This window comes from Melanostigma gelatinosum, assembly GCF_949748355.1.
Source record: "Melanostigma gelatinosum genome assembly, chromosome: 11".
NCBI classification, from domain to species: Eukaryota; Metazoa; Chordata; class Actinopteri; order Perciformes; family Zoarcidae; genus Melanostigma; species Melanostigma gelatinosum.
The window spans coordinates 16,771,578-16,915,756 of NC_136644.1; the positions used below are offsets into that span (position 1 = coordinate 16,771,578).

Genomic DNA, 144,179 nt, shown 5'->3' on the forward strand with positions numbered 1-144,179 from the left:
GGAAGCATTTTGAATTCAACACCATAGATATAAAGATTGTGGATGGAGGTGAGGCTTTTTGCTGACTTTGTAAAATGCTGCTGCATTACAGTGCCTTAGGTTGTCACTCAAGTGAGGCAGTGGAGGCACTGCAAATGAGCACAACCTTAATTCGACAGTGTATTTTAGGACAGGCTACGTGGGTTGACTTTGAATGAATTCAAACTAAAATCATGTTACTTTGGGAAAGTGTCTTGTGGTCTAACATGTCATTTGACCACATTGTGTGAAATCAAAAGTATTTTTTACCTTTTCCTCTGACCACACACACAAAAAAAAACAACCTCCCATCAAAGAGAGGAGTGATGAATCATGCAAAGGGAGACTTTGGGAAAGTCTCCCCTCAAAGGTGTTGCAATTGACTGCACACACGAAATAGATGGATGATTAAGGAAAGCGTGGACGGAGGCGGTGTCAGACTCCGTTAGAAAAGCAAGTTATTTGAAGCATACAGATTATTTAGTTGTGTTTATTGACATTGCATTGATTCAGCCCTTCAGCCTCTATTTTAAAGGCACGTATTCAGACAGACTGTTCTGCATGTTCAAACTGCAAAGGAATTACAAAGTTGTTTTTTCTTTTCTTTTTAGTAACACAGTCGGCCATTAGGGCTTTTTTGCCGTGAGCGAGCACAAATCCATATGCATGGTTGTTTGAACGGCACATATACACACATACACCATATGGCCACATACCGCGAACAGCAAAGTGGGCACTTAAGTTTGTCTCCTTACAACTCATTTTGATTTTGCTCAGGTTGTGAAATAGATGCTATATACACAGCAAGTAAAGTGAAGTGTAGGGTTCGCAGGGGAGCATCTAATTGAGATGTTTTCATTTGTATGTTATGATTCAAGAAAGACATTTAAAATGTTGTTGAATGACAAAGTAGCGGCTTTACAACAGATCATTTACTTTTGAGAAATGTTAATGCAGTTCAGCGATCAGAGGAAATGAACAAGCGTTCTGCTCTGTTTTACCTCTCTACTTAAACAGAGTAATTCCTTATTATTCATATTTTCAAGCTGATGTTGGAAAGCTGGCAGATCCTGATGATGGCAGGCTAAAGTGAAGAATTAATTATACTTTTTTTTCTGGGAAACATCTGCAGGATCATGATTGATAACCAGGTTCAGCATCACCATAATGAGATCCTTTCCATCTACCATCTGATTGATTCAAACAACACTGTCAAACCTTCTTTCCTGGCCAGTGCTAATTTAAAACAGATGGCATCACCCCGTTTTGGCAGGCACCTTGGAACAAGCTGAGCCATTACGAGCTATTAAGCAAGTGAAAATATGTATACATTATAATGGTCTGCTGGGGTTGTTTTTGTCCTCACAAGGACCTATTGATTACTTGTCAAATGACAGCAGAGGATATACAGTGGATGTCTCGAGGTCGTCTGATCTGACAGAGCTCGTCAGGTGAAGCAACGAGCTTTCCCGGAAATTTAAAGTACAGAATGATTACCATTATTTTCAAATGACATCAGACAAAACACTTGGTGATTACATCTTGTTCATATGTGGACTAATTGGCAACAAGAACCCCCATGTATGATTGTAAGACTACCGACTAATGACAGAGGGAAAAAACATGACAAAAGATTCAAATACTTAAATAAATAAAAATAGTGAAGTTTCCAGTCGCAGCAAACCTGAAAGAATGACTAAAGAGTCCGTATAAGTTTGAAAACATTCATTTCTGTGGTATAATTATCTCTAATTAAGTCATGAGGGAAAAATATCACTTTGAACATTATCTCTTTTTTAACATAAAAGTCTGTGCAAGCACTATGCCGTTAGGAAATGCACAGATAAAGGCTCTTGAGCAGTCAGCAACGCCTGACGGAGTCTGTGTCTCCCTCTGGGTGCGAGCTATCTTGCAGTGCTGCAGCCAAAGCAGAGCGATTGAGCATGGCAGCTCAGTGAATGCAGATATCTTTACTCAGCGTTGCTTTGGGAAACATCAATACCAATAGGAGTCATCTCTCCAAAGTTGAGGAATCGTTGATCCACAAAAACGTGCTAAATGATTTAAGAGTAAGTCTCCCGTAGCACTTATGTACCAGCTAAAGGACAAAGCTTGTAAAGGAGAAGAAACTAAGGATGTTTATTTGCAAAGAAGAAAGACGACACACTCTACCAGCTGCAAAACAGGAACAGAAAGAAAAATCATGATAGATCATCAGAGTCTTTAGAGCTTCATGGCAAACTTGCCCTTAAATAACCCTGCTGTAATCACGAATAATGTGCCAACATTATCTATTTTACATCATCTAGACAAAATGATGAGTATTAGCTCAATACGCACATTCCTATGAAAAGAGCTTCAGCTGAATGACGGAATCAAAAATAATGGCATCTGTGTTATATTCACAAGCAGGGGATGGAAAATCAATGTTGAAGGCACTTAAACTGATTACTTACGATATCAAAATGCCCTGTGACAGGACAGGTGGGCACAAAGACATCTCAGCGGCCGTCCTATGCGCGAGCTGCTGTCGTTGAAGCCTGCTGAATGTGTATCAGGGGTGTATTTTAGTGTCGGGCAGGTATCGCATGTCCAATTTATTCAAAACAGTGCAGCAAGAAATATTATACGCTTTCTGTGATGTCGAACATGGTGGAGCACTTGTTGTTGACCAGACATGTTGCGCTGCATGTTTTCATTCAAACAGTCATTATTCTGTAAAATGAAGGTATTCATAGTCTCAGTAAGGAGTGTTGTTGCCAATCATGTAATACAGCTCATATAATCTAGTTCATCCAGGGTTGTTGGGTTGCTTTACCAATACTAATACTACATTGATTGTTGATTACTTTCAAACCAAAACACGAACCACTCTGTTTTTGTTTTTTAAAATTGATTTATTAGTTGATCTTCTATTTGATTATATATCTTGATTAATTTCAAAATGAAACATTCGGCATGATCGTCTGGTCTTCTGCATGGTTCTGTAGTGTAACTGAAAGGCTGTGTTGCAGTGAGGAGTATTGCTGCCCCCCACAGTCAATACCTCACAGTTTATTTTCAATAAGAACTGGCATCAAAAAAAGACTTTTCAGTCACAACTGACAAGACTAAGGTGAAAATAACGGCGGCAATTACATGACAGTGAGGTATTTATAGATATGCAGGTCTACCTATTCACTTTGACTCTGACTTGACCCTTAACTAAACCTCGCCCCTTACTGCTACTCCGTTAAGCTGTCAGAGCTACCATGGAGCTCACACTGTCATTAACTGCTCTCCCAGCATAAATATAATCAAACTTTTGAAAAAAAAAAGGAATTTCAGAACAATACAGACAGATGTAAAACTGATTCAGAAGCGAACAAAGGTTAAAACTAGAAAGGTGCACTCAGTAGAGTGCAGATCTCCGCCAGCTGCATCTGCAACAACCACTGCTGTATTGTTCAATTGAATGAACACAACTGACTATTGGCTAACCTCCCGTCTAAACCGCAAGTGCATCTGCCATGTTTTTAACTCGCACGTCTCACACAACAGATGCACTCTCATTTTAATCCATGCAGATGTCTGCACTGGCGTGTGTCTCAGCTCTGTCTCAAGGGCGTAACTGCAACTTAAGGTGTTTATTTAGGCTTTAACTTAAGTGGCTGGGGTTCAGCAATGCACCCAGCTCGTGTTATCACTGGTGGCTCCTATCAGCTGGGTCCGGTTAAGAATTGTGAGTGATAAGTCAGCAGGTAGTCAATGGCAGGATCAAGCAGGCAATAAAAGGTGATTTAAGAAATGGTGACTCACCGCAACTCGTCCTTGAGCATGCAGCCATAAATGGGCAGCGACCCTGTACAGTGGGTTGCCTGTTCTGTGTCAGGAGCTAGTGATTGTGGGGTTAGACGGGAACCGGAAGGGGAGTTGTTGTTGTGTAAAACACACTGTAGTAGTCTGACGAATAATGTTCACTAGAGACTCGGAAATAAGAGGACGGTTGTGGTGAATAAACCTATTGAAAGGACCCTGTCTCCGACTCTGTAAGTGGAACATTACAATATGACAACATTACAATATGTAACATTACAATATTACAACATTACAATATGATGCAATTTGCTGCAGCAGAATGCAAGATTAGCCGTGGACAGACATAGATTCAATCATTGACGTAGGCACAAGAAGGAACGATCGCATAACTCTGAGATAGAAGCTTAAGCCTACAGATCACAATGTAAAATTGAACCACCACATCACCTGGCGAACGAGACAACGAAGTGAAGGAACATTGTTCCTGTAAGGCCAGGTATGTCTATTTTCACTGTAACAATCATTAAAAAGCAAAAGCAGCATGTGCATGCATTCAGCAGCTTGTTTAGCATACTTCTATAGAAGTGCTAACACTAGTTAATGATGTGATAAACATACCCTAACATAGAGTGACTAGCTCCAAATCCACAAAACCAGCATGATAATACAGAAAATCTGGAATGCTTGCACAAGAGTCTATAGGGCAGAGCTTGATAGTCGTCGAACCTGGCCGATGCTACGCTATGATTGGCCAACCTGTGTTTCAGGGGTGGGACTTAGCAAAGGATCAACTCATGGTTCACTCGACAGATTTTACACATGAGAATCAGTTCACTCTGACTTTAAAAAAGTACAATATATGTTTTTGCTCTGGGGAAGCTTTCTAAAGTCTGCTATATTTCAGGGTTGTCTTGGGCATGGAGAATACAAATTCATAACAGAAAGCTGTTGGAGACTTGAAAGATGTGGACATTTTTCCGGCAGGGAGGGTCAAGTTACTTTATGGGAAGTGTATGATTCAGCATTTTTTGGAGCTTTACCCATGAGACCAGAAGTTAGGATATCTCCATTCCTGCTGCTTTGATTTTGAGTAATCATTCATAAATATGTCTCCCATGAGTTGCCCAACTTTACTGAAGTGCATTAATAAATCACAAGTTGTTCATTAAAACAACTTCCGAAAATGTTTAACATTTCCTTCGAGCTCAAGGTACCATGAATCAAAATGAAGCACTAACTCTTTCCCATACTTGCCCCTAGAGCTAAAATGTTGTGGATGTCAGACCAGACAATATTAAAGGCACCACAGCATTTTGAGAACACTGGTTTGATTTATTAGCACTGGAAAAGCTCAAATGCGTTACTAATTTCATCCATGCAGTCAGAATCTCCTGATGTATTTCATCTTGTTTACCAAGCAACAAGAAGTCATCAGCTCCAGTTGTTTTTGAATATACACTGACAGCAGCTTGCAGAGACATACATGTACTGCTCTTCCGACTGGCCAATGTACGGTATTGTTAATTTTCCTAACATGACTTCATGATGCCACAATTACTGCAGTTGTAGTTTTATTGTATAGTTCCAGAATTGACAATCAAGAGTTTGTATTACATTTCTGTCTTCTACAGGTTTCTTTTACAAACAAAACATGACGGTGCACAGTAATGGAAACATCAACAATTGTTCCCTTTTAATGATTAATTAGCAGAATGATAAGGTGATAAGTTGTATGAAGTGACACTTCAGCACTCCACTCAGCAGGTTTCTTGCACCAGTTCTCATGTCCCCCAGGCTGCAGCTGAGAACAGGTAGTCCGCTAAATTAGTTCAGCTAATTAGCTTCATAAAGACCTGCAAACCTAAAAAAGAAAAGTACATCAGAGATTTCAAATGCTCCAGCATCTTTAGAGGATGTACTCATAACAACATTCAATAATTCATGATTGAATAGCCTTAATGTGCAAACTGTAATCATGCAGAGAAGTTTGCATCCTTTAATGTGAACAAGACGACACGATGTCTTCAAAAAACCAAAGTGCATCCTTTTCAGTTGCAGCGAGCCGGATTTCTCTCTTTAGCGCAGACATTTGCTCATTCACAATTCATGCTCATGCTCGTACACCCACACACAAAAATCTCCCCACTACCTCGCTGCTTTTGTCCCCTGCTCCCCCGAACTGAAATTTTGACTCCCACAACACAATATATGTCTTCATCATTCCATTTCACACTCAGCTAATGGTTTATGCCTCCTGGTCTGTGTGGAGCTGCATGTCACTTTCAGGGCAGGCTGTCATTTAGTAAGCCGAAAACAATTTGTGATCTTTGCAACATTCTTCTTCTTGTCTTGTTATCCTCTCCACTGTGAGACGAAGAACAAGCAAGCATGCTGCTAGCAGTTCCAATACATGTTATAGGAGGGTGCGTGGAACAAATGCTAGCAAACCCTAATAGTCCAGTGTTGCTCAGCCAATCTTGTATAATGGTCGTTATCTAATCAGAGTACTGCTCTCTAGTCACTTTCTGATTGCCTTCAAATTGCTTTAGTCTCCAGCTGAGTGTTGCGTAGAACACAGCATGTACAATTTGAATGCCGTTCTTTCAATGTGGGCGTCCAGGGCAGCAGAAGTGATATCCTGATTAATGTCCCTATCCGATGTCAGCAGTTTAGTCTGTTCCCACACATTGGCAGGCAACAAACTGTAAAGTGCAACAGAACCTCCACACTGTGAGAAGCAAATTAAAACGCAGTAGCCAGCCATCCTAATGAGCCCGTTTTTGTTAAACATTCATGGAAATTATGCTCTCATTTTCCCTTTGTGGTGCAAATGCAACATTTCAGGAAAGGGGGGGGTTGCAGAAAAACACGGGAGAGAAGTTTGTTGTCTCTCAGGAAACGATGTGAAAACACAGAAAAGAAGGCTCGGAGACCAAGAGATGTACCTCTGCGAATGGGAGCCGTCTTTTGATGTCAGTGTTAAAAGGTGCAGAGATAATAATCCTCTTTGGGACTTGGGAGCAGCTAAACATTTTTCTCATCATTATGATAGATGCCGGGTGATGGGCAGAGCAGAATCTGAAAAATAGGTTCCTGCTTTTGCAACAGTATATAGAAAAGACAATAATGATGTATTTCACAATGAATGCAAAATTACATGTATAGGAGCCCATTCCTGGCAAACTAAATCGTGAAAAGCACATATGCTGTTTCAACGCGTTCTCACTCCCAAGGCGTCAAGTAACCCAGCTCGGTCAGTCCTCCTCTGCGTCTGGCAAGGCACATTCAGCGTGTATGTCCATGCGACGCACCCACCTGCGGCATTTTGAGAAGAGTAGCTGACGTAGTTTAAACAGCGAAATAGTCCACAGAAGGTGGGTGGGAGGGGAAGCGGATGACTCAAACAAAACAGGACTTGCGTCCAGGAGACCGCCGTTCGTTTCCCTTGCAAGGCTAAAAGTAAACGTTGACATGTTGTCACGTGAGTCGTTTGTCCCGTGAGTCATAGTGTCGCAAGTCACTTCGCTCATGTGTGGCGTTAACATACGGAGTGAAGTTAGGTTTTCCTAACCCAACCTTTGTTGATTAAACCTAACTTCATGTGAGGACGGGAGACAAAGTTTGTTTTGAAAAGAAGCTATATTGTCACGCCTTCACTGAGACATGTAAGACTGACCCTAGAGGGCTACAAAGAGTGTCATAGTGTGAAGCTTAACGCGACTGACGTACTTCATCATTTGACGCTGTGGTATGAGAATGCGTTGATTCATTCATCATTTCTAGTTGGTCAGTTTTGCTAATTAACGTTTGACTGGCTAACCCTGTAAAATACTGATGCTGAAGCTGCATGCCCCAGGCAAAACATCAGACTCCTCACCAGGTGATGATCCATGTAAAAGATGAGAAAATAAAGTAGCCGCATTGTTCTTGTATAGAGTGGTCTCGTGTGACGTCACAGTTTAGCTGTCGGCCATGTTGGAGTACACACAAAGCCACTGGCATGCACGGCTGAGTCGCATAACCTATCGGTGGTGAACTTTTGTGCTGTCTTTGGTTGTGGCAGCAGAGCTGATAGAGACAAGAAATCATTCTTTCGTTTGCCAGCGGTCATTACACATCAAGGAAATGACACGAAGGAACTATCCAAGCGACGTCGCGAGAAATGGCTGTCACGCATCTCTCGAGATATAAAGGAATGGAATTTGGCGTACACTAGAGTATGTGCGGATCACTTTATAAGTGGTCAGTGATTTTATTTACAAATTCGTTTGTGAACAGTATTTAATAAAGGAAATATAAATTAAACTTGGACATGAGAAGGTTACCAAAGCTTCATCGGCCCGTGACAGCAGTCGGTGCCAGAGACGTGTCGAGCGTGTACAACAGGCGAAACACAGAGATGCAGCCTCAGCATTGCTTGATATGAGTTTAACGTCGGATCATGCATATGACAGCCCACCAGCAGCAGAGGATGAGGACGAGGATAAGAATAACCAAGCCAACCAGACAGACCTCGGTGGGGCCACGATTGCAGCAATGCAAGCTGAGATGCAGCACCTACTCTCAGAAAATCTGAATTTGAAAAAGGAGCTTTCCGATGAACGATCCATGTTTGATTCAGAATTTTTCGAAAATAATGATGAAAAAGTGAGATATTATACTGGACTGCCGGACTTCTCAACCCTGCAAATTCTATAGCATTTTATAGAACCACACATCCCATATTCTACTTGTGTAAGGACTGGGGGTGTTCACGAGATACGTGTAGATGTTGGCGTAGTTTACCGATGGAAGATAAGTAGGATCGGCACTGAAGCGATCTGCACTCATCATATAGGGATCCAAGTTACCAATAACCTTGAATTTGGCCAGGTAGCGAACCTTTGATGCACTATCCAGTGATTCAAAGTATGGTATTTTCGCCGCACTTCCTTGTTTACGCGCCGCCATGTAGGATCTGTATGTACTCCAACATGGCGGACAGACCTCGTAACTAAGGAGATCGTGACGTCGGTGAGACCACTCTATTGCAGGGTAGAGCTAGTCCTAGTATATTATAGTGTGATAAGGAAAAATCCCCGAATAATATACTATGTTAGCAAAGGATGCACCCTGAAACTCTGTTCTAATCAGGAACTGATTATACAGCAGTAAAAAACCGAGTATCGCTCAGGTCCGGAGTTGATTGTTGGTGACTATGCTGTAAAAGATGTCAGAAAACTATGCAGCAAGAACACCAAAATACTCTGCTTTCCGAAAGATATGGTCTCTGACATGAGAGACAAATTCCTGGACATCGTGGCTGACTATCCCACAGCGAAAAACATCATCGTGCATACAGGAAGCTGTGATATTGTGAAACAACAGTCTGAAGTTCTGAAGCGAGACTTTATTGATCTGTTAAACACAGTCAGCTCTGTCAAGGCTGAGGTGTTCATCAGTGGCCCTCTTCCACCAGTCAGAGGAGGAGATGAAGGATTCAGCAGACTGTTTGCACTGAACGAATGGCTGGCCAAGAACAAGACACAAGAGGAGTCTAAACAAGAGATAACCACACAGCATCGCCATGGAGACCTTACGGGAAGGATGCCCCCGCCTAACGACAGCCAAAAGGAGGAGTCTCCAACCTCATCATCAGGGACCGCCTCCGATCTCCCACTTTCCCCACCCTTCCTAGACGAGGAGTCTTTACCTCCCTCCCCAGCACCTACTTCCACCCCCAAAATTCCATCCAGGTCCCTTTCCTCTCTCACACTCTCCCCATCCTCCCCCCACCTGGAGTTCACTGACCACATGGAAAAGCTGGTCATTGCTGGGACCAAACACACTCCTCGCCACACTCCTCGACGGTTCCACAACCATCTTCTGTCTCCCCTACATGATAACGGAAATAATTGATATCTTCTGGGTCCAGGCTACAAGGCTAATGACACCAATGACTCTCTCCAGGAAACGTCGGGGCCCTGTATGCAGCTAGCCGTTTCAATTCCTGTCCTGCAAGTTTATAGAAAAGAAAGGTGAGGCTGTGAAGAAACAACAGTAAACATGCAAACTTATCAAACTTAGCATACATTCCTCGTCAGCCTGTCCAAATAAATTGGGCAAAGAAAGTTGTAACCACATTAAACTTAGCTTTATTAAATGTCAGGTCTCTGTCAGGAAAAACATTTTTAATCAATGATTTTATTGTTCGGCACAAACTGGACATTTTGTTTTTAACTGAAACTTTGTTAAATCAAGATAACAGTGCAGATGTTCTTATTGAATCAACACCTCACAACTTCAGTTTCATGAGTGAAACAAGAGCGCATAAGAAAGGAGGTGGAGTTGCTGTGTTATTTAATGATTCTCTTCAATGCAAGCAGATGTCCTTTGGTCATTTTAGTTCTTTTGAATATGTGGCTCTAAATTCCACTCAAGCTTTATTCCTAAACATTTACAGACCGCCTAAATACTGTGCAACCTTCTTTGATGAGTTTACTGAACTGCTGTCTGTAATCTGTATTGATTTTGACTGTGTTGTTATTGTTGGTGATGTTGGGCTCTGACCATGTGGCTTAAACATGTGCTGTGGACAAAGAAAATCAGGCCTTCACTTTGTCAAGCAAAGGTCTCATCCTGATTTGTAGTTTGAGGAGAGCAAAGGGATTTCACACTCAGGTGTGAATTCCCCCCCCCCCAAATAACCATGGTAACCGCGGCAATCTCATTGGCCGAGAGCCAAGAGACCCGAGGACCCCTGTGGTTCGGCCACTGTTCTATAAAACTCTCTGCTGCCCCCACCTCATAGCTTTTCCCCCTTCGACCTCGGTTGAGTTAGGAGGCACACAACCGCTCTCTTCGCCCGGACCCCCCCCCCCCGTCCAGGTCACAGAAGAACCAGCTTTTCCCCTTCGACCTCGGTTGAGTTAGGAGGCACACAACCGCTCTCTTCGCCCGGACCTTCGTCCTGGACGCATGAAGACACATCGGCCTCTCCTCCCCCCTCCAGCGCGCACGAGGCCACGAGGAAGCAACGGCCCTTCAACCCTACTCAAACCCTCACGAGCCATTTCGCTGGACGAAACAGCCCGCGAAACGAATCCGCATCAGCGATCAGTTCAGCGCTTTTTGTTTCTTTTTATTTTGTGCACAAACCGGCACAGAGGAGCCCGACGAAGCCTCGCTCCTCTCGTGACCGAGGATTCCCGGCAAGACGCGCAGACACGTCGTCTCATCCGAAGTTAACTGTTCTCCCTGCAGCGAGTACAGACCGGACCTGCGTTTGCTCCAGAGCCACGCTAACGGACCGAAGCCGCGCCAGCTCACCGCCGCGCGACACACAGCGCCCGCTGCAGAGCCGCGCCGACCCGCAAGCTCCCCCCTGTCCCCCTTCCCGACGAGGAAAACGGACAGCTTTGCCACAAACACTTCCACGTTGCAACGAAGCATCTACAAGTAAGGTTCTTGGCATTTGGGCATAGCTTAGCTTAAATTAACTTAAGTTTAATTCAGGCCATTCATTTATATGTTGATATTCCCGTGTTTTTGTGTGTTTAAGACTGTCGCGTGATATTGAAGTATTACGCAATCATTACGGCGCAGAGAAGCGCCGCTGTATTTGTGTATCAACTATGACTGTTTCTTTGGGATTAATTTCATTCATTGTCTTCCACTCCGTGTGGAAGTTCTCTTTTCATTAACTCGACTCGGTGAGTGAGCTGAGGTGCGTGGTTTATCACGGCATAAGTTACCGGCAGTTCTCAAGACGACAGCGGTATATTTATGCGTGATAGAGCCAGCCAACTCAGGCTCACTACAACGCGCACCGCGCGCAGAAGTCTGATTCATGAGCCCCCACCTTTTTTCTCTTTCCTCCTTTCACGAAACACACACACACACAGCTCCTAATTCTACCCCTGGGGAACCTCGTTCAAACGAGCGCCTCACATCACGTGCTGCCCAGGCAAACGTGAATTACGCACAGCAGCCCCATTCTGCCATTTTGTCCGGGTCCCTCGACTCCGCCATCTTTGTAGTTTCTAGCTGTAGTTCTTAAGGCCCCTCCCCTTTGGCCAGCGTCACTCGACGCCGCCATCTTTGTAGTCTTTAGCGTAGCTGTAAGACTCCTTCCTGTTCACCCACAGACCCACACACACACATACACATACACACACAGACATACACCCTCATCCATTTTATTCATTCTTTAGTTTAGGCATATAAAATTGTATGATAATGTTTGTTGGTTGCAATATTAATTGATTTGATCATTGATTATTTTGATTCAATAAACTCTGTTATACTTTCAGGAGCAGTCGTCTGTGATTACTTGTGCATATGTATTTGATAAGACTGTATGTAGTAGCCGGTGCTCGAACTTAAAAACCTTCACTGTCACTGAATGTATAGTCATACGCAGACTATTGACATTATGAGTGACTACTAATTATGAGACTTAGTTTTATCGTTTGGTTATTGGTCCCTGTTCGCAGGGTGGTGCCCCGTTTATATTAATAATCATTAATAATTGTTACATACATCAATAATTCTATTGATGTCAAGAATTCAGTTTCTTAAATGCTGATAACCCAAACACGCTCCTTTAGATCCCAACATAATGGTGCCCCGTGTGAGGGTACGTTATTCCAGTTTTGTTACAGTATATATGCACATTAATCCATAATTAATTTTGAATAATTAATTTTCCAAAAAATATTTTTTTTTTCGAAATTTTTTTTTTTTTTCTTCTTTTGAATGATCCAAATTCCTGAAACTTATTTCCCAAAATAGGTAGGCTTTGATCTTCAAAATCTTGTCTTATTGTAATTAAACTTTTGATTTTAAATCCAGATTTTTAATCTTAATCTTTAATTCCCTTCTCGAAATTTTATTTCGTTTCCAGGTTTAATTATTCGTTTCATTTCTTAAAACTAACAGCCAGCTGTGTAGTAGATTTGATCGTTATTTGTAATACCGTGCTTGTTTTCTTAAATCCCTCCAAAGAAGTTACACACACAGCTGTCACAGGCCCAAAGTGCTAAACCACATTAGCATTTTCGCACCTCTGGCTGCAAAGCAGTAGTGATACCTCAGAGCAGCAACAGTAGAAACGTAAGTCACAGAGCTAGACATTTCACTGTGCGCCTGCATGAACCGTAACACTAACAGTAATTAACACCTAACAGTAGAAATCCTAAGTTACAGAACTAGCCATTTCACTGAGAACCGTAAACACTAACAGTTTCCGTTCTAACACTAGGGAATTAACAACCACTGGGAGTCGTGCTCATTAGAGAGAATGAGCGACGAGAAATTCCCCATTCCTGGAGCTGTAGCTCCAGAAGACACCGCACTACGAGATGCGGTGGCTGATGTCCTCGGACTCACAGCAAAGGAAAGAGAGTACTTTGCAAAATACACTGCTGTCCTATGTGACGAGCAATTAGAGCAGCTGGTGGCTTATGTAAATAACCCAGCAGGTAACAGAGAGCGCCTGATTCAGAACGTAATCGGCGAAATACTGCTCATCTACCATCAGAAAATGCAGCTGCAAGCTGCCCGAACCCGGGCACAGAGCGACGAGCAGCAACGCGAGATCTGGACACTCCGAACAGAGGTTCAGGAGTTGTCACGTGACTGTAGAGCCCTACAGTCAGAAAATAGTAGCCTGCGCAGTGACCTCAGAGAGGTCAACCTAGAACTCTCTAAAGCATCAGAGAGTGATGACAAACCGAAAGCGCTTCAAGGTGTTCCAGCAACCCCGGTAGGTACTGCTACCCCCTATCGAGCCTTTCAGCCCAGTCATTTCTTGGTCTCGGCTCCCTCATTCCCCGAGACCCGAACCACCTTGCATTTCTTGAAGGCGACATCCCCAACCAGGAGGAGAGAGGACCAACACCAGGTCCTAGACAGCCCAGGTGGCTTCAAAACCACCTCAGGCGAACGCAATCCTCCACGCAGTTCACGCGCGCGACAAGAACTGACCCCATCCCCCTCAGGGAGGGAGGATGATAGTCGTTACCACCATCGCGAGTATGGAGACTCAGACGACTCGGACGGCCCAGGCCCCATCAACCTTGGAGGCCTGCGTACTCGGCAGATTGAGTCTCAGGTAAAAGACGTAGAGCGCTTTAACCCCGATAATCACGACTCGAGCATCGATGACTACCTAAGGGAGATCGATCGCTGCCTCCTTGACCTATCGCGCCCCTCATCGCGCGAAAAGCTAAAGCTAGTGTGGAAAACCACTGCGCGAAGCGTCCACGCTTTCATTAAAACGCTCCAGCCGAGCATCCGCGACTGCTATTCATCCCTTTGTCACGCCCTTAAGGAGGAGTACTCCCTGTACACCGACCCAGCTTCTGCCACCCTCGGCGCCTTTGCCATTCCCCCGGAAAGGCTAGAGTCTCCGAGAGACTACTTCAGCCGCTTGAGATCTGCGTACTTCCAAGGACGTAACGCCCCAGGTCTAGAAGACCATGCCTTCAAGTCGCTATTCCTGCACAATCTCCACGACAACGTGAGATACGATGTTACTATGCACTGCAGAACGAGTAACCTCACCATGCCAGAGATTAGGAAATATGCGCAACTTGCATGGAAGACACGCGGACGGCCGACAAATCGGTACGAAGACACCGCCATAGTCTTAGGCATCCAACAGTCGAGCGACTCCGACCTAGCGTCGGAAGACGACGAGAGGACTTGGCCTAGCGAGCCCTGGTCACCCCCGAGGAACAAACAACCCTGGCGGTCGAAAGACCAACAGAACCAGGGGGGTGAAAGACGCCCTCAAGGGCAACCCATCAGGTAACGCTGACTCGCAGCCCACCTGACTCAGCCAAGTGACCTTTCCCCCTGCTGCCAAGTCGACGTGGTAAGGGGGGGAAGATAACTCAGCACACTTCCGGAAACGACCACTCCCATTTCGCACCTCGTTCTTTAACCTTCTTGGGCGACCTTGCTCGCAAAGGCAATGCCCGGTATGTATAAATCTATACATATTTTTCAGTCTTACTGGGGGGTCATAACACTCTTGCTCTACCCGACTCCGGGTCAGAAACGAGCCTCATGTGTTCCCCCACCTTTTCGCATACACCTCTAGGGTGCCACAACCTTAGAGGCCCTTCGAGCACCCTAGCTCGTAAAATCTTACGTCAACTAAGCCTTGTTCTCCTGCTCTGTCAGCATGAGCCACCTCCCGCTTGTTCAACGAAGCCACCGCCTTCTTTCAGCCGAGTCATCGCCCGGGCCTGTCAAGTCGCCAGTGCCGTAGGTAACTGAACTTGACCTGTGCGCCGGACCTGTCTCCATCTCTAATTAGGAGGGTGGGGGGAGGGAGATATCACCAGCCCGCCATGACACACTCCAGAGTGAAACTGTTCGCGACGTTTCCCTGAGTGCTGGCGGTAACGTGGGATATCTGCCCTCGCCACTCAAACAGCGCGAGGGGGGTGGGCTCTCTGACAACAGAAACTTAGAGAGATGTACTTCACAGGAAGTACACTCTAATCTCGCCAGTGCCGAAACAAACCGGCAGAATGGCAGCTTACTATTGACTACTAACGTTTAACTGCATGCTCCAACTCACCCTGTAGACATGCACTAACCGCTAACACATCCCACTTGAACCAGAACAGTTGCATGACCTGAAAAACGTTCATTGCGACTGTAAACTGATGCTCCACTCTCATAGAGAACCCTTTGCATGCTTTATAGACTCTACCAGAAGTAACCAAAGAAGACATAACCTCTGCCGTAGCAGTCAGATTTAACCCAGGACCTCATCCGAGAAGGCTCAGCTGTCAACAGCTGGAGCAGCGAGAGACCAGCCTAGCTAGTCACACTAGCCGTGCTAAGAAATCTGTAAATCTGCTACCACTACTGTTATGCAACCCTCACAGGTACCTCTGGCCTATAGTCTTGGCAACGCAACTCCAATATCGATAGATTCTAAAACTTAGACACAGGACTCGCTCTAAATCTACCGATTAGAGAGAGGTAGACGCACATATCATGTACTAATAGATCCAGAAGCGACAGACTAACTGGATTCCCTCCTATTCGTAACACCACGTAGCCAGCCTACGACTGCTCCGCCGACGGACTCCAGTCCTGTCTAGGAGTTGAACCAGTAACCACTGTTTGCCCCTCACCTGCTTCTTGTCTTTCTATTCTTACCTTCTCTCTCTTTTGTGTTTTGTTTTTGTTTTATTTGGGTTGTTACTTTCTTTGACACTGTGCCGCAATGCTAGATTATCACAACATCATAATAGCGATTGAATTATTTGGGAATAATGTTTTGCTCACCTATGATTTGAATTGTGTATGATAGTAGATGTAGGTAGAAGTAGTTAAAGTCATCTGCCCAGATGCCACCTTAGTCATCTGCCCAGATGCCAATGAACTCTGAACAATGAACTCTGAACTTGAACACCATGAACTTGACCACTATGAACCTTGAACTCTATGAACAATGACCGCTGTCTGTTTTAACCACTGCTTTTGGTCTCAGGAACACTTGGACTGTCTCACCTCTTCAGGTTTCCCCACCACATGGATGCACATGCCAACCCTTGGTTTGCTCTAAAGACCGAAGCCAACATCTCGCTCTTCAGAACAAAGGGGGGATGTTGGGCTCTGACCATGTGGCTTAAACATGTGCTGTGGACAAAGAAAATCAGGCCTTCACTTTGTCAAGCAAAGGTCTCATCCTGATTTGTAGTTTGAGGAGAGCAAAGGGATTTCACACTCAGGTGTGAATTCCCCCCCCCCCAAATAACCATGGTAACCGCGGCAATCTCATTGGCCGAGAGCCAAGAGACCCGAGGACCCCTGTGGTTCGGCCACTGTTCTATAAAACTCTCTGCTGCCCCCACCTCATAGCTTTTCCCCCTTCGACCTCGGTTGAGTTAGGAGGCACACAACCGCTCTCTTCGCCCGGACCCCCCCCCCCGTCCAGGTCACAGAAGAACCAGCTTTTCCCCTTCGACCTCGGTTGAGTTAGGAGGCACACAACCGCTCTCTTCGCCCGGACCTTCGTCCTGGACGCATGAAGACACATCGGCCTCTCCTCCCCCCTCCAGCGCGCACGAGGCCACGAGGAAGCAACGGCCCTTCAACCCTACTCAAACCCTCACGAGCCATTTCGCTGGACGAAACAGCCCGCGAAACGAATCCGCATCAGCGATCAGTTCAGCGCTTTTTGTTTCTTTTTATTTTGTGCACAAACCGGCACAGAGGAGCCCGACGAAGCCTCGCTCCTCTCGTGACCGAGGATTCCCGGCAAGACGCGCAGACACGTCGTCTCATCCGAAGTTAACTGTTCTCCCTGCAGCGAGTACAGACCGGACCTGCGTTTGCTCCAGAGCCACGCTAACGGACCGAAGCCGCGCCAGCTCACCGCCGCGCGACACACAGCGCCCGCTGCAGAGCCGCGCCGACCCGCAAGCTCCCCCCTGTCCCCCTTCCCGACGAGGAAAACGGACAGCTTTGCCACAAACACTTCCACGTTGCAACGAAGCATCTACAAGTAAGGTTCTTGGCATTTGGGCATAGCTTAGCTTAAATTAACTTAAGTTTAATTCAGGCCATTCATTTATATGTTGATATTCCCGTGTTTTTGTGTGTTTAAGACTGTCGCGTGATATTGAAGTATTACGCAATCATTACGGCGCAGAGAAGCGCCGCTGTATTTGTGTATCAACTATGACTGTTTCTTTGGGATTAATTTCATTCATTGTCTTCCACTCCGTGTGGAAGTTCTCTTTTCATTAACTCGACTCGGTGAGTGAGCTGAGGTGCGTGGTTTATCACGGCATAAGTTACCGGCAGTTCTCAAGACGACAGCGGTATATTTATGCGTGATAGAGCCAGCCAACTCAGGCTCACTACAACGCGCACCGCGCGCAGAAGTCTGATTCATGAGCCCCCACCTTTTTTCTCTTTCCTCCTTTCACGAAACACACACACACACAGCTCCTAATTCTACCCCTGGGGAACCTCGTTCAAACGAGCGCCTCACATCACGTGCTGCCCAGGCAAACGTGAATTACGCACAGCAGCCCCATTCTGCCATTTTGTCCGGGTCCCTCGACTCCGCCATCTTTGTAGTTTCTAGCTGTAGTTCTTAAGGCCCCTCCCCTTTGGCCAGCGTCACTCGACGCCGCCATCTTTGTAGTCTTTAGCGTAGCTGTAAGACTCCTTCCTGTTCACCCACAGACCCACACACACACATACACATACACACACAGACATACACCCTCATCCATTTTATTCATTCTTTAGTTTAGGCATATAAAATTGTATGATAATGTTTGTTGGTTGCAATATTAATTGATTTGATCATTGATTATTTTGATTCAATAAACTCTGTTATACTTTCAGGAGCAGTCGTCTGTGATTACTTGTGCATATGTATTTGATAAGACTGTATGTAGTAGCCGGTGCTCGAACTTAAAAACCTTCACTGTCACTGAATGTATAGTCATACGCAGACTATTGACATTATGAGTGACTACTAATTATGAGACTTAGTTTTATCGTTTGGTTATTGGTCCCTGTTCGCAGGGTGGTGCCCCGTTTATATTAATAATCATTAATAATTGTTACATACATCAATAATTCTATTGATGTCAAGAATTCAGTTTCTTAAATGCTGATAACCCAAACACGCTCCTTTAGATCCCAACAGTGATTTGAATATCCATGTTGATAATCCCCAGGACAGAGAGTCTATAGAACTATGTGGTGTCCTTGATAACTATGATCTGACTCAGCAGGTGGCGAAAAACTAATCTCCAGGTTCACTGTGACATCTATAAAGAGAGACTTCGCAATTATAATTTGGAACTTAGAAATGCAAGGCAGTCATTCTTCTCTGACATCATAACCAAAAACAAGAACAATACACGTGCCTTATTTGCTACCGTCGATAGGCTAACAAGCCCTCCAGTGTCGGTAGCTGCTGAGCTCCAATCCACCTGGGCATGCAATCAATTTGCCTCCTTTTTTACTGACAAAATTCAGAAAATTAGACAAGCAGTCAGTGCCTCCACACCAACCACAGGATATGTGTTGTCCCGATCTCTGAATAACATCCATTCAAATATCATGACACAATTTCATTCAATCGACCGTAGAAGCCTAGAAGACATTATACTACATCTGAAGTCATCCTCCTGCTGCTTGGATATTCTACCAACACACGTTGTCAAAAATATTTCAAACTGCATGACCACTGATGTCTTACAAATTGTAAACACATCCCTTCTCTCAGGTGTCTTCCCACAAGCCCTAAAAACTGCAGTTATTAAACCGCTCCTAAAGAAGGCTAGTTTAGACTCCGCAACGATGAAAAATTATAGGCCAATATCAAACCTCCCATTTTTAAGTAAAATAATTGAAAAAGCGGTTTTCCAACAGCTGACCAACTTCTTGGCCGTAAATAACTGCTTTGATGTTTTCCAGTCAGGCTTTCGACAGCACCACAGCACTGAAACTGCTCTTGTTAAGGTTTTCAACGACATCCACTTAAACATAGACAATGGCAGAAGTTCAGTCTTAGTGTTACTGGATCTCAGTGCTGCATTCGACACGGTCGACCATGCCATACTCCTAGAAAGACGAAACATCTGGTTGGGACTCTCTGGCACAGCACTTAACTGGTTTGAATCCTACTTGAAGGACCGAGAATACTTTGTGTCTGTAGCTGATTACACATCAGAGCGGACTAAAATGACATGTGGTGTTCCCCAAGGTTCAATACTGGGGCCTCTTCTGTTCAACATCTACATGCTTCCACTAGCTCAGATTATGGAAAACAACAAAGTGTGTTATCATAATTATGCAGACGACACACAAATCGACATAACTATGTCACCAGGGGACTATAATCCCATGCAAGGGCTGGGTAACTGCATTGAACAAATCAACAACTGGATGTGCCAGAATTTTCTTCAATTAAACAAAGATAAAACAGAAGTAATTGTTTTTGGTACCAATGATGAACAATTGAAAATCACCGCTCAGCTTCAATCACTGATGTTAAAACCCACAAACCAAGCCAGAAATCTAGGTGTAGTTATGGATTCAGACCTCAACCTGAACAGCCATATCAAGACAATTACAAAATCAGCCTATTATCACCTGAAGAATATATCAAGGATTAGAGGACTTATGTCTCAACAGGATTTGGAAAAACTTGTCCACGCATTTATCTTCAGCAGACTGGACTACTGCAATGGTGTGTTTACAGGTCTCTGTAAAACGTCTGTCAGAAAGCTGCAGCTGATTCAGAACGCTGCAGCTCGAGTCCTCACTAAGACCAGGAGGGTGGATCATATCACCCCAGTTCTGATGTCTTTGCACTGGCTTCCTGTCCAACAAAGAATTGACTTTAAAATCCTGCTGTTGGTTTACAAAGCACTGAATGGTTTAGGGCCAAAATACATCTCCGATCTGCTGCTACCTTATGAACCATCCCGACCCCTTAGGTCGTCTGGGACCGGTCTACTTTCTGTTCCCAGAGTCAGAACTAAACATGGAGAAGCAGCGTTCAGTTTTTCTGCTCCACATATCTGGAACAAAGTCCCAGAAAGCTGCAGGTCTGCTGAGACCCTCAGCTCATTTAAATCAAGATTGAAGACTTTTCTGTTTGCTGCTGCCTTTAATTGAACCACATTCAATTCATATATTAATCAATTTCCTGCAGTTCTGCATTTTACGACTGTATTTTATTTCTTACACTGTTCTTAATTGCTGTTAAATCTCCTTTTCTTTTGCCTTATGTTTTGATGCTTTTAATGGTTTTAAAAGGACTGCACAATATATCGCCATTTCCTCCGGGACCGAGTTCGTGCAAGGCGTACACTATAAAGCGCAGATCGGCAGAGATCTTTTCCAGACGTGGTTTGTGTGCGAGTAATTGCAGAATTGCGGCAGTGTATGGTTGATTGCGTGCAGCGTAATGTCTCAGGGAGACACCGATTATTGTTTCAATGTATGTTTTAAATCTCCTTTACTTTTGCCTTTATGCTTTTAATGGTTTCATGTGAAGCACTTTGAATTACCTTGTTGTTGAAATGTGCTATACAAATAAACTTGCCTTGCCCACAAGATGGGTAAAACATGCCCACACACACACACACACAGACACACTGCTAGCACCTGGATGCTTCTCAGTACTCTGCTCTACCCTTACGTGTTCATTTAATTTGTCCAGAGATGTCCAAAAGCTGCTCTGTCCCTATTGATCCCCAGGCTGCAAACTTTAAATCAGACCTGCAGCTCTAATTAATCTGAGCAGAGTGATACATTCAGAGGTTGAAGCGACGCCTAAAGCAAGCAGCCCTCCTCTCAGACGAATACAGTTCACACCAGGAGAAAGCACTGAAACCCTATATGTACATATTCCACCAGCAGACGCATGAATGCAATACTCCCTGAGCTAAGAGCTTTAAGCAGAGGTTGAACTGATAGTAAAGACTTAAATAAATGTTGGGGACAACCTGTGCTCTATCTTGCGGGATATAATATCTCTGGGAACAGTTGCAAGAGAAATTCATGAGACAAATATTTGCACCAAAAGATAAAAGTAAAGAGCCGGGGATTTGAGTCCCACACCTCGCTGAGCACTGCTGGTTTGGTATTCATTTCCCAGCTGGATGAGAGCAGAATTTAGTGGACACATAGATTATTCATCTGTGACTCCAGCACAACAATTTACAGCCCTATTTCTGACAGACCAGAATGGAAAACTGACTTCAACTTGCTGGCTGATTGATGGTGAGGGTGAGATATTTATGAGGCAAATGGACTGTCCTAAAAGATGACGGCACATCTACTTCAAACCAGAACATGTATTTTCCCTTTAACTGCTATTGATAAACACGGACAGCACTGCATAGAGAAGTCGGACATGCCATTGGAATAAATTATTTTTGACAGCACAACTTTTTTTATTTTTAAAATGTTTAAAATGTATGACTGCAAGACTGGCAGGGAAAATAGCATTCACCCATTTTTGATGCGATCTGGGGATTCTTAAGTGAGTGTGAGTGACTTAAAACGTGGATGAATAACTGATGGCTGGAGAAAACGGCTGAAAATGAAAAGAAAAGCTCTGAGTCTGTCTCGCTCTCCTCCCTCCCGCTCTTGCTTGTTGTCCTCTCTGCTTCAAATGCAGCAAGCATTTTCAATGAGTTACCATAGAGATGATTATTGCTGTTGCTGTTGTGAAAAAAAATGGCTCAAAACCTCAGGGACAGTACAAACATGGCAGATATAGAGAGCAAAGGGAAAAACAAGATAAATAAACAGACATTGCTTTAGAGATGTTGAGGTTTTCTAGGGTTGAGAACATCAAGAACAGCCCGTCTACCCTCTACAAGAATTTAAAATTGTATTAATATGAATTTTGCTTTTTATTTTTGGGATGGGGAATGTTCACTTTCCTTCCCTCAAGTATTTATATCTATAGAAGTTATATCAAATAAAAGCACACACCAGGGTCATGTCAGGCCTTCGAGGGCTTGTCACCACTTTCGTCCATGTGCCCTTGAGTAAGACACTTAACTCAGTTGCTCCAGTGGAGCCGCTCAGTGGTCAACAGTTGAAGATACACTCAGTGTATCTGCTCTTTACCGTCTGCAGGTCATCCAAAATGCTGCCGCCAGATTACTCACCAGGACAAATCGACGGTCTCACATCACCCCCGTACTCCGATCTCTCCACTGGCTCCCTGTAGCATTTAGGATACACTTTAAAATTCTCACCATCACTTACAGAGCACTTCACGGTCAGGCTCCGGCTTATGTAGCTGATCTGCTTTGCCCCTATTCACCCGCCCGCACTCTCAGGTCAAACGCTCTTGGTCTTCTGTCAGTCCCACGCACACGATTTAAGACCCGTGGTGACCGAGCCTTTGAGGCAGTGGCCCCGAGGCTCTGGCATGCTCTGCCTGCAACTCTGCGCCTCGCAGATACTGTGGATACTTTTAAAAGCCAGCTCAAAACCCACCTGTTTAGGCTGGCGTTTGTGTAAAAGTAAACCCATGTCCTAGACCTGCTCTTAAAATATGTTTTACATTTTTATTTTATTTTTATTTTATTCTTTAACATTTTTTATTCACTCTGTGTAGATAATTTATTGACCCTAGGGTCACATTGTGTTTTTTATGCTTTTAAATGTCTGCTCTGTTAAGCACTTTGTGATACTACTGTCTGTGAAAAGCGTTATATAAATAAAATTCATTCATTCATTCATTCAAGACTGCGGCTGTACTGAGCTGCTCCCAGGCGTGAATGCCTGCGACTGTACCATGAATGTTAAGCAGGGCATAGCTGGAAAGGAGCAAGCATGCTCAGCTGACTTTCCCCAAGATACGAAAAAAGTAAAAGAGAAAAGAAAATCAAAAGCCGCAGTATTTGAAAGATGTCATTTTTCAGCAAGGGCTTACAAAACCTGTGCAAATATAGAGACAAAGCTGTCACACTCGAGATAAAAAATAAATCAAAAGGTTAAAGCACGGCGAAATCTGAATTTTGCAAATAAAAAGCAATCTTCTGCTGTTTGATTCCAGTGTTGAGGCTTGGACAATGACCTCACAATGTAAAGCAGTGTGTGGCTCTGGAGGAGGACGTTTAGATGTTGCATTTCCTTACGCGGCAGCAGCCAGTAGTTTCATACAAAAAGAATAAGATGTCACAGTAACAGTTGTGTTTTAGCCATAAAAGTAGAATAGGAAAAGAAGAAGCCATTGAACTGTTTTCTCCTAAGACAATGGCAATTCTTTGTTAATACGGTGCCAGCACAGGTCAGTGGGGCTGTACAATGTTGTTGCAGCTCGCCGGCAGCAGAGCGGGCGCAGCTCCAGAGAAGAAAAGCTGGCGACCGTGGCGCACTGAGTTAAGAGATCGTCTGGGAACCGGAAGGTCAACGGTTCGATCCCCAACTGGGACGTGTCACGTGTTGAAGTGTACCTGAGCAATACACTGGGCTCCCTGGGTGCCTGTCATTGGCAGCCCACTGCTCCCTATATACAGGGGTGGGTCAAATGCAGAGAAAGATTTCCCCCTCAAAGGGATTAAGATAGTATCAATTCTATTCTATTCTAGTCAGCAGAGTAGCTTGTCCTGAGGCGGAGGAACTGTTGGACCCAAAGCTGCCGCCGGCCACCATCCCACTGTTCTGCTCATTTGTTGTAACCAGTGTTGCATTAAGCATGGTAGCTAGTTAGCTAACTAGCCAGCTGTATGCTTTAGCGAACAGAGTTGTCACCGACAATAGCAATGTGCTTTGCAACGGTACACATCAAAATGCCACGTTGACTTGAATGGGAATGTCTGCTCTACTCCTATTTAATTGATAGAGAGGCTGCATTAACCTGCTTGGGGGCCCTGGGACAAACATTTGTGTTGTGCAGTATTTGACTAAATGCAAATTAATTTATGGGCATTTATGTAAGATGAGTTGAAATAATGAAGAAATTGTTCTGTGTTAAAAAATATGCTAATTTAGTTTCTTTGTGAATTAAATGAAAGATTGATACCACTTTTAGATGTCAGAGTGGTATCAAATCCTCTCATTTAACTCTTTGCTTGAAAGTAAATGAGAATATTGTAAACTATACCTTCAAAACTAGATTGTGACACAGCTTCAAGACCAGGTAAAAAAAAAAGAAGCAGGACAGTCCTTGAGGCAGCTGTTATTCTGTTAAAGTAGAGTATTCCCATTCTCCCAAATAAAGTTACAATGTATTAAATTACCACAAACCAATTGCCACACAGTGAATCTGAGTGTATTGAGGGCCACTGGGGTCTCTGGCCAGCTTTGGTTATAGCAAAATGGAATGAAAAAGTCCAGTGAAAGACTAGAATGAGGGGAAAAACTCTGCTTTATTTAATTATTTAAGTTTTTGGAGCAACAAACTGCCACATACAGTACATTTCAGAGTCCAGACTGCTGCGTCAGTTATTGCTCCAGCATATTTCACCAAGAACCTCAGGTGTTATAAGACTCCCTGTGGGGTTTAAGGCCAATGAAAACGCATCAAACCTGCAACCATTAAATCACAGGAGATTCTCTCTCAGCCTCTTTTTTTTTTTTGCAAAGTGTTGTTAGGAGCTGTTTCCTCCTTGGATTTTTGTCTTCCTATCAACCTGCCCATAGAGACTCCCTAACATACCGACACTAGCACTATATTTAATAAAGGCACAACATAGAGAAAATCTTAAATTGTGTTAAGTCTAACATTACTGGATCTGTTGTGTTCACTCTGGGTATGATGGATAGGCAGCATTGAGTAGGTACTCCAAAGCGCTCTGCAATAAGGGACTGAGTGTGCTGAAGGAGGAGATCACTGCCTTTGTGATGAGACTCCGGGCTGTTGGGAATCCATTATGTGGCGAGAAATGCAATGTTCTTCAATCTTCAACTCTTATGAAAAGCAAAAGTAAACTCACTGCTCTGCTGCGAGGAACTCCATGGCCGTGATCAATACATCAATCAAGAGACATTCACGGCTTGAGGCAGCTCCTTCACTTCGTCTTTTCTGTTTTTTTTGGTGAAACAGACATAATAGTCTCTCTATCATGAGTGTTTATGAAGATCCAGACAGGACCTGAAGAGGACAGCAGGTGGAAGGTCCGAGTTCGGCTATTAATGTCGACAGAACGGCAACAAGAGGGTCAATAAAATCGAGACACAGTTAGAAAGGGTTTTTACAGAAGTTCAACTGTTCCTTTCGAGGGATGGGCCATTTTGTTTACATCGTTAATGTTGAAAAATGAATGCACTTTAAAATGTGCATCATGTTCCACACTATCTCAAGTCTTGAGGCATTGCCCGGAGCTGCTAATCATGACAAGTTAAGACATAAATCCGTCTTCCGGCAGCAGACAAACAAACCAGCGCGTAACCTGAAATTGAAATAAACATTAAAGGATCAGAAGAATTCATTGAACAACCCTCTGTCACTTCAGCTTAATACATGTAAGCTTCTGCAGAATATCTGTACAACATTAAGCGCATGACTACCTGTGTAACCAGGCTCATGCTTTTGAGTATTTTGCACAATCGGAGGAAAAAATGAATGAATGTTGTTGGCCTGAATAAAGATGATGGGAAGACGTAGTGTTGGGGGCAGATTTCTCATGGAATGACATCAATGCAAACATTGTATGGGATTGTGATGGTCCTGTCAAGGCCTACTTCTGCTTTTTAGCACCATTTGTGGCTGACAAGCAAACTAAAGGCCACCCATGTTCATATCACAACATATACACCAGCACATCAGAACCCATCTCTCCCCGGGATTAAGCCACACTGCTGTCAGTCCCAGCGAGACCATCGACTGGTCAGACATGATAACCCAGCATGTGATCACACCATTACATTCATTATATGGCCACCAACAGAGAAGCATGTGAGCTCATTCCTCCTGCATCTCTTTGCCGTGTGGTAAAAACACACGGCAAAGGGTTTATAAATTGTACCTAATGCCTTTCAATGATGTACTAAAGCTGTATAGATGAGTTATTAGCCATAAATAAGCCATTAGCAACTTTATTTGCAGAGCATTTTTTAACAAGACAAATCGAAGTACACATAAAAAGGCATTAAGATGAGACATAAAAGAAACACAGTCAATAAGATACAGGTTGTAAAAAAAATGGCTTTCCTCACCAGTTTTCCCACTTTCTAATCAATAAAGGGTACAGGTTTCCCATGTTCGATGAGCCATCAGCAGGTTATGTGCAGTTATAAATGCTGATAAGTCATTCATTGCTGTTAAAGGGAAATCAATCAAGTCTGCGGTTGCAAATGTTAATAAGATGGTAATGAATTGATTTTGGTCTAGATGCTCGGCGGCCTTTTTCCAGACGTTAAAGGTTCTTAAAGCATATCTTCATCAGCTCAGTTTTCAGGGGCTTTAAAGGGAAAGCTACAGTCTTCTAAAACCTAGATTTCATATGTGTAATTGTATAATTTTTTATCAGTTATCACTTTATAGACTTTCATGTAGCAAAGAGAGATCAGTAACGACATTACGTAGACACTTTTTTTAAGTTTTACTTCCAGATAAAACGGTATCTAATCTGACAAAATGAGTTTACACTGTTTGACTGTCTCATCACTTTTGTTCTTTAGCCTCATTGTATCTACTTTTAGGAATGTTGCAGCATTCCAAGATCTTAAAAGTTAAAGTTGCTGGGGGATTATTTTTTCTAACCTGGCAATAGAACCAGGCTAGCTGTTTCCCCCCATTTCAAGTCTTTGTGCTAAGCTAAGAGTCCTTTAAGTATTGTTCATGGCTTATACCGGATTTATAAAGCATTAGCCATGGATTTATTTACCATTCATAAAACATTGCTTGTAAATGGAAACCCAAGGGTGCCTTGTTAGAAAGAAAACAAACTTCACACACGGTTGGTCTATTTGCTTTTGTCATTGAACTGATGCAAATAACATTCACACATTCACACCAAAATGTTAAGTATTTAAAAGGAGCAGCTCATTTTCTGTGTGAGGCATTGTCTTGTGTCTTTCTATCATCATAAGACAGACAAATGCAACCGTTCCTATCTGAAGAAGAAACCAATCCACAGCTGACTTGAAAACTTGAAAGAAGAATGGGGCTCCGCTCCAACATCCCTATACATCCGCTCCTCTGTCCTCATTCTTGCCCTCAATTCAATCAAAGCAATCTCAAGTCAGTGGTTCTATTAAAACAATACTGCCTCATGCAAATTGCTATTGTCAAGCCCCCTGGTTTTATTTCTTGTTCTCGCTGCTGCTCTCCACTGCTTTAATGGAGATTGCGCCAACCCGACTGCGCAGCATCAAATAGGATCAATGGTATCAATAGGACAATCTTACAATGATCGCAGCCACTTTCAGGCTAAAAGGTGCAATATGTGGCATTGAATGGATGAGCACTTCATTGAGCGCTGCTGCCAGCAACCCAGGTAATCAGAAACAGGGGCGACAAATCTAACCTGGCAGCTGTACAGCTTCTAGATCGCACATTTGTTTTGGTACAGCAACATAATTAACCTAATTGGCAGGTGGCAGCCTGTGCTATTGTTATGTTTCAGTGGCAATGTTAATGACTTGCCATACACAGCATGTTAGCCCCTCCTCATCCCTGAACACTGTGGAAATAAAAAAAATTAAAAAAAAGCTCTTGCCTCTTAACATAAGATTTATCTTGTCGGTTTCATTAGCAACCATTTAATTAAATGACTGATTTACATGCTGGGCACTTGAGCACTGTTCAACTTCTCCTCGCATACATTAGTCATACGGTGTTGCGGTGTGTGTGCAGGGGCACTTGCGGAGCACCCTGCTGAGTTCATTAGGACTCTCGTCTGCTATGTTTCTTCATCTCAGACGACTGACTTGGCTCAAGTCTGCACTCTTTTAGTAATGAGGCCTTTGCTGTTGGTTGGTGGATGGGTCTCAGATGGCCATTCATGGGTTCATGAATAAAGTCAGCTCTTTGGTCTGAGAGAATAAATTTCCGGCCCAAGGTCTTCAGTTCTTTTGTCCAAAGGAATGGCATCAAAACTGAATACAGCTGTCATCACTGCTGCTTTGTTGTTGGAGTCCAAGGTTGAAAATGGTATTAAGAATTTTTTTTGCAAATAGTATCGGGTCGTCATTTAATCACAAGGTTGGCGGTTCGATCCCGGGCTCCTACTGTCTTGCATTCAAGCGAGACTCTGCGACACCAAGTTGCTTCCCGGGGCGCTTCACAGCACCCTACTGCACCTAAGATGCTAAGATAGACTAAATGCAAAGGTCAAATGTCATGTGTATCTGTAGACGTATGTAATAATGTCTGGCTTTGGCTCAGTGTGTAGAGCGGGTTGTCTTTCAACCACAAGGTTGGCAATTCACCAACCGAATCCTTGTGTGTCCTTGAGCAACACACTGAACCCAGGTTGCTCCTCGAGTGCTTAACAGCAGCCCACTGCTCCTAAATGCTAAAGACGGGTTAAATGCAGAGGTCAAAATGAATTTATCTACCTGTTATATGATGATGGTAATACAGTTTTTTTTTTTTTTTAAGTTGATAACTTTTTGGGGCTTAAATAAAGGTTTGAATGAATGAACTTAATGTGAACAAACATTTATCAAAGCTGAGCACACGGCTCTCAACATGGCGATGGCTGAGCCGGCAGTTAATAGTGCTAACACAGCTAGCAGTGTTTACCTGAGGAACCGGAGGGTGGGTGGCAGCCGCTAACTTTCCATGACGACGCCGCGGGTCGGGACGGCTTTGTAACCGCTGAATGAAAGCAGTGCAGAGCGACAGCCCTTTGCTATTTTCTATTGGGCTTCCATGCGGTACAAAAATTCCTCTTGTACTTCGTGCAATATGCTGAAGCTTAAGTTTTGACATAATTTAATCTCAATCAACCACATTCATGTCATGAATTGAGATCCCATAATTATTACCCATTTCCAACTTGTAAACAGCATTTTTCATTGAAGTCGTAATTTTAGGTATTTATCGAACTTGATGGTTGATAATACAAAACTGCCTTTAAAGGCAAAGAAAATAATGTATTATAAGTTATTATATTATGCTCATATTTAGTAGATATAATAGAATATTGTTAATGCATATTTTGTAACCCTCATAAAACCAACTAATCGCACAACTGTCTTGAGTTTAATGGTAGCATGTCATAGTATTTTATGATAATTTCTAATTGTTGGAATGGTGTTAGTTTTTCTCAATTGCTAAAACATCGTGCTTTCTATTTGTTACAGTAACAGTACTGACTGCTCAATATATTTTGACTGGTTGCAGGTTCATATCAACAAAGAACAAGAATTACAGTATCACAGAGACAAAGGACACATTTGTGAGATGCAGTACTGTAAAAATAGGGGTACAAGGAGGAGGAAGAACAAAAGAAATTGCAAAGAGCAAAGCACAGTAGTCATTTCTGATCAATTTTGAGCGAGTGTAATAGAACATGTTTTCGTTCATATGAAATTAGTTTTGAGATTAAAAATATACTTCTCCCTGAGAACTATATGTTTTGAACAATGTGCTTTCTATTTATTGGTGAATTGTTTACTGACTGCTTGATAGTGTATATTATTTTGATCACTTTGTTTATGATTTGAGAGCAGTGTTTGATTTTGAGCACAGGTAAAACTGTTTTGAGGCGAAAGTTACATTTTGCAAGAGGATTCAGAGGTTTTGTAAATCGTGCTTGAAGATGAGGTTTTGTGAGAATGGGTGACCGTTTCAAGAAATGTGTCTTAGCAATCGAGAAAAACTGTAAGCATTCCAACGATTGTTATCCTGTTTCTTTGTTGTTGGAATGCTGTTAAGCATTCCAACAATAAATTGTTATCCTGTTTCTTTATTCAACTTCTATTTCTTCCGTCGCACCTCTTCTTCTCCTTCATTTTTTAAGCTACAGAAACCGTTCAACTATTAAAATGTTCAGCTCTTTCACCAGAGGGGTGCTATGCTTTTCATATTTCTAACCTTTAAACATTTTGAATTATTAAGCTTTTTATTTTCAATTGGATCTCTATGGAGAATATTTTCCAATGGCTTCAGGCACACAGGTGTTCGCGATTGAGCCAATTAGTGATGTTGATAAACACACAGACTCACAGACACACGCGCACATACACTCCTCTCACTGTCTCTCTCTCATACAGTCTTTCAGGTCTTAGGGATCATTAGAGGTCTTTCCCCCCTCCTCCACCCCCCCCCCCCACACACACGCCATTTTAAAATAAAAGCCCCACAGAATGAATCCTAACTGAAATGCTTGTGATGAGCCTGTCATTTAATAACCGGTTTGTGTTCATCTAACATTATGATTCTGTCTCCTCTCCCCTTCTCCCCCACACTCCATTTCAAAATAAAAGCCACAGAGAGTGAATTCTAACTGAACTGCTTGTGATGAAGCCTGTCATTTAATAACCTCTGTTTATGTGTCAAACATGATGATTATGTCTCCTCTCCCCCTCCCTCCCCCACCCAGCCCCACCCTTTCAAAATAAAAGCCTCATGGATTAACTGTATGTAAACATTAAGCTCAAAATTTGGCTTTTTTGTTGAAATAATGACTGCTCTTACTAATACTGCGACAACTACTACTGCTGCTAATATTTCTAGTATTACTACTACTACTGCTGCTACTACTTCTACTACAACTTTTGCTGTTGCTACTATTACTAGTGCTATTACTGCTACCATCAATATTATTACTACCACTACTGCTATTACTACTACTATTATTACTTATACGACAACTGCTACTACTACTACTGCTATTCATGCTACTAAAAGTAGTAATACTACTACAGCTATTAGTACGACTGCTACTAGTACTACTGCTGCTACTTCTACTGCCATTACTATTACTACAACTACTGTGACAGTAAATACTACAACCAATACTACAGCTATTACTATGACTACTGATACTACGTCTTCTACTACTTCTTCTAATTACTAATACTTCTACGACTAAAAATACTTATACTACAACTTCTACTACTACTACAAATATCACTACTACTACTACTAGTACTTATTCTAATGCTACTAATACTTCTACTACAACTTATACTACTACAAATATCACCACTGATGAATTTATTTAAGCCACAGAAACTGTTCAAATATCAAAATGTTCAGCTCTTTCAGGAGAGGTGTGATATGACTTTTCATATTTGTAATCTTTAAACTCTTTGAATTATTAAGCTTTTTACAATTTGTTTTTGAATTGGATATCTATTTTCAGCAATGTTTTTGCGATTAATTTCAGTTTTCAGCATTCCAACGCATTTTCTAGTTCTACTCACTGTTTGATAAACATTGATTTCCATAGTTTACTGTTTTTGCCACTGTCAGTTTAGGATTTTTCACATGCATTGTGGGAAATCAGTGTCCCTCAGTGCAGACATGCAGACTTTTTTGAGAAGACTTAATTGTGTCACTAATGCTATCATTAAGCATTGAATAGGGCCATTTGTAGCACTGTCGATTCATCATATACTGTATGCTATTTCCAAACTTTAATACATCAAGTGCTACATTTTAACAATATTTTGGCTCATAACCCCATCTGTAATTTTGTGATAATTTAATTTAACTGGGTGAAGGATCACCTACCGTGGCACGCAATATTTTTGTGACGTGATTAATAAGGAGATAATTACACAGTTAATGTGTAATCTTCAGCTCGTGGTTGGATGAAATTACGGAAATAATCACTTTGTCACGTGATGCTACTTCAAACCATCTCTTTTCTTTTTCACCCTGTACCATCACAACCAATGAAAACACTTTTCATTTCCAGGACAAAGTTTGGCAACACAGTTAAAAGTTTCATTATGAACCTGCAATTAGTTGCACTAAAGTTAGTCAGAAGGCAGCAGCTAAACACCACCAGAAGGCAAACTTTGGCCTGCTTTACATCTTGAGTCGGAGTAAAGCAGAGTACACCGTGGCAACTTCTGAGCCTCTAAACAAATAAGCTTTCTGTTCCACTGTCAGTCATGTTTATTCGCTAATGCAGATTAAGAAGTAATTGCTAACAATGTGTACACAGAATAATCTGCCTTGGCTGACTGCAGTGGAACAGATAATAGGCTGCGGAGATGTCCAGTGTAGGTTAGTATATGCTTCATTACACTTTTTTCCCTAATGTGTGAATTTAAAAAGATTCAGTCGGAGCAGAACCGACTGTAACCTTATCTCTCCCTCCACTCAGCCGTGTTTCACCTTGTGTACAGTAATGAGGTGTTAATCTAACCTATGGCTTGTTCGTGGAACTAGGATGATTTGTCTTAATTAGAAGCAAACCTGAAATTTTGCTCTGAATATTCACACAGGCTGCATGTTTACAACCTGAGATGAAAGTGGTCATTTTACCCTTTAGTTTCCCATTTTGTTCTTCTCTACATGTGTTCACAATACCTACTGTATACTTCACTAGAAAGCTGTTCTAGCTGTGAGGCTTGATGAAATGCACTCAATGAATAAAGGAAAATAATACCATATTGTTGAATTCTGCAACTAGTGATTATGTTAACTCCTCCCTGGCATTTTGTTCTCAGGATTGAGGGTTATCGAGATTAAAGGGAATTAAATTGTTGCTTAATGAAGCGAAGAAACAATAGATTACCGAAAGCTTATTTGAGATTCTATTGAAATGAGTACAACTTCTGTGACCTTTCACTCAAATTCATGCTGTTGACGTGTCGGCAAGCCGTCTCGTCGGTGCTGATCTACGAGGGCTGCAGAGTCCAAAATGGAAGCTTATAGCTGTGATGCACCATTCGTTTTACTGAACCTCTGAAGCTTTAACTGCGCCACAAAAGCGGAAAGGTTTGCAGTTACGAGACAGGAGTTGACATGAACCTATGGTCCTTTTAGCTGACTCTCTTTAATAGTGTATTCTTGTTACAGTGTATCGGCAGGACTATAAATGCAAGGATTCCACAAGTGACTTTTCATTTCAATCTTGAAAATAACATCTATAGCAGCTTCATCTCACCTCACATAGTAACTGACTCCTTACATAACGGACGAGCCACCTGTTGTATCCCCCTGTGTTACTTCAAAACAGTTAGAGAAACTGGAGGCAGACGAGCTCATTCAGTAATCACGACCACATCTGTTTCACAAATGAGCCATACGAAAAGGATAGAAACGACACAGCAGGGAAATGATATGAGAAATATTTCTTATTCAGGTGGACAGCCAGTGAGTACAAGCAGGAGTATAACAGAACGAAACAGATCGCCAAGGTTACCCTCCTTTGGCTGTCTACAGTGTGTGGAAGAGGAACAACATCTATACAGCTTTGACAGTGTATACGAGTTCTTTAGGATACCATGAGAACACAGTTTTATTCTTTTGTTATGTGCAAGGTACAAGCTCATGGCAAAAATTACAATACAAACACTGCATGTGGGGCATTGTACTTGAGATAATCAGGGTTCACGGATGCAGTCGGGCATATCCACCACCAGAATCAGGCTGTTCTGTCTCAATTTCAGGGCAGGGGGTAAAAAGGTTGGTTGCCTTCCCCGCACGATTTACAACATCTTCCTCTTCTCAAACTCCTACAGGAGACGGACAAGAGGAAAAAAGAAAGACATTGAGTGAGATGAAGTGGGATAGAAGTGAATGATTTATTCATGCAAAATTCACACAGCCTCTGTTTTGACCCGGTGCATCAGCGGTTGGCACTCTGGAGAGAGCATAGCGTCGTATGTGTCAGTTGTCAACACTAAAAACAGCTCACTTCCTTTTATTGATGGAGGCTACACATCTGCAAAAATCGGAGTTACGCGAGGTTACAATCAGCACAGTCCAACCATGCGACGACAAATGAGAACACATTATGCTAGCCATTAAGAAGGATGTAGCTATTTACATATTCAATTTGGGGAATATCATACAAACCGTAGGATGATAGAATATGTCGTTCCCCAAGAATCTTTCCATTCCACAGGGGGAAAGTAACTTAATTCAAATGCCATTTATCAGATCTGCAGAACACACAAGCACTCCTGCACATGTTGGCCCATTCCTCTGAGGCTTCTGGATACATGAAGGTCTACTGCCACCTTCAGGAGGAAAGAGTTTCACCTTTCTGAAATGGCAACCTTGGCCTCTCTCATCTCGAAGGGGGAAATAAATGAGACATTGTGGGTGGAAGGGAGATTCTTGCTTTACAGATGATGTGGGGTAAAAGAGGGAGTGGCAGAGGGTTCAATTATTATTAGGGACACATCTGTAGAGGAAATAAGAGGACAAGACAGAAGGAGGAGGATGGTATTGGTGACAGAAGCCGACAGATGCTTTGCAGGTCCAAGGTAGCAGGCAGTAACTCAAGGGTACAAGACAAGAATCAGAGCACCAAGGTAAGAGCAGAGTTGTTTGTGACAGAGAGGGGGGGGGGGGGGGGGGGAAACAGACTTTTTGTGCGAGACGCACTCGGACACCTGACAAATCAAGCCAGGATGAAGGGGGGGGGCGGTGTCGACAGCTTTAACACACCTGGGGCCAGATGTACTGGGCATCGTAAATAGTCTGCGTGAGCTACCTTCCACGTTTGAATTTATTACGCAAACTAGATCATGAGATTAAATGTGTTCTGCTTCCGTTTGCGCACATCTGAACACATGAGCATGCACGATTTCACTATCTGCTGCTGCAATTAGGAGTTCCAGATATTATGTAAAGGAGTAGAAAAGGTCAGAATTATTCTACCGTGCATATGAATTAAATACAATTTTTGATATCTTGTCCATGTACCAGTTGCACTAAAGATTCCTTCAGATATCACTCCTAGCACTGTATGTATAAATGTTGTACGATTTGCCATTTTCATATTGGCTGGCTCGATAAAATAGGATGTTTATAGACTGTTTATTTCACCTGATAGTTTCTTGCTTTTCTCACTGCATTAAATGCAGGGCTTTGTTGGAAAACATTGATGACGCTAAAACTGAAACATGAAAGATTGACAAAGAGAAAATGTGCAAAAGAAGTAGTAAGATTCTGCACAATGTCGGCTCTGAGCTTGTTCAAGGATCTCTGTGAAACATTACATTTACAGTATGAAACAACTATGTATTTAAATTAGAGTCACAGGCTGCAACAACTAATCCAAACACCCTGTACAATAACAGCATCGATACGTGGGAAAAGCAACGTTATCAACCTATCCAGATACATGGAATATAGAGGACAGCTGACACTTTAAACCTTTTAAAGTTACGCAGATACTTCTGGTTTAGATGTGAGAGATTAACTGGGCTGCTGACTGATCTTTCCCCTCTTCGTTGTTAAAAATCACTTATTTTGCATTTCGGTTTGCTCGATTTCCAGATGATACGTTGCATTTCTGATAAACCCGTGCTGACGGCGCAAATTCCAAATGTCTTTTTGAAGGTTTTATTTCCTATGTACCCGTGAACCAGGTGTGGATTAAACACTAAAAACGAAACATCGGAGGCTAAAGTAGTATTTTGTCAAACGGCTAGAATCCTGCTTACACGTTGTCAATGTGTATCTTTAATTTTTATTATTATGATGAATAGCGTGCGGGAACGTGCTTATGCAACTTTGAGGACAAAAGCATCTTCTGCAGAGTTTGTTCAATTTGATGAACTACCACTGAGCAGTAAGAGACTGGCTGGTCTCAGTTTATTGGAAACTCCTCAAAATACACATTCAATGATGCATGAGCGTGCTGTATTGCAGTTATTAATAAGGATGAGCACGTCGTACAGCCACTTGACAAACTATCGAATGAACGGCTGAATGAATGTACGGTCTAGACAAGGAGCTCCTTTTGTTCCACCTACTACGTGTATTATTAAAAAGCATCCACTGTAGCTGTATGTATGATTGATAAATCTCTGATTCATGTTTTCATCACTCGAGCAGGTGAGTGAATTATCTCGACCACGCCGAGCACTTGAGATCAGCGGGTCGTCATCGTTTCAGCCCACATCCGGAAAAAAGGATGCCGACTCGCTCCTATTGCTTCGATTACGGCGGTCAATAAGATTAACAGAGATGTATGAACACAACGTGCAGCAAAATGAGCAACCGCGTCGCACGTTTTTCATCATTACACGCAATGATTATGAATTCAACTTTGAGGGGGAAAAAACGTGTGTAAATCTATATCTGCGTGCAGTAGTGCCAGCAGCCGTAATGAAAGTACAAGATGATGAATGGGTGCAATACATGCTTTCACTTTTTATACATCTTGTTAACAATGCTTCCCTGGAGATGAATTGAAATAAAAAGGGGGGCCAAGTCAGCCACTGTCAACATGCATTTATTAATTTCTGCACTTCTCTTTACGGCATATTAAAAGTTCAATCCCAAACCTTGCTGCTCCCAGAAGAAGAAAAAGGAAATTCTTGTTCACAGTGAACCTCCTCACATTTGTATCCGCTCAGCGTTGAAAGATGCCACTAAGAGTGACCAGAACCACCAGTAGAACTACAGCGCTATGACAATAGGATTAAATAATGGGAACTGTAATTAGCTTGCTGGGAATAATCATCATGAAAACGTGACCTTGAGTATTTACTTTGTTTGTATAGGATTTTGTGTATTTGTTGTTAAGCTCTAAAACATTTTTCCTGTATGTTTTCAATTCTTTAAATCTCTCATGAATGTTTTGGACAGCAACACTACAGACAGAAGACTGAAGCCGGGGTCAAGACAAGAGGAGCAAGAGAAATCCAAAAGAGATGATCGACTTGGACCAACTTAACTGAGCATGTATGTGATAATGAGAACGCAAAATACAACATGTGACATTTAAATACTGGAGGTTTTAGGAAATAAAGTATAAATAAAGTTCATATAAATCAGGACTATTAGAGGTTGAAGATAAGTAGTTATAGAAATGTTACTACATTTATTGGTAAACCTTTGAAAGAACTTATGCTGTCCTGTCCAATGAAACAGTAAAACTATCACATCATCATCAGCATCAGTAGTGGAAGAAGTACTTAAGTAATTAAAAGTAGCACTGCAGGTGGTTGAGGCAGAGCTATTTTTATCGAACACTTTTGGCAAACACGTATTATTTATATACTGATCATACATTTATGTCAAATCTTAATCTGCAAAGTAACAAGTAATGCCAGTACAGCTGTCAGATAACTGTCGTGGGGTTCCCCCGAAAATGTAGTGGAATAGAGGCACAAAGTAGCATAAAATGAAAATACTTAAGTAAATGTACTATTACATTATATTCAACCATCGCTGTGCATGATTACTGTTCCTCGAGCCTCTGTAAACACTACTATCCTGCTGGAACAAAGGACTCACCTTGAAAATAGTGCTGCCCAGCTGGGCAGGGGACATGCTGACAACAACTCCAGCTGACTGGAGGGCTGCGATCTTCTCTTTGGCTCCGCCCTTTCCACCAGCGATGATGGCGCCAGCGTGGCCCATCCTACGGCCAGGAGGAGCAGTTAGCCCCGCGATGAAGGACACCACGGGCTTTGAATTAGCACCCTGAACATAGAAGAGGGGGACAGAGAGAGGTAAAATGAGGTTAAAATGGACCAAAAGAAAGGAGAATAAGCTCAAGGGAAGGTGTGAGGCTGTGAGTGTCGTTAGCAGAGCAACAAAGTGGATTAGGAGGAAGGAAAGAAGCAAAACGGGGGTAGAGGGTTGTATAAAAACAGAGGGAATTAGCTTTCTGCACCCTGTATTTTATTCATTCATTAGAAATTAAACACCCCGTGTCCCCCCATTACAGATAATAACAGGCTGGTCTAACCAGCCGTCTCTGTTTCAGCCTGCATTATTAAAACAAAGGGTCAATCAAGCCATTTAATTGCATGGGTTGGTGTATGACCAGAGACGGGCTCCGGCTCCTGCCGTTTCATATCATCTCATTTCTGAGATGGTAATTAGTCATGAAGGCACTGATTAGCTCAGCGCCTGTCTCTGCTGCTTGCTCGTTGATCGATGTTTCGTTCAACAGTTAAGATCACTTCCAAGGTGAAGAGAGACAATATTTCATCTTCAGCAATAACATCATACGCAAGAGGGACGGAGTGAGTGTGTGTGTGTGTGCGTACGTACAGCAGCTAATATTTCATACTTAGGAATAACAACATAATTGTAAGGGACGGCTTGCTCGCAGCACACACAGCTTTGCAGACTGCTTTCACAGAATGAATGTGGCATGTTCAGCAGCCAAAGCAATCCAGCAAGTTCCTTCAAAGAAGCCCACTACTTCTGCAATTTCTGCTGCAAATTCAGACCAGACACTGGCAGGAACAAGATGGCAGTCCGGCTAATATACACTGGAGATGACTTTTAATAATTAATACGAGCGGGACATTTATCAGCCAGGGAATTGTTGAGGGCCTTGGATAGAAATGCGCTGCTAATGAGACATTAACACTTGCACATCTAATATAGAAATGAAGAGAGGGGAATAACACTTTAAAGTGCTCCAAATGTGTTTCAAGCATCTGTTCTGTGTGTTGAAAAAAAATGTAAGCACAAAACAAAGTAACACTGAAACCCCCAACTCGGTATTCAAAAGTCAAATCACGTTGTGAATAAACAAACTACCCTCGTGTCGAGTCTTGAATCTACCTCAAACGAAAGGTTTAATTACTCCATTAATCCCTGCCTCCATTGAAGTACTACAGGAAGGCGAGTTACACCACCATTCACTTTACCCGTCCTTTGTCTTCCACTGTTAGCCGTTCAGATAGATTACCTTAATTATGAGACCAACAGGGTAGTTCACACATCTCTGTTCTATCAACACAAAACAGCGCTGCACCAAGGTGAGCAAGCTTAAAAATGCCAGACGGAGACAATTATCCGGCCCTATAAACATGACAGGTAGGCATGAATAAAAGTGGCATGTGCACGCGCATATGGCGCTCATCGACACTTTCCTTCCAACAGCCTTCCACCAGACTACAGGAGCCACTTCTCAGTGTTTATTCCACAGAGTTACGAGGGGTTTAACTCAGCTCAGTGGAGACAGGATGGGCTGGAAAAAATTAAAATAAAAAAGGGCTGAAATCAAAAATAAATTCAGTAAACTTCAAGCTAAGGTGCCAAATACTCAAGAACTACTTGATATCCATGAAGCAAATTGCAATATGGATATTCTGTGTAAAACATATTTCTGACTTCAGAAAGCCTGTGAAACTCTGGCACTGATAGGCAGACCTTTGATTCAGGTGACTTTTAAGACCATATCATGTTGGCAAGCATCGCAGACATTGATTAAGACTGAACCTTGAAATATGCCCTGCATCATAAAATCTGACAGCAGAGCCTACTGGGAAATATAAACTTGTTTTCTTGAATCTTTACAGAATTAAGTCGTCTGTAGATAAACAGTCTGCAGTAACTTAACTGGAACACTGACGGAGCAAGGAAATCGATACTTCCTTCACCTTTCTGGTATAATGTGTCGTTCTCAAACAGGAGTTCAATATATTTAATGTAGCGTGACACAAATCCATCACGACGCTGGGCCTTAATTAGCTTTTTATAAGTCTGGAGGCTGCTGATGAAGCAGATTATCTGACTTTTTGAGGGTTAAACTAAATAATACCTAAGAAGAATGTTTAACAAGTTAGAGAGAAATATTTAAGCTCCAAAGAGTCCAGAGGCAGGAATGACATAGTTCTTCAACAATGGAGTTATCAATTTTGATACTATTGACCAAATTCTTTCTACATTTGCTCTCCATAAGCACAGTTAAGTGTTGACTATGTACGAGTGTGCAACATGTTGCCAGACTTATTTTAGGCTGTAAATATAGACAATATAAAACAGAACAACAAAGATCTATTGTATGTACTTGATCTTCTAAAGATGCTTCTGAACTGGCTAAATCTTCTTTATTATCAGAGAGCAGAAATAATCTTTCATCAACTTATGTCTTCACTATTTTGTAGTTAATATTTTCAATGAGTTCACCTGCTGCGTCTTTCCAGCCATACTGTGCTTCACATTAATTATAATAAAAAAATACAACAATGAGGGCAGCCCTAGGTTACAGTATTGGCGATGCTAATCTAAATGTCAAAACGTCACCATACTACCTTCTGCTCTTCTCTACCGTCGAGTACATTTGTATGTGTACGATGTTCTTCACAACTAACCTTGAATGCAAGATCTGCAGCTTAATCCCACGCTCTGCTGGCCTTTTTCATGCACATGTTTCATTTGAACTGTCCCTTGCTGTCAACCACTCAGGGCGAGGGAGAGGTGGGTGTTTGTGCTTTATTTGTTGAGTGAGAGAAGTTATGCTCCTGAGACGCCAGCGAGGGGATTTGCATACATTAGAGCGCCGAGGGCAAATCCAATCCATTTCTCAGCTCAAGAGCGCCGTAAAAGCGCGCACGTGCACAGAAACAAACAAATACACTGACGAACAGATTATCATCTCCGGGGCGCGAAATGCAACGTAGGGGCCTGGTGAAGTTTAAAATGTCAATTCCGAGTTTGCAACCACTTAGCCACACAAGCTAATTATCACCCTGCTGCCGTTTATCAGAAAAGGTTCACTGCTCTTTAACAAAGCGGGTTTCTCGAACATCATACCTACATCCCATCTGTCCCCCACACACACACGAAAGTGAGAGACAGCCTGAGGCTGTGATCAAAAAGCAAGGACACTTTGATCTAGACGATGATGGTTCCCAGTGTTCACTGAGGGATTTGAAAAGGCATAACTAAGATATAATTCAGAACATGTTATGTGGGAACAGATGCATCTGCAGAGGTGAAGCGCTGTTTGTAGCAAGCTGTATTGCAAGGTGAGTGAGGTAAAGTAATACGTGTCCAGGGCGCTATTTCCTCACAGAGTTGTGCTGTTTGAGGTACTCCGCTGCATTCTCCTCAGCATTGCCTCCAATTTCTCCAATCAGGATGATGCCCTCCGTCTTGGGATCCTGCAGGAACACCTCCAGACAATCTATGAAGTTCGTACCATTGAATGGATCCCCGCCAATACCTTGCAGGAGACAAAGCAAACACTTGTTTAATCAAGAACCTGTAAGGATAGTTCCTGTGAATATTTAAAGGGATCACATTTGCCTTTTCAGAGAGTGGAATAAGAAGCAGATGGAACGTATCTTTCTGTTAATATGTGCTGATAATCAGAATTTTGATTATTCACAGTTCTTCACTGGGGTTGCCCGATCCATTTGGCAATGACTGAATTGTTTCACTTTGATAACAACTTTTTTTTACCTTCTAAATAGAGTGCGGCACGAATGAGTCCTAAATTCCCTAAAGAGTCGGCATTTTTGCGCTTCTGGTTCGTTGTGTGTTTTTTTTTTTTTAATGAGTTTTGGTTCGAGGCCTGAAGGTCTGTGGTTCACACAAGCTTAAGAGATTTTGTTCTATACGATGTCATCATGTCGACTTCACAGCCTTGTTGTGTATATGTTTGTGTCGCTCGCATACAGTCTGACGTTAACTTTCTACGTAAACTTGTGTTTGCGTCAGAGCTTATTTTCTGCATAATACAAATTGAAATGGAAAAATCCCACTGGATTGATAACTTCTGGGTTTGGCCAACAGAAATACATCATTCCTGCAGCACTCAATGCTCTCTATGTTTATCAGCTAACCGCTGATTGTGTCTGTCTGGCGATTGGTGCAGAGCAGGTTGTTTCCAGTGGGTTTGTAGAGCTTTGTTTATAGTGTACCAGCTGCTTCTTTAAACTACTCTATTAGAGCAGCGAGAGAGAATAAAAACAGTGACGTTACGGGACGGAAATCCAAACCAATGAGCTGAAAGATGCTGAAATGCTTCACAGAGATGAGGGGAAAAACTCTCTGTAGGTTTGCCACTTCAAGCGATCCCTTTGTTTATACAAAAAGATTGAATATAGCTGTGATACATTGAGTCTCTAACACAACAACATATTGTAGAAAGTGTAGATAAGAAACACTGTCTTCCGAAATAATGGAAAACTAGCCTGAGGTTAAAAGGAGCAGAACTTTTCAATCTCACTTCAAAGTCACTAAACATTTGTTTCATCTCATAACGATCCCAATTTATCTCTGCGCGGGAGTTTGACGACACATTTCTGTTCCAAGAATCATGACGAGCGACGCTTTTCCAAATCACAAAGGTCCAATAATAATTTTCAATTATGATTCCCACAACAAATTACACCAGCAGCCATAAAAGCACGGGCAAACCTTCCTGAGATGAATCTACTCTATTTATATTCTTACCATGAAGAAACCTGGCAACACGAAGAAAAAAAAAGTACATGAATAATAATCAAAGAGAAGCACATTACCTGCAACAAAGACGACATCGATATTAAATATTGTATTAACTGGAATTTGCTGTAGTCCCAAGGTCATGCTCAGACTTAAGAAATCACGAGCAGAACCACCCATAAACCTCCTTAATGAACTCCACAATATTTAATACGGTTTTTATGAAGTCTGGCTAGACGACGCTCCGTAATTAAAATGTCTAAATAATAATGAAGCCAAGTTGTTTTTCAGTTCATTTCAGCATCCAGCAAGCCCTCTAATATGGATTTTCCTGTGGGCACCACATTTGCCAGAGGAATTTGTCTTTGTAAAACAGTTCATCTTTATACACGCTGTGTTGCCAAGTAGCACACGTGCTCGGTATAATGGTGTTATTACAGTAAGTCTAGAGGGTCTGATGGAATTAAAACAGATTGGCTGACAGTTCCAGTACGTAGAGATGCATCAACAACAGACGTTTGGTGGGGGGGGCCTCAACTGATCATTTCACTGAGAATGACGGTAAAGATTGATCAGTGAATACATTTGTGAGATAATTCTTTGACATGAAGACCATAACAAACATTGTTCTGTATAATGTCCTAGCTTCAGCTTGCTCTATAAAACTGAATGCGTCTCTAAACCCACAGACACAATTCTCCGGAAGAAAAGTGAGGTAATAGCACGATGAGTAGGTGATGGAAAGTTCCACGTCTGTACTCTGATATTGCAGTAATGACTGTATTACCTGCAAGTCACACAGAACAGAGTATGTATCTAGGTTCAGGCAATACAAATTCGTCAAAAAAGGATCACGATCTAAAAGACATGAGACATTTATGAAATCCACGCTCTCTGAACGGCTCCGCTTTTTAAGGATATTCATGGAGTTACTTTATCGCAAGGTCTTTCCGTTTTGAACCTCTTTGTATCATGTGATAATGTGACAGAGAACCACAGGAGATTAAACACATCTTGTTCCAAGATTTTAAGGACAAAGAAATGTGCAAGTTGACAGTTTCCACATGCCTCTGAGTCCATCGAGCGGTCTGCTCATTCTCAATGGTGCCCTTTAGAAGGTGGCAGCAACTGTGATGTTCAGATCTCACAGGAATATTTTAAGCAATGATCAGAAAGTTGGTAAATGCTTTTTCAATACAAAGCGTTTGTGCTATTCGCTGGAATGAATCAGAATCTGATGAGTTTTCGTGCAAATAAATCTCCTCCATTATTCTCTGTTCAATTTCCTCCAACAACCCATAAAGCAATACACTGTATCAGGCTCAATTTGATATTCCAGTCCCAGTTAACTGCCTGTTGTAATATCGTCCGGATATAAAACTAGGAGGTGTGTTAGTGTCACAGTGTGCTAAATATATATGTTGTACATGCCACAGGTCAGTGGTACCTACCGATGCAGAGTGACTGGCCCAGGCCGACTTGTGTAGTTTGATGCACAGCTTCGTACGTCAGGGTGCCCGATCTTGACACAATGCCTGAAAGAAATATTAACTTTGTTATTTTTTTTATTTAGTCATTTCGAGTTACCAACTAAAAACACTGCTCCAATCAAGTGTAAAGAAATGAAATATCATGAAGTTGTAATCTTCTGTCCAACTCTGACTGAATTGTTTCATCATGACAGCAAAAAACAAAGATGTCAGCTCTGTAACAGCTGCTCCGTCTGTGCTTTGGGAATGATGACGGGTGATCTACTATAAAAACAGACTTCCTGTGAAGGTTCACTTGGTAACAGCAGCACACTCTGCTTATCAAGCTGTCAACAGCAGAAGCTCAATCTACAATTCAAGTACAGTGTTTCATTTGGAAGGTAATGCATGAATGGTCTGTTACATCACACTTCAGTCATTTCAAGATTGCAGTTGGAGAACTATTATTTAATGAAATAACTATGCTTTTCAGAAGTAACTTTTATTCCCATGTATAATTGAAATGATTCAAGATCTAAACAAAGAACTTAAAGTGTGATGTCATGAATTTCAAACAAAGAAATCTCACCAATTCTTCCCTTCTTGTGAATGTGACCCGGCATGATCCCAATCTTGCATTCTCCAGGCTGCAGAAAAGTTACATTTTACATTAAAAGAATATTTACTTTGATGTAAGAAATTTGAGCAAAACAGGGGTGATTAGTAGATATAATAGTGTTTAATAATTCATAATTAAGGTTCATAATTAGTCATAATCATAAGGGGTTTGGGAATGCATAATTAAGATAAACATAAACAAACATGCAGAAGCATGAAACTTCTGCCAAGTTGCCGAAGTTTAACTTTCATTTTGAAGGATTATTATAGATGGGATTAAACAATAACTGACAATCATTGAATGTGTTAGCTGCTCAGGAGAGAGCGAGATGTGTAGACAGGCGTTTACTGAAGGTGTCAGCGTAGGTAGCCAATAAAAATTGAGATAGATGAAAGGGGAGGAGTCGCGAATGAATATAAGGGAGGGGTATAGCCAAGAGTTTTTTTCTCTCCTGTTAGTTAGATGTCCGAGGGAAGACGTGTTCTCCTGGGACTGGGAGAGTTTTTTCCAAGGGGGGGTTAATTGTTTAATATTTCAAAGATTAATGTACACCATTGCATAACTGTAATTGCAACAGCAGGATTAAAATCCTTTCTGACGGTAAACCAGTTTCGGTAATGTTTTTAGCGCCGTGTTTCTGAAGAGCTATCAGGACCACGTGTGCTGGCTGCTCCACGCTCCTTGTGAGAGGAGTTTTTCCTCCACATTGACATACACATATATGACTGTTTTTAACAACCACTACTGAATACTGTATCACTGGTAATGTTGTATTATCAGTTCCCCAAAATCGTCTCCTGTAGAAAAGCTTTTCTCCATGGAACACGGTCATCTATTATTAAGCTTTTTACACCATAAACTCACTTTAAATAAACCAGAACAAAGTCAGCGGATATTCACTGGGAAGATTCCCATAAGTGAGGAGAACTACTTAACTTTTAGTTTGCTTTATCAAAATGCAAAGATTGCCAATCTTTTAAATCAGGAACAACTGGGCTATTTAACACAAATAACTAACATTGTTTATTAGTAGTGCTGGGCAAGTTAACGCGTTCATTTCGTGTTAACGCATTCAATAATTAACGCCGACAATTATTTTTTAAATTTATTATAATTTTTTTTTTTTAATTGAAAGACAAGAGACAATACATATACATAACACGAGGATGACAAGAACAGTGGGATAAAAGCCAGCAAACATCCTATAGTCAGAATGTCTCATGTTTATCGTTTTGTATTAGAGATATGATGTCCCTTCAGGGTTGCCGTAGAGAAAAGGCGACGACTGTACATCGCTGCGGTAAAGTCAGCAGACACTCAGATCTCCGTGGTCAACTCAGCAGACACTTACCGGCACATGTTAGTGCACCTATATGCTGACATTCACGGTAAATGCATTTAAACGGCACAGATGGGGAGCGAGCGAAGGACTTTGAAAGTTAGCGGAAACATTAACGTGAGACAACATCCGGTTTTCAGAATAAGATGCCAACAAAGTATGAATTATATTCACATAAAGTATGAAACATGCTACCTGCATCTCGTGAACCAAATGTTATTGCCCTTTTGTTCATATAGCAGTACTTTTAAAATAAAAGTGCGCAATACACTACTTTTGAATTAATGATTGAACTTTGCCATAACAATGCGATTAATCGCAAAAAATCTATGCGATTAAATATTTTAATCGTTGCCCAGCACTATTTATTAGCAAAAACACAAACAAAAAAAACAGCAGTATGAATAAATTGTGCTCCTTTAAGGTTCTAGTTGCCTTAAATTCACTGTTGAAAAGGTAACAGAATATTAATGCATTAAATCTTGACAACTACTGGATCCCTGAGAGGAACATTGTACTCTCAGCCACAACCAAAAATCAATAAGTAACTACTTTTTTTTAAAACATGTTTTGTGAGGTCACAGTGACTTTTGACCACCAAATTCTAATCCGTTCATCCTCGAGTCCAAGTGGATGTTTGTGGCAGATGTAATGAAATTCCCTCCAGGCATTACGGAGCTACTGCAGGAATCTGAAGACATAATGCCTCCGTAGCTATTACCAGCACCGGCATAAGAGAAAGCACACGCATTAGTGTGTGTGTGTGAGCGCTTACGTTGATGACTCCTGGGCAGTTGGGGCCTACGAGGCGGGTGGCGCCCTGGCGCAGGAGCTTATGTTTGACTCTGACCATGTCCTGCTGGGGGATGCCCTCAGTGATGCACACCACCAAGGGGATCTCGGCATCAATGGCCTCAATGATGGCCGCTGCTGCGAACGGAGGCGGTACATAAATCACAGTGGCATCTGCCCCTGTGCCCTCCTTTGCCTGAGGCAAGGAATAAAAATAAAAAAGGTATCGGTGGTGCATTCAAAATGGAAATTCTAAAGTTATGCAATAGTGCCACCTAATGTTTCATTAAATGCATCTGCAAACGCTTCACAGTCCCAAGCAGTACATTACAGGAAATCTGTCAGATCCATATCACACATTTCAGCTTCAATATGTTTACAACAGGCGTTGAAAGAGGACAACAGACCGATAAGGAGTCATACGTACCTCCTTGACGGAGTTGAAGACTGGCAGGCCGAGATGTGTCTTGCCACCCTTGCCGGGGGAAACACCTCCGACTAACCGGGAGCCATAGTCAAGAGACTGCTGACTGTGAAACGTTCCCTGAGAGGAAAGAGGAGGAGTTATGAGTGTGTAATGAAGTGGGACGCAAGCCACTTCCTGGAGCGCCAACCTTGAGATATCATCACAGACAGAGAGGATGGAGGGAATATGCTGCCATCCAGGATTAATCTCCTGTGCCGCTGAGTAAAGAGAAGGATACAGAAGTGAGGCTACTGGTAAATAAAAAAATATATATATAAATAAAAAAAAATATATATAGATAGATTGATAGATAGATAGATAGATTATCTATCTATCTATCTATCTATATATATATATATATATATATATATATACACGATGAGGAACAATGTTCTCGACAGATAAATAATGATTTAAGCTAAGATTAATCACCTCACAGAATATTCGAAAAACAAATTGAAAAAAGCGGCTTCGGATATAGAAAGATGGTTTTATTTCACATACTGTCACTTCCATGTGGGCTATTGGGTACCTGTCATGCGCTGCCACTGCTGAAATATTTTATGAGCTTCGAACCAAACAAAGAAGCTTTTCTGATTTGTCTTAACCTCAGATGATCCTCTTAACTGTCATTACTAACACAAATTCTAACTTACAATGTCAGCACCAATGGAAGTAATCAACCACATAGACACTATGAATGTGACCATGCCTGTAAAAAGGTGCAGGACAGATGCAGTGAAAGTTAAATTTATTCCAAACAGATTAGCTTTAAAAAAAAAAAAAAAAAAAAAAAAAAAAAAGGGAAGAGTGTGCATCATTTAGGGGATCTAAGCTTTCAGCTTCAAAATGCAGTTCAGGGTTTGAATATGTCCCCCTTTGTAAACATCACAGAGCTACAATGACAAGCTGATGCAGCATTAATAAGAGGAATATGTGGAAGCTGGATGTAAAGAGGTTCATACATGTACTGTAGATAAAGAGAGGGACACTGATGCTGGTGTGTCTGGTACAAATTAAACCATCAGGTACCGATTGAAATGAAAATAAACACGATAAAGCACCAACGAAAACCAAAGGGAGTACGTTGTATCTTGTGAGTGAATCAGAGTTGATGAAGTCAGTGTAAATTAATTTCCTCATATACGTCTGTAGTCGGTGAAATGTTACTGAAGATGCTGAAACAACAAAGAGAAAGTCACCACGGGTCATAACCGCACGTGAAAATAAATGATCCTCATGTAAAAAGTAGTATTAGCCTATTAAGAGGAATTAGAAGCTATGAATCAGCATCTTTTCCCCAAATTATAAATATACCGGTACTCGTTCAACTTCTGCTAACGTTGCTGTTTTTGCCAGTCATTATTATCGCTAATAGTGAGACACTAAATTTGCAAAATTGCTTGCTTATCAAGCCAGAAAGACTAGACAGTGTGCACTCAATAGCACTTATTCATTTCCCTTTCTAATTACCCGGAGTGTTCACTGGAACTATATTTAACAACGTTTGATTATGTTAAAGAAAATGGAAGATGAAACATGGAATGTGCATGAGGACAGAGGGGGATTATAAATCTATAAAGTCCACATTTCTGGCGTGTTGAGCACACTTGCCAAGATTTTCATTCTCCTCGACTGAACACCTGAGAGTTTTTACACTATTGAAAAATAACTGGAAGGTATTATCATGGACTAAAACAGTGACTGAGGAAAGTCACAAGAGTAAAAAACAAAAACTGAGGTCTGAGGAAAAATCTATTCCTCCAAAACTAGCAGAAAACAACTATTTGATATATTATCATGAATAATACTGCAAATACTCGACTTGAAATGACAAAATGTATATAATTTAGTTAACTCCACATGTTTATCAAGGTGGACATCACCTGTAAAAATATTAACAAGTAATGGAAATAATACACTTTTATGAACTCTCCTCTCTGTGTATCAAAGCCTTTTAGCGTGACCTGCGTGAGTGTGTGTTAGTGAGTGTGTGAGTGTGTGTACGTAGTAAGGTGATGTACCAAGTCGCCGTACAAACCTGCTTCCCGGTGAAACCTTGGCAGATGACCTTTGTGTTCTTGGTGATGTAGAGGTTCTGTCTGGATGCAGTATAACAGTGCCTGACTGCACTCTGCTGCACTGGATGGAGAAAGAGGAAAGGGGTCAAAAATGAAGGAATTAAAAAACATAAATAAACAAATACCCATATACATAAATGCGTATAAACACATGTAAATAGAAATCATCAAAATCTTACAAAATGATAAATTCCTATCCACTGAAAAGGAGGACTCTAGAGTGCTGCAGGAATGAGTAGTTTCTTTATTTGTGCACTTCCGGTTTCCTTGCAAATCAATGCGTTTTGTGAATGAGGTTTTTAGTTAGATCATTTAAAAAGGGTCTGTGGTGAACACAAATTGAAAGATTTTAAGGTTTTGTTCTACTGTATGAAACACGTCAGTAACTATCCCACTGGTGAATTTTGAAGCTTTTGCGTGTCCTGAAGGAAGTGATTGTTAATCAGACGCTAAATGAGACTACGAAACATCATCACCACGCCTTTAGCTTGGTGGCGGTAACATGATGGCTTGCCGTCAAGGGTATCAGTGCAATAGAAATGTTGGCCAACAACAACAACACACCATCCCTGCAGAGATCTACAACTGTACTGTCATGCGTGTGCAAATACATAAAGATAAGCGGCCATTTAATGGTTTGAAGGTGAAAAAACTGAACAAAAAATAAAGAAGGTTAAAATAATAATAGTCTGTTCACTTTTCCTCCAAGACTTCAGAATAATCTCTTTGCTTCTGCAATCATCTTTTATTGTTGTTGACTTACAATGTCAGCTTTTCTTCAGTGCGAATGGTAAATGGACTGCGTTTATACAGCATCTTTCTACCTTAACGGATAAACCGCTTTACAATCTTTCCTCTCATTCACCTATTCACACACACATTCACACAGCGATGGTGGCGGAGCGAGGTGCTGGCCTGCACAATGGGGGCATTTTTCTTCCAGTGTCCCGCTCAAGGACAAGGGGCTCACACCGCCAACCTTGTGAATAAAAGACGACTTGCTCCTGAGCCACCCCTGCCCACTTAGTTTTCCAAGATGTGCTATTATTTGTTATTTATGTTTGTGCTGTAATGCTGTCAACAACTGAAGGAAATGTATAATAATGCCATCGATTTCAAGGCTGTTATCAGCACATTTTGTGTACCGTCAGCTAAAGTTGCAGCGTAACGGCATGTGTTTAAATGTATATTTTGAAAGTGGAATAAAAGTTTGTTTACAAATTGTAAACAAATACAGAGGTCAAAACTCATCACTTCTTATGTGTTTTATTGATGCCTCCAAAGCTTTTGATCGTGTTAATCATAGTAAATTATTTTTTAAACTGAGCCAAAGAGGTGTCCCCACATACATAGTGAGAATTCTGGCTTACTGGTATGCGCACCAGAGTATGCAAGTAAAATGGGGTAAAAGTGTGTCAGCCCCATTAGGGGTTAGCAATGGTGTCAGACAAGGGGGAATTTTGTCCCAATTCTGTTTAATCTGTATATTGATGATCTGTCCAAGCAACTGAAAGCCTGTAATACTGGGTGCATGATTGGAAATACTCTGGTTAATCACATCATGTATGCAGATGATCTGGTGATCTTTAGTCCTTCTAGCACTGGTCTTCAGCAGCTCCTCACTATATGTACTGTGTATGGTGTGGAACATGACATCAAATGCAACGCCAGTAAGAGTGCTATCCTGATCTGTCCAACTAAAGAGGACAACTGTCTAAACTTCCCTGACTTCAAATTGTCTGACAATAATCTTGGTGTCTGTAGTGAAGTAAAATATCTTTGTAATTTTTTAACAGAACACATGTCTGATGATAACGACATTTCCAGGCAATGTCGTATGATGTATGCACAAGCAAACAGTCTCTCACGCAAGTTTGGTCTGTGTACAGATGGAGTGAAGATGTCTCTGTTCAGAGCATATTGTACTCCACTCTACACTGCACACTTGTGGTCAAACTACAAAAAAAAGAGTCTACAGAGACTTCAAGTAGCGTACAATGACGCCATGAGAATACTTTTAAAGAGACCGAGATGGAGTAGTGCCAGTGAAATGTTTGTGGCTGCACGAGTCAACACTTTCCAAACAGTTTTAAGAAATCTCATGTACAAATTCATCTGTCGACTGAATGACTCTGTAAATGGGATCATACTTGTTTTAACCAACATAAGGTTTAGCACCACACGCTACCAGTCCCAGCTGTGGAGACATTGGTACAGCTGTCTCTTTGTAAGGCATTGCTAGGCCTATGTACTTTTATTGTTTGTGTCTGTTTTTTTATGTATCTGCCTGTATGGACCCAGAGTCTGAAATAAAGTCTATCCATCTATCTATCTATCTATCTATCTAACATTGTCATCAGACAACAAGTCACGTGACACAAAAACAAACAAAGTGCCGGTAAGAAAAACGTTTTATTTCTCTGTAGTCCTTTCCATAAAATAAAATTGGTTCAGTATTGAGGGAGAACGGCTCCCTCAATACTGAACCAATTTTTCCCTCCAATTTTTTATTTTTTTTTATATATCCCCAAATTAGTCACAAAAACATGAGAAAATAGGGTCCAGGTTGAAAAATACTGAAGTTACACTTTAATTCACTATCTATCACCGAATGAGGAAGCACGATGGTGATTGAGCCTATGAGCCCACTGAGGAAAATGCTTACATTTGCAGTATTAGGTGTCTGTGGCAACATTGTGATGACCTCTCGAAAGTAAGATCCAATAACATGCCTGCAAAATACTGCTCATCGCCAAAGGTGGCACCAAAGACAATGGTACGGACCAGGATTGTAACTTTACATATTATTTTACGCAATAGGCCACATTTTTTAACACAGCTTCTCAAATGTCATTCAGGGTGCTGGGAACTTGCAGTGGCCTTTTTTTTTTACAGTACTTTCTGAGAGTTTGTAAACCACTTAATCAACAAGTAATTGTGTGTGCGGGTATGTGGACTGGCGACAGTCTGTGTATGTAATGTATGTATGCAATATGTTAATTGTATTGTATTGTTTTTTAACAGCAGACACTGTACACTGTATGTATGTTTCCAAGACAAATTTCCTTCGGGACAATAAAGTCCATCTTATCTTAATTGAAAAACAACTTGTTAACTGCATTCAGGTTTCACTCCTTGAACAGATGATATGACACTATGACCTAAATGAACACTACACTACATCCGATTGCCTCTCTTCAGTGCACTAGTCTGACACGCAGCTGTTCTGAAACCTTAAGTGAATACATTCGACCTATCACATGCGGGTGGATACAACCCGTAAGAAAAAGGCTTCAAACAAGAGATGTCTGCTAGCAACAAACGAAGAGGTAAAAACAAGGCCCAAGAAGATAGAAATAACTGATGACTACCGGTGACTCTCTATGGGGTCTTGAAGCTTGTCACTAGACTTTATTCAAAGCTCAACAAAGTAACCTTAACACATTAAATATGGGCAATCAAAACAGAAGCTTGTAACCCTCAAAATGTACCTGCATGTATTTAAAAACATATTTTCTAAGTGGACAAATAGTGCATCCCTACTTATAATACAACTGCCAGTTAGATGCAAGCTTCTAACTGGGATCACTGACAATGAACTTTGGTCTTCCGTCCAGAGACAGCTGACACTGTAGCGATACAAAGTTCAGTTAGCCACTTTAGCTCAATGTCCCAACAATGTCACAGCTACTAAATCACGGCTGTATCATAATAATCTAGAACTGTAGCTTGCCAATGCATCGTATACAGCAAACGTAGGTGTCAGATATCTACAAAAATGCTCAGAGCTGCCACGTTAACCACGTATGCTGCAGACAGACTGAACAGCTAATTTAGCTGCTTCAAATTATTGACAAATAGCATGAGCTAACGTTAACTTACTCTAACAAAACAACTTGAGCAGAGTACATGGACGAGCGTCGTTCAGTCGAGAGGACATGGAAGGTCATAGATCGATACTTGCTCTGGCCTGGGAGCAGGCTGCTCTGGGTAAAGTTACATTTCAGCTGGACGTTAGCAAAAGCTAGCTAGTTAGCTAGCTGGCTAACTAACTGTCAGTGAGCTACTACAACATTAGACGGCTGGTAGGCTAATGTGGCTAACTAGCCTGGAAACTCACTGACAGCAAACCAAGGGAGGCTTTGCTAGCCAGTGCAAGATTAAGCGAGCCAGCAAAGCTCTGCTTATGTAGCACAAAGCCAACGAGTATACTTGTGTTACAGAAACTAAACTGTCAAACATTCCAGGTGATTACAAACTAGAATTTAGTCAAATACTTACAAAGCAGCCTGGCAAACAACCTGCTGTGAGACATCTTCGGTCATTCACCAATGACACCAGAGGCTGAGGACCCGACACACAGATTATAGCTGACTATAAATATCCCCATCTGGATTATTGAATGATCTTGAAAACATCTGCTTGTTTCATAATGAAGTCCAAGCTTTCAATTCGCATTGGTAATTGCCTGCTTATGGATTTATCTATGAGTTTTTAATATGGGGTATAAAATAGACACAGGAATCGCATTTTTTTCCAGGCAAATTAGTTGGCTGCTTCAATTCACAATGCATTATGGGTAGGCTAGTTCTTAACAGGGTACGTTAAACCTGCTAGCACTAGAGGTCGCTTCAACCACATGGATCATTTTAGTAGGTTAAATGTCAGCTCGATTGCCAAAAGCAAAAATTTTAATTTAGTTGAAAGTTTATTCTTGGTATTGACAACAGTTTTTAAGTCATTCAAAAACTGCAACGACCACTTACTTTATTGGAGCTTTCAACATCCTGTTGTACATTTTAATGAAATATATTTAGTCATTCATTTTAAGATATTCCTTTTTTTGTAAATATGTTGTAGGAGTACTTACACCATGCAGGCAGCCTGTGATGGGTTCAAAAATGATTAACACACTCCACCATAGTCATAAATTATACTTTGTCTTGTTTAATTAAAATAATATTTGTCATGTCCTTTTCAATTATCTTCATATCAAAAATGAAATTTGCAGTTTTACCGTATAGATATCATGAAACACATAATTTGGATACATTAAATGAGCCTATATGACAGATTAATTGAAGAGTCACTTTGTATGTTACCTCCTCTTGTGATTAAGTTATTATTACATGTAATATTCGAGAGTTTTACAAGAGAACACGGTTCTCTAGAGTTTGTCACGAAATTATTTGGCCACATAAGCTGTATTTACAATTGTTGAGTGAGTGTTTGGTACTGTATTTACTGTAAATACGCTTTTATTTTGATGTGTTTTCATTTTGTGAGATTTTATTCCTCCATCACGGGGGAATTTTGCAGTTTTTACTTCACTAAATGTATTCAATAGTAACTCATGTAGATTCAACTTTTACCAATACTTCTAGAATACAATGCATTGCTGTACCGACAACATATATAACATGTTGAGGGATTATAACATGAGTGAGTTACAAAGTTACTTTTAAATGCACAGAGCTACATTTTGCTTGTAAATATTTGTTGAATGAATTGACTGTGAAGATATGTCCTGACCTTTAGTTGTTTTGGAAGCATTTTTATAGTAGTAGGGTATTGCAAATTTGTGAAAATGAGAGAAGCCTGCTTCACTGCCCTGAAGCAACAATTAATTTATTCATCAATTTATTCCGGAAATTCATGGCGTCCCAGGTCTTGTTTCTTAAGTTTAGCGTGGCTGGATTGTCATCTCCTTGTTCCTGGAGGTTGGACAGCGGGAATATACTGAGTTTTTCCTTTTTCTTTTCATTGGATATTTAGTTTTATCAAAAGCAAATCTACAATTGTTGTGTTGCAGACTTACTCACAACACCATAACATTGATTACATACAGTTTAACTGTTTGTCCCATGAGGCTGTGCATCTTTCAAATGCTATTTAAAAAACAGGAATGTTGACTATAAAACCATAACTGCTGCAAGGTGCAATTGTACATTCTTGAGAACATGTCTCTCTTACAAACTATTTGTCTGGCACAGATGGACCAGTGACCAAAATGTTCACAATGTAATGTCACATTAGGACATCTAATATTAAGTATGGACTAAGTTGTAACCTGATGGAAAATCCTTTGAGGTAAAACCACGATTACTAATATAGAAAAGTGATCAAAAGATTGGTGACTTTAAATGATGGCGAGACTGCAGGCCCATTCAAAAGGACCACATTGAGTGAATTTATTGTCATCAGTCACGGAGGATAAGTGTCAGCTTAATAAATTGAACGATGAAGAGATTATATGATATTTTAACATATTTCTCAATGTGTCAATAGATTTGTAAATATGTGTGTGTAGATATATATCAAAGTTGCGTGAGAGAGTGTTTGCTTGTGCATACATCCTACCACATTGCCTAGAAAAGTCAACATCATCGGTCATGTGTGTTCTGATATAAAATGACCAAGATATTTTACTTCATCGCAGACACCAAGATTGTTATAAGACAATTTGAAGTCAGGGAAGTTTAGACATTTGTCCTCTCTGGTTCTACAGATCAAGATAGCACTCTTACTGGCATTGTATTTGATGTCATGTTCCACACCATACACAGTGCTCATATATATATATATATATAGAGATATATATATATATATATATATATATATATATATATAGATAGATAGATAGATAGATAGATAGATAGATAGATAGATAGATAGATAGATAGATAGATAGATAGATAATTATATTACCATCTTATGTCACAAACAGATTTTTTCAAAGGTTGCTTTATTTATTAATCTTTATCTACGTGTGTATAAAAACTAACTTCACGAGGAGCACTTGAAGTAGACAGAAACCACCTCATTCAAGCTGAATTCAAGTTGTCCAATCACGAGGCACCAACTCCTCCAACGTTGATTGGTCACACACTCCAGCGTCACCGGTCGTCGTTACGTATATTCACTAACATTTCAACGCATATCTTCTCCGGACGTTTCCGTGTTTCAACGGGTGTCACGGTGTGAGTTTTACGTACCGGTGACAAGCTGCGCTCAGCAATGAACGCAGTGACACAAACGAGCCCCAGGAACTACTCAAGTCAAACACAAAACCTGCAACATTGAGCTTTCCAAGATGGTTTTAGAATCTGTGTCAAGGATAATCAAAGTCCAGCTCCCAGCCTACCTCAAGAAGCTTCCGCTTCCGGAGACGATCGGCGGATTTGCGAGGTTGACAGGTAATTAACTGCAGCTGTGTGTCAACTTCTGACTGTCAAGTGAAGATGACTTCTCGCCTCACTTTTTCAGGCACAGTGCAAACTTACTTTAGCTAACGCTAGCCTGCACTGTAATTGGGACTGTCCTACAACACGTCACCGAGGGCTGCTTTGGCTCCAATACAACTCTTTATCGTCGTTTAGTTTGTTCTGTTTTTGGAACCACGTAAACTCAGTAATGACCTTTTAAGTCGTAAAGCAATACTCTACACAATTAAGTTTGATTTTGTGGTTGAATGTTGATACACTTTAGTGTAGCATCTTTACAAGCTGCAACCTGTCCTGCTGTTTATCACAATATGTAACCAGTTCATACCATCAAAGGATTCACAGGTAGTCCTAGAAGGGAACATACAGACTACTTCAAGTTCATTGTTTGACAACTGCTTCAGGTCTGTGACCTCATTCTCATGGTCCCTGCAGATGAGAACATGTTCACGTAATCATATTCGTTAAAGCAGAGTTGCAGCTCTTAGCCTATTAATCTACTAATGATGTAACCTTTTAATGGTTGCAGCCTCTCCAATGTGAGAACTTGCTGCTTTATTCTTAAGTCACATTATAGTAGATTTACCAACCTGGCATGTCACTTTGGGTGTGGGCTGTTTTCTGGTGTTTTCACAGATTAAATGATTAATCAAATGTATAAAAATAATAATCATTAGTTGCTCTTCTAAACTGAAGCATGGCAAACTTTGATATTCTTTTGAAACTGTGTTCTCAGAAAGCCTCTACTGGACAACATCATGAGCTGTTGGTTATTTGCAACTCTTTAACAACGAGACTGAATCATACTCTGAAGAACAAATATGCACCGCTTCTAGTAAAGCACAGGTGTGCTAAAGTATCACATTTAGCCTAAAAATAGCCCCAAAATGTATAGAAAAGCTGAGCTAGCCCTGCGTTGCTGAAATGCTCCATGTGACAATTGACAAGCTACAACCATTTGAGTAGCAAAAACACAGATGAAATGCAACAGATGGAAGAGTTTAGTGATTGAGTTAATTAGTACTAATTGATTAGGCTTGTGAAAGTCTTGTACAAGTCACATGTTGTAGAAAGTGAGTTTTTCTTAAATGTAACATAAAGCAGGTCTAGGTGCTGTATAAATACTGTGAACGTATCAAAATGCTCAATGCAAATCATCCGAAGATATGCACACAGCTCGTATTCAGACACTGTGCCTTTAAATCGAGCCGTCAGGGTCCATACATACTAAATATAATAACCCATACCAACATACTATATAAAATGCCAGAAAAAAATATTTAGTATGTCCCAATATATTATGTCAAATGCAGTATGCCAACAAATACCAGGATGTTCTACTACATTGGTCGCACTTTGCAGTATGCAATCCAGCATGCACCAGTAAGTACTTTTAAGTCAGAGCAGCCGCTGTACTAAAAGTAAAAAGAGAAAGTATGCGGTGATTTGGAACGCAGCTAGTGAGTCATTACTCTTGAAATCATGTTCTAGTAGAAACCAAAAATACAAGTATGAGCCTGATATGTCTGCTTTGATTTAACATGTTGCCAGATGTTAAAACTTGTCTCTGAAGTTGTTTTATGTCAAGGATTAGCGACGTCCCATTAGGCATCAAATCCTTTTATGGAAAGTATTTTAATTGCCATAAGGGTATTATGAAAAGTTCCAGGAGGTGGGGTGTAACTCATCGCTAAGCAAAATGACATAACTGTGCTTAATCCTCACTTCACTTGTCCGTCCTCTCCATGTGGACTGTACAAAGGGTTTCCACAAATACACAACAAAATAGTTGGTGATTAAATGATCTGTCAGTTGACAAGTTGATTAATCAACTGATCGTTTCTTCCCTGAATTGAAGCGTCAGGTCTTTAGAGCTTCTGTCCCCTCAACAGCATTTCAACCTGAAGCAAACGGTGGTTTCAGTTTATATTGTATATTGTGTCCACGCTGTAGTTCTTGCTCAGATGTCTGTGGTGTGTCTGTAGTGTCCGAGTGGCTCCGGTTGCTGCCTCTCCTGGGTATCCTGGCTCTGCTGGGCTATCTGACCATTCGCCCGTTCATGCCTAAGAAGAAGAAGCAGAAAGACAGTCTGATCAACCCGAAGATCCAGAAAGAGCACCCGAAAGTGGTCAACGAGATAGACATCGAGGACCTGAAGAGCGCAAGAGTGTGTTACTGTCGCTGTTGGCGCTCCAAAACGGTAAGTTGTACCTCTTCTCTATGCATGGAGATATCACCGTTCATGGTAACGGTACACTGGCAGTCATTTTTCATTTGATACATATCTGATCAATACGTTGTATTACTGAACCCAGTCATTTGTTAATGTAGGCATTTCTTTTTACAGTTCGGATAAGAAGGAGTTCAATGTGTCTGAATCGTGCCTATCAGCTAATGTTAGGTTGTTCCCTGTTCTAGTTCCCTGTTTGTGACGGGTCACACTTAAAGCACAACGAGCTAACTGGAGACAACGTGGGACCGCTCATACTCAAGAAGAAGATACTATAATTGGCTGCTGATGGGCGTTTTCCTCTCACCTCCCCAGTCTTTGGTTTTCATAGTTAACAGCTAGTTTTCTGTCTTTTGTTAACAAAAGTCTTGGTCTTGCCTTGGTGTTGTTTAAGTTGCTCAGAAATGCAGACGACCAGTCTTTACTTGAAGTGGTCCTAAAACACCTACAAATATAAAATTCCAGTTGTATTGTGTGAGAATGTATTCTAGGTTCTGTAATGATATCAAGCAGCAAGGAAGCTTTTTTTTTTTTTTTTTTTTTGGGGCCTTTGTTCATGGTTTACTTTTACTTTAACAGGGCAGCCTTTCTATATGACGAAGTTAAACTGTAGTCATGTCTCACTCTTTTTGGAATAAATTACAAATCATCGGGACCACTTTGAGAGGAAAGCTTGAAACATAAATGCAATGATCTTATGACTTTCAATATTCTGAACCCATCAGAGTACATGTTTTTTTTGGGTTGTTTAAAATGAAATACTTGACAGTTGTCCAACCCGTAACCAACATTTTGTACTCAGTCTTCATTTTGGACGATTCTTAGGTTTGATTTTGTCTGTGAACATGCTGTTCACTCTTTCAGGGTGTGATTTATTCTCTTCTAAGTTATTGTGTTTATGGGAAATGGTCAAATATTTATTTGTTCATAGCCTTTAAACATTTGAGTTTTCAATTTTGTTTTCAACTCTTGCCTACAAACATTTCAAACCACTACACCGTTGAGTAATATCCAGTCGTACAGTTTCAACCTCAGTACGGTGTTGAGGGTTCACAAAGTAACTTCTGCAGCATCAGACTTTAGCTCTGTACCGTTTCTTCTCTTCTTGCTTCTGTATTGTCACAATGGCTGTGCATCGTTGACGACCTGCTGGACTGTTCCTCCTAGATTCATCAGCATTATTTTATACATGAACGGCTTGTATCGTCAGATCTGTACTTCCACAATGATGCCTACGAATGTCTCTTTGAACTTTTGTAAGTCGGTGGCTTGCATCGACTACTCTAATTTGTAAAAAGCAACAGTCGGGATGTTAAACTCAAACAGTTTTTGGCAAACAGAACAGTAGCTTCATTCTCTTCTTTCAATATTACGACTGGGTAACACTTTGACACCTTGAGCTGAAATCATTTGAAATGAGGTAAGTCGTAAGCACGATCTAATCGTCTACCCATTTGGTCAGGTACAACTTGCATTTAGGGTCATATTTCTGCAGGAGTGCATTAGATGTTTAGGAGTGTCAATCGTTACCACACATGTGAAGTTCATGGTGGTGATGGAGAAACCTAAGTCAGTGGGATTGTTCCTCTGGACAGTGTGGATATCTGTGCCACATTTCATGACAATCCAATCAATTGTGGTTTAGAGATTTCAGTCTGGACCAAATGAGCCATCCCTAGACCCAGGCTGCTAGCGCGGGTAGAAAGCAAACAGATTGGAAGCCCAAACTTAAGGGACAGTTCTTGACTTAAGAACATAATAAAGCACACATTACGTCGAACTGTACAAATATTTTGCATAGTAAGAATTATCTTTAAAAAAAGCTATTATCCTGTCACTACACAACTTAAATTATATTCAAAATGCAGGAGAAGAACAGATCTTGGTATATTTCATCATTTAAAGAATATTTGGTAAAAAACTAATGCTGAATTCTGTTGCGTTATCATAGTCGATACTAATACACAATGAGGCAATGTAAATACAGTTACACTGCATACTTCTGTAAAAAAAAAGTAAAATGTAGCAAATGTGAAAAATCAACTTTCCCTTACAATCAACGGTTGGGTTTACATGAATGTTTTGAATATAATCAGTCGACATGGTGATTGTAGCAAATTTTGGTAGCTTTAGCAGCACTGTGTGTAAACCAAAGGAAAGTGGTTGAATTATTTTTCTCCTGAGTATTTGACGACAAACCTCATCACCAATACACATTTAATTAAAATAAATACACAAATATCTGTACAAACATCGTGCTGAACACCTAAAGACGCGTGTCAACTTTGTGGTCTAACTTAAAACAATAAAATATTGCTACCGTCAGTACAGCCTTGAAAAGGAAACAGCGTCTAATACAAAAACATTTGTTTGGAGCCCGAGGCCTGGAAAGCACCAGAGGCTATAAATACAGAGTGATTCATGTGTTCCTGCAGCACGGCAAACATCAGGAGCTGACCGGCAGACAGAGAGACTGAATGGGCCACTCGGTGGCTGAAGGAAAGCTCAACTATCCCAAGTGTGTAAGCACCTCGGAAGTCTCTTTGAATGTCCTTGCTTACTGGACGAAGACAGGTGATGTCAGAGTGTGCTCTCATAGGTGACGGGAGTTTCATTGTCCTCGTCGTCTCCTGCTGGAGTACCTAGGAAAGATGGAGAGGAGACAGAGGGAGGAAAAAGTCATGAGAAACCCTTCGGTTAAGGCCCAATGATGTGCTAGTCAGATTCAGTAGGAAACAAGCAACGGTGAGTTGCACTTTCGCACCGTGTACTAAACTACAATGGAAACAATGCCGGTGTTGTGTGAATGTAAAATACTTGAGGGCATGACTGACAGGGTAAACAGAAGCAACCTATAACTATGCAAATCCTTTTTCTGAGTGGATGCATCTATCACAAAGGTGAGGAAGGGAAAAGCATATTCACTATTTAAACACAGCGACGGGGAGGGGTTGAGCTGAGTTGAAATATTGAATGTAGGACTTTACCTACCTAAGAAAACGGCTGATAAATTTAGTTTGACTCGCTCACCACAGGCAGAGTTCTTTGGTTTCTGTAAGAGGTGAGGTCCAGCGAGCCCTATGATGAGAGCTCCTACAGGCGCTGTGAGGAGGATGGCCAGCACAGCCACAGTCAGCACATTCATGCTGTACCTCTCCAGCTCCTTGTCCCCCTTCGCCCTGGCCATGTCTAAAGCTGTGGAGCCTATCGCTGCCTGATGAGGAAAAGGACACGAGGGTTTATTCTTTACTCACTCGCAATGATAGGATAGTAAGAAAAAACATTTGAGTGTGCATATTTTTATGTACAACCAAAATGATTTACTGTAAAAATGCTAAACGGAGGAGAGCGTCTATTTCTCAGGAACACGAGTGTACCGCTGACATACCTGCACTGTGGCTTTGGGCATCCACGCTAGGGCTATGAACACTTTCTCCCGCATGTTAAAGCCCGCACACAACACACACACAAAGGTGAACAGTAATCGAACCAGCAGGGCAATGAGCAGCGTGGCTATACCCAGACCTAAAACACACAGAGTCACACAGAGGTGTTACACTATATTGGTTATACTGCGATACAACAATTACTACATCACCAGCACTTCCCCTTAACTGCTGTGGGCAAGGAGGGGTTGTATGTACCCATACAGCTGCCACATGTCCTCTTACACTGCAGACTCATTTTATAGTGTAAAATACAAGGAAATAAAACCAAGAGTGTGGAGGAGATATGCGTGTGGCCTTTGTTTGTAAAATAACAAAAAACAATTCGTAAAAATAGATAGCCATCATTTTGAAGCACAACAATAGTACCTGTTAAGAGTACAGTAACAGAAAATAAACACTGTTAAACTTGTTAAAGACATTATATTACATTTACAATATTGTCAGAACAGTAAGAGTTTTATTGTTCAGCTGCTACTTGCAGAACATCAAAATATATTTTATATACTTGAATAAGATTGATTTTTTTGGGGAGAAATTTCCCAGGTAACTCATGTCTGTGAAAGTACACAGTGCATGAGTGAAAATGCAGAATCAGGTTTTTGTATTTACTGGACACAGACAGAGAGCTTAAATCTCCTGGGGCCTCTTTTTGCCTATGGAAATATACTCGATTTACATCCATACCACATTTGAATCTCTCACAGTAAAAGCAGTCACATGAATTTGTGTTTTTGTGTGTGTGTGTGTGTGTGGTCGTCTTACCAACTGTGAGTCCCTCCAACTCACAGACTCGAATTTCTGCTCCTATAAGTCCGAAGAGTAGCGGCTGAAACACCTCCCACGCCCACCCCACCACTTCCTCCACACGGGCCTTTAGACAGACAGAACACAGACATTTTTTAGGAAGATTATGTCTGTGACATGCAGTAGCGTAGACAATGAAGGACTTACTGTACAACCCAGTAGGTTGGTAAAAAATATATGCTTGATAAATTCAATAGTTGTGAAATATACCATACTTCTCTTGCCAAAAGCTCTAAAAAGGTGGATTATTGTGAGCAGAGAGCTGACAAATATTATCTATGTACTACATGTATGGATGCATACGCTGTTACCTTTTCTGACCCCCAGCCGAGGCCAGCCAGGAAGGCCAACACCAGGGTGCAGAGGCCTCCGGAGCCGGGAAAGCCGGCCACACTGCTGCCGAACACGGCGAAGACGGAAAGACCCAGCACCAAGAAGGATCGCTTTATGACCAAGTGTTTCTACGTGAAAAAGACAGTCAATAATTTAATATAGAACACTGTAATATACCTAAATCTATAAATGCAGAATGCCCTATGTAACACTTGTAAGGTGTCGGAAGATACTCGGTAGTTCATGACGTTTTATAGCAGTGGTTTATCTCAAAATGTAGTTTAAATAACACGGATTCAAACAGAAGTCTGACAGGCTATTAAAACACATTGATGGAGTTGAGATCGTGAAGTCATTTCTGTTATGTAAGGAAATCTGTGACCCACAAAAACATCTCCAATGTTATCCCTGAATACTTCCCCACTTAGATGAATCCGAAGTGCTCTCATCAAAAGTCTTAAGTGTTTATCAGTTTAAGTGGAACACGTCACTGATTTTTCGAACGAGCCTTTGTTGGCTCTTCCCAAGATGTTTCGCACACAGAATGTGATGTCAAGTGGTGTCAGGACGACTGAGCAATATAGCAATGCTGCAAGAGCATGCCTACCTGGTCAACACTAGGAAAGTACTGGATGAGGAAGCCAAGAAGAATCCCAACAATGGTCCCGCCGCCCACCTCCAGTACACCTCTCAGGAGGTTGAACCAAGTGGAGCCTAAAAGGATCAGCACAAAAAAATAGACAATAGAATAAACTGAACTAATAGTCCTAAAAGTGTGTAGACAATTACCATTCATGGCAGTAGCAGGGTAATCATTGATGGTGTTGTGTTGTTTAGTACAGCCCCATAGAGGCTCTACACTGTGCTAAACTGGAGTAATGACACACAAAATGCACTGTGACTCGGCACAAAAAAAACCTTCATGAGAGTAAGCGGCCCACTCACACCCTCTGCTGAGCTCCTGACAAACTACAGATAGAAGTTACTTACTCCGTATACTTTTCCGTGCTGACCTGCACTGAACTGTCTGCCACTCCCGTGGAGGTAAAGGTGGTGTTTTCAAGTCAGAACTTCTTCCCTTTCACTTCTAAAACACACGCAAACACAAACAGCCACTGGTTTACCTGTGGCGAAGGCCATGCCCAAGCATGTGGTGAACCCTGTGATGGCAAGAACGTCGTCAAAGCTGCCCGCAGCCATCAGCAGGGTGGGGATGCCCTGCTCCACGCCGTAGCCGTCCTTCTGCAGCAGCAGCATGCAGGGCACCACCACTGCTGGGGACACAGCACCCAACACAAAGCTGCAATTTGGAGGAGACGAAAACAGATCCAAGAATTGCCTTTGATACAGTTAGGAAAGCGTCAGCCGTTAAATATGCTTGGATCATATGCAAAAGAGAGGAATTCCTGCAGCATGACGTGTGGTTTGTACTGCAGACGAGATGTGATCGCAATGAGTTTGATTATCTCATGATAATCATTTGGCTGGGCTTGAAATACAGACGGAATTTTAGAATTCAGAAATTTCCAATCATCATAATTAAAATTGTGCAAACAATCTTTAAACAAAGAATGAACAGAAAATGTCAGCCCTCTGAAAAGTACAACCATATTTGCATCAGCCCCCATCCACTGATAAAACCCGTTTCAAAAACCCGATCTTGCAATTTCCATTCCACCTACCGACGTCACACGAATGCTGACAAGGCACAAATATGACGGTAGTTATTGTGGTGTGTTAAATGAGCAAAAAAAACCAAATCACTAGATTAATTTTGTTGTCAAAAGTCAATACATTTTTCTCATCTCTTAACCCCATTAGACAACAAGCGATCGAGAGGATAAGAGGCAGTAATATGATCTAGTGACTGTTGGAGAGCAGTTTTCTATTGTCTGCTTCATGGAAACATGTTTCTTGTTCATACAGTATGTTGTTCAGAAGAGAGGCGAGGAAAGTCAAAAGCAGGGGATGCTTATTTCAGCATTTATATACAATTTTACAAATACAATTGTAAGAAATTTGTGAATGTGAATTAAGAGAAGTAGAACGCATCAGAAAAGATTTGCAACAGCAGATAGAGGAAAGACTAACAGAAAGTAAAGAAGACGAGGAGATAAAGAGACTGCAGCGGCGGCTGCTGAAACTTCAAGTAGCAGAGGTTGACAGAGAACAAAATAGAAAATTTCAGGCCAAGAAACGGATGATAGCAGCAGAAGCCCAGCAGCCACCAACTCCAGCAGTACCAGCCCCGACGGTGGTGTACCACCAGCCTCCACCGCGAGGCAGAGGTGGTGCACCCAACAGAGGCAGAAGTGGTGCAGCCAACAGAGGGAGAGGTAACTATAAAGGGGGGCCTGAGGGTCTTGTAAGTAAAGGAGAGTGCTACGTATGTGGGAGAGAAGGTCATTGGGTGAGAGATTGCCCTCATAAAAGAGCAGGAGGACCGTTCAGTGCAGCACCACAACATGCTCCATTCCCATCACAACATCAGCAGCACCTAAGACCAACGGGACCATCTGGACCTCCTCCCATGAGACATCAACAGATGCACATGCTGTCACCAGGACCATGGGGAGGTTCAGTGTATAGCCAAGATACATAGATGATTGCCACGTGATCTCTTACAGCAGAGATATCGTGGTGAAGGGGAGATTGGTAAGGTGTAAAACATTTTTTGTAGATCCACATTTAGAACAGTGTTCACTATAGGTGCTACTCACATTTTTTGAGATTTAATAACGTCATGATAAACCACAACTTTTGAATTTAATACAGCAAAATCCAAGGCTTCTAACTCAGTGATAGGTCCTAGCCTAGACTTGCTAACTCTAGAAATTGAGAAATATACGAGAGCTCTAACTAACATGAGCCGAGTTTTGTTTTCTCAGGTGACAAACGCAGAAGCAGCAGCTGACGAAAGGAAGCCGCCTCCTGTCATGTCTCCTGGCAGTCTGGTATTGATAAGAGTCCACAAGCGCAAGTGGAGTGAACCAAGGTGGACCGGTCCATGAGAGGTAGTATTGGCAACCTCACATGCAGTAAAGGTAAAAGGTAAACCAGGAGCAACCTGGCACCACCTCACTCACTGTGCAGCAGCGAAGGTAACGAGTAAGACACTCGCAGAGACAGGATTGAACATCAAACAGGCTAAAACACATCCGGTGAGATATTGGAAATTTGGGAAATAGACGGATTGTTTTGGATGAGTATTTTGAGATTTATTTTGTTTAATTGGGTTATAATGGGATTTTAGGGTGTAAGGATTAAGAAATGTAATTTTGTCAAGTGTAAAAGAACAGTCAAGGCTTCTCAGTATGTTTTCTCTGGCCTGCAGATTGTCTCCTGATCCTGCCAGCCCCAAGACATGGAAGACAGTGGACTTCAACGGATTCGACTGGTTTTTGGGTTAGCGAGGCAAGCGTAGGGAGAAACAGACCGGATAGGAATACTTGAAATGATATCTGTATGCATGAATTGTTGTTTGCCACTGTTTAGATAGTTAGGGAGCCTCTCCCTGGATTGAGTAGGGGGGAGGACTCCAGGAACATTTGGGTAGCTAACCCACAGTGAACTGTGGGTTAGGGGGGAATTGTAAGAAATTTGAGCATAGACCAGAAGTTTATCTTCTATACTGAAGGATTATCATACAGGGTTTGCGCAATACCAGACAGACATTGAATGCGTTAGTAAACGCAGGGACAGGAAGCCAGACAGGCGAATATACTCCTGGAAGTTAGCCAATAGGAATTGGGATAAACGGAAGGGGAGGGGTTTCGAGCGGCTATGAGGGCGGGATCTAGAAAGCCTTTTTTCTCTCTGTTAGTTACGCCCCGAGGGAACGGACGTGTTTTCCCTGAGGAGCAGGAGAGTTTTTGCACCGGGTGGGGTAATATTTCATAGGAGTATGTACTCCATTGTTTATCTGTAATCGTACTTGCATCAGTGGGATTAAAATCCTTTTAACTGTAAACCAGTTTTGGTCGAGTTATTATCGCAGCGTGTCCACTGTAGGAAGCAGCTGGACACACGTGTGCTGGCCTCCTCCCGATGGGGTGAGATTCATCCTCCACACATCCTATAGATTGTTTATAGAAGCTTATCACTGTGTTTTCTTGCCAGAGTTGCTAACGCGAGATGCAGAATCCATCACTGAAGATCAGGAGTTAGACACGGACCTCCGTGCTGCATTCTGTGAGAGCAACCCGATTGGTTTACAGGGGCGTCAAAAGCATGCGGTCAGCGCTTCTCAGAAAACCGTGGCGGTCGCGGTGCTTTCGCCCCCAGTGTGAACCCGGCTTCAGTCTAACTTATCCATGTCCTCACCATTCAGTAACTGAATGTAACTATAAAACGCAGATCGGCAGAGATCTTTTCCAGACGTGGTTTGTGTGCGAGTAATTGCAGAATTGCGGCAGTGTATGGTTGATTGCGTGCAGCGTAATGTCTCAGGGAGACATCAATTATTGTTTCAATGTATGTTTTAAATCTCCTTTACTTTTTACGACTGAATTTTATTTCTTACACTGTTTCTTTAATTGTTTTTAAATCTCCTTTTCTTTTGCCTTATGTTTTGATGCTTTTAATGGTTTTATGTGAAGCACTTTGAATTACCTTGTTGTTGAAATGTGCTATACAAATAAACTTGCCTTGCCTTGCCTTGAATGTAATAAACTGCTGAGACGTCTGCTCATACAGCAAATATAAGAAAATATAAGAAATTTGACACAAGAACGAGACCTAGTCAAGTCAAAATCAGTCTCCTTTCTTCCTCCCTACATGTCGTATCTGTATCCTCACGGCCACATTATTTAATAAAAAGAAGAAATTGCAAAAAAATAATGTTGAAGTTTATATGATGAATATATTTCTTCCTGGTTCATGAAAAAAAAGAAATATATTCTTTAATGGGAATTGTGCCTGTCTGCCTGTCTGTCTGTCGGTCCAAGACATACTGGAAGTAGAAAATGAAGAGTGGAGCTGGAGTGGGAGAGTGAGTAGTGTTGTATTTACCCGAGTATGAAGCCCCACACCCAGGGCAAGCCCATGAGGAAGTGAGAGATCAGGGCTGTGGTGCAAGCCTCTATAATGCAGGGCCCAGCAGCCACGCGTAGACACACGGATTTCATTTTCCTCAGAGCCTGACGACACAGACACACACATCATTACAGAGTCACAGTCATCAATTCACTTTCATACAGCGAGAGGATTTGCATGTAGTCATTACTTGGCTGGAACATCTGGACATTTTCTTGATAACACTGCTGTATAACCTAGTAACATCTTCTACAAGGCTCAGATGTGCTTGTTTTTCCCTCATTCCTGTGATTCGATAGCAGAGTATGTCGCGCACCGTGGGATCCAACCCCAGACCAGCTCTGGCCAGAATGACAGCCAGAGCGATGTTCCTCAGTGACGCAGACCACCTGAAGTCAATGTACACCGCCTGTGTTATGACTGGGATGTTTCTCAGCATGAAACCCATCACGAGCATACCTGCAACACAGCAGAGGGAGCGAGAGAGGGACAGATGATCCTTTAGGACCGTCTCTCACACACACACATACAGAGCAACAATCAAGACCACCTGCTGCTGTTTGAACTTACACTGCTCACGTTGGACACCTGAGACACTGAGACCCACTGTAGCACTGCGATTGCTGTTTTAGAACACCAAGAACTTGAGTTTCAACAATATCCAAACCTTCTCTAAAGTCACCTGCCAAGGTACAAAACATTATGGAGAATAGTGAAAGTTGTGCTGAGTTTAAGATCTTTATGATAAATAAATCAATGATAAATGGGTTCTCAAAGGAGTTTTTAAATGAAAGCAAAGAACAATGATGAACTGCAACAGGGAAATAATACATAAAGAATCCATATCTAGCACTGTTAATGAGTGGTGAGAGTAGACTTCGGTCTCACCACAACCTTTTACGATTGTTATCAGAAACAGACACTGAACCGTTTGATGTTATTTGTGAATAAGGAGTGGCTCCAGTGTCCTTGATTTTGATCTTGTTAGGGGTGCAGCTGATGGATTATGATTTCCACTTCCAAAGTCATAATACCAGAAATTCATATTATAATTCATTCAAACTATCCTCTGATCAATGTGGGGATTTCTTCCAAAGAGAGCATTAATGATGTAAAATAAGACATTCGATTACATTCCATCACCTCAAACCAGAGCCTGACCAAGACTCACACGTCTGTTATTTCATAATTAGTGACAACAGCCGTCTTATTTTAAGCTAACAGGACCATTATCGTGTAGGCTATACGATAACAAAACACCAGCAAAATACTAAAAGTGACAAACAGAATTCAAACCAACAGCAGCTAATGTGTACTTAACCAAGGCCGGAACCAGTGAGTAACATGGTTGTTCAGTTAATCGAGAACTCTGATTCAACCTCGTTTTCTTTTTTTTTTTTTAAATCAATGACAAAGGTGAAATGACTCAGTCGGTAGATTACATTGTTACAAGTCACCAAGTAAATACGTCCGTGGCTACTAATGTGCAATACACCTGTAGTTAATTCATAAATAGAGAACATCTTGCAGCATTTATGCTACAACATTAACATTTGCTTGTAAATCGAATGCTTTTCAAAGACATTTTAGTTTAGTTCAGTTGTTAAAACCAACTATAGCTCTAATACTGCTTATTTATACAATTCTTTGTACTGTACATTTGGAATACTCAGTGTACTGATCAATCTGCTCCAACGGTAGAACTATAGAGTTAAATAATGATTCCACGGGTGAGCCTGTGTGTCATCTGGCTAATTGTTCTAACAAACATATGACGGGCATTAAGCAGTTTTAACACCGACCCTGAAAGATGGTGTATTGTCTGTGTAACCAAAATGAAATAAAGGCTTGTACAGACACACCTGAGCATCAGCCTTACCAAGGAGAGGTGGGAACGGTGGAAGTTTGGGCAAACGGATGAGAGCCACCACTTTGCCACCGATGACTGCACAGATGAAGAGGATTGTGATGCCAAACAGGTTTCCCCCTGGACGACACTCGTTCTCGGTGATGGACCACACCGCGCCAAAGAGCACAGCTGCCAGAAAGACTGGAGAGGACACAGAGGACTGACATGAGACTACTGTGTCATGTCAGAAGTCACTATCGGTATTGTTGCTACGCTCTAAAACGTCTTCATCTAAGTCATTTAATAAATACTACCAGTTTGTTGATGACTGACTGCCTTTCTCTGTGACTGCGTTTTGTAATGTGAACATCAAATAAAATAGTGTGTGTATATGCATTTATTTATCGATAACATTGCTCAATTTTAGTAGTTCAAAGGATACAAGATACTCATATCTGCAGTTTTTACAGTCTAGTGTGAAAGAAGGGATTGGCCTGCAGTAGATGTTCTGGGCAGGAGCTCACTGAGCCAACGTGAGACCCCACTTGCTTTACCTTTGGTAATAAGAGAGGCCAGCAGGCCTCTTGGTGGACATGGGCAAAATCTGTGGAGCAAGGGGCAGCAGACCACCAGCGGGTCTGTGTTTGTGCCAGCATCCACCACCAGGTTCCGAGGAATAAAATGGGTGGTCTCCTCTGTGACATTTGGACTGGAGCAGCGCCGTACCACCACCTGGATCTGGTTCACATTCAGGTGCTGCAGGAGGAGGATCAGAACACGCACATGGTCAATGTTTGCCCAGTGGACACAATGTTTTGTTCGATGCCTTAACACCACATCTGGAGACACAACACACAATATAAAAGAGATATTTGGCTGAACAACCTCAATTGGATTTTTTTCAATCTTTTATAACTGTAACTAAACTCATGACTTCACGAGCTGGATTAATATGCAGATTAGTGTAAGAAAATGCCTTAAAAATATTAAATGCAGTACATTTCTATCAATATCCAGGCGTTACACAAGTAGCTGAGCAGTCAACATTAACGGGATATCTTACGCCATGCACCAGGTTAAAAGGTGTCACATTGACACAAATATGAATGCATTCCTTATGGAAAGATTAGACAATGGTAGACGTCCCTGGAGCCGCTTTAATAGCCGAACCCTTATTTAGTATCGTGCCCTATCTGTAGCATACCAGCAGATTACAGGCTACAGGCTACAGGCTGCTTCTTGGCAAATAATACGGTGAGGATATGGAATTTGTTGATAAATGCGACTCCCAGAACACCCTCATTATCATACTGTCATGGTACATTCACTCATAGTTTTGACTTTTAGAATTACAGCAATAAATGATGAACAAATGATCTCAGGCGAATAACTAAATTACAAGGTTATGAAGCAGAATATTAAAACATAGAAGTAAATCAACACAGCGGACTAAAGAAGCAGAGCCACATCATTTATATGTTGCCTAAAATATCTTATTTCGTGAATATAAAAAAACACAAAGCCTATGTCATTTTCCTATCAACAAACAATACATTATATCAGGCTTATAAACACATTATCAGTTTTGTTACAATATAAGAAGGTTACACCAGAGAACAGTTGTTAGTAAAAATACTATACCTCCAAATGGTTTGCTGCAGGTACAGCGATTATGTCCAGCAGTGGGCTGGGTACTGGACTGGGTTCAAGGATGGGCTCCGGGGTAGCAGGTTTGGGCTGAGTGTCCTCCATGACAGATTTTCTGTTCCTCTCTCTCACAGCACATCCAGCAGAGGGGTGGGGTTGGGCAGGTTTCAAGCCACACGATTCCTTTCGAAATGATAATCTGTGAGGCAGATATAGCTGCACGCTGGATACCTCGTGCTGTGTTCACTTAACCTGTAACGTTACCTCATTACAATGGACAAATACTGAACTCTTAATGGCATTATATCAGGTTACATATAATATACATTAAACTAACGCTACTACAATGTGCAGTTGCTTATGCCAACAGACGTTAGCTAATCCACTTGTGAACAGAGCACACTAATCAATGCTTACAGCTCCACCATATGGCTCATCTAGCTCGTGGATGTGGGGGCAAGTAGGTTGGGGTTATCTTGGCAAATGTCAACAACAGAGCTACCGGTAGCCATATGATGCTAGCTAGCCACCAAAGGTCGGGTTGTCCTTGCGTTTGGTTCAGTGTACTGCTGGAGGCGTACACTTACGGAACCACAGTTCGTCAAAGGGTTAACGTTAGTGGAGACGTTAAATCAAACACCTCACATTGAGACGGGGAACCCATTATCGGACACGGACGTTCTTTCTCAGCAGCGGCAGCTAACCAACGCTGACTACCGATTCCCTCATGTTCATTCATTTAACAATATTACCCCATCGTTTCACTGACAGCATAGACACGTTAGGTGGGAGATAGCGCCGGAATGTCGCGATGTAGTACACCGTCTTCAGGCTGATATGCTGTTAGGTAGCGGTAGTTATCGTTAACTCCCCCTAAAACGTAACGTGCACTGACGTTAAACTATTTCAGCATCAAGTTTAACTTACCACCGTCAACGTATGGATAACAGTTCGACTTACTGCTGTGACACGTGTTTAATCATCGATATTCGAGAGGGAAGCCTTGTCCGATATTGGATTCCTCGCCAGTAGCCGACTGAGTGCTTCCGTCCACCAGCTGTCAGTGAACAGTTGTTAATAAAAATACTATACCTCCAAATGGTTTGCTGCAGGCACAGCGATTATGTCCAGCAGTGGGCTGGGTACTGGAATGGGTTCAAGGATGGGCTCCGGGGTAGCAGGTTTGGGCTGAGTGTCCTCCATGACAGATTTTCTGTTCCTCTCACTTCTCTCTCTCACAGCACATCCAGCAGAGGGGTGGGGTTGGCCATTGATGGGCAGTTCCTTCACTTAACGAAGGTGTTGCTACAGGTGTAGAAAATGGCATGGCCTGTTTTTCCAACCATACAGGAGTTACTGTTAAGATGTCAATTTTTCAAATAGTTACAGTTAGTGTAATGTTAGTATGAGGGGGGGGGGGGGGGGACTAACAAGGTTTCAAGCCACACGATTCCTTTCGAAATGATAATCTGTGAGGCAGATATAGCTGCACGCTGGATACCTCGTGCTGTGTTCACTTAACCTGTAACGTTACCTCATTACAATGGACAAATACTGAACTCTTAATGGCATTATATCAGGTTACATATAATATACATTAAACTAACGCTACTACAATGTGCAGTTGCTTATGCCAACAGACGTTAGCTAATCCACTTGTGAACAGAGCACACTAATCAATGCTTACAGCTCCACCATATGGCTCATCTAGCTCGTGGATGTGGGGGCAAGTAGGTTGGGGTTATCTTGGCAAATGTCAACAACAGAGCTACCGGTAGCCATCTGATGCTAGCTAGCCACCAAAGGTCGGGTTGTCCTTGCGTTTGGTTCAGTGTACTGCTGGAGAGGCGTACACTTACGGAACCACAGTTCGTCAAAGGGTTAACGTTAGTGGACGGATCCCATTATCGGACACGGACGTTCTTTCTCAGCAGCGGCAGATAACCAACGCTGACTACCGATTCCCTCATGTTCATTCATTTAACAATATTACCCCATCGTTTCACTGACAGCATAGACACGTTAGGCGGGAGATAGCGCCGGAATGTCGCGATGTAGCTAGTACACCGTCTTCAGGCTGATATGCTGTTAGCTAGCTTTAGGTAGCGGTAGTTATCGTTAACTCCCCCTAAAACGTAACGTGCACTGACGTTAAACTATTTCAGCATCAAGTTTAACTTACCACCGTCAACGTATTTGAACGTGTTTAATCATCGATATTCGAGAGGGAAGCCTTGTCCGATATTGGATTCCTCGCCAGTAGCCGACTGAGTGCTTCCGTCCACCAGCTGTCAGTGAACTCTCCACACGCACGGTAGCTACGCTAGAGAGACCCTAAAAGTACAACGTTAACTACATTAAAAGGGGAAAAACAGCTCACCTCATATCGTAAACATAGTCATCGCGTGTTAACCTTCAGTGTGCAGCGTTCCTGGCAGTCATGAGGCAGATAGAGCAGCTGGGAATTGGGAATGAGGCGGATTAGTGATGGCCAAGTAACGCGTAAGGGGGGGAAGTTGGGTCACATAGTAAAGCCACTCAAGGGTGTTTGTGAAGAAGACGTTTTAATAGATGTTTATTAAACATATTTCAATATTAATCACATTACCAGATACCAAATATTTAACAATAGATGTATTTATAATAACCAGTACACTGCAGCTGTGATTAAGTCAATGCATTACAATTTCATATTAATAATATTAATATTTTGGCATTGCATAGATTTTGGCATTGATTTGAATTTGAACATGGGGGTTCCCCCCTACAGAATCAGTAAACATAATATGCTAAATAAAATAAAATAAAATGATCAAGTCATTCTTGGTGCACTTTATTTGAGCTTCAAAAAAGCTTGATCTTGAAACAGTTTCTTCAGAGTCTCCATCCTCCATCTATGATTTGCTCCGTCCCGGTCACATAGGCAGACTGTGAAGGAGCCGAGAAACACGTTTTTCTTTCACATTTTTAGAATAAATACAAAGTGCCTGGACCACCATGTAGCTACGGCCCTGCAAGCTCTGGCTGACGAGTGATGTAATGTGCAACATATACATGAATGACTTGGGTGCATTATCTGCAAGCACTCACCTCATCGGAGGCCAGGTACACGCACAGGTACGCCACCTCTTCGGCTGTGCACATTCTGCCAGTTTTCTGTCGTGCCATGAAATCCTTATAAGCCTGAGGAGTTGCACACAGAGAGAGAAAGAGAGAGGAGTTACAGTTGAAGCTTTTACAATCTCCAATGGATACCAAGATAAGATGTACCTATTAAATGACCCATGCAGGCATTACGGTCAGATTAAGATTGGAGAAAATGCCAGTAAAAGCCTTCCATACCTGTTCTGGGTCAGGTTGGGCCTGGATCCTACCCCTCAATGATGGAGTATCAACAGTACCTGAGAAGATATAGAGAAACCCTGAATTTCTTCTAAAACCTTCACTAATAAAACACTAATGAATACAGAAATATAGATACCCTTTGACTAATTAAATGATTATGACAACTAAATAGGTATGATTGGGATCAATTCAGGTCAATAAAAGCCTGAAGAATGCAGACTGGCTTTGAAGGGGCAAACTCAAGGCTTGCATATCTTTGAAATGCACAATGTCCTCAAACATCTTTCTAAAAGCAACAGTTTTGATGACAATTTGTTTTCAAGGATGTCTGCAGTACGTTGTTATCTACTAAAGTGCCAACAACCTCGAGTAATACGTGATGAAGAATCAAAGGACACGTGGTTTTGTTTTTGCAGATCGCTCTAAACTTACCAGGACAGACACAATTACAGCGAATGCCTTGATCAATGAAATCAGCCGCTATAGATTTGGTGAGCCCAATCACAGCAGCCTTGGAGGTACTATAGACACACCGGTTCACAACACCTGTGTCGAGGAAACACATATGTCACTCGCACAAAGTCACACACGCAGAGCAATTATCTGAGCTAAGAGGATTACAATGAACATGGTCATACTTCAACGACTCAGTGTCCCTTTAATTGGGCAGAATATGTAGTAATATGCATACGTTTATTTACCTTTAATGCTTGATGCAACAGATGCCATATTGATAATGTTTCCCGACTTCTTTGCCAACATCTAGAATGACAAAATAAATGCGGAAGGTGGCATATCAACAGCATGTAATTGGGAAAAATAGTGCAACGGACTTCGGTTTTCATTTTTATGTAACGGATAAATGAGAATCGCTACAGGATTCAAGCTAAAACTCCCCATTGAGACAGTTGTGTTAGTTTGCGGCTAAAGCTGGATTAGTGATTGGGCAGTCGCCGCCCACCATGCCACAGGCTCAAGAGTAATACAGCTAATCCCAGCGGACAAAAGGATGAGAACTAATTAAAAGCATATGTCACTCAATTTACAACAGCACCTATTCCATTCTCCCGACAGGAGGAGGAACAGGGTCAAGCGTCTGGTAAAGTGGGTCACCTTCGGTAGGAAAGCCTTGCTCATGAGGTACATGCTCCGAACGTTCACGTTCATGGTAGAGTCCCAGTCAGCCTCTTCACAGTCCAAGATGGAGCCGTGGTGCACAAACCTGGAGACAGTAGATGACATGTAAACTGTATACTAACTTATATATCAGAGATGATATTATTAAACTGTAAATAAATGCTGGTCCAAATGCTGCGTTAACCCCCTCAACATCTTACTGAGCCTCATGAGGTGTCACTTTAGAGACCTTTGTTAAGGAGATTGACAAAAGGTGAAGTAGAGGTTAAACCTTAAGGTGTAGGGATTTTGGAAATGTACCGGTGGTTAAGCAGGGGTTGGATAAATGTGCTCAAGGTGGAGACAGAAAAACAAGAAAACGATTTGTTATTGTCAACAAATCCCATGAAAAGTATAAACCAAAAATATGTCGCTCAACACTTTCCGACATCTCCTTCTTAAAAAAAAATGTGCCGAGTATAAACCAAAAAAAGTACCGGTAATCATCTAAAAACAATGTTTCCAAACAGTTTAACCCACTTCTTAAAAATAACAAAACACCGCGACCCAATTCACAATAGGCCCTAAAAATTGTGAGAAGAGCAAATTTGTGCGTGTATGAATGTTCCTCACAAGTTTTTCTGCCATTTCTGCATCAGCTTATGTTATCTTTAATAGGTAAACCAGCCTTTCCAAAAGAGAAATAAATTTGATAAATCACAACTTGAGTTACTAAAAACATATAAATACTTTATAAAATGCACTTAGGCAGAGTTAACGGGCTCTCGTTTATTTCCTCTGATCAGTTAAACAAACAGAATGTACGCTAACCTTTCATATTAGATTCAATGTTTCAAGTAGGTTACAATTATCAGAAAATACGAATATTCAGGCTCCCCTTGTGGCTCAAAGGTGTACTGCAGATATAAATGTTACACCTTTAAAGAATTTAGAGAAATTCTGCATATTTATTTGGTGGCCCGCATAAAATCTTGTGCAATCCACCTGTGGGTCCTTATCCAGTCTCTACCACTTGTAGTTTATAGCAAATATCACTTAAACAGGAGCAAATAGAGAATAATTTGTGTTAGACTATTTGGTGTGCTAACCAATATTTACATAACGAACTTCATCGCCGATTTGAATGTGTAATGAAGGAACATGTCATCCAGTGCAACAGTGTGGCTCATTGATTCATGAAGTTTTCTGACAAAATAAAATATCACCTGATTTAATGCATTAAGCAGAGTATGTCAGTATTACTACTCAGCACCTCATACAGAACAGAGGGAAAACGTACCCAGCAACATTGAACAGCACATCCACACGGTCATGCTCCTTGGCTAGGGCTTCAACTTGGTCCTTCTTAGTAACATCCACCACCTTAGTCTTGATCCCTGTAGGTGGAGAGGGAGAGAGAGAGAAAGAGAAAGAGCGAGAGAGAGAGAGAGAAAAATGGACGATGAAAATAATCGTTGGTTGCAGCCCTACAATATATTGAAAAACAAGACTTTAGAGACGTTTTGAATTCATCTTTTAACACTAGTTACCCAGCAGGTGGCAGACTCAGACCTGAGAAATGAGCCTTACCCGGAATGCCGTCCAGCTCTTTCAGCTTCTCTCCATTGATGTCCGTCGCTGTGACTTGAGCTCCCTCCTTTGCAAATGCCTACACAGGTGAAAAAAAACTTGAAGCAGTTACACAATGTCTGCACATGTTATGAAATGTGTAGCCCGGTATTCCCTTGTAGGAAGTTAAAATATTTTGGTATGATCCTGTGATTCAAACAAATAGTTTTTAATTCTAAAATGGCGATGGCTGTTTTGTAAAAATAAGCTATTCATTATGAAAAAAGGATTGGAAACAGTGAAAGATGGGTAACTTTGATCAACTTCTTTCCATCGAAATGCACACTTCCACTGACTTCAGGCAATAATTCGGGACACAGTGCAGACACCACAATCTTATTACTACGTATCTATAGACACAAAATTTATTTTTTAGCCCTAATCTCTCAACCCTCTCTTTAAATCCACGCTACTCCGGTCAGCTGCGAGTTGATGGAGTGACTGCATCATGAATTGAATAAGATGTGATTTGAACCTAATGATTCGAGACGTAAGTAGACCTCTCTATATTTGAATTGCTCCACAAAACACAAACCCCTGTAATACAAGGGCGGCGCGGTTTTAAAGACATCACTTGAAGGGAAAAGATGTGATGATGAGCCCATCTCTACAAGGATATGTGCTGAACTTCAAGTGTTTTGCTATAATAACGGGGTAAAACTAGAACTTAAGCAGGCAACTAAATATATGCCCATAGCGTGTGTTTCTGTAGCACAGTCATTTGGAAGAAAGATGTTTTGGATCCCCGTTACTGTACACTTTTACCCTTTCAAATGGCTGCTACAGATGATAAGACGGGCTGTCACGATTAAAATCCTCCATTTGGGTGAAAAAATGGTTGAAATATGTAATGAAGTCAAAATTCGCACTGCTATGACACACACACACACACAAGTTATTCAATATACAATTTCCCTCTGGGGTTTTGTAGGAAAAGTGTCAAGTGAGAAATGTTGATTAAAGCTCATTACTATTGCTGCAGCACGTCCAATCCCCTGCGCGGCGGCTGACAACACAATTACTTTCCCGTCGAGGCGACCCATAGTGCACCTTTCACTGCTGCTGTAATCAAAACAAAAAGAATAGGGTATGCATTCAGGTTCATTTTGATAATAAAAGGTTGTCTTTCCGATAATAGAAAATCTCCTGGTTAGCATTCATCAGATATATACACACAATACAGATATTTGCAGTAACTCATGATATAATGTTGACCCAAATATCTGGTGCACTGTTGTAATGTCCAACTATCGAGACCATTGTGCATTACTAAGCATTATAAAAACGACGGCGGAGATGAAGTGGTGTAGTATCAGATCTTATTTATCTGAATTCACAGGGCAACAGTCCTTCAATAGTCTGTAGTACACTGGAACAAATAGTTCTTAAGTGCAAAGCTGTGAATATGCAAATCAGTTTTATTACAATATGAGCACACGTAGCAGACAGTAACAGGCCTTAAGAGGAAATGTGGCATTGTATCTCATATCTGCACGGACAGGGTGATCACTATATTATTTTATTGTTCTATAATAAATATGCATGTTGGCTATGATAAACCTCAGAGTACAGTACAAAACTCAGTGCAAATAGGCACTCTCAAAATATGAGTGCTCCCTTATTACATTTTTTATGGCTGAAAGGAGCAACATTTCCCCGATGTCCTTACATTCAACAAATAGATGTTTGATATATGACCAAATGTTTTATAATGTGTGTTGAAGTATCACTGCTGTTTTACCGTCCGACCCGAGGGCGGTGCTGTTCATCCTGTTTCTGTGTTTTCAGTCTGGAGACTGATGTGACAGCTGTTTTTTTTCACTTCTGATTTGACTTTTCTGCCTCAACAAGCAAACGGCTGTGGGCTGACAACACCGGTGCAAAGTAAAGTAAACAAAAAGCAAAACCTTGCAGTGCCACTTCTTCAGAAATATTCTCAATTGGTATTCCTGGCATTGACATTGTTTCATCTTACACACAGTGGTGCAAAATGTGTATCCATGCATGTCCCTTCGGTATTTAATTCTTAGCACTATTGTTGTTGTTTACAACTTCAACACTTGACTTGTGAGTCAAATTCCTCGTGTGTTCACACATACTTGTCCTATTAAGGTGATTCTGTTGTTTTGTCATATTTTGCTCTGCAGACTGCATTAGCTGTTATAGCCACACAATGCAGGTGCTATAAATATCAACAGGTGCCAATGTAATAGTATAAATGATGTCATACGGGAGGTGGGCCGCAACTAATTAACGTTATATTGATTTGTGAAGTCATGCTCTCGGTCTGGACTGAGGCTGTAACGGTGCAGATATGAATTGCAGTTGATAGCCTCAGTGGCACTTGGAGGGATTAACACACAATGTGGTTCAAAAGCAAAGATGATAAAAAAAAAGGTAATTATTTTGCTGGGTTTATTCACAATAGTCACAATGTACTCTCATTAAAGATAATTAATTATGTCTATTAAAATGTTTGAATCATGTCTGTGTAGGACAGGGGTCTCAAACTCATTTTCACTCCGGGCCACATCAGCATCATGGTCGCCCACAAAGGGCCGGTTGTAAATGTAACTACTCGTAATATATTGGTAAATAACTCTCTGCATTTGATTGTTGTTTATTCAAGTGTATAAATATTGTACATGCAGTTATATAAAAGTAAAAATATATTTAAGCACATTTCTGTTATTATAACTTAAATCATTTTAAGTAAGGGTTAAGAAACCACATTACTTTATCAAACTTTTAAAGAAAATAGCAAAGACAAATATCAAACACAAGTTATTACAATAACTTTGTTCAGTGCTTAAAATCCTTTCAAGGGTGCGTTTGCACAATCCCACATGAAGTATTTCATGTGTTGTAAAGCCACGTTTAAAGTAGTCTTCAATGTACTCACAATACATTTCCATGTCAAGTGTATCAGCCAAAGACCTGCTTCTATGACTGTGTTTAAGTATCTCATAATTGTGACGTTCAATCTCATAATTTTGACGTTCAATCTCATAATTTCGACTACCGGGATATTTTAATTATCAAGTCTAAAAAAAAAAGAAAATGTGGGCCACATAAAATTACTTGGCGGACCGAATCGCGGGCCGGGAGTTTGAGACCCCTGGTGTAGGGCTTCCGTAAGTCAACTGTCACTGGATTACTTTAGTAGTGAAAACCTTGGATTCATGGATCTAGAAAGGTCTAAATATAGTCGCAAAGACAGTTTCCAGCTATTGATATAACCGTAAAGTTCAGAATAAGGTTGATCGCAGTGATATGTTGATTTGGGACTTGGGTGCTGCTTGCTGTGATCTACGAGTAATATTTTTCCAAAGAGTAGTTGAGTGTTTTTTCTGCTACTGTACAACTCTGGGTCGATAGCCTGCACTCACTCCTTTGATTCAGATCGGTGCATAAAACGTTACTTTTAACGTGCTTCTCCACAACTCTACACGTATTTACTGCAGCACGGACAAAATGCACGTTGTAGCCGAACACATTGTGACAACCTCCACAGTGGAATTTGTACATTAAGCCTACCATTCGTAGGTTGCAAAGTCAAGTAAATGCAACGAAAAACCCACGGAAACTCACCCTCTGCTCAAGTCAGGTCCGACACATTGAACGTCAAAGACGTGCAGGAGGAGCAGCACACGTGACCTAATACTTGTACCGCTATTGGTTACAGACCAGGAAGTGTCTACGAGAGCAGTTTGTATAGAAGATGAAATTGAGAGCAAGAGAGTGAAGTGTCTTCTTTATCAAACAGGTGCACGTTTTGTTAAAAATAGCCTTTTTTTACTGCAATAGAATACAATTATTTAACAGTATGAGAGTTTTAAGCTCCCTCTTCAAATGTATGCAAATTTAGTATTTAGAGGCTACTATTTGTTCCAGCAACTTTTAATCATAACTATGGTGCAAACATGCAGGAGTTGATTCTTCTTCTGGTGGGTGTGAACTGTCTTGATAATGAAATTACTTGGTAAAATTGACAATTGACCTTTGAGCGCTGCACAATGTTATTCAAAGGCCCAATTGTATTATCACCAAGGATTAATGGTTTGTACAAAAAATATTGTCATTGAGGTTAACAGCTGGTTGCTGCATGGTGTGAACTGAAAATGATCCTTCATTTGTGATTTGAGAATGTCAGCTTTTTAAATCCAAGTTAGACACTCGTACAATAAAAAGGAAGACGAACAAAACTCCAGTATACGTCTGAAATTACAGCATGGAAGTTCATTCTTAAGCTTGAAATTGAATATTTAGTTGCTTTGGGAAATTGTTTCACGTGATGTCATTCTCAGCAGATGGAGTTTGATCAGAAACTTAGAAGCTTCCATGACAACATTTCCAAGTCCTTAGTGCCCAGTAGAGAAGTGAACAACTACCATTTCCATGACACCTGGGAAAATCCCATCTGCATGACGAAGATCATTTGATATGATCAAAAGCTCCAGAACTGTACTCAATGGAGCTTGAGATGAGACTGTTTTGTTAACTGCTGTTTCAACATTCAAGAATAAACTTAAAACTCAATTGTCTCTCTATTTTTCATTCTAACTCAACATTATTTGTAAATCGAACTCAAATTTATGTTGCTTTGCTTTTAGTGGATTTAAAATCTGCTGCTATTTTTATATCTCTGACAATTATTTTCCTCTGCTGTACTATGACATGTTTTTTGCTTTGAGTTTCATCTGCTCTGAATTGAATACCAAGTGTAACAGGTATAGTAAGGACTATTGATGTTACGAGATGTGCCGACGCTTCGAAGCGTGTGTCGAGTAATGGAGGGGGCGTTTCCTCGAAGCTCGTATCGAGGCTTGCTTCATTTAGGGGAGGAGCCATAAATTATGACGTCCGAAGCCTCGCTGCCCGGCTGTACCACGTGACTGCTTCGGGAAGTGGTACAGATTTTGCCGGGAGGTTTGACAGCAATATAAACCCCTCAGGCTCCATTCAAAATGTGGGTTGTTGGTGGAGAGTTGCGGTCAGTTGAGAGTTTGGATAGTTTGGATAGCGTTTATATAGTTTGGAGAGTTTAGAGAGAGAGAGAGATAGTTTGGAGAGTGAGGAGAGAAGGATAGGTGATAAGATGGAGCCAGCTAGGAAGATTTCCCCTGTGTGGGAACACTTTGATTTGATAACTCCTAATAAGGTAAGCTAAATCTAACTCTATTTCAGACACATTAGGTTTGCTTATCAAGAACAAAAATTCCTGTATCAAAATTTATAGAGACTTGCTCTTGCGTTTTTGTGCACGCCGGCATCTTCTGTACCCTGTGAAAGGGTGTTTTCAAAGGCCGGAGAGGTTGTGTCAACAAAAAAGGAATAGTTTAAAACCAAAAACTGTTGAGAAACTGTTATTTCTGAATAAAATGTCCCCTGTCCTGTACATCACTGTCCAAGTTACACAAGCATATTCAGTCCCCTCTTCCTAGTTCCACAAGCACTTTCACTGTCCTCTGCCTGCTTAAGCCCATGCCATTTTCCTAAAGTGACATAACATTATTACACAACCTGCCGTATCATATGATACTACCATTTTGGGAAAATTTACACACACAGAATACATTCAAAAAATATTTTATTATGCACATATGTCATAATTTATGTACAGAAATTATTTGGTCATACATTTTTGTAATTCATAGTCATTCCCAACAGCCATAACAGACACAAAAATTCAATGCATCACATTATGTGGTTCAGATACAGCTGCCTGTGATTATACACTTGGCCAGTAGGTGGTTTCGTGTGCACATGAAGCTTCGAGTAATGAACCCTTTCTCGAACCAATTGGCTGAAGTGGTTCGATGCCTCATGAGGCTTCATCTCGCCATCACTAGTAAGGACCCAGGAGCAGTACTACGACAGACACAAGGGATAGTTTGAATCAAAGCTTTATTTTCCTCTGGACACAAAACGGGTAGAATAATCACAGGGAAACAGCGGCAGGATCTCGTGGTCGGGGACAGAAGGCTGAGTGAATTACTGGGACAGAGGCAAGGCGGGGTCGGTAGCGGGGAATCAGTCCAAGGGCAGTGGCGGCTGGTGGAAAATGTTCTAGGTAGGGCCATCCTATCAATTTCAGCAAACATCCCAGTATGATTTAATGCAAAAAAAATGTAAGTATCAAACACGCATTATTACTTGGCAGTTACATATTTAACATGTATTCCAACACGAAAACAATCAGTAAATAACACTTATATAATATAATATAACGTGTATTTATTGAGATGCCCCTATGGACCTTGTTATAGGAGGTAAAGATCAGGAGAAGTAAACATGAAGTGTAATTATGAACACTGATGTTAAATTAAGCTATGATGAGTTTTCACTGTTAAATTAACATCTCTATTACATGTTGATGCCTCCATGACCAAGTTAAGCAGATGAGACTGAGGACAACTATGTAGAAGAAAAGATGTTCACTTTGCCTAATATGTAGCTTGACAGAGTTCTCATGTGTGTCCTGGTGTTCTCATGTTTCCTTACCTCCTCATCCCTCACTCCCGTAACTGTCCGTGCTGGATCTGTCCCCGTTGTTTTAAAAAGCTAAATAAGTTATTAGCATAACGTCATGCAGCTAGCCAAACCTGTCTGGTGTACAGCTATACAGAAGCTCCGCATGTACTGCTTCCCTTTCCCGCGAGTCTGCTGTCTGATTGTGAGGTCAGGCTGATCTGATATCAGCTCTTTGGCTGCAGAATCTCCGCCAAAGTTCTCCTCTCAAACGGGTCTTGGGCAGGAGTGCTCGCGCTGGCGCAGGCGCAGGCGCCTGTAGAGAATTCTCCTGACGAGAACGCGCAGCTATGGGCCAGATCGTTCTGGCCCACAGCTGAATCTATTTGAGGGCGCTGATTGGCTAAATTGTATGTCACTCATTTATATCTTGAATCAGCAATTGGCTAAACTGCTTCATAGCCCCGTCTCTTTTGGGCCAAAATGATTAGGCCCCCCAAGCTGCGCGTTCTCAGAGTGTCGTGCACACAGACAGAGAGCACACAGGTGGAGAGGACGAGCAGGAAAAGCATATATTATGCGCAGATATCATATTTTACACACATTACTGGGTACATTCCATCGTTCAAAAACACAAATATTGACAATTTGTAAAATTTATGATTATTATAATTCTTTTTTTTTTGTGTGGCTCATGGTGGGGCCATGCCTCATGGCCCTCTATTGACCAGCCGCCACTGTGGGTATTCGCTGGAAGGTCTTGCATGAAAGCGGCGAACGATCTGGCAGTGAGTGTGTGTGTGTGTGTGACTGGGGTCTAAATAGTGGATGCAGCAGAGTGAGCAGGTGAGAGTAATGAGCTGATGAGGCGGGTGTGACTGGCAGGTGCACTGAATAAACTGATTAGGTGAGTGAGAGATGGACAAAACAGGATAGTAGTGGCAGAGCTGTGACACCAAGTCCAGTATTGCTTTCTGTTATATTTGATTTCTTTGTATATTGATGCAGGTGCATTGAAATGACTGTGCGCAAAAAACAGAAGCTCAATATGGCACCGGTTGAAAGACTGCATTGGTCTGTTGAATGATAAAATATGTAAGAACAATTGCAAAAGGCTTGACCAGCCTAACAGCTGTTCTTGAATGAGGCCATTTTCTTCATCACTTAAGTGGACAGGAAGCTAGTCTGTTTCACACCCAAGGGATACACTTCAATCAATGGACAATAACACGCAAAGACAGAGTGAGTGCCAATTACATTGTGATAGTCGCTGCAGCTGGTCACTTGTTAATGTGGAACAAGACAGTTTATCTAAATCTCAGGTTTATCGAAATACGCGAAATACATATGATTCATTTGAGTTATATGCTGCATAGCATGTGTCTATAGCAATGTGTGGTTTTATCATCAGTATTAATTTCAATAATTTTTTCTTTATAGATTAAAAATGTCTGCACACAAGAGAAAATGCCATGAACACCCTTTTAAAATGTTTCTATTTATTTGTTATAATCAATTAGATTTTTTTTTTTTTTTACAAATAACATAACGCAATTTTCTTTCTCTTTTGTTGATTTGTAGCTCAAGGGAGGGCCAGCCTATTTAGTTTCCCCATTCAAAGTATGTCCATCATCCATTTATTTTGGGAATCTGTGGAGCTATCAAACAAGTTCGCCCAGGCCTATTGAAAATTTCACACATTTCTTCAAAACAAAATTACACAGAATGGCCTCACATTTTTATTTTATTGGTTTATTTCAACGGGACAGTGCACATCAATAAAAACATTTCTGCAAATGTGCCAGAGTTAGCCAAAAGGCTATTTTTCATCTGTAGTCCCAAATGATCACTGCCGTGGTCATAAAAGCAGCCCATTGGTTGACTATGAGGTAGAGTAGGGCCCAAATAACTCACAAACTCAGTATTAAATAAAATGCAATATGAAATCATCGAGGTCATTCCTCCACTTGATAGTCTTTTACCAGACTGAAGCTTGATCCATGAAATGGAATATGCCCGCAGTACCCTTTAAAAATCAATGCTTTTGTACAGAATCTACATCAGAAATGACTTGTGGCACACCTTTAATGACTTATTGATTTAGGTGTGGGAGATAATTAAAGTGTTTTCCCCCCCACAAGGCTTGTCAAAACGTACACAATTTACATTATTTGTTTAAACCAAATTAGTCAATACATGTAGAGCCATTGCAGTCTATAAACAGTTTAAACTGCAGTCTCAAGAGATCTTCAGTTTATCTAACCAATGGGTCGAAGGTCTGTATACAGTAAAGGAAGAACAAATAGATAGGATGCATACATGGCATCTGTATGACCACTAGTTTACAAATAACACACAATAGCATTAATACAAATTAGTTGTAATAATTAGTGCCTGCAGTTGGTTTTCAGCCACCAGCCAGCACTTATTTTCCTGTGAAAGGCATTTTGTGAAATTAGACTTTAGTTACTGCTCAAAATCCTGGCACCTGTAGAAGTTTTCGGATGACTCTGCTATTGTGGGCTGTATCAGCAGGGAACAGGAAGCCGAGTACAGACGTGGGGTGGACAGCTTTGTTGAGTGGTGTGAATTGAATCACATGCAACTCAAAACCAAAAAGACTAAGGAGCTTTTGATCGATTTTAGGAGACTGAGGACCCCTACGAAACCAGTCAACCTCAGAGGAGCAGATGTGGACAAATCGTCGACGATTACAAATACCTGCGTCCACGTATAGACAATAAGATGGACCGGACTTAAAATACGGAGGCTCTGTACATGAATGGTCAGAGCTGCCGAATGTTGTACTTAATTTATTTACCTTATTGCTATTCTATTCTATTTTGCAATGGTGTCCGTATTGCTTCTTTAACACTTAATAATTGGTATTCTATTGTTCATATGTGGTCATATTTTTATAACATTGTTGTTGTTTTTTTTCGATTCTTCTGTTGTAATCCTTGTCTGGAACAAGAATTTCCTTTGGGATTATAAAGTTCGATCTTATCTTATCCATAATCAAATGACCGTAGAGTGGATGTCGATAAACTAACAATTCATAAATCCTGGACCCAAGTCTGATATAGCAAAGACTAAGAAGTGGCCCTGAAGTGTAAATCTATAAATTTCCTAACACTTTTTTCACAATACTCTTTTGAAAAAAGAAGAGGGGTTGGCAGCAAATACACAGCCGAGGTGCCATTGTGCATACTGGAGCTTCATTAGTATCAAACAATTCAAAATGGCCATAGACTTTGTTTGTAAGCGCAGCTATTCTACACCACTGTAAATGTGCTCATATTTTTAAATATGATACTTAAACAGTATGTTTGTTTAGATGAGTAAAAGTACTTGATTAATCCCGCTTGGGGAAATTCAACTTCATTTTTATAATTCTGTTCCAATACTCAAACTAACCACGCATATAGTTACAGTTGTAGTGTGTTTCCATTACTGTAACGGTTTTCTGTAAAGTCTGTCAACAAGCACAGTGCACAGCAGGATACATGTATATTTAATTAGCAGGGTTGGGTATAAAAGCTTTGTTGATGATATCTATCACTATTTGAGACACATGGTCTTCAGGCAAATTCAGCCCAAACTTCATTAAAACAAATGGATGAAACATCTGGGATCAAACCTCCGGCGATTCAGAAATAGTTTTGAGTGAACAGAAAAAGACGAATATTTCAGTTATAAAACACAGTCCATGTAAAAAGAAGGGACTTCACAGAAATCTCTCTCACCCTGCCTGTTCTTATGCCACTCATGCAGTGAAATGTCCTGTTAATTAGTTTTCCTTGAAGAACACAGCTTGATCCAGTCACGTCAGTGAAAGACATCGTTGGCAGAAAAGCTTATTAAGACTAAAAGAAGATATACCTTTTATAAGTGGAATTAATAATTGTCTTTGGCAGTAGCCTATACCTTTCTGAAGTTACGAATTAGGAAATAAACATTTCTGATTTCTGATTGTAAGAAGGCTGTTTTTTTAATGCTTGTCCTAAGAATAATCCGAGGAACAACAATTTACTGCAGTCTTTTTCTTCAATTCAGATTATATACACTGCAGTATTGAATCAGTATAGCCTCTGGTGCTGCTACAGTATTATAGGTCAGGTCAGACCCTGTAGAACAGAAAACATCACGATTTTATCACTCATGGGGAGGCAATTACCGGCACTGGCACGAAGTACATAAATTGCTTCCAGCGCAACCCAGGGTTCTTATAAGAGCACAAACTATTTCCTCGTGAAGAATTCCAATTACATTTTGAACTGACATGTTGATTAAGTTCCACTGCCAACTTGGCTTCTTCCTTTGGCCAAGTGTAATTATTTTTTGGCCACTCGACATTCAGCAAAGATAATTGAAAATGTTTTGTCATATATTTCCTTGAAAAGAAAAAAGATAGATACTGAAGCACCAGTATTCCATTAGGAAAACAAAGACAATTTGTTCGACAAACGGCCACTACAAACCTGTTTTGGTTTTGTTTACTTTACGTCTGCAAGAACTAAAAGTCAACCTGTTCTGAGAATACTAAGAATATGAATTGAAAAACAACTGTCATAATTTCCTGCACCCACACCTCCAATGCTCCAAGAGAAAAACTATTTTCAGCATTTTTTGTTGTTTCTTAAATGAAGCCATATCGCTTCCTCTCGTGCTCTGATAAATGAAAAATAAAAAAAACATATATGCTCATCCCGGGGCATGCTGGTCCTATACCTGCCGACTCATACATGTAACCACAGGTGTCATCAGTGTTAGCCAATTCATAAACATCAAATTAAACAAATAACGAACATGAGAAAAAGCTATCGACGTGTATCAGAAATCTAATAGAGACAGGAGCTGGTTGTCTCAGTCTTTTTTTGAGAGAAATACTTCATAAAACAGAGAGAAACAAGCGTTGAAACCAGGTCTGAGGCGTTGGACTCTGAGCCAGATGAAGGTGTATAATGTTTGGTTACATTTCCTACATCTGCATACAGTTGTACAATGTTTCTCAATTCCTGATCAATGGGCTCTTTTATGTGCTGTCACAGGAATGAAAAGGTTACTGGATCGCATCTGAAATTGAATTTCTCAGTTATTTACCTAAGTTTCACGCATAAGTGAGCGTTAGTAATGTACTAACATTGACTGCCCAGGAATTCAGGCATATCAACAGACTGGTCCCTACACAGTCTAGCAGTTATGTGTAGGGATTAGCTGCAGCCTGCTTAGATACAACACACGAGAAAAACACCTGATGTAATCACCTTATAAAGTTGATATGGAGACTGTGTCAGCAAACAGTTACCTGTTTACCAATCCAGTTGACGAGGAGCAACAATACAGACATTTGGTGTTGTGCTTCTGGCCACCAGATTAATATTGAGGACAGGAGCAGGAGGACAAATATACTCCTGAGAAAAATATCTGGCTCTTTAGCAGCTAAATGCTCCTCTCACTATGTTCACCAGCTAGTAACTAACTGCACGTCAGCCATTTGGAGCTGGGCAGGTTAGTGGACAGTCGTTTTATCTGAGTTTTTTTGGACGAGAAATGGATAACTGCTTTGGCTGGAGTTTGAACCATAACAGTAAAACCAAATACTCTAAGAGAGAAAGGAGCTGAAACAAACTGCTGATTCACAAATTCAGGCAGCAGAGGGAGGAGGAATCAAATGCAGTTCAATGATTAATTGACCAGGTGAAGATATCTAAGCTTACTGAAAGTCCAAACATGAAGTGATTGAGAATCCACCGGTATGGGGCAGGAAAAGGGAACAGGCAGGCAGGTACAGATACAGGCTTCAGGAAACAGGTTGCAAGGCTCAGATTAACATTCCAGGTCACAGGTTGCAGAGTACAAAGTGCAGGAAAACAAAGGCATAAAGCAACGCTGACAATCTGGCAGGGAATGAGTGGAAATGGGCCGATCTTTGAAGAAAGCATTGGAATCAGACAGAGTTCGATGCAATAGAGTTTATTCTTCAAGCAAAAAATTCAACCCGAGTTCACTCTCCGCCAAGCCACTGATTTATTCCATTCTTTACATCGTCTTATATAGTGTGGCTGACATCGCCTTTTGGTCTTTAAAGTCTTCGAGTTCTTACTGAACATTTTTAATCTCCTAAACTTGTTATTGAATATCCCTATTATTTTATGTCATGGCCTCTTCGCCATTGCAATGGGTGTTCAGGGACCACCACATTTCCAAGTTGATTTGGGATTTATAAAAGGTCAATTGCAGATTTACGCATTGTAGCAAGCATGGCTTTGTAAATCAGAATATAAGACCCCTGGACATGTGCAGGGTGTTTCCGCATATCACTGCTAGTGGGCTGCTTTCGCGTGTTGTTCTGTGTCAGGTTGGCGAGTCTCAACGATCGACCTTTTGTGTCGGCTACTGGAGTGCACCACCTGACAGCCGTTTCAGTTCAGCAGCATCCCTCTCATTAATTCTGCTGTGCATTAAAGCAGAGGATCCCGTCCGAAAACACGCTCCTACAGCAATTTTTCCGCCCATTGTCAAAGTTAAGTAGAAACAAGCTCAATTTACAAACGGAGGTGAGATGTTCTTATTTCTCTTTGTAACATTAAGACTGAAGGTCTGATCTTACCGTGGAACAATCCTTGAACTTGAATTAAATACTGTATTCTAGCAGTATGTATCTGTGTCGTTTGTCCACCATGCCAGCAAGAGTCACCAGCTTTATGTAGTGTGTACCTCAATAATAGACTTGCACACGTGTTGGGTGTCTGCATATTTGAGACTGAGAGAAATAACAGTTGCAGTGGCAACCGTCTTCTGTGGTGTCAGACTAAAAATACTTGTAGCACTATCACCTTTTCACAGCTGAGCCTTTTCTGAGTTCCACAAAATGTAATTCATGAAACCACATCCTGCATTTAATGTTATTCACAAAGCCCATTTATCAGAGAGGTTTTGTATTTAGACCTTGCAATATGTGCACTACTTGTGACTATCCTGTGATTAAAATAATTGCAATTTTTTTCATTTAATATTCCTGTCACTACCAACAGACCGTGGGGCACTAAATTCTCCTCATACGGCCAACACATGTATTTCAAACGCTATCGGCAAGTCTGCATTATTTCAAGTCTTGGCAACCTTCCTGCATAGTGATGATGGAAAACTTGACTATTCCCTTCGGCTCTTGGAACGTAAGATGAAAAAAGTGAAACTAAACAGTGAGCGAGAAAGGTAACATTTATTTGATTTGAGTCCAAGGCCACCGACAGCACAAGTTTCATGAAAAATACATATTGTGTTATTCAAGAACATTTTCCGATGCCTACTCAGTAACAACCTAACATCCATAGTTTATTATGGGGCAGTCGACCTCGGCATATGTCTCATTTCAATTTTTCCCCAACTCATCAAAATGCTATGTCGGGTAGAGCAAAGACTGCCCCTAAGGCAAAACAGTCTATCATAGAGGTGCATATCTACACAGGTTCATACACATTGATTGGATTTGAATAGTTCAGTATTTAGATTCATATTCAATGAATGATTCGGTATCACTTTATAATAACTACACACTATGAAGCATTAGTTAAGTATGAGTAAACACTTAATTCATCATTTATAAAGCATTGTTCCAACATTCATAATTCATTCGTGAGCAGTTCATAACAACAGTTATAAATGTTGTATTCTTGATTAATAAGCCCGTCTATTATGTGTTTCATTATTGTGTTTTCATACTTTATAAATGATGGATTCCCCATTTGTAAATTAAGTATTATATATTTTACAAACCAATTATTAAGGAGTTGTAGATGATTAATAAGATCATTTATAAAGTGTTCGTAAATGATGAATAACTTATTTAGATGTGCATTATTCATGCATTTATATATATATAATGGTTAGGGACTATGTTAATATATGCTTGATAAATGCGTATTAATACTGCAAATCATGATAAATTCATGATTAATTAAGGTAGTTACTACTCGTTAGTAAAGTGTTTTATGTGAGCTCATCTAAAGTGAGGACTATTTATGCCTTATAAAGCATTTATAAATGGCATTGAAAGGCCAGCAGTGTGTCAAAACACATAGTTTTTCACAGAAAAGGCAAATAGACAACACAAAGTGATCAAGAACATTAATATGTATTGCAAGATGCAAACAATATACTGTTAAACACAAACCTCTCAGCCATTAATTCATGTATGAAACAAACAAAGACATTCTCCTTCAGGAGAACATGGCTGGATACAAAACATTTGTAAATATACGACTGGAGCTAACCAGGAGCTTTGCATATTAGTTTAAATTTACTTATTTAATTATTCATTTCAACCAAACATATACAGATCCTCTCTCACTGACAATCACCTTCACATGTCCACCTTAGACATTCAACCTGCACTCGTTCACTGAACTGAAAAACAGAAAATTAGGTAATTGGACGACAAATAACAGTCATAAAAGTACAAATTTTGCAGAAACATGATCCCTGTCAGTGTTTTACTGTTCTATATTGATATAACGTATCATTTTTGGATCATTATTCCTACTACAGATGTTTCAGGTGGAGCTCATTTTAACTCCTTAAATGTATACACTGTTGTTCGGTTTGGGTAGTTAGGAAGGATTTGAAAAATGAAAATAATTAGCCACCCCTGATAGATCATGTAACCAGTGTGACAATGTGTCAAGCATTCCAACTCACCCAGTCAATGCTCAGAAGCACATGGCAGTTTATTGGTGAATATAGATGTCGCTTTGGTTTCCATGTGAACAGCGGCAACTATTTCTGCAAAAACCTCTGAATAATGTGTGTGAACTGTGGAATTAAGCAGAACACTTCAAACTAGCAACGTCTTAGCAACATGTGGAACATGTCAAAACGCCTCTCAACACTTATCACACCACATCATTTCCTGGCTTTGCTCTTGAGTACCAGCACAGTAATTGCCTTTGAAATATGGCAGCTGGATAGTCTGTCGTTGGATTCTTGAAACTATGACAAAGAGTGGCAGTCAGGCTTCCTACAGAGGTGGGGTCAAGTGACGAATGCAGAAATTGGAAAGCAGAGAGTGGGCATCATTTCTCTTATTGGAGTCTGAACGAGGCCAATTGTGAGTGGTGTGCAAAAGAAGAAGTATGGGTGCACTCTTCTCTTAGTTTTAACAGATGCCTCCCCCTCTAGGAGAAAAATACTATGATGGTGGTCTTGTGGAACACTCACTAAAGACATTTGCAAAAGACAAAATGTCATTCGAAATGCATTTACCTGGCTCCTGGCAGCAAGTGCTGAAGACCTTTACAGCATTTACTTAAAAAAACAGAAACACCACAACTTAAAATTCAGTGAGGATTCAAGAGCATGTAGGAGTTTCTAGAAATCCCTCAGGAGATTATTACTGAATGCATTTCATTTGTAATTAACTTGGTCTCAAAGAAAGAGTGTCTGTTATTCATTCATTTCTTCAGTGATAAAATGAGAAGAATAAATTAGTAAGGAAGCCGAGCTGTGTACAATTGTTGCAACTGCAGCTTTCAAACCATCCAGTTCAAATGCTGTGCTGTAGCCAACACAGTGGCTGCAAGTTGCACATATACAGTATCATCAAGATTGACACATGAAGTATGTAAGAACACGCAGAGCCCCTCAAAAAAATGTATTTGTGTTGGAGATCAGGCAGACAGTGTCATCCCTCTACAAAATAATGAAAAGAAAATGATACGGCTGAGTGCTGATATCAAAAGACGTGAGCTGGAAACTCAATGAGGTTCTTTCAATGTCTTTCTTTTTTGTGCTATTCAAGTCAGTTGAATTGAAAAACATACCGTTTCTATAATTATTTTCTCATATACATATCGGTGCTGGTGCTTTTTCAGAAAATGTAATTATCTCAGACATGTTTAGCGAATACACTATTCTTTTTAACGGTAACCTTTTTTGGTCCAAACACTAATGTGTTGAGTACAGAAAGAAGACGTACTGTCCTTCCCTCAATCACATGTTGATTGATACAAATGAATGCTGTAATACCAACTCACAACATCAGGACGTCGCAACACAATCATTAATAATGGCCTAAAAAGGCTGTACCTGCTGTATGACACATATTGGTTTTCTCCTTAGCTCCATGCAGTCTTGCCAAACAGAGTCCCGTTACATCCAGGTTAGTAATGGGTGGAGTGTTATGTGGTGGTTCTCATCTTAAAGCAAGATGGCAGCAGTGAAGCAAGGGAACAAGATGCAAGATGCACGTTTACACATGTCATTGTTACGCAATGCGATCAATCGTAGAACAGTCGTGATTATGTTTAGTCAACAAAACTATGGCAATAGCCACAGATTAAGTAGCAAAACTACATAGGTAGGTTAGGTTTAGGAAAAACATCATGGTTGGGCTTAAAATAAGTACATTAACTCAGTAAATTGTATACGTTAACAAATAACAGGAAAACACGTCACAAACGTCGTTAAAGTCACTAAAGTCAATAAAGTAACTTAAAAAAAAGAGAAACACTTTGAGACACTGGTCTCAAACACCGGTCTCCTGCAAGTCCTTTGTTTATTTGAACCATCCACCATAATATTCCTCTTACATTTCATACTTTGTCTCTTGTTCAGAGCGTCGCATATTCATGCGGATGCGTTTACATTCAATTCAGTACAGACTGCATGGCGTACTTATGACAAACGCCGGCATTTTTATTGCACACAAAAGGCCTGACAAATTGTTCTGTCATTTATACAGAGATTGGTGAGATTCATGAGATGATTAATAATTTGCAAAAAGGAGTTCACCTTTTCCCAGAGGATCCTGCACATACGGTATGTACGAAGAAACCAATGAGACAATCATAACCCATTGATAAGTCGATGGGTGCATTTCATAACATAACAGTGCTATTTTTGAAAGACTTTAGGATGAAACAATGTCCTAATTAACATGACCTTAAGTCTTAACTGTGATCTGTTATCTTAGGTGAGAGGATCCCCCTCAGTCAAAACAAACTACACTCATTGGCCCACACGTCACCCCCAATACTTCCCTGTGATTACTAGTACAATAACATAAAATAGTGTGGACAGGAAATTGAATTCTACCCAACATAATCTACGTTGAATTTATACATTTCATCCAAAATGTAATACGAAAAACAATCTAGCAGCATACGTTTTAGGAGACAGGGTTGACAACACCCATCCACTCCCAGACAAAAGCAAACGCACTCACATGCAGCAGTCTCAGCAGCAGCAGGAGGACAAAACGACACAGCCTCAGCTTGTTGATAACCAGCTCATGGATCAGTGTTCTTACTCCTATTCCACCCCCTTCAGCACTTTTAGGATTCACTGAGAGGCGCTGGCAATAAATCAACCAGACAGATTCACTTAGATTAATTTTAAACACTCCATGTGCTTTAACCCCTGGGCCCTGTTAAGTTGTCTACCTCCTCGAAGAGTCCTGCTAATAATGAAGATGGCAAGAATGAGAGAATTGCTCTCTTTTGTCCGGGAAGGTAAGACGGATAAGTTCAGCGAGGTCTCAAACAGTTCACCTCCGCTCTGCAACTGCTTGCAATCAAACTGACCCTTGGTCAGACCGAAGCAATAGCAAAGTAATTGAGTCCTTGAATTTACTGAACGAGTTTTGACACTAACCGCACTCATAAAACTGGAATTGAGGAATGAGGTGCAGCAGCAGCTCTTGCACTTTTATTAAAAAACTTGCTGCATCTCATCTGATGTAAAGTGGATCAAAATAGTGTGCCGACTTTTTTTGATGAGACTGCACATCCGCCATCATTTTGGATTGATTTTATAAACCCTAAAATAATAACCCCAAATTCATAAACTCTCCTGCATTCTGAATGATGTTGGACTTACTCAGCATGACGCCACTATGGATTTCATTCATGTAAATGTCTTACTATATCTATGATTGAAGTGATTGCTTTCATACCATATTACTGTGCTTTTGTGTGACTATCAGACCCATTTTCCACAGATTGACACCATATTGGTTAAATTCCCAAAAAGGAAAAAATTAAAAAGCCAAGCCAAGTGCCTTTTCATGGCACTTCACATCTACAATTGTATTGCAGTCTGACACAAATATTAAAACATGCCTAGCTTATTTCCTGCTGTTGATTAATAGTAATAGCAGTACCTGACTCCTCTCAACTAAGACATGTAATGACTCAAGTCCTGCAAGTATACGACAAAATACAACATCTGTCGATGTCCTCTAGAACGACACATGGAAGTGTCTTCTGATCTGGTCCCTATCGGCAGGACAACATCATTTGTCTGCCTTCCAAACAACTCACTGTTGAACTTCTTCTTGGGAGGACCGTCTCCTATGGCTCATTATTTTGAGACAAATCAGAAGACCAGTCAAGCAATCAGTATCTCCATGTATCCGGAGAGAAAAACCTGCATCACTCGAGCATCGACAAAGAACTAATCTTGTTTTTGATCACATTTAGTATGAAACCTTCGAGGAAATTGTGCTACATCTACAATCTTCTGCAATTGCAAGGCATCAGCTGCACTGAGGGTAAACAGTTGTTCTCCATCAGGTTGTTTCCAAAACAACTGCTGTTATTTGCCTTAAACTGCTATTTCAATTCTAAGTGAATGTCAATTACAGGCCCATTTCAAACCAACCAGATCAGAGTAAATGCGATTAAACGTGAGATCAATAACATCTAAACGTGTTAGCATCTAATAGTTGCTTTCCAGGCAGTCCAGTATTTTCTTCTCCAATCGCTTAACAAGTCTATCAATCAAAGACGGCCTCAGTCTGGTTGAACAGAGGCTATAAATGTTTCAGGTGGCAAGCAAAGAGGAAACAATCTTTTCAAGTGTTATTGATTCAAACAAACCTTTTACAGCATCAGAAAAGTGTGATCTGATATTAAACCCTTCCTTTTGAAACTGTACATTAAATGAATGTTATTACATCCTTCCCTGTCCCTCTCACCTCCTCTTGGCTGCTATGACGGAGCATGCCTGACTATGTTGTTCGTTATGTCAGTTACAATAGTATGAAAGTACAACTCAGCCCAGTTGTACCAGACTGCTGTTACCCTGCAGTCATTTCTAACATCTGTTCTTTGAGCCATTATCCATCTCACACACACACACACACACACACACACACACGCACACGCACACACAGACACAATCCCAAAGAGTGTCCCGAGAGGAGATGTCCGTCAATTGCACTTGTACACAGTTTCCTCATCGCAGTGTGTGCTGTGGTAGATAAGCCCTTTCCCTACTTTGGTTTTGGGATATTAATATGTTGGATCTCCTACACAGGAGGTCCTTAAACTATCTGACGCTTGATGTATGTAGTTGATGACACTGTAGGCAAATGCCTTGAGTTTAAGCTCTGCGTGATAAGTCACACAAAATGTATTTAAAAGTACATTTAAGCAGCAGATTGTATGCAGTTTTCTAACACTTTAAATGTAATAAAATGACTCAATGACTTGTTTCCTCACCAAAATGCAGCTTAGTCAGGTCAGCTGTACAATCGTTACTGTTTACACCTGGATCCCCTGTCCGCTGTCACTCTTCCTCTACGATAAATCATCAGCCGCATTCATCCCCTACAAGCAACACCAGCTCCCCCTGGCGGCATGGAGGATCTCCAGCCTCTAACGTAACTTCCACTCCACGACCCATGAACATTCCCGTGAGAATCACAGACTCGCGCTCACGCCCTAGTTATGGTCGGTTTCGAGGTGCTGCACGAGTGATCCGTCCTATTGCACATACCCCCAAAGCTTCCTGTGCTGATGACGACACAGTGTCTTCCCCCATCAAAATGTGTCTGATTAATGCACGCTCTATAACAAACAAGGCTCACATTTTAAATGACTTGTTCACAAGTCATAATTTGGCTTTTTTATTTCTGACCGAGACCTGGCAACAGAATATGGAATGCATCCATTTCAATGAACTCTGCCCTGTGGACTGTTCTTATGTTGGGACACCGCGTCTGACAGGCCGCGGTGGAGGCCTCGCCGTGGTCTGGAAGAATCAGTTTTCCTGCCACTTGGGGAGCACAGAATCCTATGCTACTTTTGAACTACAGCTGACTAAAGTGGGCCGGCAAAAGCCGTTTTACTGTTTTTTAATTTACCGACCTCCAGGTCCTGCAGGTCAGTTTTTATCAGAATTCACAGACTTTCTGACCTCTATTATCAAGCTAGACAAAGTGCTTCTGGTTGGTGATTTTAATCTGCATGTCAATGATACCACAGACTGTATAGCTACTGAGTTTCTCAATATTACTGAATCTTTTAATTTCACGCAACATGTTTCTGGCGCCACTCACAGGGGTGGTCACACCTTGGACCTTGTGTTTTCTCTGGGTCTTGATATTGATAATACCCGTTGTGAGGACCTATTGATCAGTGACCATAAATGTATTTTCTTTGATCTTTCTGTCAATGCTGACCCCTTGTGTCTGAAACAAACATTCCACTCACGCATTATTACTCAGAGTACAGCTGATCAGTTCTCGATGCACTTCTGCTGTGACTTTTACACAAATCTCAATGATGTTGAACACTTGATACAGTCCTTTAATGAACATTGCACCACTTTGCTGGATAAAGTGGCACCTCTTAAGGAAAGGACCAGGGCTGCCTATAACACTACTCCGTGGATGACAGAAGCTGTGTGCAGCGTGAGACAGAAGTGTCGCAGGGCAGAGCGACTCTGGAAAGCTACTGGGCTAGAAGTGCATCGTTTATATCTCAAAGACCTCAGAGTTTCTTTTAATACCACAGTAAAGGAAGCTAGAACTGCTTATTTTGCCAACCTAATCTCTTCTTCAAAGAAAAATCCCAAGATTCTGTTTGACACAATTAGAGGAATTGTTTCACCACCTGTCTCCACTGTACCATGCTATTCTGTTGACGATTGCAACAAATTCCTGATCTATTTTAATGATAAGGTAACAGGTATTAGGTCTGGCATTCGGCCTGGGATCTGTTCGGCTACTTGTAGCTCCTCGCAATCTCCTGCTGTTATGGGCTCTTTCCAGCCTATCAGCCTTCAAGACCTGATGGACTTAATTAACAATACAAAGCCATCAACTTGCCCTCTGGATATAATTCCATCCTCTCTATTTAAGAACGTTCTGTTAACTATTGGCCCTGCAGTAACATCTATTGTCAATTCCTCATTGTCTACAGGAATTGTCCCTTCCTATTTCAAACATGCCACTATCCAGCCCATATTAAAGAAACCTAACTTAGATCCAGCTTTGCCCATGAACTACAGGCCCATATCAAAACTGCCTTTCCTGTCCAAACTTTTAGAGAAAGTGGTGGCCAAACAACTTACTGCTGCACTGGAGAGGCACAACATGTATGACAAGTTCCAGTCTGGGTTTCGTAAGCAACACTCTACTGAAACCGCTCTCCTGAGGGTTTCAAATGACATTCTCATGTGTGCTGATGCAGGTGACTGCTCTGTGTTAGTTCTTCTGGATCTCAGTTCTGCATTTGACACTGTAGACCATGACATCCTGATTAAGAGGCTACGTGATTGGGTGGGCATAACTGGCATAGCGTTAGACTGGTTTACATCTTACCTCAGTGACAGAAGTTTCAATGTCTCTGTGGGTGCTTTTGTGTCTGTTACCTCTCCACTGTCTTGTGGTGTACCGCAGGGCTCGGTTCTGGGGCCTCTGTTATTTTCACTTTATCTGTTACCTTTGGGACCGATCATAAAAAGCTATAATGTGTCCTATCACTTATATGCAGACGACATCCAACTTCATCTGTCATTCAAACCCAGCGAGGCATTCACATTAACTAGGCTCCTGGACTGTGTCAATGCCATCAGAGACTGGACGGCAGAAAACTGCCTGCAACTCAACGACTCTAAGACGGAGGTCCTAGTTATTGCTCCAGAGGAGTTTGTCCCCATGATCAGGCAGATTATTAGTCCTCTCTCCTCTGCTTCCCATTGCAACCTGCGCAATCTTGGGATTTTCTTTGATCGCTCCATGTCATTTGACCCTCATGTTAAGCAGCTGTCAAGGTCATGTTTCTTCCATCTAAGAAATATCAGTAAACTGAGATCTGTATTATCAACGCCTGAATTAGAAATGATCATACACACATTTATCTCCTCTCGCATTGACTACTGCAACTCACTTTTTACATCACTCAGTGTATCTGCTCTTAACCGTCTGCAGGTCATCCAAAATGCTGCCGCCAGATTACTCACCAGGACAAACCGACGGTCTCACATCACCCCCGTACTCCGATCTCTCCACTGGCTTCCTGTAGCATCTCGGATACACTTCAAAATTCTCACCATCACTTACAGAGCACTTCACGGTCAGGCTCCGACTTATGTAGCTGATCTACTTCGCCCCTATTCACCCGCCCGCACTCTCAGGTCAAATGCTCTAGGTCTTCTGTCAGTCCCACGCACACGATTTAAGACCCGTGGTGACCGAGCCTTTGAGGCAGTGGCCCCGAGGCTCTGGAATGCTCTGCCTGCAACTCTACGCCTCGCAGATACTGTGGATACTTTTAAAAGCCAGCTAAAAACCCACCTGTTTAGGCTGGCGTTTGTGTAAAAGTAAACCCATGTCCTAGACCTGCTCTTAACATTTGTTTTACATTTTTATTTTATTTTTATTTTATTCTTTAACATTTTTTATTCACTCTGTGTATGTAATTTATTGACCGTAGGGTCACATTGTGTTTTTTATGCTTTTAAATGTCTGCTCTGTTAAGCACTTTGTGATAGTACTGTCTGTGAAAAGCGCTATATAAATAAAATTCATTCATTCATTCATTCATACTGAGGTAGCTGTGCTCTACGTTGATCCGATGGCATTCAGTTCAGACTGTTGGAGAATTGGTTCTGCTGCTGTCGGTCAAACTTAGACTGTCATTGTGCCTTTTATGCAAAAGTGAGTTTGGTGCTTATTCAGACGTGTGAACAATATGTTTAAATGCCATCACAGTTACATAACAAAAGGGGCATCTGTGAAAGGGGCAAAGGTCAACCCAGTTTTCTACTCTGGTGTAGTGCGTGGATGTTTAAGATTTTAGGAAGCTTGCATGCAAACCTATGCAGAGATCATACATAAACATATAGTGTACTTTAAAGGGTTCCTATCAGGCACGTGCACAGATAGACCCCTAGTGGTGCTCAAGCACCTGCCCTTTTGCCCTGGATGAGAAAAGTGCCCTTTCTGCTGGTGCCCAATTTTTTATAAATATAATAAAATAAAAATTACTTTTTCTGTCATCAATTCCCCCCAAATGTGTTTCGATATCTGACGGGGCATTTATTTGAGTTGTTGTGAGAATTTCGCCCCGACATGCACCGCGGCGCCCACAAGCCTCCCACGCGCCCCTCCCTCCTCCTCCTTCACTTACTGCCTACTGCGCGTGCAGTGCTGAGCGTCAGGCTAAACGGCTGAAGCCAACTTCTTCTCTGACCCGGAGCATCAGACAGACAGGTAATGACAGTGCAATACCCCGACGTTGTTTGGTGATAAATTAACAACAACAATTAGCGCCGCTGAAAACATTACGTCGCAACTGGTCCGACGTTTGCTAAAAAACAAACAAAAAAAACCCTCACGAAATCCATGATTTAAAAGCCTTGCCCAGTTGTTTACTGACGTTTGTCATGTTTAATGAAGAGAGAGGGGAGAGAGGCAGGCAGACATTAATTATTTTAATTATTAAAAATAAAGGTAGGTCTTAAGTTGAGCTACATGACAGTCTGGTGAGGTATTGTGGTAGGCTATAGGCTATTATTAGTGTAATGCTGCTTATGCTTCAACTGTCAGAAAACAGTAAAAACATGGGTGTGTACTGTGTTGTCAGCTTTAGAGAGATATGTAATGTCTTGATTATTATGCACAACATTGATTTATGTCATTTAAAAAAAATTGCAGCATAATGCCAAGAAAAGAGAGACTACAAAAACAGAAGGACAGGGAAAAGCAGCAAGCAGCTCAGGGTAGCAGCTCTCTTTTATCTTGGATCAGGCCATCAACTATTAAAACAAATGAGGGAGAATCAGAAACCCTACCTGGTCCAGATGAGCCCACCACAGATGAGGAAGGACAGACAGAGTGTAGGACTGAGTTATGTTCAGGGGCAGCAACAGAAACAGTTTTGCCTGAGGAGATGAGTGAAGAAGAGGGTGAAGTGACCGCAGCTCCCTTTACATCACAGCAAGGGCATATGGAGGAAAGAGCTGTTGATGAAAGTGAGAATGCAATTTCAAAAATAGGCACCATGCCATATCCTACAGATCCGTCCCATGTTGAAGCATTTCACATCAGGTGCAATGAGAGTTACATTGCTATGTGCTGCAGTGTAGGGCCCTGTCAACCAGAAATGTTTTTTCCCAAAAATGCTGAGGGGCGGTCATTCCAAAAGCATTGGTTTTCTGGAAATGTGTGGCTGGAGTATTCCCCAAGTGCTGATTCAATGCATTGTTTCAGTTGTCGGCTTTTTCTACCTGAAGATATATATAAAAGCAGAAAGGAATGGAGAAATGGGATCAGAAAATGGAATACTGCTCTTGAAAAAATTAAGCAGCACTCTGTCACAGAGGTCCACATGACAAGCATGGTGAGGTGGACCCATTACAAACAAAAGGCACTCCAGACTTCATTTGAAGTATCAGATGTAAAGGGAGTGGAAGCCAGAGAGCGAGAGAGGCAAACAAACAGAGAGATACTGACCAGGTTAATAGATCTGACAGTGTATGATAATGATAACTCAAGTCACAACCGTGGTAACTTTCTGGAACTCGTTCATCTTTTTTCCCGCTATGACAGTGTGCTGAAGGTGCATACAGAAAATCTTGAAAGAGTGAAAGTCACCAAGAAAAGGCCCCAGGTATCAATGCTGTCAAACAGAAGCCAAAATGACCTGATCACAGCACTGGGTACCTACGTCAGGAGGGAGATCCAAAGAGAAATCCAAGAGGCTGAAATGTACTCGATTCTCGTGGATGAGACCACTGATGTTTCCCACAAAGAACAGGTGTCATTTGTAGTGCGATATGTACATAAGCAAATAAAGGAAAGGTTTCTTGAAGTTTGCAACGTTGATACAACAACAGGCCAGGAGTTGGAGAATACTGTAGTCTCCCTTCTACAGAGGAATGGTCTGGAGCTCAAAAATATGTATGGCCAGGGCTACGATGGAGCAGCCAACATGAGTGGCATGTACAAAGGCCTTCAAGCCAGAATACGCACACTCAATGAGAAGCACTGCAAAGCACACTGCCTAAACTTGGTCCTGGTTGAAGCCTCCAAATCTAATAAGCACTTTGTGACCTTCTTCAGCCTCGTGGAGAAGCTGTATGCCTTTTGCAGTGGCTCCTCAAAACGCCATGCTGCTTTAGTTAGATTGCAGCAATCACTGCATCCAGAGGGACACATTGTGGAGCTGAAGAGGCTGTCAGATACCCGTTGGGCTTGCAGGGAACAAGCACTGAAGGCCCTTCAGAGAAATCTGGAAGCTATAATGATGCTCCTCAATGAGATCTGCGAAAGACATCCACCTGACCTGGCCCTAGGGCAGTGATTCTTAACCATAGGGCCGCGGCCCATGATAGGGCCGCGGCCCATGATAGGGCCGCGGCCCATGATAGGGCCGCGGCCCATGATAGGGCCGCGGCCCATGATAGGGCCGCGGCCCATGATAGGGCCGCGGCCCATGATAGGGCCGCGGCCCATGATAGGGCCGCGGCCCATGATTGGGCCGCGGCCCATGATTGGGCCGCGAGCGCCACCTAGAGGGCCGCGAAAAACGTTCAGTTTTGCACCTGTGGGCCGCGAGGGCCGCGGGACTGCATAGGTTATCAATTGAAGACACCAGAGATATCACTGTTATCCATGAGACACTCAGTTACGATACAGCTTCCCACCACCAGGTGGTGGTAATGCGTCAGTCAGTTGTTTAACAAGCTGCAATAAGCAGAAGAAGACACTCAGCTAGCCGCTAGCCTGTAGCGAAAGTTATGGATAAGTTATTAAAAAGAAAAAATGAAGACGACAGTAGTGCCATACCCCCCAAAAGTCTAAATGTGTGCGCAAGTACAACCCTGACTTTCTTAAGTTTCTTAAGCTTTGTGAACGGAGGCAACGAGGCAGAGCCGAGTGCTCAGTGTGTGGAATGTGGGCTAATGCTATCAAACGAAGCACTGGAGCCTTCAAAAATAAACGACACGTAGCGACGAAACATCCAATGCTCGTGGGAAAGTCTGTTGGGCTTCTTGTTGTGTATGCAGGTTTACATACACATGATAATAAATGTCTTTGTGATCATCACATTCTATCATCTCATTTATTTAACAAGGGTTTTGCCTGTTCAACACCGGCGTCCTCCATCCCCTCCCCTTCCGTTCCTACGGCTTGTTTGCGCAAATACGTCACAAAACATGTCCGTGTTTGGTATCCCAGCATGCCCAAAATCCTCATCTTTGCAAAGAAATCATCGATTTTCTTTCATTTCTTATGGTTTCTCCACAAAAGGAGCCCACACACACACTGTCCAAAGTCGCCATAACCGCTGCAAGTCGTATCGTGCAGCATTTCGACGGAAAAAGACACATTACAGACCCGACAACGTGCTAGCGGATGTTACCATGGAGCTACTGCCTTCAGAAAACGCTAGTACTTATAGTACAAACCTTATCCTCCTCTTCCATAAGCCGTCAACCAACGTTTGCGTAACTGAGCTATTCTCATTCTCGTTCGTGCGCTCGGTCGCAGCCATTAAGCACAGCAAGTCCGCTACTCACACACCATGTCTTCGACCATATATACATCGTTTTTGCAATTTGTAAAGGCTAAAAATAAAAGGAAAATAATATAATATCACAATATAAAGGGAGAAACACCTTTAGTGTGTCAGAATATCATGTGGTTACCATGTGTCCATTTGGGTCTCCAAATGTCCTTTTAGAGCTCCGCCTGGATCTCTTCATGGAAGAAACTCTGTAGAATGGTCATACTTTGTCCAATCTTCTTCAAATTTGAGGCAGTTGTTCACTGATAGTGTAGTTGCAGCCCTATACTGTCCTTTACCTGTACAGATACAGCCACCGGCAGTTATTTATACTGAAAGATACTTTTTTATTTTATGCGGACAAAAATCTTAAATTTGTACTGACTCCAAAGGCCCACTGCTCTGTTTCTGTATGACCTACAGGTTGTCTGACACTTTTGATGCATATAGTCAGAGTGGGCCCCGGGACACTTTGTACTTGAAAAGTTGGGCCCCGAGGTCAAAAAGGTTAAGAACCCCTGCCCTAGGGGATGCAAAAATGTACAAAAATGCGATTAACTTCGCATTCATTCTCTGCATGGAAATCACCACCCCAGCATTTGAAGTCACTGCTCTTGCATCAAATGCTCTGCAAGAAGAAAGCCTGGACCACTCCACAGCCTACAACCTAATTGATGGTGTAATTCACACAATACAAGCATTGAGGTCTGAGGAGAAGTTTGCCGAGATATTTCAAGGTGCATCAGAGAAGGCAGAGGCTCTCAACATTCCTTTAGCTACTGTTGTGCCTGGTCAGGAGAGGAAACGGAAAGTGCCAGTGCGTTTCCAACACAGCACAACTGCATCGCAAGTGAGTGATGAGATTGACTCTGTGGAGTCATACTACAGGTCGAATGTGTACTACACATTTATTGATACCCTGACTGCAGAGCTCAACAGGAGATTCCATGGGAGCATCACTGGAAGTCCAACTGGTACAATCATACGGTCCTTCCACTCTCTAACAGTGTGTGCCAACTGGACAAGCACCCCAAACCCAGAGGCAGAGGAAGCTGTCCATGTTCTTTGTGACTTCTATGAGGAAAATGAGGACCAGCTGAAGACAGAGCTAAAGGTGTTCCACTCCATCTTTCCCTCGAAGAACCTGCAAGAAATCCTTGCCATTGTTGAAGAGAACACTGGCCAGCTCATCTTTCCAACATTTGTGAAGATGGTAAGGATCTATGCAACACTGCCAGTGACAACAGCTTCAGTGGAAAGATCCTTTTCAAAACTGAAGATAATAAAGACCAGGCTCAGGAGTCTCCGTGGGGAAGAAAGACTCTCCGACCTTCTCCTGCTTGCCATTGAGCAAGACATTGAAATAAATCACAGTGAAGTAATAAAAATCTTCCAAGAGATGGCACCAAGGAGGATGCTCCTGTGAAGATCCTTTAATTTATTCAGAGCAGACTTTTAAGGTAGAATATTTTTTTTATTATTTAACATATTATTTGGTTATACAATATGGCCTTGAATGAATGAACCTTTACCAAGTCACAAGTACCAGCGAAATTGTAGCCATCAGCCCGTCTTTGTTTTGTCTTTGTTTTTGTCTGGCCTTGTTTTTGCCTATTATTCATTTATTTATTCAATTTGATAATTTGAGTTAGTATTGGTTGCGCTAACAAAAATAAATATATACGTTGAAAATATCCGACTGTGTTATTTATTTATTTATCATTATTTTAATTTCATGTATAATTTTGGCGATGGGTGCCCTTTTTTTTGCTTGAGCACCTGCCCCCCAAAATGTCTGTGCACGTGCCTGGTTCCTATGGATCAGGTCCAGGTGTGTGACATTTTCAACATTGGGAAATCATCACAAGCAGTCCACACAAACAAGTCGCTGCAATTAAATTCATGGTTGAACTTTTGATTGCTTAGTTGGTAAATGCCATAGAGATTAATTAACTCACGACATGGCGTTGCTTGCATTCAATCAAACGTGCTCCCACCTGAATTGTTTGCACAAAGACGTCTCATATAACAGTATGCTGTTTAATATGTCACATATGATAAAGCTAATATCATTTTTGCCTTTGGGAACATTAATTAATTAACTGTTGAGGATGGTACATCATCACCCAACATTGTAGTTAACGTCAGGTATGAAAATGGATGAATTGTTGACGCAAATGCAAAATGTCAAGGGCCGTCCGTATTGACGAAGACTCTGACAATACTCTCAGAGAGCTCCTAACTTACACATTTCTAGCAAGGAGTCCTGGTTTAGGAGTGATTTAGGAAACCTCTCAGAGCAACTCTGAGCAAGGAAGGAAAATAAACTTTGACCTCAGTGAGGACGAGTGGTTGAGCCCGCTGCTACGTATGATACATTCATTTAAAAACATGTGATTGGTTCATATGAAAATAAAAATGCACAGTAATTGATAATGGGTTCATAATGCACAGTGAAATCGAGAGGCCGAATCATAGAATTTAGTCTCTATTCAGACATGGAGTAATTATGAATATTATTTTATATGTTGGACATCTGTTTAATAGATTGTAAGCCATTCTTTAGATAGTTATTGTATGAATTTGCTTACGGTTTATTTTCCATGCTGCTAATTATACTTATCTATATCTCTTTGATATTAACAGGAGAAAATGACTCAGCTTTCATCAGTTTCTGTGTATGCTGGCAAGTCTGTATAAGTAGCACCGTTGATCGGCATGTAAATCTTTAAATCAGAAAACACTGTTGTATTTTTCCAGTTGCCAAATATCGTAGTGTTGTGATCACTTTCATTTCTGGCATTATAGCATTATTGTATTTGTTGGGAGATGTGAGTACATCTCTAATGAGATCGAACACAAACATTATCCCTGCACCATTTAGGCAAGGCAAGGCAAGTTTATTTGTACAGCACATTTCAACAAGGTAATTCAAAGTGCTTCACATAAAACCATTAAAAGCATCAAAACATAAGGCAAAGGAAAAGGAGATTTAAAAACAATTAAAGAAACAGTGTAAGAAATAAAATTCAGTAGTAAAAAGTAAAGGAGATTTAAAACATACATTGAAACAATAATTGATGTCTCCCTGAGACATTACGCTGCACGCAATCAACCATACACTGCCGTCATAAAAATATATACGATACACGTCAGAGTATACAATTACAATCTTAAAATTACATCTATATTACTATGAGCTTTGGTAAATCTCTTTTCAACAGGTGTCTGCACTTATAAACCTGCAGCAACGAGGAAATTGCAGCAAAGTGTGGATATTTGGATTCAGCTCGTCTTACTGTTTAGCACTCTGGTAGACTGGTGACTCTATTTAGTGGAACTCTTGTATGTAAAGTATTTTATCTCTTATCATTTGATTTGAATAAATATTGGTTTAATGCATTTGTGTCAAGCGATGCTCATACACACTACTGGAGATTCGATTTTGGACTGAATGTTGTTCAAGAATACACAGGATTGTTTACTGTTGTAACTTTCCTTTCACAGTGCATAATTAATGTTGTCCTGCATGGAACTGACAGCGGAAAATCCACAGAGGATTAGGTAGAGGATTAATTTGAACTGTGAGACAGCCACTAATCCTCTAAGTCTGTGATCGTTTGTAGCTATATTGTGGATTGACGCTATTGGTGCTAACAAATATATTGAAACCTTATTTTAATTCTCAAATAATTATAACAATATTGCTCAATAATATAGTCCCTAACATCTAGAGTGTATTTTGTAACTAGATTCGAGACTATGTTTAGTATGGATTTTTTTAAGGGTCAACGATACAGATCAGTGCATTTTATGCCTGCATTTTATACCTGGGCATTCACAAAATCCATTTTCATAAAAACAAGTTGTACAAATAATAATATATAAAGAAGCATATTAAAGCTACTGCAGATGTAAAAACAAAAGCAGTTCACTTACCAAAGCTGCTGTTCACTATTTAAAGACAAAGTGCATCCTCCTTTCTTTGTTAATAAAGAGTTTAATCCCATGGTTGTTCAGTACATCCGTGCGTTTTAGTTCCAGTAAGAAGTCCTTCTCGATTCATGAACGCCAGTGAAGACAGTCGAGCCTCCCTAGTTGTATTTCTTGAATACGTTTTAATGTGTTTGAGGCTGAAAATGTCCGCTCCACAGAGGCAGCAGATATTGGGATTGTCACCGCCCAACATGTCACGCTAGCCCACTGACCAATCATATACTTGTAGGCCAGCTAGCAGGCTCTGACATGTCAAAGAATACGCCCAACATGTCAAACTAAAGATCTGATTGGTTGAAGACTATGACAATCAACAATATCGTCCCCATTTACTTAAACTGCAAAGGGATTCACTTGTGAGTCTGCACGCCTTGGCCTTTTCTTCTTACCTAGAGACACAGAGGTGAAATCTGATTGGATAAAAGCTCTACTTAAAACAACCTGCACTGGAAGGAGAGCAACAGAGGAAGACAGTAGCTGTGCAATGAGAAAATAAGATAATGGAGAAAACAAATTATAATACATGTAGTATATTTATGATAAATTATAAAATAGCTATAACTTTGTGATTCTGTTTAGGCCAGCAGAGAAGGCCTTGCTGGCCCTGACGGCCCACCACTGATACAGATAAACCATGGTAAATAACATTTGCAAATTAAACATTCACTCCAGGTACGGAGTTGTTGCAACAACATTGTGTTTTTGTAAGTTATTCACCACATCCATCAGTGTAAAATCTCTGCCCCGTTTGGTCTTCCTCCCTAAAATGTAGCTCTTGACTTAGAGTACCTCGAACTTCGTGGAAACGCCACAGTTTAATGCTCCTGGTATGTCGTGCAAGACTTAACTCACACAGATAACAAAAATAATCATTTTTAAACCAGTATATTAATGACTTAAGTCTACAACGTATATTTAGTGTATGAACAGATGCAGCGTGACAATCCCTTCTCAATCTGAGAGGAATGTAATCTACCAAGGCTTTCTGACAGAACAAACATCTTTGATATCAAAGTTGTTGCAGCATGTTGCATCTCCTCAGATTCGGAGGCTTGAAGAGACCCCATATCGGGGATTGCTTTCAAATTGATGGCCATGGCTTCCCTAACATAGGGGCAGATACCAGGATGTAAATTGTTACAAACGGCTGGGAGGAGAACAGAAGAAATGCAGTTTCGATTCAGCCACTGTAAGCGGTCTTACTGCAAGGAGATGCTGCCATTAGAGTGATTTCCAACCATTACTTGCAAACACAGAAAAGGATCCATTCAGTGTTCTGTTGATATAAAAACCAGTGGCAACGATGATAAAATAAGTGTTTTCGTTCGAGAGGGCTAGAAGAAGTAAATGATTTTAACCACCAGAAATAAACATGTGTTTTTTTAGCAACAGTGCAAAGCAAAATTGACAGCTTTATACTGCTTTCCTTCTCCACCGCTGTGGTGGGTAAGAGGCTGTTCTAAAAGAGACTGAGCTGCCAAGTGGTGTGACACAGACCAGCAGACCGGCACTTCTAAAAGACATATGTAGTAGACATGGATCGCTGTGCAGCAATTGCCTTATTTAGTGGTGCAGATCCATGCTTGATCTCAGAGCAAAATAGCACTTCTTCTTTAGAATCAGGACATGGTGTCCAGCACATTTTCAACTCAGCAACGAGTAGATTCAGTGTTTACTGATTTAACACTGTGCTGGTGATGTTTATTTCAATATATGCAATGCTTTGTTATATTTGTGTTCCTTATTCATGCATTCATATAATTATATTTTCAAATAGAATAAATAAAACATTCCTGGCAAAAGCAACGCCACGGACTAGACTGCACTATAAAGCAGCAGAGATAAGCTGCTGCATACCTATTATTTAGCAGTGCTTACATCTAGAGTAAAATAATAGTTTAATTCAACCAAGGTGAATAATTGAACAACCCCTGGTTTTATGCAGTTCAAAAATTAACATTCCAAGTGTTTTAGTTAAGCATGTCTGAAAGGATTAAGTCTGAGTATCCCCTCTTTTCTCCTACTTTACTTATCCAAAACCAATTGAAGGTGACAATATACTTTAAATAAAAAGGAAAATATACTGCCGAACTCTGTTTTGTTTGTTTTATTTTTGTCCGAGGGACATGGTCAAGTGGACCCCAGAGAGGGAACCACGGACGCACAAACATTAACACAGAGGGAGAGTTAACTTTAGATTCTGACTATTTAGTGTAGTATAGACCATGACAAACTAAACAAATACATACCAGATGTACACAAATTAAGGTTTTAGAAAGTTACCACAAGACAAACACTATTAAAGTAAAAAATGTTCAGAATGTCACGTGCAGGCTGATTAAATGGATTAGATAAAATATTTGAGGAAGTATTATTTAGAGAAGGGAGAGAAGTGGTGAAGTTACGTATGATGGACAGAAAATACTGCTGCTGTCTCTGTTTCTCTGTCTCCCAAGCAATACAAGTGTTAAAGGGGGAGATTACAAGCATGTCCTTGGCATGAGGCACAGGAATGGAGAGGATGTCTGACTGGCTGCACAGTCAAGACCCACACTCACTGACTTCAGAAACACAGAGGATCCTGGTAAACTCTACAGTAATAAGGGTGAAGTATGCAAAACAAGAGGTACATCAATGTCAAAGAAACAACTTAACTTAACACCATGGTTCCAAATGTGTGATGTAAGACAGGTGAGTGGTGCTATTGTTCACCCAAAATCGTGATCTGCCCAAGTTCAAAATTTGATTTCCACCCATGCAAGAAGCAATATCTACTCAATCGAGATATGAATGATATTACACCCGTTCTTGAGTCTTTACTGAAGGTTGGTATAATAATATAATGTGATGATACACCGGTGCACGCACTAAATTTTTACTGTAAAGAAAATTCGAGATTTGAGGGAACCACCTGAGTGATGATTGTCTAAGATTTACAAGCAGTTAATGTATCGGTGCATCCACGAGCACCTCAAACTTTGGCTGCATAAGGTCACAAGGCTAACTGTCCAAATTGCAATTGCTCTCGATAAAGTTTCATATCTGGGACATGTGATCACAGCCGAGGGCAGAACCCTCCCTCCCAAGAAAACACAGGCAATTAAACTGTGCCTAAACTACAAACTGAGAAACAAATGAAGAGCGTTTTAGGAATGACGTCACAGTATGACAGCGGATCCCAAACCCCTCAGAAACAGAGGCTTTCCTCTATCCATGATTCATGGTAAAGATCTTTATGCGCATAACAAACTGACCTGGACCGACCGCTCGACTGATGCCTTTAATGACAAAGATTTTAATCCTGCTACTCTTTTTCCTACTGCAGTAGATGGAGAGCCACATAACTGTTGTTTCTCCTGAACAGGTCTGCACACCGAGACCTGACCTCACAGACACGCCCACCAAATGCTGATTTACAACTGTTAGTGGACGGTTTGGCATCCCGCTCGCTGGACAGGGGAGAAGGGTTGGTTGGGTTTGCTGTAGTCTCATCATATGACACTCTGTGCAGCGGTAGGTTGCCAGCACACTTTTCTGCTCAAGCTGCAGATCATGTGGCTCTTACAGAAGCCTGTAAGATTGCTGCAGACAAAATAGCTAACATCTACACAGACTCTTGCTATGCCTTTGGTGTAGTGCACCACTGTGGCACCTTGTGGAAACACAGGAGCTTTTGGAAATCATCCGCCAAAACCATTTCTCACCACCGTCTCATGGCCAACTTGCTAGAAGCCATATTGCTCCTTAAAGATTGTTTGTGTTAAGAAATGAGATGCTCACGCTCACGCTTCTGATCCCATTTCAACAGGAAATGCTGCAGCTGATGCTGCGACTGAGCAAGATTTATTTATCAACAGAAATATCCCTCACTTATGATGTTCAAGTATTGCAGACATTAGCGACCCCTGCAGAGAAAGTGTTGGGCCTAATCTGGTGCAATTTAAACATTATTTATGGATAATGGATTATTATTAAAATGTATTATGAGCCCAGACAACTGCCACATGAATTATTCTATTGTTAAGCTAAATTAGCCCACAGCAGTGATAACTTGGCAAAAGGGGGAATATGTGATATATTGTAAAGGTAGATCCACATTTTGTATAGTTTTTAAAGTTAAAAAGGAAATTTAATAAGATATTAAATCTTATACTTTCTTCAGCTGGTCATAACAATCTTGATGTATCATCAAAGCAAATAATAACACCACTTAAATACAATTAGTATAGATATTTTGAACATTTTATCTCTTTTACATAAAATTTAATTCTTGTGACAACATGATGATGTGATGAGCTGGCCCTCGATATTAGATCATTTAAATACAGTATTTGAATTAGTTTTAACTGACATTAGGGAATGTAGGAACTGCAACAACAAACATTATTTATATTTTGTTAGGTTATAATTTTAGAAAACACTGTGCTCAGCTCACAGTCCAGCAGCACAACTACTTTTTGTGATGTGCAGAAAACACGACCACAGTCCATGCTTGTACTGATGACACACATCAGCAGAGAGCTAAAGATCCAAAACATCTTAGACATCACACTATGCCACTGTTTAATGTGGTACACCAACTTGTCCTACGCTAAAGAGTTCAAAGATTACATTTCCTGTAAACATGTCTTGCACCATAAATATATATATATATATATATAAGTACGCCAGACGTCATCCCTCTGACAGACCTTGACGTTCCAAAGAACCTCACTTTCACTGACTGCTTTGAATCACAAGGCACCCGGCACAACGCATGTTGTTCTTCTAAAAAGCCGATCCTGCACATCAGACTTGTTTGTCTGACTGTTTTCCTCCCGTAGAACTACGAAAGTGTCATTTCTGTGTAATACTTGTGTTTATTATTACGGCTTGCTATCTGAGAAACATGATCTCATAAAACAGCCTGTGCTTTCTTTTATTATTTTACTTGATAAAGGAATCAGTTGAATTGAAAGTTGATTCTGAATGGATATAATAGGAATATAAATACTTGGATGATAGAATTTTTACAAATTGTTAAAATTGTTGTGTGTTATGAGCCTCACAGATATGTTGTCTCTCTAAAACAGTTCAACAGAGATGGAGGTCCGACGTCTGTGTTTCGCCTCATCTCAGGAGATTTATTTTGTCATGTTGATGAGAACATTCCCAAGCTAGCTACAACATGAAGTTGCTTAAAACTCACAAAAACAGCTAATGTTTTGACCTCATCGATTATGTGATCATATGTTGTGCATATGTAAACCATTTTTGCCATTTCGATAAATTGTAAACACTTTAGTGGCCATGGGAATGGCCAGAGGGGGGAGTTGTTGGCAATTGGCAATTCATCATGTTCTGTTAGATATAACTTATATCGCAGACGAGGACATCCGAACTCATCCAATGTAACAGCTACCAGTACTCCAACCTTGAGAGCCGTAAGAGCCCAGACGGTGGCTCAGCCGTCCCGGAGGAGAGCCAGAAGCCATGAATCAAGATGAGTACGATGCAACCACACATATTCCATCCCATGTGAGACCAGGACCTATGCCAGCATTGCCATTGAAGTTCAAACCAGCCTATCCAGTGTTCAGACAGCTGCACGTTAATACACGTAGAAAGAGACGACTTCACACCATGTGGAAAGGGGAAACTAGCACACAGCTGAGGCTGATGACAGAATGAGCCGAATGTGGAATCCAAATCATGTTTATGATGCACATGTGAAATAAAAACATTGGCACTTCCTACGTGTGAAGTTCAATGAAGACTCTTGTATGGATCTCAAAAGAAACACGACTATTGAGATCAGTATCCTGAATATCAAGTGTGTAACGCATGTGCAGAAATTATGATTTACACATCGCAAAATAAGCCTCCCACTAATCATAAAGCAGATCAATTGGAAAAGTATGAATGTTTTGCCAGTGGTGGATTTGCGTCAGACAAAAGAAGGGTTGACGTAGGCAATACTACTGTGTAGTGTAAAGTAACCCGAGTGTCCTGGTTCCCACAGGCTAACATTACTCCTTCGTTCATTAGGAGACCGGTATGATATGAAAACCCAATACCACGAGACCAAAGTTGTGAAAACACAACTATGACCATTCCCACTCTTCATTTGTTAAGCAAACAAACATCAGACATAGCCGACATATATCGAATGTGTTGTGAAATGCTTTACTGAATATACTGTTGAAATGGAGAAGAAGTCGGGGTTTGAGGCAAGAGCTTGAGGAGAATGCTGGCAGGGGGGTGGTCATGGGATTGGGTAGACTAAATTTTGGAAAATAGGGGTCTGTATTGCTAAAAACAGACATGAGCGCATTAATAGTTTTAATTGTGGCTTTTCTATTGGCATGTTGCATCGTACCCATCCTGAGGAGACAGTGCCAGAGGAGCATGGACAAACAGATGGGTGTCATGGCAAATCTCCAACTGGCTCAGATGATGAACATGATGACAATTGCGCAAGGGACAAAGGCCCAGTTCGCTAAAATGGTGGTTGGACGACCTGACCTGTTTCCGGACCTGTTTCCCATTCCGGATTTTCTGGAGGACTCAGATGAGATGGAGGGAACAGGACTAAGAGGCATCTCACCATAAGAACGAGAGCCTGAACTTTGTTGGAAGTACACACGTCCAAAATACACCACGTCACATGTTTTATCATCTGTCCAAACTGTTTCACTATCAATTTGAATGTATTATAATCAGATATTTCTACATTCACATATATTCATAGTCATGATCCATATAATCAGTGCACAAGTATTATAGCATATCATTTTATCACAGACGTTGCATCTAATGAATACTGATATATTGTTCAATATTTTGCAGAAATTAAATGTGTGCGGTATCAGTTCATACATGTTTGCAAGCAAGAACAGATTCACTTCATACTAAGAAGGTGGTCGCTTGGCAGGAAAGGACCATAAGGGAGTTTTTCCTGTAATGCAACCTGCGGGTTTTTTCGCCCTTATATGAAAGTGAATCTTAGCATTGAGTGATGTTATTTGAATTATCTTACAAACTCAAATGTTCTGTATTGTATTGTTACTGTATTGGTATATAATCAAGCACATGTAATTTACATAGATCACTTGTGTTGTTGCAATGCAGTGAGGGATCAAAACTTTATGTTACAGTTTCACCAATTGACAAAAGTTATATGAAGTTAGGTTGAGGGTCAAGAAACCCTCAGAGGGGGGATTATATAGAAGAAAAACATCATAAACTTTGAATTGAACTTGAATTGAACTGAACTCAGTTGGGCTCACACGTAAACAGTTAATATAACGTGTTATGTAACACACATTCTGGTTCTTAGCAGACGTCCGTGGGAAAGGATGATCGGCGCCAGACAAAAAGTAATTAATCTCTCAAGTGTACCAAAACATTTCCGTACATGGAGCTGTGTTCTGTGTGTTCTGTGTGCCCAGAACAAAATAAGAACATGCCCTAATTAGGAGTCCAGATGTGTGCTGATCCTTGATTCAACAGACTGGTTTGATTGGTGGAACGTAGCAAAAGGGGGCGTAAATTTTGACTATAAGAGTGATCTGTGAAAAGCAGTACATTGGGAGTCGTTTCAATATACTGAACTTGTTGATGTTGGCTTGATCTCATTAAAACACTTCCCGCTGGTTTGCAACTCCAGTTGACAGTCTCTCCTCGTCATTTTCGCTACAACACCTTTGAGAAACCGAGATAGCCTGACTTCAATCATCGGGTTAATTTAAGCTGGCTAATAGGACATTTGATCAACTTAGTTGAACCACGTACGAGGAACGGGGCCCTGAAGTAGTAAAGTAAGTAAACAAATAAAGAAGGTATCAATACATATTTATTGTCTATTTTATTAAAATAATTATGACCCATCTAGTTTTCATGAGCAGTAACTACCACAGATTATATAAATTATTATTAAATAAATAAAGCTTTGCCAGTTACAGCAACAACAACAACAACAAAGCTTTGTTCTACCTAGCCATGCAGCTAGTCTCAATATCTATGTCACATCATGTCAGTGAGCATCACACATGGAAGACAGACACCATTTGAATAATTCAGTGATCCCTCTCCTCATTGAGAAGGGATGGCTGGCCCTGTCCCCAATCTCTTGTGGGTTGACGCTATTGGTGCTAACAAATATATTGAAACCTTATTTTAATTCTCAAATAATTATAACAATATTGCTCAATAATATAGTCCCTAACATCTAGAGTGTATTTTGTAACTAGATTCGAGACTATGTTTGGTGTGGATTTTTTTAAGGGTCAACGATACAGATCAGTGCATTTTATGCATGCATTTTATACCTGGGCATTCACAAAATCCATTTTCATAAAAACAAGTTGTACAAATAATAATATATAAAGAAGCATATTAAAGCTACTGCAGATGTAAAAACAAAAGCAGTTCACTTACCAAAGCTGCTGTTCACTATTTAAAGACAAAGTGCATCCTCCTTTCTTTGTTAATAAAGAGTTTAATCCCATGATTGTTCAGTACATCCGTGCGTTTTCGTTCCAGTAAGAAGTCCTTCTCGATTCATGAACGCCAGTGAAGACAGTCGAGCCTCCCAACAATATCGTCCCCATTTACTTAAACTGCAAAGGGATTCACTTGTGAGTCTGCAGGCCTTGGCCTTCTCTTCTTACCTAGAGACACAGAGGTGAAATCTGATTGGATAAAAGCTCTACTTAAAACAACCTGCACTGGAAGGAGAGCAACAGAGGAAGACAGTAGATGTGCAATGAGAAAATAAGATAATGGGGAAAACAAATTATAATACATGTAGTATATTTATGATAAATTATAAAATAGCTATAACTTTGTGATTCTGTTTAGGCCAGCAGAGAAGGCCTTGCTGGCTCTGACGGCCCACCACTGATACAGATAAACCATGATAAATAACATTTGCAAATTAAACATTCACTCGAGGTACGGAGTTGTTGCAACAACATTATGTTTTTGTAAGTTATTTGTAAGTTATTCACCACATCCATCAGTGTAAAATCTCTGCCCCGTTTGGTCTTCCTCACTAAAATGTAGCTCTTGATTTAGAGTACCTCGAACTTCGTGGAAACGCCACAGTTTAATGCTCCTGGTATGTCGTGCAAGACTAAACTCACACTTCCTTTAACATTCCTTCACTCAAATGAAATGTTCATGGGGCTCCTCGAGAGGATGCAGCTGAGGTGAAACATTCTTTTCAGGGCTGTAACTCATGAACAGCTTCTTAAGCACTTCTTTCCAAACAGTGTTTTGCAGACCTCGCTCTTTTGTCACACATATAAGCACTTGAAATTCCCTGTCCATTGCCTTTCTTGCAGCACACTTTGTCTTGTCATAGCAGGAGAAGCACAGGTGTAACTAATAACATTATTGATGGCTCCGTTCATATTAGGTGCATCACTATGGCCTTGGAACTGGAAGACTTAAATGGATTGGAGTCAATATTTATGCTATTAATTACAGCTATGTTTGACAAGTCAAAACGTCTGTTGTGCTGCTGAGAAAGCTCCTTTATGTAGAAACACTCACACAACACTCACATCGGTCACTACATTGCTTTATCCGCATAGTTTGGTTTTACTTGGAAAGTCCAGAAACTATAAACATCTCAAGCCAAACCACAGGAAACACACACAGGTTTATCAAGTAAACCTTTCACTTGTTGCAGGCAGGCAATGGTAGATCTACTTGCTCAAAAATAATAGCCACCTCAGGCCTGGCAACCTGGGGCCTATCCCCGTGGTTTGACAGAAGAAGGATAGGCTAGGTCAACTCACCGAGGTCGAGAGTTCAGGTCATGGCTTTTTATTCGCATGCTGGCTTGGTGTCACCATGGTGCAGCTTCGTGGGCTTCACTCGACCAGCTAAGTCTTTGTTGGTAGTTCAGGGTCCATGTGTCTCCCAGGCATTTCGGTAGTTGCCTCCTTTCTCAATACTTCTTTTTTCACAGCAGATATTTTGACTTTCCACAGCAGGAAAAGTGTTACTAAAAACAATAATGATGGCTCTGTTGTATTCAAGTGTCCCAGTAAACAGTTACAGTGAGCAAACATGCAAAATACCAGCACGCCGATACTGTAGCCGCTAAAAAGAATCATGAGTTTTAAAGTTTAAACACCATTTTTCTTTTCTGCAACATGTCAAATGGCTTCCATGAAACCCTAATTAAGACCAAAATGGACAAACCCCCACCCCCCCCCCCCCAATGTCTCCCATCAAGCCATCAATTAAGAATGCCTTTAATAGCCTCTCAGCTAATTATAACTGAGATTGTATCTACCTTTTTAAAAACCACAGAGCCCTTTGAAGTAGAAATAAACTGAACATTGTCCTATAAACATGTCTGTCACACTGTGTAACAAAATGTTAAGTTAATGTCTACTCATGGTGCTGGTGGTTAGTGAGATCCATTACATCAAGAAAGTTTATTTACAGTTTATAACTTCTGGAAAATGCTACATTATCATTATTATAAATTGTATTGTTTCAGAGAATGAAAGTCGTGTGTGATGTGTGAAAACACTGGTTTCTATGTGAGCCTGCACACCTGGGGCTTCATGATTCCTGTCAACTTTTCATGATACTCCACTGTACTATTCCCAAGCATTGATGAAAGCAGTTTTATCACATTCCCTCCCCGGGGTGGTCATTTCCTTGTTGCTGTACCTTCGCAAATGCATTCAATGTGTCGTTTGAGAGCAGATATTGATTTAATATGAACCGTGTTCAAAAGAGCAGGAACAAAAGTTATTTCAGGAGTTGACAAATGAACTGGAGGCTACTGTGAATCAAGCCATCATGCACACTATCATTTGCACTGCATTTTAACTGCAGAGTGAAAGAGAGCTTCATGGCTTTCACAACTAACCACCTGTCACTGTTCAGAGCGACACCCCAGTGTCAGATTCAGTTCAATCATCATTTACTCTATACTATACACCAGCTGACAGGTTGGCTTTGTCAACTCACACAGGATCTAATTCACTTTCACGAAATAACAAGTTGTGGTTTAAGATTAACCTCAGTCACAAAAGTACGTATTAGTATGAGAACCACAAAGTCTGAAGCTTCAGAAAGAAAATTAACCTCCTCCGCTAATTAAATGTGTTCTTGAACAAGTCTCTGAACATTATGCAAATAAAAAAAAAAAGATAACAAAAATAATCATTTTTAAACCAGTATATAAATGACTTAAGTCTACAACGTATATTTAGTGTATGAACAGATGCAGCGTGACAATCCCTTCTCAATCTGAGAGGAATGTAATCTACAAAGGCTTTCTGACAGAACAAACATCTTTGATATCAAAGTTGTTGCAGCATGTTGCATCTCCTCAGATTCGGAGGCTTGAAGAGACCCCATATCGGGGATTGCTTTCAAATTGATGGCCATGGCTTCCCTAACATAGGGGCAGATACCAGGATGTAAATTGTTACAAACGGCTGGGAGGAGAACAGAAGAAATGCAGTTTCGTTTCAGCCACTGTAAGCGGTCTTACTGCAAGGAGATGCTGCCATTAGAGTGATTTCCAACCATTACTTGCAAACACAGAAAAGGATCCATTCAGTGTTCTGTTGATATAAAAACCAGTGGCAACGATGATAAAATAAGTGTTTTCGTTCGAGAGGGCTAGAAGAAGTAAATGATTTTAACCACCAGAAATAAACATGTGTTTTTTTAGCAACAGTGCAAAGCAAAATTGACAGCTTTATACTGCTTTCCTTCTCCACCGCTGTGGTGGGTAAGAGGCTGTTCTAAAAGAGACTGAGCTGCCAAGTGGTGTGACACAGACCAGCAGACCGGCACTTCTAAAAGACATATGTAGTAGACATGGATCGCTGTGCAGCAATTGCCTTATTTAGTGGTGCAGATCCATGCTTGATCTCAGAGCAAAATAGCACTTCTTCTTTAGAATCAGGACATGGTGTCCAGCACATTTTCAACTCAGCAACGAGTAGATTCAGTGTTTACTGATTTAACACTGTGCTGGTGATGTTTATTTCAATATATACAATGCTTTGTTATATTTTTGTTCCTTATTCATGCATTCATATAATTATATTTTCAAATAGAATAAATAAAACATTCCTGACAAAAGCAACGCCACGGACTAGACTGCACTATAAAGCAGCAGAGACAAGCTGCTGCTTGCCTATTATTTAGCAGTGCTTACATCTAGAGTAAAATAATAGTTTAATTCAACCAAGGTGAATAATTGAACAACCCCTGGTTTTATGCACTTCAAAAATTAACATTCCAAGTGTTTTAGTTCAGCATGTCTGAAAGGATTAAGTCTGAGTATCCCCTCTTTTCTCCTACTTTACTTATCCAAAACCAATTGAAGGTGACAATATACTTTAAAATAACATTAGTTTTACATTTCAGACTACCAATAGACTCCAAAACCAGTGACATTTCCAGAACATCTCCCATGTTAAGTTATTCTCAAAATGAAAAATACACCCACGGAAATAAACATGCTTTGTTACTATGTGTTGTTGGTGGTAAATGCATTTTAGTGTATGACGTGTTTTTATTTATCTTTTGTTGTATCAAAAGGATGGCTCAGTGTGAAACTTTGTATCCTCGCTCAATATGTTATCATGACCTTTTGCACTGCAAGTCATGTGAAAGTGCTTCCTGTTGCTGATATTTTCCACCCCATTTGGTCAGGCTCACTGTGTCCACACATTGAATCAAATGTGTTCACTTGTGTGATTTAGCAATGAAGACATTTTGAAGTTGAAGTAGTTTCCGTCTCTGTAGTTTTGACATGTTTTGAAAAAAGCCCCAAACAGGGTTGTCTATCTCGATATCTGCTGCCATGAACTGTGGATTGGAAGGTCAAAAAAACGATATTATTACTGCTATGGTTTCCTGACAGATTGACAATGATGTTACAGGCGACAAATGAAAGTCTGGTACTGAAACGACTGTGTTACTGTGTTCATACTCTATGTTACAGTATGAATGGTTTATTCATCCATTTTGAATAGCAAGACAGAGACAGCAGCACATATTGACACTTTGATAGAGGTAAACTCGATGTTATAATCTGCAACATTTGAGTTGATCTCAATTTTGGTGACTCCTTTGGTGATGAGCTGTCATTGCACTGCATTTCAATGGTCTGACAGCAGCTTTTAGGTCACATAAATTAGCACAAGTGGTTGTTCTGTGGCTGAAGGGACTGAAAATAATGACAGAATTAAAGTGTGTGCAGTACAGTAACCATGTCTACAGAGAGATAAATGTTTAAGATTATACATGTTTAACATGGTTTTGTTTGTCTGTAATTTAAAATGAATCAGTTTCTCTTTCCTTAAATTCTCCTAAGGATTTGTTTGTTGCTTTGTCTATTCAGCAACAAGCCTGTGCTCCTCCCCAAATACTCATGGTTAATATGAGATTAGTAGCAGTATGGCTGTGGGTTTTTACAATGCAAGACATTTCTGATCACAGGTAACTTATGTACGTTGCAAAAACAAGATACATATCTCATAATTACTGAATCAAAATGCTTGGATTTACAGGTAATTATGAGCTGTGGTGGAAGTAATTGAATTCAGAAATATAAACAAATTTAGATATTTAAAAGTTGCTCATTATTACAATAGCCTGCATTGTTTCTGACAAAACACTATTGCTCAGTTGTAGTTTTTTTCCTCATTCAAATTTGACAGTCACAGCTACATTTCATCACAAGCATGTTGCGTCGCTTGTAAACACTATACTGTAAAGAAGACGTTTGTAATGAAGCTACATTAAGCAAATACATCACCACTGACTAAAGCAGGCCAAAAACCCCGAAGAAATATTATATTGAATTTGAAAGTCACTTTGTATTATCAATAACAATAAGCTCCTACAATTCCTCATCTCATATTACCAAAATAAAAAATCATATTATAATTAGTTTAAAGGAAAATATAATAGTTTATTTCAACCCGAGTCGTGTTTTTTAATAAGAGCGATAAAAAAGTACATCTAGCAAAGTAAAAGGGACAAAATGTAGTGAAGTAATGACATCAGAATTGACTGTTGGTTGATTGGTTGTAAGAACAAAGAAATGAGGCTCAGGTCGAAATCAACAAATTATCCTTTAAAGACACAACAAATAATATGGTCACCACTTGACAGAGATAGAGGCACACATTGTACTGTACATTCAAACAAAGCACGTACATTATTACAGAGAAATATGAAAACAGATTGAACACCAGATACAAATATTTAACCAACTTCAATATTAGGATTATCGACGACATCTTAAAAATGCATGGCACTGAAATGCACAAACTTGTTTTTCTTCACATTCTTGAGTAAATACTTTCATGAAGTCTTCTAACATTACAATAACGATTCAACACAGGAAAGAAGCATGCTGGAAGAAACTACTGAAACACCAACAACTGCAAAAGGCAAACACACTGTCTTGGTTTCTTGTGACACACTGTATGAAGGCATTTAAAAAAAAAAACATTCTAGAACAGTAAAACAGGTTGTGCCGCTTCCTTTATTCTTTCCTTCACTTAGTTGCAAAGTGATGGCCCTTGTTGGTCAGTTCGCTTTCAGTCTGCACATTCTCCAGCAGCCTGTTTATTAGCGTGCTGCAAAATACTGGATTTCGCCTCTGGCTTTTTGCCAGTTACAGAAAGCATGTTCCTTACAACCGTTACATAACTGAAAGCCGAGCTCAATTTCAATACTTTCAGAGCCAAACTCAAAGCCACATATAGAGCCAAATGGTGTTCGATGCATCACAAAGTTCAGTTATTACTTTGATAGAATTGAAAACTATGACATACTTACATAATTATTACCATGGTGTTTTTTCATGTCAACTCTATTGTGAGATGGTCTCACACTCCCAGCAGCCAATCTCCCAGCAGAACTGATTAATTTAATGATCAATCATTTCAACTGTGGGGCCGAGACCTTAATTAAACAGCAGTGCACTGGGTGTGTTGAAATGCTAATCCAATCAGAGCTGAAAGTACTGTAATGAAACAGCTACTTGCAGTATAATTTCTAACGAGATGATTTCGAGACGTCTCACGAATTGAAAACAAACAGACCTATGCATGAGGATGGAAGAGCCCTTTGGGACTCACAAATGTATTTGGAATTTGAAAGCAACGATCCTTTGCTGCCACTTGCAACAGCATTTAAATACTGCTCGCAATCCGCTTTTGTGAAAGAGGCTCCGGTTCCACACAGACACTCTTCACCACTGATCATTCACAAAATAATACAAAACACAACACGTGTTTGAGAAACCGCTGGGTAAAAACCTGTGATGCATGCTGTATTTTCTTCATTAAAGCAGAGCTATTCTGCTGTGAAACACATTTAAACTGCTATACTTGTCTTGGTGTTTACCACAGCTGCTTTAACACTCTAAGCTTTAATTAATACTATTATGTTGGTAAAAATGAACAAACATTCAATCAAAATAAATTTGGCTATCAGCTGATTCCAAATATTACAAAATCAGGTCTAAATAAACCAAACATCTGTGCACCATTGGTATGTACAGTGCATTATGCATCTGTGTACATTTCTTGCACGCATACAGTATGTCTCTGAAAACACCCTTCAAGAGAACTCCTCGGGTTGAGTGCCTGGAGCCTCTCCATTCTGCGTTTTCGCACCATCAACGCTGCATCCAGTGATCTCCGTGTGGCGAGAAGTGATGGAGCTTCTCTTCCTGGCCGACAGGGACTGCTTCCTTCCAGAGCTGCCATCGCCCTCGGCGGGGTCGTAGACCAACACCATGGTGGTATCTATTCGTGACAGCGTGTACATGCTGCTTTGGCGTGTCGGATGTAGACGCGTGGAGCGTAGTTCCAACTCGTCGTAGCTGGAAACCTTGATGAACGGGCACCAACGAAACGCTCGCTTGAAGCCAGCTCGAAACCTGGTGCCACATGTATAGGGAGTGGGGAAGGATTGCAAAACAAGGAGTTTGTTTGGAACATAAAGGGAGAATTGAAAACATAAAAATGGGTCTAATGGGTCCACTTGGAATCCATGCCTAACTTTTGTAACCTTCTAGTAAAATATATAATGAAATGTAACAGCACTCAGTGATGTGTTCTAACAAAATCAATCCTTTAGCAGCCCTGTAAAACTACGTTGAGTTGCAACATTTCGTTTTTTAGATTCTCATAACCACCCTGTTGTAACCCACCTGCTATTAAGGCAGCAGTAGATGATAGGGTTGTACATGGTGCAGCTCATTGCCAGCCACAGCACTGACAGGTAGACCTGCTGGATGTACTTCCATTTGCTCAGACGCTTGTTGAGACCCGTCACAATGAAGTAGACGTGATAAGGCAGCCAGCAGAGGGCAAAAGTCACTACTACGATGATCATCATCTTCACCACCTGAGAGAGAGAGAGAGAGAGAGAGAGAGAGAGAGAGAGAGAGAGAGAGAGAGAGAGAGAGAGAGAGAGAGAGAGAGAGGACAAGAAACATTCACAAGCTGTCACTGTTGGCTATGTTTAGGATTCCTGGAAGCATTGAGAGAGACAGAAAGATCGCAGTGCGTAAGCCGGAGGAAGTTACACGGAAAATAAATTGCCAACTGCCAACCAGTCACCGTCTCTCAAACTGAAGAATATGTGGGGGGAAAATGTGGAGCATTTAATTTCAGTCCATTTCTGAATTACAGCATTTTGGGAGCACCTGGTACTGCAGGAACAGCTCTGCAAGACTTAGAAACAGTATGTTCTAGTTCCTTTGATTTTATTACCAAATGAAATGAAATTAATCCATAATATGTGGCTCTTCAGAGGAAGGCTGAGGTACGCTACCAGAGACAAAACAGACCCTCCTGAAATCCAAACAGAAGTCCCGGTGTAGCAGTTGCGTACTCTCCGTTGCGTTGTGTTTAATTCAGGACACGATATCTTTTGATGGCTCCAACCAGATGTTTATTCATCGGACAGAATATAGCTGGTAAAAGACAGAACAGCTTCAGTGACTCTCATAGACAACGTTGTGGTCACAAGCTCCGGAACACTGTTAAATCAAAAGGGACAAATACTTAAGCTAACTGTGGTTAGCATGTTACTCATGCTAAATGCTGAATGCTAAATCAGTTAAAACCATTTGCTCTAGAAATTATAAATTAAAACAATTATACAAACAAAAAGGGACTTCTAGACATCTCTATATATATATCTCTCTCTATATATATATATATGTATATATATGTACATCAGACATCGAATGAGATGTTTCACAACGGAGCTTGTCACAGGTCAACCTACCATGAAAACTGCTTCAGACTAGTTCATGAAAGCTGGGCGCACCACTAGAGTCTGCAAGCAGCCAGCAGAGGGCGCTGTTACACACAACCCACTTGTCTCCATGGGGAACTAATGATACGTTGTAAATGATATTTAAACAAGGAAATAATATGAAAATGATAAGGATTAGCAATAACTTAAATAATATAGTAATACTAACAACCAATGGCCAGTGATGGCAAGTGGAATCATTAACTCTGTTACACCGGCACCCCAAATTTATGCCATAACACAAGCCGTACTGTAAACGATGGTGGCTGTTAAACAGTGGTGAAGCAGTTAGTCAGTATTTTGGGTGGAGGATAAATTAAGGCTTGTATTTTCTCAAGAGGATACAAGTCGAGCTTGAAAATGGTGTGAGAAGACGAACTGGAAGACGTAAGGACCAACGTTGTTATGGGTGCGTTAATGTTTCAGTCACACGTGAAATGCTCTGTTCCCAAAGAACAGCCTGGACTCCTAAAACTTATGTTCCCATACAACGAAACTGTATTGTCAATTACGAATCGAGAGAAGCATATTCTCCCGGATTATGTTAGTTTTTGACGTATTGTGTCCCATGTGAGATGACAAGTCAATATTGACTTATTTTAATGTTACTTTAAGCGAGTTAAGTTAAGTAACTTAAGTTATGTAACAAACATACTTATTTTAAACCAAACCAAGATCTTTTAACAAACCTAACAAAGTAATGTTGCGTTTTTGTTTGTTGTTTTGTTTCGATGGACAATAATTCTTAAACAAATGCATGTTTGATTAATTTTCTTACAGTAATCCTTGTCAAGTGGATTGAGAACACCTGGTCATGTCATGCGCCAAGAGTGAAACTAGCAATCCTCAACCGTCTCTGCACCAATGCTTCATGCCGCTCACCGGATCAGCAAGGGGCCCTGTTAATTAAAGAGCTGGCCAAGAACTTTGGTGAGGGAAAAGGCAGAAGAATTGGCAGCGAGCCTGTAAATATTGAAGCTGTCTGTTTCCTTACTTTGTAGTCTTAATATACAAATGTATAATAATATTCTGCTTATAATGATCAATTTTACCTGGACAGACATGATCACTTTAAGAGGTTGCCACTTTAACTGAGAATGTCAATGCTGAGTCAATGCTGCCTTAATCATTATTTTTATTATAGTCAATAATAAATCCCGAAACCAAAAATGCATCAGTCCAGCTCTCAATACTCTGACCTCCTTACATTGTTTGTGGCACCTAGCCCTGAGCCCCTTTGTTCCAGTTGTAAATCTGAAAAAACAGGTCACAAAAATGTACTTTCCTTTTTTTTAAAGGTCACAGTGGTTTCCTAAAGCAGTTTTACTGCTGGTCACTGTGCTCTTACTCAAACAGGAGAAAACTGTGCCTTTGCTGGGGACTATTTTCAGTAACATATTAATCCACACACACACACACACACACACACACACACACACACACACACACACACACACACACACACACGCACACACACACACACACACATTTGGTAGGAGGCATTTATGGTAACAGGACAGTGAATGTGTACAGACATTTTCAAAAAGCTGTCCCGTCATTACGACAGACATCTTAAGTTCTCAATTGGCTGAATATGTAAAAAAAAAACTTGATGAGCAGAAACATACTTGCTAAGTGCTCTTGGGTCTTGTTTAAACGGTCTATATTTGGACTCCCAGAGAACTCAATACAATACATATAAGACATCTTGGTTTGGCACTTAAAGAACTGTATATACTAAATGTTACTGTGAATGTGTTATCAGCTGTTTAAACAGCCCAGAAGGTAACAAGTAGACACTGATTTCTTGAAGATTTTTTAAAATTACAATTAGGTGACAACTAAAATATTATGCATTATAAATGGGCAACTAAAATTTGTCAATACAAAAACAAAAAGACACTCTTCCCCAAGTTATTTACTGTAAAATCCAGTCATGGTGGCCACGATTTTGAGCATAATAGAAAGAAAAAATCCATATCGTCTCTTTCTCACACAGCTACATAAACAATATAGAAAGTATATCCTGTGAAGCTCATGCAGTGTTTTATATGCACTATTGGACTGTCTTAAGGGCTGTGAACTACAAAAAACTCTGACATGTAGCAAAGTTATGTCTCCCTGCAGCCCATTTTTCAACATGGCGGATATGGAGAATGTCAGAGTATACATTTCCAACAATGTCTTGTGTCATATTATATTATATTGTTGATAGCAACAGTATGGCTGTAAGTTATACAGCTGCAAACTGAACTGAGCCTTGAAAGCAGAACGCCTGACTGGTGCACAAATAGAGCCGAACAATATAGAAAGAAATGGAGAGTACAGAGTGTTTGGAAAATTGAGGAAACCAGAACTCGCCACGCTTCTTAATCCCTAGCTGCACTGTGGTTTGTAGGGCTATATATTTAAACTATAATTCTTTCAAAAATGTATCAGAAAGTCAATCTAAAATGTATTCAATATATTATAGACAGACAGTGAAATGAGGCAAAAATGGAAGTTATGTTTTTTTTAATTCAAGAATTGTAAAAAAGAAAAGAAAAAAGTCGTGAGCTTAACTTAAATTTCTTAGTTAGAGTTCCAATGTGACGCTTGAATTTAAGATTGCTGTCCGACCAAATGTTATTTATATGTATCAACAAACTCAATACCAATACCTTCAAGGGTGTTGAAACAGAGGGAAATAAGTTAAGTATTAATGGCTGCAAATAGAATAGTCTTAGAACAAGAACTAAAACAAGAGTATTAGACGTAATAGTAAGAATATTAGAAGAAATGGAGACGAGGGTATTCCCATGTTTAACGTGAACAGAAAGCTTTACATCATCATCATATACATGTAAATGAATGCATAGGTCGGCCTATAAAAGGAAAATAAAATAGTTCCTTGAGTTACACCACAATGGCAAGGGTGGCAGGTACATAAAAAAGCTACTCACATTACAACACAAACTTCTACCAACGAGGTAAACCAATAAATAGCTGCACTCTTAACACTAATCCTTTATTTAAGCTGGTCATCATAAGATAATATGATCCCACCCCATTGGCATAACAGTTGTGTGGATTTGCAATGAAATCGTTCAGCAGTTTTAATGGGTTGTTTGTGTGTATGTGTATGTGTGTGTCTCTCTCTCTCTAACAAACACACATAAAGTAAGGAGGGCCCCAAAAGAAAATCTTGCAGGGCCCCCTGTTGTCTGGTGTCAGGCCTGACTGCTCACTGTGATTATGATCAGAGACAATTTCGTGCCATAAACCAAAAAAACATTCTTCAAAAAGGAACCAAAGCTTTTTAAATAAGCCTAAAAACAAAACAAACAAACAAACGAGGCTGTTCTTTTTATTATATCTTGAGCAATGGGGTGTTAAGTAATTAGGAAATGCTCATGCTCAGTTCTAAAAATGAAGTGGATTCAAGGAACTGGGTAAAATATGCACTGATGACTGAACTAATACTCTGACCTTAAAGCCTGAGAATGTGACCATAAGAGGTAGTACCCAGGTACAAAAAGCAAAATATTTGTATAAAATACTTTGCTAGTTTACAATGACAAAACTAGATTAAAAAAAAAATTGTTTCCCGTGAAATTTAGAATTGAATATAAACTCCTACTCATAGACAAAGCTCTGAATGTTCTGGCACAATACACTATATTTCCGACATAGCCATGAATGGCTTTCCAGATCACTCAAGTTATCTGGTGCTGGCCTTTCAAAAATGTTAAGAGTCATCTCCAAAACTAGAGAAGCAGCTTTTTATTTGTATGCTCCGTGAGCTGGAACCTCCTGCCAGATGATCTGAAATGTGCTCCATTAATTTCACTTTTCAAAAATAAACATAAAACCTTTTTATTTGGTATGGCATATACCGGTACGCTTGTGGACTATAATCCAGCCAACAAAAATGGTTATTCCTGTTCAATCACTGTTAATACATGTGTTTTTCTCTCTTAATACATTTAGATCTTTTTAACCCTTGACATGAGGGATGCCCTTCGCAAATTACATTTACTGTGAGGTTAAGAAGGTTATTTTGGTTGTAGATTACACCCCAATAACACATGCTTTCACTGCTCGTCTGTCAAACAAGGTATCAGTACATGTTGAGCTGGAGGTTGTTAACAATGCACCAAGTGGTTGCTTGGGCTACCTGCTCACGGTATCAGTTTTGTTACGAGTCCAATTATAGTTGAGTTGTGTGCATATTTAGGAACGGTGAGGGCGAGATGTAAGGCTATTCACCTCAACCCTCTGTTGCCTCTCCAGAGGAAGCTCCTGTTATTGAAGAGATTGACGAGGTTTATTGTATTGAAGGCGAAGCTGAAATCGATGGATAGGACGTGGCTGTAGGTGTTGACTGACTCCAATTGTTGCAGGGTGTGGTGAAGGGCTATGTAAACAGCATCCTCAGACCTATTGGCTCAGTGAGCAAACTGATTCATATCCATCAGAGGGGTGGTGATGGATTTCAGATAAGGGTTGATGCGCTCCAACGCATTCTTGAGCACAGATGTTGGGGCATTTGGCCGAAAGTCTTTGAGGCACAATATCTTGGTTGATTCTGGCACGGGGATTATAGTAGAGTGCTTGAAGCACTGTGCTACTGTACATTGTCGGAGGGAGGTATTGAAGATATTGAAGATGTGAAGCCAGTTGAGCTGCACAATGGTTGACTACAGCAGGACTGATACTGTCCAAGCCTGCTGCTCTCCTATTCATGAAAACGGCCCTCCCCTCTTCTTCCTGGATGTAGAATAGAGGGGGGAATGGGAGGAGAGTAATGACTAGAGACCATTTATATCTCCCATATAAATCACTGAGATTGTCTGGAAGGTTATTATGTCTTAAAATGGAAGATGGGAGTGCGTCATCATCTTGAGGGGATCTTCTTGAGAAGACTCTTTAAAAACTGATGATAAAAAACACAACAATGTAACTTTTCTTTATTTATAGGTTGACTTTTTAAAAATAGGACTCAATGTTTGTTTTACAGTGGTTAACCTGAAGTGCCAGGTTGTTTGGTTTGCAATTTGATAGATTTGTCGTGTCAGAGGGGACACGATTTAAGTAATGTTCACAAAACGTTTGAACCTAGAACCAAGAATTGAACCTGTGTGAAGTTTAATTAAGAAATACAACGCACTCAAGGTAGCGAGTAAGTAATAAGAATTGATTTTGCATTTGACACATCAGCATAACTATGATTAAAATGTACCTAAAATGCCTTATTTTTTAGCATTTCACACTGAGGTCTTCTATTTTTTTCGACCTCCCTCCGGGACGGACTGACTGGTTTGCCTCGTAATCAAACACAGAGCTAAGTAATTCTCTCTGTCTCAAACTTAATGTTCTTGATGGGGAAGTAATCCACAGGACAAAGAAGAGAAGAAAGGTCTAACTACTGAGGGAACCATTCAAATTAAGTACATATCCCACATACAGCAATTGTCTGCCTTTTAGTAATATGGGTCAGGGTTTTTTAAGACCCACCCGACAGGACAATTGTCTGGACTGAAGTCAAAGACAAGGACTAAGACCAGCGGACTTAGTCACCACGGCTCGTGTGCATTTGTGTTTGAGAGACAGAGAGGGGAAGAAAAGGTGGATTATTGCATGCAGTTGCTGCTCTGTCACTTTTTAACCCACCCCTCCCAACCTGAGTTTTTTTTCAGTAATCAACCAGTGGTCAACCTGCATTTTTTTGTTAATCTAATTCCTGAGAACTACTGGGTTTTAAGTTTACCATATAGGTTACGTTTTAGGTATGCTGGAAGACAGGATTGCATTGATTGCAATCCCACAATCCATTGCTTCCTAGATTACATGCCAGTGAAAGATTAAAGACTTTGAAGTAAATTACTAAAAGTAAGTTGTAAGATATTTTTTGCATGATGTTAACTCTTGCTAACTAGTAAGGCAAGACAAACATTAAGACAAGGCAGAGTGCATGAAGAGGGAAACCACAATGTGCTTTACATAAAATACATAAGAAATAAATGAATGCTGCATCCGCCATCATTTTGACCAAACACTGCAATTGGCAGAACAGAAGGAAATACATAATTTGATTAAGTTCTATGAAAACCAGTTGTTATTAAAATGTCATATAATAAGAATAAGAATATGAATCGACTGTACCCAAGAGCCCTGGAGCAGGATTACTGGTGCTATTCTCATAGGCTGTGACAGAACATGTAATATAACCATGAACACTTTTTTGGACACACAGTGTAATGCGTTTTCAGTACCACGGCCTGCAACAAGATGTTGGCCTTCCCGTGAAGACAGCGCTCCTCCTAGCCCTGACATCAGCTAAGAGAGTGAGTGACCTATGGACGAAAGTGCAGAAACGTTACAGCCAAATCCCTTATTCACACCTAAAGTCTAAACAAACTCCTTCCAGTAGAGAATCATTTCTCTCGAGGGTTTCCTCTAACAGTCTCACCTATTCTGCCCAGTGCGCTATTTTTCTCAGCATGACGCATGCACGTTAAACATAAGGAGGACGCAGCAGCTGTTCGTTCATTACAGTGGGCACTCACAAGGCGTGGTTTTGTCAAAACAGCGTCTGCCTATGCGATACCGTCACACAAGTCTGCAGTGCAGTAAAAGTGGAGCGTTCGCAGGGTGTCTGGGCAAACTCCACAACAGCCTTATCTTCATCCATGGCCCAGTCAGTACCTCCCTGGCTTTATACACATGTCACCCACATCTGTGAGCTGGGGTTTGTTGTCTGCTTGTGGAACTTGGTGTCACATCGGGACATATACCTCAGCTTCGCCCATAACCCAACAGCCACAGCTCTTAGAGGGCAAAGACTATATGAAATAGAATGTCAGTTTTAACAGAAGTCTTGGCCCGCTCAAGAAATTTGGCGCAACATGTTGGTTACATGTTGTATCTCCGGATTCTATGTGTTTCGGCGCAGCCTTGTAGGCGTTGGGCCCCCTATGGTGCCACCTATGCCAACTGAAGAAATGCTGGTTTAAAGTAGGAGCCGAACTATGGTTATCTTGGCTGTTATATGTCACAAGTGCAGATGTAAGAGCGGCCCGTGCAGAGCACAAACAAAATGTTCACGCATGCGAGGGGGGGATGAATCCAATAGCTCTCAGAGGTCCACGCATATTCCAAGCTCTCACGGCCGCCGCTCGCACCGCTTCCATATGGCGGTTACACCTGATAACGCTGTCTGATGGCGTTGTCGTGGAAGTGTAACACCCACTAGTTCCCCCTCAGGTAAAAACTGTTAGCTCTGTCAGCAGTGTTGCCATTGTTTGCACTGTCAACACTGTCAGTAGCAGCTGGCTCAGCAGTCCCCATGTTGAGAGCCATGTGGAGGCAATAGATTTTCAAACAAAACATAATTTGCTGTTGCAAGTTAGCAGTACATATGTACAATTTTGGAGACAAGGTTGACAATCTATTGATTGCTTTCCTACGCAGACAGGTGGTTTAAGTGAAGATAAGTTGAGTTAGTTGTATTGGCTAATTATAACTCTTCTTAAGTTGAAGGGTTGCAGGGCTGTACTGGATATAAAGTGAGATCACTAGACTTAACTCATGTCATGATAAAGGTGCAAGTTGTCCCTCCCTCACAAATGTATCAAAGCTAACAATAGAGAAATGGAGATATCAGTACACAAGAAGAGGTGCAATTAATAAATAAATGAAAATCCTGTGACTTTATCATATGGATATAAGGGGCCTTTAAATATAAAACTAACTGTGTGTGCAATAAGTTAATGTTTATCAGTGGGTTTATAAACCATTAGGACTGCAGATATTAGTATTTTACTAAGTTAAAGTTAAACTATTAGTCATATATGGGCAGCTTTCTATTCGTTTTTTAGGTTGTTAATGTAGTTACAAATGGAAACAATAACAAAGCCAAATAGCATAAAAATAATGAAAATAACTTAGAAGAAGCTGATGTAAATACTTCATGCAGACTCTCAAAATCTCCATTAACACAGCATTTCAAATATAAATTCAAATGAGCAGTGGGAAACAAATATGAGTAGATGAGAGAAACATATTACTTTGATGCAGATTTGCTTTGAAAAACAAATAATAATGAAACTCACATGCTAATGAGCTTTTTAGTGCATGAAATGGATATTGAGTCAGATTGTAACAGTGCTTTGCTCTGGCTTCCTGTCCAACAAATAATTGACTTTAAAATCCTGCTGTTGGTTTACAAAGCACTGAATGGTTTAGGGCCAAAATACATCTCTGATCTGCTGCTACCTTATGAACCATCCCGACCCCTCAGGTCGTCTGGGACCGGTCTGCTTTCTGTTCCCAGAGTCAGAACTAAACATGGAGAAGCAGCGTTCAGTTCTTCTGCTCCACATATCTGGAACAAAGTCCCAGAAAGCTGCAGGTCTGCTGAGACCCTCAGCTCATTTCAATCAAGATTGAAGACTTTTCTGTTTGCTGCTGCCTTTAATTCAGGGGTGTCAAACTCATTTCCACTCTGGGCCACATCAGCATCACGGTCGCCCTCAAAGAGCCGGTTGTAACTGTAAGACTGTATAACTAACTTCTCCCCAACATATTGTTAAATAACTCTCTGCATTTGATTGTTGTTTATTCAAGTGTAAAAATATTGTACATGCAGTTATATAAATGTAAAATGATATTTAAACACATTTCTGTTATTATAACATAAATCATTTTAATTGAGGGTTAAGAAACCCACATGACTATCAAAGATCAAACTGTTAAAGAAAATAACAGAGACAAATATCAAACACAAGTTATTACATTCACTTTGTTCAAAGCTGTTTGTGTCACCTCTCTGCATCACTCATGTTCCTCCCTGTCGTCGTCCTGTGCATGGCAGCTACATCCAAGAGCTCCTCACTGAGAGTCAGGTCTGATGAACATGGATAGATGATGTATCCGTGTTGTCTGTGCTTTCATCAACAGTTCATTAAAAACACAAGTACCTGCTCGTCTCTTAGCTAGCTGTGTTGTTAGATTGCTGCTAGTTCATGAACTCGGTCTGCGATGGTGTTTCTTCACAAACTGACATTTGTAAAAGTCTGTATCTGGTCGGCGCTCTGCTCACATACCTTCAGCATGCACTGGGCTGTAGCTTGTGTAAATATATTCTGCTGTGATTGCAGTCTGCCTTTTAATTCTTGGACAATTTGATGTTTTTCTTGGAGGCTAAATTTAGCTCCGTGTTTGGTGTCAAAATGCCGACGTGAATTGTATCCTTCATCACCGACACGCCTCATAACACAGAAGACAGACCCGTTTCTCTCCTTGAAGCACAAACATGTATTCGCTTTCCCATCTTTCATTACATTTTCTTCCCTTTGCATCAATTTTTCTCTTCGTGGACATTGTGGGATTATTTGTCGATCTTTTTCAATCATTGGAAAACCGCTTTTCGGGCACACAAACACACACACACATCCAGAACGATTCTGTTGGTGCGTCGAAGAAATCATACAATGTGGTGAACGAATCACGTGCATGTAAATGTCATCCAATGAAAATATCGACATCCATCATATCATCTATTGGAATTAACTGACCCTGCCTGTGCCATTGATGCTGCAGTAGGGACTTATTTGCATTTATCGCCCTTTTATGACCTTTTTGTCTGCTGCAACATGTGTTTTCTCATATTTTGTCATACTTCATTGCAGCAGTAAACAATCTTATTGTTAAAGCACGTCTTGAATGAGCCCCTGAGACAAAAAGGCCTCGATGTCTTGCAAAGTGCGGAGGAAGTCATAATGCCTCGAGACACTGTTGGTTTTCAGAGCTTGTCCGTGTTCGATTGAGGATAAGAGACAACTACAAAGGTTGTGTTCTGTAGAATTAAGCGTTTCCTCCCTGAAATGTTCACTGTGCAGCATGTTCACCGGCTGCACACGCATACAGAAGACAAAAGTCATTATTCTTGATCAATGCAATATGCTGTTCTCACTTTTAAGTGTAAGATTTATAGAATCTTTTTTATTCAAACTTAAAGCAAATCTACACAACATTACATCGTGGAGCTTAATCTGCAGTTTTCTTTTGAATCTCACCAGTGGGAATCAAATGTAATATTCATATTTTTCTTTTCTTTTTTAAGGAGCCCAGTGTTCTACTATCTTTATGTTTTATCTTAATAGTCCTGCTTCATGTGCAATACATATCAAACACAATTTCCAATCATATTCAAAGCAGAAACAGTAGTTCCAGTGATTGAACAACACAACAAAAAGTTATATAGGTTAAGTTATATAGGTTAATTTAAAAGGTGTTAAATATTAATATTGTCTACATTAAAGGGTTAAATTCTCCAACATATTTTGCTGTATCGAATAACCTTGTTATCTCTACCAGTGATGTTATATTCGTACCAGGTTGTTTATCAGCAGGATTCACTTAGTTTATTCATTTATTACATTTAATTCGATTTGGGGGTGGTCTGGGATTTCACCATCAGATAATAAATGTGTTCGCCACAGCAACAAAATGAACAGAGACAGAAACTAAAATCCAAATCCAAAAGGTATACCGTGACAATAAGATGGATAATTGCTCTACCCAGGGAGATGCTTTTTGAATGCCTTTTAGTTAAAAAAAAAAAAAAGATCAGATGATCCGTTTCCTATTCCTATTCCCAGCAGTGCGATAACAATTATCTGGAGCCCAGGGCTGTTCTGTGGCAGAACATTACAGGTTATTCACGGGTCTCTGACTTTGATTCAAAGATCCTGTTCACAGTTACTAAGTGGGCCACCGCGGGTCAATATCTGAATTCTTGAAGGAAGGGCCCACCGTTTCCGCTCAAGCATGCTTACCTTCCTTTTAGCCCTGAGCTGTCCGTGATAGTTATCAGATGAGTCTCCTGGGATCTCCCCTCCCCACAGAGTCAGCCCCACGATGGTGTAAGTGATGCCCATCACCGCTAAGGGCAGCACGTAGACCAGAACTGTGACTATGATATGATACCTAGGAAGAAAAGAATGAGGAACGGCAGAAGTGTTTATATTTATAAAACAGTTGTACAATATAATTTAATACACAGTAGGTTTTATATTCTACCCAGGTTGAGCATATATATATATATATATATATATATATATATATATATATATATATATATATATATATTAGGGGTGTAACGGTTCACAAAATCCACGGTTGGGTTCGGTACGATACAGTGGAGCCACGGTTCGGTACGTTTCGGTACAGTAGAAAACTATAAATGCCAGAGAAATGTACTTGATTTTAAAATATATTTATTCATTACAACTAACATCATGAAGTTATTCTTTGACTTTGAACAATGTTGGAACTATACCTGAGTGACTCATCTTCTGGGGTGTCTTCTTAGCAACACATAAGCATAAAAAACAAAAACTGCTCCTTCATGTTATGTAGTATTGTTACTTACATCTTGCTTACATCTTGTATTGTTACTTACATCTTGCAAAAGAGATTTTTAATCTCAATGGGACTACCTGGTTAAATAAAGGTTTTTAAAAAAAAGAAAGAAAAGATTTTTCTTTTTTATTCAAACGTATTCGGTTCGTCATGCGTACCGAACCGTGAGCCTCGTACCGAACGGTTCAATACGAATATGCGTACCGTTACACCCCTAACATATATATATATATATATATATATATATATATATATATATATATATATATATATATATATATTTAAATTTGAAAAATATCAACAAAAACTTTCATCTCGTTGAACATTTTCTTTTACAGCACAAGCAACTCATGTCCTCAAATAATGGTAATTATATTTCAAATAATGGTAACAGTACAGCCAATACTGTGTGTGTATGTAACTGTCAACATGAATGTGAAGGGATGTGGTCCGTCACAGGCAATGTGATGCTCGTTAAATTAATAACATTCGTTTCAAACATTTGTCTATGAAAGTTCACAAGGAATGACTTCATTTTACACCTGTGTGTACATTCTAAGTTATATCTGGATAATATTATAATTAACTTGTATGGAGGAACCTGTTAAAATGATCCACATTTGAACTTAGACAAAGCATCCGCAGCAGTTGGCTTAAGTGGAAAGGACTGAGCTACGCTGTCTGGTATCAAAACAAGTAACAGCAAGTCACAAAGTATTTCTCACATGAAGGGGTCGTCGGTCATGCGGGGCCAGGCCACGTAGCAGAGGGTCCTGCGGGGCAGAGTTCGGGTGGTGGAGAAGTAGCAGAGAGGGAAGGCCAGAACCACGGCCAGACTCCAGATACAGACGATAACCCCTGTGGTGGCCTTCGCCGACAGACGAGGCTTCAGAGGATGGATGATGGCCATGTACCTATAGGTCAGAGGTCAGGAGGTTATAAAGACAGACTTGTGTTTAAAGCCTCAACAACTGATACAATCTGTGAATGATTGTTTTAATTTTTGTGGCAGTTTTCCCTCACACTTTTTGGCATCTGACACAAATATATGTTACAGAATAAAGTAACATATACTTGTGATAATGACTTGTTCTGAGCTGCTCAAATAAAGAGTAATTTTGCCAGGGAATCTATATTTTTTACATTCTTTACATTCTACAAGTTTCTAATGAGGCTTTCGAATGGTTTTTTGAAGAAAGACCCAAACACAGATGAGGACAGGCACACTGGTGAACTTCAATCACTTACTAAGAAAAAAGGCTTGCAGGCAGTGAGACCATACACAGGTAACAACAGGAGGGTAACAGGCTAGGTAATAGGTAACGAAACTCCAAACAGCAATGATGATAATCTGACAAAGGATCAAATGAAGTGGACCTCTATATGTAGTGAGTGACTCATTAGACAATAAGAGGCAGGTGAGGCGGCGGGTGGGGAAGACCTGCTGAGCAGATGAAGGAAGTGGAAGCAGGTGTGTTGATGGTTGTGACATTGAGATCATGGAAAAAGAGAAAATGTCAATGAAAAGTCTCTGGCTGTGGTCGAAAATTAAAGAAAGTACATCGGAAAGGTAATTAAGAATTATTCAATTTTGACGGAGTGCTTCTATTTTCACCAGCGCAGGTTTTTTAGACTCTACGGTACTCGTTCAGCGGTACAGGTAAGACACCCACCCATGCATTGTAAATCTTCTCACGTGATACTACTCTGCCAATCAAATATGTGTATTCCGATAAACATTGTGGCTTGAGTGAGAATCCTCGCTCCTCAGAGCAGAAACAAGAGCTTTGGGACAGCCGTCAAGATGGTGGAGCAGAACAGCGATCCGGTTCAAGGATCGAGGAGCAAGGAAATGACAAATAAGAGACTTAGGATGTACCCAGAGTCTTTCTCATTTCACGATTTTGTGCCACCTCGATTCCTCGCTCCTAGATTCTCCAGCTTGTGATCCGGAAATTGATCTAAGCATTCCAATTCCTAAAATGCATCTCGAGGAGCAAGGATCAAGGTTCGAGGAGGCTTGCCGGAGAAGCTATGAGACAGGAAACTTCCTTTGCGAAAGTGTTTTCAGCACACGTAAACAAATGAAAGAGGCGTGACACACAGCTGTAATGAGAATTTGAACAGCTCTTATCATGGCTGCCACTGAGACACTTCCGGGTCATTTCACAAGTGGCAACCTTCGATTCTGTAAAGTGAAACCAATGAGGAAGTTCCTTAAACTTGCATTCTTTCTAATAGCCAGGAGGGGGTCACTCCTGTTTACAAAAATAAGTCTGATTGTATGGAGGTCGATGAGAAAATGACCCTACTTCTCACTTCATCTATTACCTCAGTAAACATTGTAAATATGAGTTCATGGTCTCAATCGCAAGTTTTGAAATAACAAATAAAGCAGGTTATACTTTAGGGAGTGGCTACCCTGTGATTGACAGGTCGCTATCACTACCAGAGCCATATGCAGCATCTCTATGCCACTTCTTCCCAGTCCAAATATTGTCACTTCCGTTCACTGGTGGTAATGATTTGTATTTTATTTCTAGGAATTACTGCCACCTATCGTTAACTTAAAGTGTTACGGTTATTCGCCAGTATACTATATGTGTGGCACAGGTGACAGGAAGTAATGTATTCCTTTTCCTGGTTTTGTGACAACATGGCTCTGTTGATAGAGTGGTTGTGCAATAGCATCTTTGGCCATCCTGCATTTTCTGGCCCTCTGAGTGGCAATGCTAGCAAGTATAATTTCCTTTTATAGCTTTGGGTATTTTGTTAGTTTATTATTAGAAATAGTTTGATGACATGTGCAACATGTAACTGATTAACATATGTAGATGGCACAGCAATGTATGTTTCCATTATTATTATCCACAGTATTTAAGTTTGATCATAACTAATATGTGATTGTATGTTTTTTGCCTGTTTTGTAGTTTCTCACTTCTTCATATTAAAACCTGTCCATATACAACACGCTGGTCTGTTCCTTGGAGGAAGAGTATGAAGAGTTTAGCTGACTGCAAAGCCCAATACAGGGTCGACATTTTGTCGAAGTGGTTGTAAAAATAAAAGTCCATAAAAGTCCAATTAGCCTACACTGTGGTGTTTTGATTTTCACGGAATATTTTCAGGGGAATTGAAGGACGAGTCATTCCAAAAAACTGTGATGAGATTTAGTTTGAACCACACAGTGGTGCACTCAGAACTGGCAGGAGATTACCAGCTGAACACGAACCCAACTCAGGATGCTACATGATTAACGTAGGCTTAGAGGCGCTAATTGAATCTTCATAAGGTGGTAAAGAATGCTTCTTGTCCTATCACTCTCTGAGGGCCAACAGCAAAGGTGCCCCGTCTATTCGCCAGTAATTGCTTGGCATTTATTCTGTGTAGCTGATTCTTGTGGTTGGCACTGTGTGAATGTCAGATGTCCAATCAAGTATGTGCCACAACAGTGTGTGTTATTTGGGATCCAACGGTGCTTGGTGTAATGGACTTGTAACCACTGAACAATAGCCACAATGCAAAGCCAGCCACACTTGAATAACATGATTACACACGCACTCCTCTTTGGTAGCCAAGGATACACATCAAAGCACATTTACAGAGGTGACAGCATCAACTGGACACAATCACAGAGACATTACAGCCACAAATTAATAAATAATTTTACAATTTTTTTTTGTTCAACATGGGAGTCTGCTCTGTCTCAAGCTGTGCGAAAGCTTTCAGACCACATGTTGTTTGGAAGCCATGTCACCAGTGTGTGACCGACTAAACACTCACTTTATCGTCGCCTGGTGTTTCACGAGTAGAGATTACCTTGGATGAGACTTACAGCGTGAAGTATCCCCACATTATGCGCACAGCTAAATAGCAAGTATTGGCTCAGAGGAGAGGAGTTTGTTTCATGTTTCAGATACTTTCACTTCACAGCATCTTAGAAAATACTTAAATGGTCAGTTCAGATGACACCACTGATTTTATATTTCCATGCAGATAGTTTTGCTTTCGTTTGAAAGAATGAAAGTTTTAAATGCAAATGACTCCTAGGATAGGTCTGTACCACTTGAAATATTGTGTTCGTACTCAAGACAAAATTCAAAATACCAGAAAATTGGTGAAGGCGACAAGTTCTGAATCACTCAAACAAGCCAGTTAAGAACAAATCTGTCCATACGAGAAGTTCTTGCATGAGGCCCATTGTCTCAGGAAAGACACTGCTGTTGTTGACTTTTTAAAAAGTTATTTTTGCTGCTGAAGCTAAATTCCATTAACCTATACGTTGAATTGGGATGGATGCAGAAATCTCACGGATTGATACCTCAAAAACTGGTCAAATGAAACCAATATCGGAACGAGTACAGTGAATATTCTGATGTGTACATATACATATATGCCACTATACCGTTGAAGACCCAATGATAAGACTGTATTCTACAAAGGTGTGAGTAATGGAAAAAGGCACGAGCCGTGTCATCACAAAAAGCTTCAAGGCATCGCCAGTTACCTTTCACACACCAATCTGCGTTTGTTTGGCTCCAGTGCCGAAGGAAACACACTTGGCAGTACGGAGTCAACAGGAAGGATGAATTCACTGATGATCACGAACTGTGACCTCATGCCATTTCCAGACATCAGAGCGGAGACAGCAACATACTGGGGTTACGAAAAGCATGACCTGAGGTTACATCTACATCATGTAGGTCATGCCGATGTTCTCTTTCTCAGTACACCGTTGACAGAATCAAGTAGACACAGCAAACCGAAAACACAAACTCATGGACGTTGCTGTAGAGGAGCCAAAATGATCACGGCCTCAGGAAATGCATTGCTCCCTGTGTGTCAAGGAGAAAACACCTCACACAACATCACACACTGTGCACGAGCTGTAGACACACTGTGCCTGCATGCAACTTCTCCAACCATTTAGATTTCATTATGTTCGGCCTGTGGCCACTTCCTTCATCAGTCTAATCCCTTAATTCAAACATTATGACGGTCCACTTATCAGTATCAAATGATAGCTCGACTGCATCGCCACATTACTGGAAACAACAGGGGCCGGGACAGAGAAAGAGATGGAGGAACAAAAAAAGAAAGAGGTGCGAAAGAGCAAAAGAGATACATAATATGAATGCATGTGACAGAAAACAAGAGAGTCAGATAGCGTAATAACATGGGGGAAAGGGCTATCTTTTATAGGGTGTTGGCACACAAAGAGCCATTCACTGCATTGCAGATTCTTGCAAAAACAGCTTTACTTTGTGATTCATTGGCTGTGAAACGTAAAAATAAATGTGTGTAACAGGATCACCGTGGACAAGATGGCGTCCCGCTGGGACACCGCCTTTCCAGAATGTGATTCACAAACACGTAATTATCACCCTCCACTGGGAGCTGAAATAAATGTAGTGAAATCAGCAGGGGGCATGAACTCTGATAATAGTTTCGGGACAATGCCTACATAATGTATTGTAAATATAAATTAAACTGATGGGACTCCATAAGTAAGTTCTTGAGCGTGAGGGCACAAAGTAGAACATCAAATGATCTGCACACGCATTGCCTAATGGAGTGCAGTTTGTTTATAGCTATAGAGAAACAATACAGATGTGAGTTTAAAGCAGATGATTACATTTTCGATCACTGCTGGTGGAATAATTGGAAACAAGATCGCCAAAACAACGTGTGTGAAGCACTTGAGATGAAAGTGTTTCGGTTTCGGACTTTTTTTACACGCCAACTTGAAATATTCATGTTCAGGTGTGTTGAATGTAGTCTGCATTACAATAGATATTTTACCTCGGTGGCTTTATTGCTGCCCCCCTTTTTTTCTGCAATACAGATGCATATGAGAATAATCTAAAATTACTATATTATTATGTATAAAAAACTATTACTCCCTTGATGAAAAAAACAAAAATACACGAAACTGATCATCTACAGAGAGAGAGAGAGAGAGAGAGAGAGAGAGAGAGAGAGAGAGAGAGAGAGAGAGAGAGAGAGAGAGAGAGAGAGAGAGAGAGCGAGAGCTTGAGCTTTATTTAGCTTATTTTTCATTCACTAAATATGGTTCTTGCAGCATTTCACATGCCCACCTGTCAACAGCTAACGCAGTCATGGAGTAGATGCTTGCAAACACGGATGTGACCGGGAAGAAGTTGTGGAATTTGCAGTACGATTCCCCGAAGTACCACTCCCCGTGGGTAGC

General features: G+C 40.8%; 5 protein-coding genes across 18 annotated transcripts in view; 1 reads left to right on the forward strand and 4 right to left on the reverse strand.

Annotated features, from left to right (window-relative positions):
- Window positions 1-33,510: 33,510 nt before the first annotated feature.
- On the reverse strand, window positions 33,511-53,675 carry suclg1 (succinate-CoA ligase GDP/ADP-forming subunit alph). Its single transcript, XM_079279406.1, has 9 exons — window positions 53,604-53,675; window positions 49,283-49,383; window positions 47,203-47,319; window positions 46,759-46,971; window positions 44,615-44,672; window positions 44,008-44,091; window positions 41,179-41,330; window positions 37,655-37,843; window positions 33,511-33,912 (listed from the first exon to the last, which is right to left on the reverse strand). The coding sequence occupies exons 1-9, from the start codon at window positions 53,635-53,637 to the stop codon at window positions 33,886-33,888; spliced, it is 975 nt and encodes a 324-aa protein (XP_079135532.1). The 5' UTR covers window positions 53,638-53,675; the 3' UTR covers window positions 33,511-33,885.
- Window positions 53,676-56,274: 2,599 nt separating this feature from the next.
- cisd2 (CDGSH iron sulfur domain 2) lies at window positions 56,275-59,435 on the forward strand. The gene is made up of 3 exons (XM_079279014.1): window positions 56,275-56,518; window positions 58,531-58,745; window positions 58,964-59,435. Exons 1-3 carry the CDS (start codon window positions 56,416-56,418, stop codon window positions 59,051-59,053), a joined length of 408 nt encoding a protein of 135 aa, XP_079135140.1. The 5' UTR covers window positions 56,275-56,415; the 3' UTR covers window positions 59,054-59,435.
- Window positions 58,512-74,362, reverse strand: LOC306784859 (sodium/hydrogen exchanger 9B2). Of its 13 annotated transcripts, XR_013772386.1 has the most exons (15): window positions 74,074-74,171; window positions 72,984-73,221; window positions 71,886-72,074; window positions 70,799-71,000; window positions 70,275-70,445; window positions 68,586-68,854; window positions 68,372-68,499; window positions 64,486-64,661; window positions 63,969-64,075; window positions 63,340-63,489; window positions 62,987-63,095; window positions 62,164-62,300; window positions 61,806-61,989; window positions 61,306-61,417; window positions 58,512-58,608 (listed from the first exon to the last, which is right to left on the reverse strand). XR_013772386.1 is itself a non-coding variant. In XM_079279006.1 (14 exons), the coding sequence occupies exons 2-14, from the start codon at window positions 73,092-73,094 to the stop codon at window positions 61,356-61,358; spliced, it is 1,995 nt and encodes a 664-aa protein (XP_079135132.1). In that variant the 5' UTR covers window positions 73,095-73,221; window positions 74,272-74,362; the 3' UTR covers window positions 60,650-61,355. The 13 variants fall into 13 exon arrangements, 11 of the variants coding, with proteins under 11 accessions (XP_079135132.1, XP_079135133.1, XP_079135136.1 ...); XM_079279006.1 differs by lacking the exons at window positions 58,512-58,608; window positions 74,074-74,171 and adding an exon at window positions 74,272-74,362 and having other exon boundaries at window positions 60,650-61,417; XM_079279007.1 differs by lacking the exons at window positions 58,512-58,608; window positions 74,074-74,171 and adding an exon at window positions 74,272-74,327 and having other exon boundaries at window positions 60,650-61,417; window positions 72,984-73,196.
- An 88-nt stretch (window positions 74,363-74,450) lies between these two features.
- Window positions 74,451-81,660, reverse strand: bdh2 (3-hydroxybutyrate dehydrogenase, type 2). Of its 2 annotated transcripts, none has more exons than XM_079277947.1 (10): window positions 81,573-81,660; window positions 78,953-79,043; window positions 77,943-78,021; window positions 77,653-77,749; window positions 76,350-76,458; window positions 75,938-75,998; window positions 75,669-75,782; window positions 75,234-75,292; window positions 74,982-75,074; window positions 74,451-74,819 (listed from the first exon to the last, which is right to left on the reverse strand). In XM_079277947.1, exons 2-10 carry the CDS (start codon window positions 79,022-79,024, stop codon window positions 74,766-74,768), a joined length of 738 nt encoding a protein of 245 aa, XP_079134073.1. In that variant the 5' UTR covers window positions 79,025-79,043; window positions 81,573-81,660; the 3' UTR covers window positions 74,451-74,765. The 2 variants fall into 2 exon arrangements, with proteins under 2 accessions (XP_079134073.1, XP_079134074.1); XM_079277948.1 differs by having other exon boundaries at window positions 78,953-79,040; window positions 81,573-81,589.
- Window positions 81,661-124,852: 43,192 nt separating this feature from the next.
- tacr3a (tachykinin receptor 3a) overlaps window positions 124,853-144,179 on the reverse strand; it is a gene marked incomplete at both ends in the record, with an annotated part of 19,582 nt that continues 255 nt past the window's right edge. The window contains 5 exons of the mRNA XM_079279238.1: window positions 124,853-125,174; window positions 125,448-125,644; window positions 137,383-137,533; window positions 138,694-138,882; window positions 144,067-144,179. The exon at window positions 144,067-144,179 is cut by the window's right edge and continues 255 nt beyond it. Of these exons, the coding sequence (XP_079135364.1) occupies window positions 124,853-125,174; window positions 125,448-125,644; window positions 137,383-137,533; window positions 138,694-138,882; window positions 144,067-144,179 (972 nt within the window). The remainder of the gene's footprint in view (window positions 125,175-125,447; window positions 125,645-137,382; window positions 137,534-138,693; window positions 138,883-144,066) is intronic.

Bases quoted from the DNA above. Each gene is read 5' to 3' on its own strand.
- suclg1 (XM_079279406.1), bottom strand. From the start codon at position 53,637: ATGTCTCACAGCAGGTTGTTTGCCAGGCTGCTTT. The intron at 46,972-47,202 runs GTACGTATGACT...TCCTTGCCTCAG, and splicing joins TCTTCAACTCCGTCAAGGAG to GCAAAGGAGGGCACAGGGGC. The intron at 37,844-41,178 runs GTGAGGAAATAG...TTCTATGTTCAG, and splicing joins ACCTCAAACAGCACAACTCT to GGTGCTAATTCAAAGCCCGT.
- cisd2 (XM_079279014.1), top strand. From the start codon at position 56,416: ATGGTTTTAGAATCTGTGTCAAGGATAATCAAAGTCCAGCTCCCAGCC. The intron at 56,519-58,530 runs GTAATTAACTGC...GTGTGTCTGTAG, and splicing joins CGGATTTGCGAGGTTGACAG to TGTCCGAGTGGCTCCGGTTG. The intron at 58,746-58,963 runs GTAAGTTGTACC...TCCCTGTTCTAG, and splicing joins GCTGTTGGCGCTCCAAAACG to TTCCCTGTTTGTGACGGGTC.
- LOC306784859 (XM_079279006.1), bottom strand. From the start codon at position 73,094: ATGGAGGACACTCAGCCCAAACCTGCTACCCCGGAGCCCATCCTTGAA. The intron at 68,855-70,274 runs GTAAGGCTGATG...GCTGTGTTGCAG, and splicing joins ACCGTTCCCACCTCTCCTTG to GTATGCTCGTGATGGGTTTC. The intron at 64,076-64,485 runs GTAAACCAGTGG...TGATCCTTTTAG, and splicing joins GGGCATGGCCTTCGCCACAG to GCTCCACTTGGTTCAACCTC.
- bdh2 (XM_079277947.1), bottom strand. From the start codon at position 79,024: ATGGGTCGCCTCGACGGGAAAGTAATTGTGTTGTCAGCCGCCGCGCAG. The intron at 78,022-78,952 runs GTAATGAGCTTT...TCACCTGTGTAG, and splicing joins TTGGACGTGCTGCAGCAATA to GCATTTGCAAAGGAGGGAGC. The intron at 77,750-77,942 runs GTAAGGCTCATT...CTCCACCTACAG, and splicing joins AGAGCTGGACGGCATTCCGG to GGATCAAGACTAAGGTGGTG.